Genomic DNA, 144,179 nt, shown 5'->3' with positions numbered 1-144,179 from the left:
CGAGGCAGCTTGGGCGAAGGACTGCTGCTGCGAAGGCAGCGGCTGGACCCTTCGAGGGAGGCAGAGGTGGAGTGCCTCGTCCTCCTTCTTTTTCGACTCACACCTCCTTTGCATGGAGGTGAGAGCGGAGCCGAAAATTCCCTCGGGAACGATGGGCATATCCAGCACATCCTCCTTTTCCCGGTCTGGGAGGTTGGTGAGGTTGAGCCATCTCGCTCTTTCCTGCACCACCATGATCCCCATTGCCTTGCCCGTGGCCTGGACGGCGCAGCGTTGGACACGGAGACAAATGTCCGTGACCGCTGCCATCTCGTCCAGAGTGGCTGCCCCCGGGTTACCCGACAGGTCCTCGCAGAGCTCCACTTGGTAAGTGGTTAGCAGCGAGGACACATTCAGGGCCCTGGCGGACAACGCTGCGGCTTTGTAGGACCGTTCAGTCATTGTCGACTGAAATCGGTCCGACTTTGCTGGCAGCGTGGGGTTCCTGCTTGGTGACGGGCCCATCCTCGGTAGGAGGTGGGCCGCTACCAGCGGTTCCGTGGGTGGTATGCGGAGCAGGCCGAGCTTCTCCATTCCGTCACAGTCTAGGGAGGAGGCACCCTGGATTGGGACCTTGTTGCTGAAGGGCCGGTCTCTCCACGAGACCGACACCTCATCCAACATCTCCGGGAAGACCGGAAGGAGTTGCCTCTTCGTCCGCGCTGCTTGGGGAAAATGTTTCCCTTCGTAGCGGGACCTGGAGGTCTCCTTGGCCATTTCAGGCCACGGGATGTCGAGTCTGGCCGCGGCGCGTTTACACACGGCCTGCAGGTCCATGCTCAGACAGGGCGAAGCTGGTGTGCTATCGCCCGGGAGAGCAGCCCTCGCTCCAGGCTTTGCAGCCTGAGCCGATGACATGAAGATGTCCTCTTCATGTTCATCCGACTCGGACAGGAGGAACACCGAGGCGTCCTCTTCGTCCTCATCGTAGTCCAGCTCGAGGACATCCTCCGCGGGTGAGACCATGGTGAGGTCTAACCGGGAGCCCCAGCTCGGTAAAGCGTGGGGTCCCGTTCCCGCGTGTCTTGCCGTCACCGGGTCCCGGCCTGCCAGGGCGCGGGATTCCGGTTCTGCAGCCATCGCAGATAATGAGCCCCAGACCGACACGGAGAGGGGTTCACTCTCTGCGGCGGACGCCCCCGCGTCTTGACTGCCGGCCGGCAGGTCAGTGGACATGGGGGGGTCCTGCTCCGACAGGCTAGCTTGGCGTGCTACTAGCTGTCGGCGGAGGCTCTTCACGGTGAAGCGGACACAATGTCCGCACGAGCCGGGGTTGTCGATAGTGCCTCGGGCGTGTTCCAGCCCGAGGCAGGACGAGCAGACCTGGTGTGTGTCTGTGCCCGACATCTTCAACCCGCAGCCGCAGAGTCGAGCCACCGAGTCCCTGACTCCTCTGGTGTGAAGGAGAGGCGTCCATCTTGTTCGCCTCGTGGCGTGGAGAGGACCCGCTCTCAACAGGTAAGTTGGGAGAAAAAAGGTGTTACCACCCTGTCCTTAATCCGGAGAAAAGGACGGTGTGGGTCTTTTATTCCCGGAGAATACTGACTGGTGTGACAGTATGCTCCTTTAATCCTTTCCTCCTCCGTGGGGAAGAGAAAAGAAAAAACTTCCTCGCTACCGTGGTGTCGATAGTGAGGGAGCGAGCTAGCAACAGGTGTGTTGCTAGCTTGAAAAAATCCGACCTACCGTACTTTCCGGGGAAAGAGAACGGCGAGGCCGATTTCAATACTAACTGGCGTTAGTATTACCGTCTTCCTGCAAAGCAGAAGGAGTAGCCGGCGAGCGCCCGTCGACCGAAATGGTTATATTTGGGTTCAGTCTGTGGACCGTTAAGCTTGTCCGGCTACTATAGAGATGTGCTCTGAAGCGAGAAGAGGTGTTTGAATGACGCATGCGTCGTGGCGCAAGCTACTTATAGGGGGTGAATTCTCTGACGCTGACGTCAAGATCACCAGCCAATAAGGATTGGCGTAATGAGATTGATGCTTCCGTTTGCTCCGCGATGAGGCGCATCCCATAGTGAGACATCGAACGGAGTGTTATGAATGAGAACTTTAAAACGTAATTATAGGACGTATTAAGCGCTTGAACAAACGACATATTTTGTCGTAATAAGGGCCTGAACAATCGGCCCATTTGGTCGTATGAGTTGGAAGACTTGTTGAAGTAGACAGTTAGCTTAGCTTAGCATAAAGACTGAAACGGGTGAAACTGCTAGCCTAGCCTTGTCTCTATCAAACGCAGTGGCGAGCCGTGACTTTTATACCTAGGCCCTCTGACCCCCCCTTCCCTCGAAAAAAAAAGAAGAGATATTACGTCTCAACGTAGAATTCAGCGGAATATCAAAACAGTGGTCCGGGGTGCAAAACGCATCAATGACAGCGACCCTCTACCACACAAAACAACATCATTTATGTAAACACCTATCATGACCGGGCACTCACAGCCAAGTAGCAATTACAAATGAATTAAGTCGGCACGGCGGCCCGCATTGAAAATGACTTAGGCCTACCTTTGATGATCAAATCACTGAAACACAAAGTCCATCCTCCTATCCTTTTGGATGAAGCACTTGCGGGTCATTCAGCTGATCCTTTGTCACTCCAGTTTATCATTGTAACTCAATCTTGAAAATGACTCGGTTAATAATTTCGCAACGATGTCATCACTATCACTGAAGTGAGCCATCATGAACGAACTTATGCTAATCATAAATCTATCGATCATAAATCTATCGATTAGATTTATGATTCAAAAATAATAAAAGTAGGGTAGACATGTGGATATTATCCGGCTGAACACAACGTGCATTTATCTAACAGGTTCGTTTTCCACAGACCTTATTTCGAGCTATTTTCCAAAATCCTATGGAGAAATCACATTGCTTTCTGTCGAGGGAATCCGAGCGAAGCTTACTTCCGGGTTTTAGGACGCGTCACTGCACCACTTGCATAGACCGTTATACATCCTACATACTTATTATACATCCATGCATAGACCTCACAGCGGGCGGATCCTGTCATAAAGTCCGCGAAAATAAAGCCCGCCCATTTAGAGGGAAGATATGATTGGTCAATTGTACTGTCATTTGACATTACTCTCGTTGAGTTACTATAGCTGGCCCTCTGTGAATGTAGAGAGGGACCAACCGGGACCAACAAGCTCTCCCGTCTTCACAGTAACTCGCAGAGACGGCATTTAACCCTTCACATTCCAACAGAAACTGAACAGGCAGATTCGAAGGATTTATTTCTTTGGAAATATTATTTTAAATACAATTAAATCAAGTTATTTTGGTAAAATTTATGAAAAATGTAACAACAAAAAAATATAAAAAAATAATATATATTTTTTAAATGTTTTTTTTTTAATGTTTTCAAATATTATTTGTTTTAATATTTTAGGCCCTCACAGAGGGCCTAGAGGGCCCTGACGGCTCGCCACTGCTCAAACGGTAAAGGAACATTCAAAGTTTTCCTGCTGCTTTAAGTCTTAATGCTAAGCTAAGCTAACCATCTCAAGGATCTAGCAGATGTGAGAGTGATGATGATCTTTTAATCTACCTCTTGGCAGAATAGATAGTACGGCTTATGTGCGTCATTACACTGAAACACTCTAAAAGTAACCATTCATTATTTTGCTGATTTTCAAATATATTGCTTGACAGCTTTTGCTTTGGCTGTATTTGCCTTGTCCAAACTCAAACAAAGACTATTTTCTTCTATTTACTTTATGCTGAATAGAAACACAGTGTAAACACATTAATGAGGCCAGTTTGGTCCCCATTTATATTTTCCCTATTCAACTGGTTTAGTAAAAACATTGCCCTTACATGTGACACAAAGCATACACACACACACACACACACACACACACACACATACCATGTATACATCACTTCAGGGAACATTACATTGACTTACATGCATTTCCTGGAGACTTATCCTAACCTTAACCATAACCAACACATGCCTAACCCTAACCCTTACCCTAACCAAGTCTTCACCCTAAAATGAATGATTCCCCTCATGGGGACCTCCAATTTGTCCCCATAAGGGAGGCGAGTACCCACACGTGACTGTGTAAACAGATTTAGGTCCCCACAAGTATAGTATTGCTAGGCCACACACACACACACACACACACACACACACACACACACACACACACACACACACACACACACACACACACACACACACACACACACACACACACACACACACACACACCACACACACACACACACACACACACACACCACACACACACACACACACACACACACACACACACACACACACACACACAGGGTAAAACCTCAGCTCTCCTGTCTATCCCTGTGACACTCCATTTAACCGTTCCATTAAACACTGGAGGGCCCTTTTTGGTTGAATGTTCAGCTGGAAATAAATGTGAATTTGTACATCACAAGGCAGCTAGTCGTTTTTCAGCAGGGCATGACTGAGGGAAGTATTATCTGCAGTCAATCCTAATCACATAAACTATCTGGATGCATGAATGTAAAAAAGGATTAATTACAGGATGAACGAGGATCCATAGACATTACCATTTTTCAATTTAACTGGATTACCATCATCTTCTTCAGCTCTATGAAATTGCCTAAGCTGCCCAGACTGATACATATATGGCCACAGACACTGTGTGCCCTTCAGTGAGCAATAGAGGAGAGAGGAGCCATTATCCTCCAGGAAGAACCCACATCCATATCTCCTTCATTCCTACTGTCTCACTGTTTAATCTTCCTTTTCAGCCTACATCTTTCCACTCTCTCGTTCTATCTCTTTCTTCCTGGAGCCTGTGTTCCCTCTTTATTGTTCTCCTGTTCTGTTCCTTCCTTCCCCTTGGGTCTCTTTACTTTCCCACATACAGTAGATGTATATCATTCGTGTTGCCCGTCTCATTCTTCCTCCTCCTCTTTGCTGTCATGGTTTCCGTCCCTTCTTCCTTCATCCATCCTTTCATTTTCATCCAACCTCTCCAATGAATCTGGTTAATGGCCTGAGCCTTTGTGCAAGAAGAACAAGTGACACAAAGATGTGTCAGTAACGACCTCGACCTTTCAACAAAAACACACACACACACGTCCATTAACACATGTTTGGTCATGCACACACATATGTACACTTTACTGAAGCACACTTAAACGGACATTCAAACACATGTTAGTAACCAACTACTTTGCTTTATAGTGGCTCTGAAGATATTGCCAGCATCCCAAAGGAATAAGAAAAAGTCTTTGATTTATGTGTTCAGTGATTTGATTGGGTAACCCCTTCAGAGCACTTCACTAATTAGATGCTGGATATAAGTAAATAGAAGGGAGGAGCGTTCCAGGAAGGACTAATGGGGGGTTGGAGCTTTTTCAATAATTACTTCACTCACTCTGGTATCTGAGGAGACAGGCAGGCCATCAAAGAGCATGTGTAAAATACCTCAAACCCCCACAATCCAAGGAGCAAGCGGACAAATTATTCATTATTATTATTATCTGTTGAGTATCTCTCAGTGTTACAGATGCTCCTGTTCCTTAACTCTTTACATGTGTATGCTGAAACTGGGTAAATAACCCATCAATGCAAGACATTATGGGTAATTACTTGTTATGTTTTCCATTAATAATGAATGCATGGTGTTATACAACTGCGGTATGGGTCTCAAGTAAGCATATTAGGTTGCACACATCTCTGGTTTTACTTCAGTGACCCCAGAGGCTGTCACCTTTCTGGCTTCCTGTTAGCCCTCTACTTCCTCAAAGGACCCCGGAGCCAACCAAGCCTGAAAGGCCTCCATCCTCACCGATATCCACCAATGGTTTCTCAACACGACAGGCGCCAATGACCTTGTGACCACAACTCAAAGAAACTGCTTCATAATGGAAGTTTGTGTACAAGTCCTCAGCCTCCCTAGGGATAGATGACAAATTCCTGGGGAGGTAGCGAAAGACCTTTGGTACAAGGGCACCACCTTATCCAACTCAGTCAACAGGTCTATCTTTTTTATACCTAAGTGTCCAATACATCTGCAGAACTCTAACCCAGAAAGTCAGTCATCAATCCTTGATCTAAGTCAATGTCGTGCTAACTCCCATCAGACCATACAGTATCAAGGCAATGGAGAAAGGATATACAGACAGGCAATAGATTTTATATATATATATACAAACAAACCAACATGATAAAATTACAGTAGGGACAATAAAGATGATACACTATAGACAGACAGACACAATAAACATGTATTTCCAAAAATTGATCTGGAGGACGTCAGGGAACTTCAAGTGTCGTCCAAGATGTATTGCCTGAGCCACCTAACCCCCTCTTCACCATGGAAAGCTGGTAACTACACAAACACATAAGACAAAAGCTCCAGTACAGCATTAACACCACCCAGGTGTCCGAAAACATTACACTTGGAGTAAAAATGCATCGTGAATTCCATTTCTAGGGAACCTTATTTTGTCCTGGATTAGTCTATCTTTGGCGTATCAAAATTATGTCAATTAAAGTCAGGTGATATCCTCAATAGAGGTGGTAGGGGTGGATGGATATAGTAGGTCAAACACAATTCTACATTACTTCCATAATGTTACAAGATCAACTATGTGTCACACAGACACGAATGATAATACAGACACCCAAGTCAGAAAGAGAGACAAGAACAGAATGCACAAAAGGGAGACATTCTCAAAAGACAGAATCTCCTTGAGGACGAATATCCAGCTCAAAAACATCTGTAATTAAAGACGCATGGAAAGCTAAAACTTTTAGAGAAAAATAGCCAGAGGCAGCTAATTCAACACCTGGACATTGTTTTACCTTCAAATCCACAGAGATACTACTCTAGCCTTAGTTGGTAGACAGGAAACCCCTCAGGAAACCTGTCCACTGTCGAGGAACATAAAACAAACAATAAATCAGCTCCATTCGTTTCTGTCTGCCTAAGCAGTCAGTATTCTTTCTTGTGTGAGTGCTCTGATAGACAAATACATGTTTTCTTCACTATAACAGTAGCCTTATATAATATTCCCTATCTAAGGCTATTCCAACAGTTTTAAAGGTCACTTATTATACTGTTTTTCATCAATATATTATAGGTCTCAGATATATACAAAACATGTCTCTGAAGTGTTTGGCTAAAAATACCTAACAGATCATGCATTGTAGCATCCCATAATCCCCTCTGTTTCAGCCCTGTTTCAAAAGTGCTGATTCTGTGTCTTTTACTTTAGATGAAAAATAAGGAGCCACTCCCCACGCCGCTCTGCGAGACATTTGGTTAAAAAGAACACAATGGTGCTCTAGGAGGAGATTCAGGTGATCAGGTGGGGGGTGTTTGGCTAATGGTTACACAAGCCAAAAAATCGTTATAATATGATCAGCTCATTTTCAGACAGGTTTTTATATAAATGGATCAGGACAAAAAGTGAGTGAAATATTTGTTCCTGAAACTTTCAGAATCTCTTTACACAGAGGGGAGGGACACATGTTTATGTATAAAATACATGAAAAAGTGGATTTTGCATAATAGGTGATCTTTAACATCCTTAAAAAGTGTCTAACTACTTAATATTCACAAATCCTAAACCTATTTCTGTTTCACTGCATTTTCCCCTCTGTGTAATTCTTTGTGACTTTCTGAGATGGATCCTACTTGAGATGTATGGAGAATCACTAACATAATCATTAGTTCAGATTTATTATTATTTTTAATTAATGGTCAATCCATCAAAGTGGAAGCAGCATTCACTTTGTGCCCAATCCTAATGCGACTGACTGATTGTGTTATTGATGCTATGAATGTAACCAGCTGATCCCTTATAATATGATATCATTGTGTTAGTCCAAAGAGAACCATTATCATGCAGGAGGAAATTAGATCCATACACTTGGGATCAAACATTTGACAACTCAATTAAATGTGTTGACTTTGTCAACTATGATCCTCCAGCAGAAGCTAATATAAGGTAAACAGTATCAGTATGGCAGCTAAAAAGGCCTGAAAACATGAACTGTAATCATTAATAAGTTATCTTCACACATCCCCTTGTTGCATCACGCATTTGTTTTTGTGTATATGCCTTGGTTTGTTAATATCTTGGAAACAAAACAACCAAAATGATTATTTTACATATCATAATCCTCTCTGCTAATTTACATAACGATTTACCGCAAGAGCTTTATGTCAGCTCCCCTCTAAATTTAATTGAAACTAATTTAATTTACAATTCACAAATGCGGCACATCGATAATTTGTCATTCATCAGATGTCTTCGAATCAAAATATGTATCTGCTGAAAAACAGGAGAGGAGTTTTATAAGCAATCAATCTCAGATTTGGACACAAACACATCCATTTGTTTTATGAATCCTTCTCACTCGTGTTATATAGAAGTGTTGAAGAGCTCTGTTGCCTAATTACTGCCTGAAATATATCCTAGGTTTCTGTATAATATCTAGTCTAATGAGCCTGTAAACAGCTGCTAACCCATGTTTTTGTGAATTATAGATGTGATGGGCCGGTGGCTCCAGCACTAGGCCTGCGTCACTGGCCATGGATCTGAGATAGAATAACAACGACATGATGAATCTGCTGAGAACAAAAAGCAGGGAAAAAGAACCATCTTGGTTCCACTGATGCTCAAATATCCAAAGACTCAGATTTTAGGGAATGTTGTTTTCATTCATTTACTATACCTGTACTGATATTTAAACTATGTATATTCTTCTATTTTTGCACTCATGTTTAGCCTGTTGTTCTAAAGATGTACTTTCCTTGCAAAAACATTGCATTTTCAATCATATTTCAAGTCAATCCTATTTTGTCCTGGTTTGTTTTGACTCATCACCAACCAAGCCTGAAAGGCCTCCATCCTCACGATATCCACCAATGGTTTCTCAACACGACAGGCACCAATGAGCTTGTGACCACAACTCCAAGAAACTGCTTCATAATGGACGTTTGTGTACAAGGCCTATTCGGATTCCAAGTCCTCAGCCTCCCTAGGGATAGATGACAAATTCCTGGGGAGGTAGTGAAAGACCGTTGGTACAAGGGCACCACCTTATCCAACTCAGTCGACAGCTCTAATCTTTCTTTTACCTAAGTGTCCAATACATCTGCAGAACCCAGAAAGTCAATCATCAATCCTTGATCTAAGTCAATGTCGTGCTAACCCCCATCCCAGACCATATGGCAAGGCAATGGAGAAAGGATATACAGAGAGGCAATAGATTGTATACAAACAGACCAACATGATCAAATTACAGTAGGGACGATGATCATTTTGACTCATCACAAATACCAAGTGGATTTGTTTGATTTTTCTATCGTTTCAAATTGCATTAAAGGTGGGGTAGGTCATTTTGGAGAAACCCGCTCGAGTGCGCTAGAATTTGAAAATACACAACCGGAACAAATCTGCCACTTCCTTACAGAGCCCCTCCTCCAACACACACATGAACGTGCACATGACCAATGAGGGCACGAGATAAGTTTGTGCACAGATGGAAGGCTGACAGGCAGGTAGGCCATCCAGTTACTTTAGCCGGGCCGGCTAAAATGATTGGTCGTGCTTTTTACAGTACTACGGCTTCCACAGATGACATGTTTGATGGATTTTTTGTCAAAGCATTTAAGATATTCATTGCTATCGGGATGTTAAGAGCATGTGTATAGTATATGTGTAGCCTATAGTAAGTCTTTATATTTTAAACGCACACTTTATCTTTAATTTTATCAGCACCACGTCACTATTATTTATTTATATGTACAATTTTAGCAAGTTTTTATATTGTCCTGCTCCTGTAAGCCAGTACAACAAAATTTCGTTTTAATAGTACACTCTTGCCCCTTTCACACCAGCGCTTTTTCAGCTCCGGCTCGGAGCTGGAGCCTGAAAAGCGCCGGTTTTTCCTGTTCACACCGCAGCGGCGCCGGCTCTTAGCTCCGGAATCGGGTTCACTTCCAGCTCCAAAAAATTGTCGGTCTAGAGCAGGCATCCTCAAACTACGGACTCCGGTCCGGATCCGGACTGAACCACCACTGTCTCCGGACTCTGAGCAAATTATAGTTTTCATATGTATTATCTCTCTGTATTATATGTGAGACATCGCCACAACGCATTCGCAACGAGTCAAAATTCTCCGCTATGTCCACTGCAAACAGCGCTCTGCATGTCTGACTGTTCCACTGTGTTCCACCTGTGTGTGTCAACGCTTTGGTCCAATCACATTCAGCATCCAGTCAGCGTTTTTCCCCCCCAAACAATCTGCGAATCAGAGGCACAGTAGGGCGGGTCTTCGCGGAATGCGGGTGGGAAAAATGTGTGTGTCTCTTTCAACCTGTCTGAGTCAGAGCGAGAATTAAAAAAAAACAAAATTCAGAGCGAGAGTTAACAGCTCATCTAGTTCCATCTGTACTGTAGCTTGTAGCCTAGTTTCACCTACCGGGGTGGCAACTGACACCCTAAAAATAGGCCTTGCCACCCCAGCTGCCACCCCAGTTGGCAGCTTTGTTTTGAAAGAAAAGTTGTGGCTCATCGGACATTTATGAGAGAAAGTCTCTAATGTCCGAGTGCAAGTGAATGCAGCACAAGATGCACGTCATGCACGTCCCCCGGTCCTGGCGCGAGTGTGGACATACGATTGGCGGCGATTTCATTTTGAACTGGACGGCGCAAAACGAGAAGCATTCGGACCCAAGCACTGAAGGAATGAGGTATTTGCGGTCTACACTGACAGAGAAGAGACTGTCAGTTTGGCTGCACTCAGCATTGAATCAAAACGCACTAAAGCTGTTGATCTTAATACGTTTGTGAAATGGTAATCGCCGCATTCAGCTGTAATAGACATGTCACGGATGAGCATACACAACTATTAAAGGTGGGGTAGGTAAGTTTCAGAAACCGGCTCGAGTGCACTAAAATTTGAAAATACACAGCCGAAAAGAATCCGCCCCTTCCTTCAGACTTCCTTACAGAGCACCTCCTCCAACACACATGAACGCGCACATGACGTCTGCAGACTGGTGAAAGTGGCCGCCTGGCGAGTCATTGAAGTACTGCTGCAATGCACGCCCAATGAGGGCACGAGATACATTTGTGCGTGCACGAGATGGAAGGCTGACAGACAGGGCGGCAATCCAATCCGTTTAGCCGGCGGATTGGTTGTACTTTTTACAGTACCACGGCTTCCACAGATGACATTTTTTTATGGATTTTTTGTCAAATACTTCAGATATTCATTGCTATCGGGATGTTAAGAGCATTCCATGGAATATAACAAAAAGTGTATCTCGAGCCGGTTTCTCAAACTTACCTACCCCACCTTTAAGATGATGACCTTACGTGTGTAAATATATTTTTTTCTTTGAGGGGGTCTGCCCCCAAAAAACTGTTTTAGGTCCTGAGAAAGTCAAATAAGACGGTGTGTAAAACTTCACTGCCCAGCCAAAAAAAAGTAACCACTTTGATTTAACTAGGCCAGTAGGTAAGGGCTTTCCACTGGATAATAACTGCAGTATAAAATAATGCATGACTGAAGTGATGGAGACCATGATGAAGGCAAACAAAAAGAGGAAATAACAGGTCAAATCAAGCAAATCCCCCTCTCAGATTCCACAGCAACCAGAAGAACATACATACTGGCTGGTGATTTGATTAATCAGCTTTGTGATGGAATAAAAAATGCACAGTGCATTTCCTTAGCTGTGGGTGAGTCCACTGACACCACTGACAATGCTCAGTTGCTGGTGTTTGTGAGTTTTTATGATGAGGCAAAGGGGGAGTTTGTTGAAGATGTGTTGGGTCTGACGAACCTCAGTGGACACACAAGGGGGCAAGACATTTATAAAGCAATAATGGGAATGCTGAATGAAAGAGGGTGCAGCTGCCTTTATTCATAACTGTGCAGCTCTTACACTGCGACTCTGAGGGGTCAAGCACAGACACAATAACAATGAAAACTGCTGCATACAGATTATTTTTGTTTTTGCAACCTCGTGTTAAGAATCTTGTTGCAATTGTTTAAAAGTTTGAATGACCGTAATAAACGGACCTTTGTCTTATTGAAACATTTATTTTGGACCTTTAAGATTTGTATTTGAGTACCCCTGGTCTAGAGGCAAGAGCTTCGGAGCTAAGAGGTGGCGTCGCTTACGTCTCTCTTACGTCGAGGTGTGCAGGAAACTAAACCCTCCTCCCCTGAACATGGGTCGACTGTCATGCCTGCCTACAAGCAGTAGTGCTTATAAACACACTTTATAAAGTCAGGCAACACTAACCAGGCTTCGTGTGATTCTGTTTATTTGTACCTTACTTTGACCATCCGTTCAGTTATTGATCATTGTGGAGAGAGGCAGACGTTTTGTTTTGTATTATAGCAGCTATCGGATGGAATCAATACATGGGCTGCACAGGTTGTCGTGTCCGACTATCACAAGTAGAATCATAATAAAAATACGCCGGTAAAATGTGCCTGTAGAAAACGGTTTATGCCACAATAGGATAGCAATAGCAAGTAGTCAGTTTAGCTTCGGTTGCTATGCTAACATCACCCATTTTATACCAGAGAAACTTTCATAACAGCGTTGTGATACCAAACAGCGTCAATTCAGACTGACACACATTCACTTAGGCTAAGGGGAACTGGGGATATGTATCAGCTGCTTGTGTGAGTCGGAACGTGAATACTTTAGAGCGGCTGCAGCAGTGTGAGCTAACCGGGAGCTAACGGAGGAGAATAAACTCCCGTGGAAGAGCAGCCAACACTGCAGCGGTCGGTAAATGCTGCAGAAACACATTAATAAACAATGAACCACGGCACTCTGGAGCAAATTATAAGGTTGGAGAAGTCGTTATTCAATTTAATTTGGCTTCGTGTGATTAAAAGCAACACGATCATCGACACGACGCAGTTCCCCGTTGTTGTTGTGTTGTGAGCGCCGTAACGCCGTTGGGGAGCAAATCAGCGATGTAAACGATAACGTCATGACGCAGCAGCGGCAGCACCAGTCGGGTGCTGGGCGGTGTGAACAGAGCGGGAGCAGAAAAGGGAAAACGGAGCTGAACCAGAAAAGCTCTAGCTCGGAGCTAGAAAGGGAAAAGCGCTGGTGTGAAAGCCGCATCTGTGTCTTGTTGAAATGACAATAAAGTATGTCTAAGTCTATTCCATGGAATATAACAAAAAGTGTATCTCGAGCCGGTTTCACAAACTTACCTACCCCACCTTTAATCAAAAATATGTTTCCCAGGAAAACAAATTTGTAGGAGACAGGGCTATAATGTTTGTGTCTTATATGGAATAAAAAGTTCACCTTGACTCTGGCCTTCTTTCTTATCATTTTTTAAACCTAGCAAAGTAATTTGTTTGCCTATATTTTGTTTTAATTGACAATGATCATCCCGTTCAAAACTGCGAATGTGATATGGGAGAAAATAAGTTTTCCAGGTCCTCTATGTAGTGTACTGGACTGTATATAGAGTCTGTCTTCTGTTAGGTATGATGAATGTTATGTTGCCACACACAGTACAGTATGGACAAATATAGAGGCTTAAATGTACAAACAAACAACCATTGATCCATTAAGCCCTTCAATCCTGACATGAGATGTAGCAACCTTTATTCGTAATATGTGTCAAATTGCGTTTCACTCCATGTGTACCAGATTACAGTGACTTTATCTGAAAATAAGCAAGCTAATGATTGCATCTGAGCCTTCCTCTCAGAAGAATCAGTTGCCGAGAGGCTCCTAAAGGAACACATCATCCTTTATCCTGCTCCCTGGTGCTGGCTCTGCTGGCTGCACAGAGTCACCACTGATCTAGTCCCTGTGATTAAGTGTCCTATTGTAGTGTGTACTAAAGTGCTTTTTCCAGCTGAGGGCAACAAAGAAAATCCCTTACCGGTGATAACTTGGTATGAAGCTATTTCAATGATGTACCTCTGGAGCTTAAGAGATTTCATGGTAATAATTGACTCATGTTAAATAAATTGTTGTTCCTCCACTGCACATATTCATCGTCTATTGGCAGATGATGTTGTTGTGTGAATTTGTCATTTTCAAAATGAGTGTGAGAAAGTGGTTAAAATGTTCCCCTGATTAACATTTGAAAATTGACTTGGCTTTATCATTTATTTAATTGTATTCCTAATTTTATTTCCCAGGCAACTGGTGTTATGATGAGCATTATAGGACTACCGGTAATACAAATCTTAATTAAAAATTCCTTATGAGAAATTATTCATGCAGACTTTATGACATTATTTGAGCCAGGATTTGTCCATAAAATGAGTATGTGAGAATGAATATTACACAGAAACAACTAAAGTCCTAAAGGTTAATGACAATGGTGGTTTATTACAATTTGGGTTTAATTGTAATTGCTACGGCCATCAATTATATCCCTTATTACTGAGTGCAAGTCCACCAAAAAGTCGGTCAGCCAACTGTTACTAATGACTACCCAAGATAACCAGGGTAAAATCATTTAGTGTTGTTTAATCTTCCACATAATTTGGTCCGAACTGATCGTCTGATTGCTTTTGCTTGTTCGTTATTTTCATCTAGTGCCAATGTATTTGACTCATATTGATTGGATGGTCCAAATCTTGTCTGCTGGGGATGAGTACATAAGCGAACATTGGCGAAAAAGGGTCCCAATATAACTTTCGTCAGGGTACAATATCAACATGTTGTTAAGGGCTTGTTGTTCTACCCCCAAGACGTGTTCACAGAAAATAGTTCAGGTCTTCAAATAACCCCCAAAAAAAGAAAAAACAAGTTTGCTGTTGGAAACAAACTTTACATCCGAAAGAGAACATTATTCCACAAAAGCTCCCTTATAAGTGGAAGTTAAACATAGGTCGATTTTAGCATCTGTACAAGCATAAGATGCTGTTGGTTTGTCTGAACGATTTCTAGCCTCACTGCCGTTAGTTAAATACATAATTGTTCGTTTACTGTATTAATTAAAAGTCTTTCATATTTGTCCTTCACCATGTAGCATTTATTTTAACTGGAGTCATAATATCATCTCTCACAGACCATTGAATTAGAAAAGCAGCTCTCAGTCCATCCTACATTCAAAGCACCAACAAACTCAACACACTCTGCTTCTCTTTGTCACAACCAAATCACTATGACCGTCAACATGCAGTCCCTCATACCCAACAAATAGCAGCACAATCTCCCCCAGCCCCGCATGAAGCAGCCATGCCTTCATATTGACGTTACATTATTGAACCCTTCCATCTGCAACTCAATGCCAGCCTCGGTGGGGATCCAGCTAAACAGAGTATGTACTTTACTTCGATGGCAGTAAACATAGAACACTCATTCGCCCATTTCATTTTCTAAAATGCATTGATCGCCTGATCCCCAGGAGCCCATGTGAGCAATCCATCAGAAGTCGTTGAGGTTATTCAGCCCAAATTACAATTGATCTTTTAAAAGTTGACTGCCGAACACCAGGGAGTAAAGGACATCTTTCTCTAGCTCAAGGAGAGCAGCTTCGGTAAGTCATAAAGTGAGCACCTCCTCAATTAGAGTTAAGCTTAGACATCAATGGGATCAGCAGAAAGGATTTGACACCTCTTCTCCCTTCTTTTCATGCTAGTGGGTCTCGTTGGAAACCAACTTCTGCATGCGGAGCTGTTTCGCGGAGAAGATAAGAGCTTTTGTAGTAGAGGCTATTCATTGGTCCTACTGTATGCATCTGCAAGGACATTCCAAGGGCTGTCCGTGTAAAGATGCACGTATCCGTCTTAATTAAAACCAAGGTATTCATCTCCACCCTATGCTCAACATTTACGATTCTGAAACAATTTGGAAACACCAAAAAGGCTTTAATTGAGCCATAGTTGTTAAAGCAAAGCTGTTTCCTGTTCTCTTTAAACAGGCTTAAAACCTCAGTTTTCTTAAACCAGTGCACCATGAAATGCAGATTGATTCATACGGAAACTTGTGATTCTTTCATTATGTTTTGATTACTTTTCCATTTAGAATTGAAAATAATTATAGCTGTTTGCCTGCCAACAACCACAACAGACAAATCTGTGTTAGAAGTGCATTCTTATTCTAAGGACACTCATCCCATGTTACAAACAAACTCACAAAAACTTGCACTTCTCAATCTATTATTCAACATTTTGTTTTGAATCAATTGCCTCGAAATATCACAAACTACTTTTTTGAAGTTAAAAAGGCCACTCCCCAGACAGGAAATACTAATCAATCGAGACGACCATGGAGTGTAGAAGTCAGTGGCGCTTGAAGAAATGAGGGAGCCCAAGGCAAGGGAGGCCACCATCTTTTGAGTGCTGGGGCTCCATCTGGTTCCCATGAGGTAGACCGAGCGAAGGCAAGAGCTAGGACTATGGAAAAAGGATAAAAGAAGAGATGATATCGAGGGAAAAAGGCATGAGAGAATGTAGGAGACACAATAAGGAGTTGGAAATGGAGGGGAAAATGCACAATATTTTAGGCCTATGTGACTTTTTAACGATATCTCTTTCATCCTGCCAGATGACGAAAATCCAATGAATTTATAAAACATCTTGGATGTATTTTTTATTAATTTCGGCATTTCTAATTCATCTACTTCGCTTCCAATCTTGCTGTTACAGTCACACCATATTAAGAAGGCCGCTCATCATCACTGGTGCTCACAGATGATAAAGAATCCTTTCCTTTCCGTCAGACATGTTCAATTAGGTTTAGTGAACAGTCTTGAGAAAATAACATTTCAAATGAACTCTTTTTAAAACACACTCCCTCTTACCTAACAGACCACAATACAGAATATTGCACTATGCGGCAGCATTTTGATTCTAAAAATAGCTTTAATAGTAAGCATGATGGTATTTTCAAATATTCATTTAATCGCAACCTTGATTTAATGGTTGAACTGAAATGTCATTTTGCAAGGGCAGAACTCAGCTAAGGCTCCTCGACTGGCCCTATTTTCCGAGTTGGGAAGTCATTCTTCCTATTTTGGTGTATTCATAGCTTCAAGGCGCAACGTGGGAGCAAAACAGACTTATGCAGAAGATGGGTTGTTCTAGTCTGTAACTTATTTCTTTGGATAATTCCGACATCAAATGAACAAAGCACAAAATATGCCTGCAATGTTAAGGAAAGTCAAACATAGTGCATGCATTGTAGCCGTCATTGTAATTAGGCCGACCACAATTCACACAGAAATAAGATGAATGGAGGATTTTGAGGTGGAATGAGCGGTAAGCAATGAGGTGTGGCTGGAGCGGCTGTCCGGAGGTAGCAGATGAGAGGGTTAGAGAGCAAGTGGGTGATTTGGCAGGCTGGCTAATGAAGATTGTTCTTGAACATGAAAGAACACACTTGGACAGGGATGTACACAAGGTAGCAAATTACTAGGAAGACTACATTTGCAGAAGAAGCCTAAACCATTAACCACCACAGTAGCTGGTCTGGATGAGTGGTTGAGGAGCTGAGATCTAATGGATGGCAGGTGGGCAGGTGGGCTGAATTGCGTAATCATCGGGGAACCAGGAGTGTGCTAGAAGGAAGCTACTAACAAGGCACCCACTACAAGGGAGGGAGAAACAAAAAGGCTGCTCGAAACATAGGGGAGTGGGAAACACAAGGAACACTGAGATTTGCAAGGCACCGACACACCAGTGACAGCATTAATTAAAGGAGACCTATCATGCTATATTTGAATAATATATTGTAGGACCATACCTACAGTATATAAAGTATATTTATACGTTTTCTTTTTCAAAATACCAAACAGATCATGCATTTTAGCCATGCCTCATTTCGCTCTATTTTGCTCTCCTCCACCCCTGTCTTTGCATGCGCTGCAGCTGACCACGCCCCCCTGAAAAGGAGGGGGCCGAGTTACGAGTGTCATGTTACCATGCTGTTACCATGCTGTTACCATGCTGTTACCATGCCACGGCAACCTCTCATTCCCCTGATTGGTGGATAGTTGGCCATATAGTTGGAGCTCCTCGTCACTGACATCAGACTATTTTCAAATCTATATCAGTCTGTATCAGATCCGTTAAAGCCCCGTTTTTAGAGATTTTGGGTATGGAGGAAAAGAGAGAGGGTTGTGTTTTCTGACACTTGGTGAGTTCCCTGGAACACTGGGTACACATATTCATGTATAAAAGACGTACAAAGGTGCATTTTGCACGATAGGTCCCCTTTAAGTTTAAGAGTGCCTTATGCCCCATTTAGGGCATGTAAATGGTCTGCAAAGGCTAAAAGTTCCTCTCGAGGGAGTTTCTCTCACACACACACTCCCCCTCCGCCAGAAACATCTCGATTGGACTCCTTTGTTTACTTCGGTGACATAGTGACATCACATCATCTATGTCCATATGCTGATACTCTTATGTCCATCCACTTACACACCACATCTTGATTTGCTGCAATAATCTAAGTGTCGATTTTTACAAAAAATGTCTTAGCTGTTTTAATGTTGGTCTTGTTCTTTCATAAGATCTTTTGACAATAAGAAAAATACAGGATGATGGCAGTCTTGTCCTTTAAAATCTCCAATTGAATCTTTGTCTGCCCAATATTCAGTCTCATTTTTGACTGTGACAGAGCCTCTAAACATCTTCACAATGCGATTCAGCTACAATCTGAACTGTTACTGTTCCACAGATGACATGAGATCCTTCCTCACCAGGGACTCTGCTTCCAGGCTATGATGCAGACATAAACACCATCATGCTTCTACTCTCAGCCACTTGTATCTCTGTTCTGTGTCATGAGAAGTGACCTGTATTCACAGCAGCAAAGTCACTCCTCATTCTCCCCTGCATGCTAAAAATAAAAAGATTGTTATCCACATTTAATTTGTCTTGAAAGAAAATACTTTTCATAAATGTAATTGCTGTTAAAGCATGTCTCATGTTTTCAATTGAATCTGTGACCTATGATTGTGACCATTTAAATGAATTAAAATTGGCAAATTTACCAGTTTAAAGTTATGTGAAAAGAGTGTGTCGATTATGAGTCTGTAGTCAGCTGCACAGCGTCTACTTTTTGGCCACCTGTACGCCATTGATCCAAAGTGAATTAAACTAGCTAAAAGCAGACCATGTAACCTTTTTGAAGGGTCATTTCAAGTCATTAGTCAGAAATTAAATAATGACGGTTTTTTAATTTTTGTGGGCCATACTGTATGTCCCCTGTGAGTTGAACACAAATTGGAAACATCAGGTCTGATGGTGGAAGAGTGTTAAATAACATCCCTACTGGAATACACCCTTTAATGTGGTTTTGGAAAAGAACCAAAGTGACAATTCATCCCAGATTAAAGTTTTATGATTTTTTGTCTGGTGGCTCCAACTGACTGCACAGGCTCGATCAGGGCTGGCAAAAATAAAACACCCCAGGGATGGTAGAAAGGGATCAGCCAAGAGTAACAGGACAGCGGGTCATTACACAAAACAATTGTCTTGTGGTCCGTGGAGCTACAGCGGAGGGGTGGTATCAGAGAAGGAACTGTGTGTGAATGTGTGTGTAGCATGGTCACACTTAACAAAAATGTAGGCACGATCAAATCTGGTTAGCATTTGTTTCTTTGACATCGCACACACTTATTGAACTCTTCATGAACTTTACTCTTATATACATTTTGTATAGACATATAGTGACTGTAAACACACATTTTGGGCAGTTAATCCTTGTTTGGTGGCATGAGTACTTCTAATTGTTTTATTAGCTGGTAAGGGCTAGTATTTAATCTCAATTGCTGCTCTCTTTCAAACATTTGTATTTATTCGATGTTATTGCCAACAATTATTTCAAAAGACCACATTTTAACTCATAATAATAACATAAATCCCCTTGCCAAACAGTCTCTTTTAGTAAACGAAGATTAAACTCATCAAAATAAAACTTGATGCTACACCAACGTTAGATGTTAGCTCCATGATATACTAGCTTTCCCATTCTAGCGATTTTTGTGATTCTTTTTTTAGATTACAATCAATGGCAATGAGAATTTAATGTAGTATAACAACTGATATTGCGTACCCAAGCTTTAAGATGATGAACACCTTTTTTGTTGTAGGACTCATGTTGACACTGATCTCATGTATTCTTGCTTCCCGACTCAATGCAGACATCATTTTAGCCAGCGAATAATACCACATGGTAATAATAGACCTTCACCTCATTCAAACTCAGGAAGCACTCACAGGGAAACCATATTCATCCCAGTCTGACCCTCTGAACCCTAGACAGTCTGCACAGTGAGTTCATGGCCTTCAGCATGTTTAGCAAGGAACACGAGCTGTTTCCTTTGGTTTGGCTCTCTAATTAAGCACTGACACGGCTGTTAAACTCTCAGTGGTCCTGTCTGCTGGAGACCACAGCTGGTTGTGGAAAGCCATCTCTTGCTGTGGGCTGCTAATTTACATCTCACCTCACTAAGTCTCAGAGCCTGCGGCGCTGAGGAGTTGTCAAGACCAGCCATTACTACCATAATGTTTTAACATTGGACAACAGGGTGTATTTATGCAATAACAACATAATTGTAGGGCAGCAGGGGGATGGGTCAATGCAGATGTCATTGAATTGAAAAACAGAAACCTCTTACTTTCTGTAGAAAATAAGTGGGTAAGTGCTCTGTTATTGCTTTGCTGCTACGTAGGTGGTGGAGGTTATGCTTTTGTAAGCACACAAGTGGCTGGTTTGGTCAAAAGCCAGATGAATTGCAAGTTAGTGTTATAAAGAGGAAACCCAGCAGCAGGCCCGGTTCCAGAACAAAATGACTCAGGGTGCATCTGAGATTAGAGAGGGTGCAGGGGTAAAGTGCTATTTTTATAAGTGGGGAGTGGACCTAACACCCTCTAGGGGGTTCCTCACCTCCTCTTGGGGGATCCGGGGGCATGCTCCCCCGGGAAGATTTTTTTCTAAATATTGAAGTTAAAAGCATCAATCTGGTGCACTTTGAGAGCAAAATGAAGAGATCTATGGATACATCTCAACACCCATATGAAACAGAACTGTAAACAGATTTACTTTTTCTTTATGGATATTTTACAAATCACTCCTCTTTCAAACTGCATTCTTGTTTTACTGTCATATAGTATTTCATTTTTAGTGAGTGAGTTACTCAGATGAGTACCAGGAGACAGCGGTTGGTACTCTGGTACAGTTGTGGTGAAGACATCTGACGTACTTGAACCGAAATGTCTACATGCATAGCAGAAGATGGCATCTTTTTCACATGAATATTCCAGCCAATCTCTGTTTTGAAACCATGAGCTGCAAAATGAGCGTCTCGCCTGTACAGGCGAGTTGGGTACTCGACAGTGGCCGCGGGTAACGTAATGTCCCCATGATCTGAACCTGCAGTAGATGCAGTGTTACTGCTGGCGATAAGAGCTGGTTGTTTTAACTATTTTCTGATGTCCATCATTGACTATATTCTTCTTATTATTCTTATTATTACTACAATTATTATTATTGTTATTATATATGTAATATTTTTCACTTTAGAATTTTTTTCACTTTTCCTTTTTCAAATGAGGGTGCATAACGACTCAACTGAGGGTGCAATGCACCCTTATGCACCCCCGTAGAACCGGGCCTGCCCAGCAGTCAAATCCCTGCCAGTCAAAATGAAGCTCAGACAGGTTGCGACCTCACTCTTTGTTGAATGTGGAGAGGCTGGCGTATAATACCAGAGACAGGGGGAAAGAAAGACATCCATAGAGAGGATGAAACTCTGCTTCGAGGAAGAAAAAAGGTTGATGCTTTGCTTTGATGGATTGACAAGCAAACGGAAGTGTATGGGATGATACAATATTTAGGGTCAGGGGTCAATAGGAGACACGGTACTCTTAGGTTGCCTAGTGTCCCCGTGGGAGTTTTAACTGATGCACTCCCTGCAGAGGGAAGCGACCACTCTCCTTTTATTAGGAGATATTAGATGTGACTGGGCTGTTCCGCTGACTGGAAGCTCATTATCTAACAAACTGCATTACCTCAGAGAACTGTCCTTAAGCACGTCTATTCACTGAGAGGGGTGGGAACAAGAAAAGGAATATAAAAAATGTTTTAAAAAAAGAAGGATTTGCATGAGCATTCCAAGAAGTTCAGAGAGAAAGAGGGCACATCATTTGGAGCGAGCATTCACAGTGAACGCAAATCAGCCCAGACCAATGGATAGGATGTGCACTGTGGGACTGACCGGCTCTCCCAATAGAATATCCTCACATGCACAGACAATGCCAAAACGGTTTGGTCCAAAGCCTTGAGGGGAGAAATACAATACAAACTCCCAGGCTTCAGGCTCTATGGTCAGACATTCGGCTGCACTCATTAGAGGTCTTTTTCAATTAGTGGAGCTGTTTGCACATCCAGCGTCACGGTTATTCAGAGGCCATTGTCTAGACAGCAATGCCCATGTTCCAAAGTTTAGAGCCTGAGAGTATGGATATGGAGGAGTTTATGTTTTAAGGCGAACAATGGCTGCTCTGCAGGGAGTGGGGTCCAGGGCAGTTTCACTGAGAGACAGCCAAGAGAAGAATACAAAAGTGGGTTTAAAACAGGAGCAGTAACAGTGTGGCTGCTGCTGCTGCTGTCCTCGCGTTTAGGCATAAACCCAAGTGTTCCTTCCCCCTGTGTTCTCCCTGTTTGATTGACTTTCTTGCATGGGAATGGAAAGAGAAGATGGAGAAAAACAACAAAAACCCTTCCCAAATTTGGCGACACAGTTAGATTATATCTAGTAGAAACTTTTATTAAAAAATGATTGAAATTGCAGCCGTCCAAGATGACATTTATTTGGATTGGGCTGTGTATTCCTTTGAAATACAAAGAAGTGAAGACAGAGAGAGAGAGAGAGAGAGAGAGAGAGAGAGAGAGAGAGAGAAGAGAGAGAGAGAGAGAGAGAGAGAGAGAGAGAGAGAGAGAGAGAGAGAGAGTGTGAACAAAAATAGACAAAAGGCGCTTTCACACTGCGGTACTTTTCCCACAAAGGTTCATGTGAACTTAGTTCATGTGAACTCTTTAGTTCGCATGAACTAAGTACAGATCGCGTTCACACTGGAAAAAGTCACTGGGGGTGGATTAGGCAAATGAAGCCGCTGACGTCACTTGTTCTTCTTCTGGTTTGGGTTTACTGGCAGCCCGCAAACCACTTCACGGCGTATACTGCCGCCCAAAGTCCCCGGCCGGAAGTCCCCGGAGTTAGGGACTGGCTTCAGTAGAAGCTGCTGGGACTCCCAGCAGCTTCTACTGAAGCCTTCCGAGTAAATCGCCAGAACGCCGACACCTCCTCATCTCCACCACTCCCATGTTTGTATTTTGTGGTTGCCATAAGTTAGTCTCTCTGCGTTGTCTTCTGCGCTGGGCTAATGCTAATGCTAATAATGCTAATGCAAGGATAATAAAATGGCGGCTTCACAAAACTTTTTGGGAGTTTTACGGGGCGTGGTTTGCAATCCGCCCAGCCAATCAGAAATATAGCTCTTTTCTCACAAAAGAGCAGTTCGAAAGTCCCTGCTCTCTAGCAGGGACTTTCGAGGGGGTAAAAAGGTTCACATGAACTAATTTTAGTACCGGCTCTTTTTGGTGTGAACGCGATAAAAGAGTTCACATGAACTAAGTTCACATGAACCTTTGTGGGAAAAGTAACGCAGTGTGAAAGCGCCAAAAGTGCCATAGAGAAACAGTCAGAAAAACTCAAAGGAACAACAAAAGGTTAGAAAGGGAACTTTATAAGAATCAGAAATGTTCATTCATAATAAAGAACATATGGGAAGAACAACGAATATCCAAGCCCTACACTTGAGTGCACAAGTTTGGTAAGTGGTTTTAACATCACCAGGGAAGACGTCTCCCTGCTGCAAAGATCCACTAAGAGGAGTGAAACAATTGAAGCATGCATTTGAATGCACTCAGCTGCTGTAGAATAGAAAGGTAGTCGAAAGGAGAAGATCATAGTATAGCGTAGAACTTTCCATACCTTAATAATTTGTCTAGTATAGCTTGACATGAGTGTTTATAGAGTCTATATTTAGTACATTTAATTACCCAGTGGTAGCCTATGGCTGTTTTCAGTGCATTGCCCCATAAGGATTCGATGCACATAGACCTGCAAGCAGTGGCCAAAGAGCTTTATATGATATACAGGTTCTACATCATCCCATATGACGCTGAAATAACAATTCAAATCACATTATGTCAAACAGACGGCACATGGATTTAATGCCAGAGTATATTCACTCAGAACTCAGCAGGCAGCTGTGTCAACACCTTTTCAATGCAATGTGCTACCTGGGATTTTTGGGTGGTATTTTGCGTGGAGTGGTGGGAAAATAGCTTAAGTGAAACGATACCAATCCTTGGCAAGGGTGTAAGGAAAAAGAAGGGCAGGTGAAGCAGTTGTCCTGGCAGCTTTACAAATCCCTTTATACATGTGGGTGGTGCAAAGCAGTTTCTGAATATCCTATCTCTTGAAACAACAAAAAGGTAATGAGCATCTATTTGGTCAAGTTTAAGCTACGAAAAGAAAGGCTAAGATCCCCTCAAAAAAATACACCCATGAATTTGATAGATTAATAAACTTTTTCCTGCTCCAAAATATTATTTGCTTATGGCCTTTTGCATGATGTATTACAAATCCATTGAAAATACTGCAGCTGTAAATCCATGCTCTATTTATGCCTCTAATACTATCGAGATTTACCAGGTGTTCTTTTGAGTTTTTGCAGCTGTGGTTTTGTCAGCTGGGTTGTTAGTCTTTTCCTTTCAAAAACATGTAAATTGTTATTAGTTAGCATTAGCTAGTTGAATGCTCGAAAATAAGCTAGCTGGTTAGCTAGATTTCAGGAGCAGGACAGGTCAACAATGCAGTGTATGACTTGATGAATGATTTTTGGACTGCCAGTCAATGGAAAGATGGGTTCGGCAAATAAGAATTGATTATGTTAACTTCATATTATTAAAATGTATTTCTTATTATATTAAATATAATACTATATTTTAGCCAATTACCTGACAATAAGGAAGGTAAAAAATGCAATAAATACTCAATTCTGAAGTTCACAGTGTTCACTTGTGTCATTGAGGAGCTTATTCTGCTGTATTGTTTTATTACTGTATACAAAGATAGGCTTCTTTCTTCCTGGAGGCCTATAGTGCAGCTGGCCTCATAGCCAATGCCACTTCAGCAGTTACTTCAAGACCAATCCCTGTTGTGGCCATTAAGCTGATTCTGAGTAATGCGGTGTTGTACAGGCCTAATGTAACACCAATAAGCAGTATCCGTCTCCCTCCTATATCCTAAACGTTTCTCTCCTTTGTGTGTTGGACTACTACCACCCTCACCACTCTTTATTTATTCTGACTATATTTCTTCCTTTCCTTTCAGTGTATCTCCTATCTTCACTGGTGACTAAATCAAATCAAATCAAGTTTTATTTATATAACACATTTATAAACGATTTATGGTCGAGCCAAAGTGCTGTAGGCCTACATATAATACAATTAGCCTACAGTAGAGACACTTTACAGCAAATACAACAGCACAGATTGTTCAGAATATCAATATGAGAAAAAACGACACCCTCTGTCCTTAAAGAAAGAGGAATCAATGCCAAACACAATGTAATGCATTAGTGGGTGAAATAGGTACCACTGCACATTGCAATCAGCGGTCCCTTCTGAAATCAGCGGGTAAATTGGTGCGGGAATGCGGCTTTCTCCTTCTCCTATTCTATTGAATGATAGTTGTCTGCATGTATAGTGCGCATTAGGCTGTGTCTGGATAACAGATAGGGGCTTTGAAGTAGAGGGTGCGTGGTTTATATCAGATGTTCCTACTGCAGATATCACAGTTTCTATTGGGTTACTGAGGCCAGAAACACAGGCCTGCATTACGTTACTGTCTGTTTAGTGAAACTGGAGGTGTGTCTGATGTGTTATACAGACTTTCCACATAGTCTGTCTGTTTAAAGACACTATAAATGCATGTAATTGAAAAATTGCAAAAATAATATATGCTGTGCGTGATCGATGTGAATATACAGTGCTTATACATTTCGCCATACATATTTATTTATTTATACCATATTAATCTTCGTTTGGTAGTTTTTTCATTTCCCCTACATACAGTACTAAAATGTTATGATGACCTATAAGTCTTACCCGTGTGGAATGCAACTAAGCTCATTTAATAAGTAGAGTACAATCTTGAGATACTTGAATATTTCCACTTTGTGCTACGTGATACTTAATGCTCCAATACAGTTCAGAGGAATGTTTTTCACTTTTTACTTTTTTTACATTTATCTGTCAACTATAAGATAAAAAAGCTGATCAAATTAAATGCGCTTATACAAACAGATATGTAAAAAGGAAAACAAATGTCATTGTCTGGTTGGAGTTCTTGTCATGTATCAGTTTTCCATGAGGTGTTATCAGTTCCACCTAAAACGTATTTCCGTATGAAGGTTATAGAAAATATTTTTAAAATGTACAGATTTGTGAAAAAAACAAAAACTTTGTTCATATCTTCTCTCGTCTTATGACATCTTAGATTGTTAATGTGAACTTTCGAGGGTTATTTTAATTCTGTTTTGCTTAATATATATATCAACTTTGTTTTTTATTGAATATCTGCTTCCATTTCATGTATTGAATATGTGTCTTCATGCTGAGTACTACAATGCATTTTTTGTGGGCACTTTGTTTTTAAAAGTGCTATATAAATAAAGTTTTTACATACATTACTACTTTATATGGCACTCTGTTTTACACAAAACTAACAGTATGTGGAAAATAATAGCATATTGTATGATTTATATAGTGTTAATATTTGAGAATATTTAACAGCCTTGTTACCACAGATGTTCCATATTCAACACAATACCAAAAAGCAGAATCTACACTTAAATGCACTTACATCCTCCCATCAGATTGCATCTGTTAGAGGAATCTTTTGAAATAGCTTGGCAACCGTGTGTTTGGACTCTTCCCAGGTTTGAGTGAGGACATGGCCCAAATCAGAGCACAGTTGACAATATCTTGTAGTAGAATCCATATTGTAATTACAGTGAGTCACAGCAAGAAAACCAGAAACCGGCCAACCTCGACTCTCGTACTTGCTGTGCTGTCCTGAGCTCCCAAATAGCAAGCTACTCTATATTCATCGACGGCTTTCAACAACAGCAAGTCATAGCAGGGGGGGCACGACTCCACTTTATCTTCTCCCTGCAAGCATCATTACCAACACCAAATATTCTCCACGATAACACTAGTATTCTTTTAGTATTCTTACTGCCTTCTGTGTCAGTGTCTTCCAGCAACAAATGGCACTGAAATCGTCTTTGATACCTCTCCATCAGCCATTGTTTTCCACGGGAGATGGGGATCGAGTGTAGGTCAGCAGAGAGAGACTGTCCGCCTCGCATCTCTGAATTGCCTCACATATGGCAGCCTAGACAGTATCTGAAAAGGATACTTCTTCACAGACTTAAATTAAACCACAAAAGGTTAAACAGCGGCTGAACAAAATGAATCCTGCGCTTGCTTCCAATAAAATGTGAGCCAAGAACAGAAGAGGCAAATCTCCATTATTCTACCTGCTCATCCACTCTGAACACTGCCTTACCTGAAACCAGAGGCTCTGCCAAACCAATTGAAATGTTAATTGGCCCAGAAAACAAAAAAGCTGTTGACCGACTTTGCCCTTTTCCAAAATTCAGTTTGACTCAGTACTCTTACGGACTCACACTGTGATCCAGAGAAGAAGAGCCTGACACTAGGCAAATGACTTAGCTTTGGTTTAAGATGGACAGCATGTTCTATCATAACTATATTAATAATTGGTTAACATGGAGCTTTTATAGGATAGCTAAACACATTGAATTGTACTTTAAGATCATACTGATAACCTGTTAGTATAATTTTCAATGTGGGGGAATGTGCCGTTTGTGTATATCCAACTAAATAAAATTAATTTGTTTTGTAATTATGTTAAGAGGTCGGCCTAGGCTTAAGGTTGCAGTGTATGGAAGGATTAAAAAACACCTTTTTATTATCCTGCATTGAGCAAAAAACAAAATGTCTTAAGAAACGCCACTTCCCGATACCTAAACTTTGGCTCATTTCTCATGTAACTCCATCTCTTCCATTTATTCTTTAAACCTAGATGTTGAAAAATGTGTCACATAACTCTGTCATTCCAGCAGTTTACCCAAAACCAAGATTGGTCCATTCCAAATATATATTTTTTACAATAAATAAACAGAGATTGCTTGGCAGTCGCAGAGAACGCAAAACAACTAGGGATTACTTTTTGTAAGACATCATTATGAACATTTGTTGAGGTCTGTTGGGATTAGTAAACCATACCATTTCCATTTTTCTGAACCCTTTAAAATAAAAATCCTAAATTTTTGCTTGAAAAATCACATATTACTTTGGGCTTGGTATTCAAGTCTCTCTGAATATGTTTACCTTGCCTTTTTACCTCAGTTCAGATCTAAACTAATAGAACTGTTACGAGCTTGATGAATAGCAGCATGTTGCAGCAATTACTTTATGGATTTTATTTTGCCCTTGGTTTCACTGTGTTTGAAGGTTGTTGTACCTGAATTGATTTCCTTCAGACATTACTCAGGGCCATAACTGACATTGTGGGCTTCTGTCTTAATGTATCTGTACAGCAAAGCTTCTTTTTAAAAGACTCCAGGGTTGAAAATCAGTCAACAATGCGACATTAAAGCATGGCTCTCTTCATTGTAAAGCTGCAAATGTATCACCAATATAGTCTTTGATTTGAAGTAGGGCTGGTGCATAATAGCAATACATATTTTTTGTCCCATTACCTTTATGGAAATCTCAAAAAACGATTCTAACGTAATGTGTATTTTGCTTCCAGTACATCACAATTGGAGGTTGGATAAACCTGGATGATGGCTTGTTGTCGGGGACAGCTCCAGTTTGCATTCAGCCCGCAGAGAAGGCAGACAAGAGAGTTATAATGATAACAGTAGTCACTGCGGACAATGGCTGCTAACTGTCAGCATCACTGGAGCCAAGATTAGATCACACCATTCAAGTAATAGTAATAATGCAGAGCAATCAACTAAGTCAGCCAAGACTGTCCTCCAAATCCCCTTTTTAAAAGATAAGAACGTTTTTTGAGATTCTTGGCACATTCGTTTCTTTCCACATTGTGTCTATTTTTTGTTGTAAAAAAAGTTGAGTTCCACATCTGAGGGGCGGTTACCCTGCTGTTGTTGCAAGGAGACAGGGATGTGATGTGACTAGATATAAATGGAGTGATGACAGGTGTGTTTGTACGAGTTTGGCACACTGCTGGTATTGAAGTACATAAACTACACACATCTCTACACATGTCAAAGTAAGTGATTTCCAAGAAATGTGTTTTTTTTCCATTTCTGACAGTACAAAGTGTTTGACTGCTCAAATCCTGCAAATTTGAACCAGCATTTTTCTTGTTGGATAACCTTCATAGAAACAGGAAGACTTTACGATACTGCAGCTCTGTGGCTCAGACTGAAGGCACAGCGGTGGGTAATGGGCCATTTTCTTTTGGGTCCCAAACAAAGCTAAACTCTGGCAGAAGCAGTTGGTCAGAGAATCTGGCAAGGAGAGAAGAGTGCAATCCCTATCCATCACACAAATCCACCATTTACTCCTGGGCACTTCATGATCAGTGGCTTCCACAGAGGTGTGTCCTTGGCAGGTGTGTTGCACATAAAATATTGCATTAAATAACCCTGCAAAAGAAGATTTTTAACTCAAATTCAAACCTAAAAACATTTTTGATCTGTCATTGTATTTCAGCCCTCAGCTATTCCAAAGGCCATCGCAACAGTTTTTCAAGATAATTGAGGCATTGATTGTACATCAACCAGTGGGTCCTCCCTCCCCTTCAAAGCCTGATAGGGATGTGTGTGTACAAAACGTTGGCATGTCCTTTACGCCCGCTCCTCAACGCCCACCAAAATCACCGCAGAGACGCGCACCATCTCCCCCGTCTTCATCACCGTGCCTACGTCAACCACCTCCCCCCCCTGGTCAACCACCTCCCCTCCCTTCAAGAAAGCATCTGCAGTCTCCGAAGCCTGATACAAAACACAAAACACAACAAACTCTTACTGATATGTGCTGGGTCCAGGCTCAAGGGCGTATGGCACTCTCAACTCTTTCCAGGACATGTCGGGGCCCTGCCTGCCAGTAGCTTTGCCGATATCTGTGTTGATAGGTAATAGATTAAGAGCGGTGAATCATCTTAGAAACAGGAAGCGCTCAAACGTTTGTGTGAGTTTATCTAATTTAGCATTGATTCCTTGTCAGCCACAGCTTGTTACAAAAAACTTGACTGATAGTGTGTTTAACAAACTTAAACTAGCTTTATTAAATGTCAGGTCTTTGGCAGGAAAAACATTTTTAATCAATGATTTTATCACTGAGCACAATCTCAATTTTATGTTTTTAACAGAAACTTGGATTGAACAAAATAACAGTGCAGCTGTTCGAATCAACCCCTCCCAACTTTAGTTTTATGAGTCAGGAAAGAATGCATAAGAAAGGGGGTGGAGTTGCTATTCTGTTCAATGATTCCCTTCAATGCAGGAAGACATCGTATGGAAACTTTGATTCTTTTGAATATGTGGCCCTTCAGCTGAAATGCTCCTCTCGAGCTCTGTTCCTAAATATCTATAGACCACCCAAATACTGTGCAAGCTTTTTTGATGACTTTACTGAACTGCTGTCTATAGTGTGTATTGACTTTGACCGTCTAGTCATTGTTGGTGATTTTAACATCCATGTTGACAACCCCCAGGACAGAGGGGCTAAAGAACTGTTTGTGTTCTTGATAGCTATGGACTGACTCAGCATGTGACGGAGCGCACGCACAATAAGGGGCACACTCTGGACTTAATTATCTCAAAGGGTCTGAATATCTCTAAGGTTGTGGTGACTGATGTTGCACTCTCTGACCATTCCTGTGTTTTCTTTGAGAGCTCTATTTCTGTTCACAAAAATGTTCAAAAAGAGGTAACCACAAAGCGATATTTAACTGAAAACACTAGGGAAATGTTTACTCAGAATTTTTCTTCCACACTTGCTTCTGCTAACATCTCAGTAAATGAGCTAGTAGATCATTTTAATTCAAAAATTAAAAATGTTATAGATGCCATTGCTCCAACTAAGGTAAAGGAAGTGTCTGGCAAGAAAATATCTCCATGGAGAAAGGCCATGAGCGTGAAAACAGAAAAAAGAGAATGTCGAAAAGCTGAACGCAGGTGGCGAAAAACAAATCTCCAGGTTCACTTTGAAATCTATAAAGAGAGACTTGGCCTTTATAATTTGGAATTGAAAAACGCACGACAATCGTTCTTCTCTGACATCATTACCAAAAACAAAAACAACACACGTGCCTTGTTTGCTACCGTCGACAGACTAACTAACCCCCCAGTGTCAGTAGCCTCTGAATTTCTATCCACCAGGGCGTGCAATGATTTTGCCTCCTTTTTCACTGACAAAATTCAGAAAATCAGACAAGCAGTCAGTGCCTCTGCATCAGGAACAGCAAATGTGTTGTCTCTGTGTCCACTTAACATCAATACAGACATCATGACACAATTCCATCAGATTAATGATAAAAACCTAGAGGACATTATACAACTTCTGAAATCCTCCTCCTGCTGCCTTGATATTATTCCAACAGGATTTTTCAAAGATGTTTTGCCTTGCATGGCCTCAGATATATGTCATATAGTAAACAAATCTCTCCACTCAGGTATTTTTCCACAGGCCCTGAAAACTGCAGTCATTAAACCGCTCTTAAAAAATAATAATCTAGATGCTTCAGTAATGAACAATTACAGGCCCATATCAAACCTCCCATTTCTAGGTAAAATCATTGAAAAAGTTGGTTTTCAACAGTTGAGTAATTTCTTGCATTTAAATAACTGTTTCGATGTGTTCCAGCCAGGCTTTCGTCCAAACCACAGCACTGAGACTGCTCTTGTAAAGGTCTTCAATGACGTCCACTTAAACACAGACAGTGGCAGAACTTCAGTGTTAGTATTATTAGATCTCAGTGCTGCGTTTGACACTGTTGACCACAACATATTACTAGACCGACTGGAAAACTGGGTGGGACTTTCGGAAACGGTTCTAAATTGGTTTGAATCCTACTTAAAGGACAGAAACAACTTTGTTTCTATAGGTAAATACACATCTGAGTTGACAAATATGACATGTGGGGTTCCTCAAGGCTCCATCTTGGGGCCTCTTCTCTTTAACATCTACATGCTACCACTGGCTCAGATAATGAAAAACAACAAAATAAGTTACCATAGCTATGCAGATGACACACAAATGTATGTAACAATTTCACCAGGAGACTATGCTCCAATTCAAACACTGAGTAGGTGCATTGAACAAATCAATGACTGGATGTGTCAGAACTTTCTCCAATTAAACAAAGATAAAACTGAGGTAATGGTTTTTGGAGCCAAGTCAGAAAGTATAAAAGTTAGCGCTGAGCTTCAGTCTGCAATGTTCAAAACAACAGATAAAGCCAGAAATCTAGGTGTAGTCATGGACTCTGACCTGAGTTTCAACAGTCACATTAAAACTGTTACTAAATCAGCCTACTATCACCTAAAGAATATATCTAGGATTAAAAGACTAATGTCACAGCAGGATTTGGAAAAACTTGTCCATGCTTTTATCTTCAGTAGACTCGACTGCTGTAATGGTGTCTTCACAGGTCTCACTAAAAAATCTATTAGGAAGCTGCAGCTGATTCAGAACGCCGCTGCTCGAGTCCTCACTAACACTAAGAAAGTGGATCACATCACTCCTGTTCTGAAGTCTTTACACTGGCTTCCTGTGTGTCAAAGAATAGATTTCAAAAATACTGCTGCTGGTTTATAAAGCACTGAATGGTTTAGGCCCAAAATACATTTCTGACCTCCTGCTAAATTATGAACCATCCAGATCTCTCAGGTCTTCAGGGACTGGTCAGCTTTCTGTCCCCAGAGTCAGAACTAAACATGGAGAAGCAGCGTTCAGTTATTATGCTCCAAATATCTGGAACAAACTCCCAGAAACCTGCAGGTCCGCTGCAACTCTGACTACTTTTAAATCCAGACTGAAGACTTTTCTTTTTGTCGCTGCTTTTAATTGAACTATTCATATCTTAGACTGCACTGTAACTTTTATCCATGTACTTTTTCTTTTAATGTTTAGTTGAACAATTCATATCTTAGACTGCACTGTAACTTTTATCCATGTATTTTTTCTTTTAATGTTTATTTTATTAGCTTTTCTTTTTAATGACTGATTTTAAATGCCATTTTCTTAATCTCTTTCATTTTTTGTAAAGCACTTTAAATTGCCTTGTGTTGAAAAGTGCTATATAAATAAACTTGCCTTGCCTTACATTTAAGAGGATATATTATGCTTATTTTCAGGTTCATATTTGTATTTTTTGCCTTTACTGTGACATGTTTACAGTGTGAGGGAGAGAAACTCTGGTGTAAAGGGATTTTAGCCCTTTGCAGACCATTTACATGAACACAAACCTTTATAACACACTCTCATTGTACTTGTATAATGAAAATAAATGCTTCTAATCTAAAATCGGATCTACAGGAAAGGAAAAACCAGAAAAGAATATAGGGGCCCTTTAACATTTTGGATTAACACAATAGAAGTTAGCTCTCTCAGAAATGTACTGATACTATACTTTTTCTTTACAAAAGGTTTTAAACCATTTCTAATTTTGTAATGTGCAAATAACCACAGGTAACATAACAATAAATACAATTAGGTTAATCTTGCAAAATCACTTTTGCTGGTCAGCTACAGATAATACCAATAGAGATTGAGAAGGGTTATCCAAAAGACCAAATAACAAAAAATAGTAACAAAACACCTTGGAGAAATAACTGATTAAAGGTGGGGTAGGTAATTCACTTCAGAAACACTTTTTGTTATATTCCGTGGAATGCTCTTAACATCCCGATAGCAATGAATACATTAAATGCTTTGACAATAAATATATACAAATATTTAATCTCTGGAAACTGTAGCTCTGTAAAAAGCACGACCAATCATCTGAGCCGGCCCGGCTAAAATAACTGGATGGCCTCCCTGCCTGTCAGCTTTCCATCTGTGCACAAACTTATCTCGTGCCCTCATTGGTCATGTGAGCGCTGCAACAAGTCCTCCAACTCATACGACCAAATAGGCCGATTGTTCAGGCCCAATTATTACGACCAAATATGTTGTTTGTTCAAGCGCTTAATACGTCCTATAATTACGTTTTAAAGTTTTCGCCCTCTAGTGCTCCCGTTGAATGCAAACGTTACAGATGGTCGTTTATTCACAAATAACCCTCTCTGTAAAATCCTAAATTGTAGGATAGTTTGGCCATTAAAACGCTTTTTGATTAGATTTCTAGCGAGAAGTGTATATTGTACTTTTAGAATCCACGTCCAGTCGATATGTAGGATCTATAGTTTGATAATTATTACGAAGATGATTTGAGGTATGCGGCAGCCTCCATGTAAAGTTACTGGTTGAAAACAGTATTTCCGGTCTCGACATTTTCATAATGAAACCAATGATCAAATGATTTAACAGTGATATCTGCAGTACTCATCAACTAAAAAACATCAGTTTATCGATATGTAGGGTCTATAGTTTGATAAATATTACGAAGAGGATTTGAGGTATGCGGCAGCCTCCATGTAAAGTTACTGGTTGAAAACAGTATTTCCGGTCTCGACATTTTCATAATAAAACCAATGATCAAATGATTTAACAGTGATATCTGCAGTACTCATCAACTAAAAAACATCAGTTTATCCTTGTTAATTATATGACATTTATTAGTTTAAATTGTGTACAATGCTTTTGTGTTTTTCCCATAGGTTTTTCTCTTTTGAATTCTGAGAGACACCTTTCTTTTTTCAGAGGTTTTGATAGGCTAAAACATCGATTGTTTTAGCCGCAATACATTTCGGGATATGGTGTTTATGCGATATGAAATCGGAAAAACATTTTTTTTAAATAAAATAATACTTTATTCCGAGTGTTCTTGCTTTTCTCTTTGGAAGTCATCACATAACGGCATTGTAATACACGGTTCGGCTGCATTAAATATTACATATCTGCCGTAGATATTTATTTATAGAGCCCTGATCAGAAGACCTTTTGACAAACTGTCAGAAATGCCGCCAAAACTGAATACGTGACGTGGATCATAAATATATTAGCAATTAAACAACATCTTCCATTTCTTTGCACACAATACGTCTCCTTGCAGTATCAACACTAATTCGGCTGACTTTTATATTTGATCCAATTGGTATATAGGTTATATTTACACCATAATGGTGCACAGCTGATAGAAAGGATTTTTTTGTTGTTTTTAAATATATAATTTACTACCTTTCCAACTCCTCATGCAGTTGACTGTTACAGGTCTATACAGGTTCATGGTACAATGCATAAGCTTCAAATCGAGAGACTGAAACTGTAATTTCCTTTACCGTTCTGTTTTAATTTCACAATAAAGTTAATAGTCATATTATGTTTGATATTATTATGTTTTATTAACTACACCACTGGTTTTTTAACCCGCGCCGCATAGTGGTTAAAGCACGTTATTGAATTTTGTTGTTGAATATGTTTTATTTGATGAAAACATTTAAATATTAAGAGTAGCCTACATACACAATTGAAAATATCAAGAAGATACTGTAGTGATCAGTTTAGTGCAGGACGTCCAAAGATATTAACAGGAGGATGTGCAAAACAGACAAACTAATAAGGCTTTATTTAAACATTAAAGATTACTTTAAGTTAAGGTCTTCTTTTGAATAAGAAAAAAATGTTGGGGTTATCCACAGATAATTATGAAGTCTGACAAAGTACTTAATGTCCAATATATTGCATAGTTTATTTTGGCACTTGACAATCACCTTCCCTGAATTTGACTCAGGTGTAACTAAAGTCTGATTTAAGGGTTGTTTATATTTCACATCATTAATCAGAATCTGCAAAGTAACTAAAATAAATGTAATGGAGTAAAAATACCAGATTAACCTCTGAATTGTAGTGGAGTAGAACAAAGTAGTATGCTGCTGTAACAAAAACATTTCCCAACTTGGGATCAATAAAGTATATTTTATCTTATCTTAAGATGATCGATGGCTACTGCCATATTTGCAAAATGTGCCTCTGAACCTTGACAAGTGCATGTTTCAGGCTTATCAATGAACAACAGGCGGGGTCACAGACATAAGACCAGCTGTTAAATAAAGCTCCTCTGACCTTAGGTGTCATGTGGGTATATTAATTCACCCATTTATTAATTATATGTTTTAAATTTGATAACACCACTGTGTTTCGTATCCCCTAAACCTCCAGGGTTTCTAATTGTGGGAAATACGAAAACGTCTTATAAAGCGACGTGCCATATAATGTTGCGAAACACACAATAGCCAGCATGTGTAGTTCTGGGGGGGGGGGGGGGGGGGGGTCTGCCGTGGTTCCGTTCCATTTCATAGAGCTGTGACGCTCAGCGTAACCTTGTCACACTGCCAATCCAACATCCAATCACAGGGCTTGATGACTAATCACGGGGTTGGTAAAGCAAGGCGGATGTTGTAGTCCCAAACGATAGCTGGGGATTCTGGGTAGTGTAGTGTCTTCGGAAACTGTAGTGTCTAAACCTATGGTCTAAACTCCTAAAAAACTATTTGTTTCTCTGAATCGAAGGTTAAAAACACAAAAGCATTGTACACAATTTAAACCAATCAATATTGTGTAATTAACAAGGATAAACTGATGTTTTTTAGTGGATGAGTAATGCAGATATCACTGTGTAATCATTTTACAGTGAGGGGAATATATCCGGTTTTATTATGAAAACTTGGAGACCGGAAAAACTGTTTTCACCCACGCTAACTTTACATGGAAGCTGCATACACGTTATCCTGGCGAGACCTCAGATCATCTTCGTAATATCCAGTGGTGTAGTGGGGATTTTTTTACTGGGGGGACGCTATTTTAATTAGGTCATCCCAAACAATGCCACACAAGTGCGCATGCGCGCAGTGCACTCACAAAACGGGCAGACAGGTCCACAGAAACTACCGGTATGCTTAGTCCTACTTTAGTTACTGTACTGCAAAAAGCAGACGGCGCTGCGCTCAACACACACACAAACTTAAAACCATGGACACACTGGCACATAAGTTACATAAACAATTTATAGGCCTAAATTGCATAAGCTACAGTATTGCAACTAAGCAGATAGCTTGCACATCTTCCGGCGCAGACTGAAAACTCATCTCTTTCGACTCCACTTCGAGCGATAGAACTATTAACAAAGCACTTATATACTAATAAAGGACTGGCTTATCTAAAGCCAGTTGAGTAGCACTTGAAATGTTTTGGCTCTATGAAACCTGATGTACTTATATGATTCTGTTTTCTTCAAGGTTGTGTCTTCTGGTCGAGATGTCTCTCTAAGCCTAGAGACGCAGAGCAGAGAGAGAGAGAGAGCAGAGAGAAGAGAGAGCGAGAGACAGAGGATAGAGAGAGACTCTAGAGAGAGAGAGCAGAGAGATGAACGAGAGAGAGAGGGAGAGAGAGAGAGAGAGAAGAGAGAGATGCGACAGAGCGCGAGGGGCGATCTATTCTTCTCTCTTCTCGTCCTCTCTCTCTCTCCTCTCTTCTCTCTCTCCTCTCTCTCTCTCTCTCTCTCTCTCTCTCTCAAAAATCTATTTAAAACTCATAACAACAAACAAATTCCAAAGTTGTCCTGAAAATTAACTTATTATTAAATAAACAAAACGAAAAATATAGCCATACTTATGCAAACAACATTGACATTTGAAACAACTTGACATTATTCTGATTAGGCCTAGCCTACATTGCAAATAAGCAGACAGCGCTGCTTTTCACACACACACACCTTGGGTTTTGAAGACTGATAAATCCGAAATGGATGAACAAACTTTGCAGCCCAGTTTCCCAGCTTTGCAGTCTATCCCTCTTGTTTCCTCCGCCACATCTCCTCCGTCCATACCTCTGGGAAAGGTGAGCTTGAGATAGCCAGGGGAACGTTCCTAGCGCAGCTAACGTGCACGTTAGCTAGCATTATCCACGTCTTTAGGCGGCTCTTCTGATGATGTATTACTCGCAGCTTCACTTGTAGCTTCGGTGCTGCTAGCCTCTTTCTTCTTGTGAATTATATTCTTTTTAGAAAATAAGTCAAGTAAAACATGTTAGCCTGCCATTATAGAGCTTTTTCGTTAGTGTTCTTGAGGGAAAGAGCTGCCGCAAAATCGACGGGCGCGGCGAGCTGGCTCACCGTGGGTGTGTCAGTGACTATGGTCAGTGACCGCGGGGTCAGTATGAATCATACTTTTTTAAGGAAATCGTTTTTATTTTTTATTTTAATTACTGTGAAATGTATTATGTTTTCGTCATTATTACAACAAATACACACTTGCAACTGATAACACTGGCAATGATTTTATATTTATTAGACTTAAAAAAAAAGATCATGCTCCAAATAAGTGGGGGTACGGCGTACCCCCGCGTCCAACGCCCACTACACCACTGGTAATATATATCAAACTATAGATCCTACACATCGACTGGACGTGGATTCTAAAAGTACAATATACACTTCTCGCTAGAAATCTAATCAAAAAGCATTTTAATGGCCAAACTATTCTACAATTTAGGATTTTCCAGAGAGGGTTATTTGTGAATAAACGAATAAACGGGAGCATGTTGTTTCTTACACGACCACTAGAGGTGCTACACTTTAAAACGTGGTTATGGGTCGTAATCTAAGCTGCTTAAAGACATGTCATGCTTTTCCGGTTATTACCCGTCCCCTTGTGTGTTATGAAGGTTTTTATGCATGTAAATGGTGTGCAGAGTCAAAACCATCAAAGTACACCCTGTAACGAGTAAAACTCTAAAACAGAAAATACCTCCCCAAAACGCCTCGTTGGAGATACGTCACTGTCCATTTGATTCTTCCTGGTACATCATGACGTCATGTCGTCCCCGGAACGAAATGGACCAATCCGTGGAGCCGTTACGTTACGTCCGCGGAGCCGTTACGTTAAGCCCCCGCTGATTGGTCCAAATTGACCAATCCACGGACTTCCTCACACACTCAGTGCAGGCAGCTCTGCTGATTTCTCCTCCCTGCCTGCAGGCTGATAACAGACAGTTGGGATCGCGGCGAAATTCTCTCTGCAGACCAGGGGCGTCGCCTGGGGTAGGCATCCGGGGCTTTAGCCCCGGATGTTTTTTCTTTAGCCCCGGACAAATTCTCCCTCAATAATATAATACATTAACCTACTTTACCTATAGGACGGACGGCAGAAATGTAATTTCCCATGTTCAGTGAATGCAACACAGAGGCAAAGACGACGCCACCGGACCAATCAGAGAGTTGCATGGAAATAAACGTGTTTTATTGGCTGACAGGTACGTACCTCTCCTCTGTGACAATGTTTAAACTTTAAACTGTCAGCCCCGGACGCGGAGATTCTGAAGATGGACATTAGACATTTCTTTAATAAAAAAGACGGCAATTCTCAAGTGGTGGCTCACACAACAACCCCAGAGCCACCACCTGAGCCAGGTGAACAAGGTATGTACCTGTCAGTAAACTTACAAGTTATGCGAACATGTAAGCAAAGCATACATTATAGCTACGTTGACGTTACTTTGAATCGCGCGGGTAAGCTAAACCGTTAGCAAGTAGCTATAGCTAGCCAGATATATTAAATAAACACTTTGTCATACAATCTAAATGTTGTGTTTTTTAGCGTTACTTGGTGATTTCAAAGAAAGCTGTCTGGGAAATGTTGACTTACTGTCAGTTAGTGTTCGACATGAAGCTAGAAGCTGCCTTACACAGTACACAGTTGATCCTGATTCCTGAGTCCTGTCAGTTAAAGTGTTTCATAGTTAGCTTAGCTAAGCATCAACCTAGCACTGAAATATATATATGGATGTTATGTGACAGTATTTCTGAGAAAAGGTCAGCTGAAATGGTGGCATGCCACTGCTTTACGTGTCGACAGCATGTTTGAACGTATTTGCAGCAGTAAATGTGGCTGTCTGGCCACTGACGTTGCCATAACAACACCTGCATTTAAATGTGCAACCTCTTTTTGTGACAGATTTTGCATGAAAATATAATTCTTCTGATTTATATTTCCTATTGACAGCTAGTTTCTATGTGAACATTATGAGATGGACAGCCAGCTAACAAGCTTTTTATACAAATATTTCAGATCAAAGCCAATCCAGTGGGGCTCCTGAAAGGGAGCAAGGGACACTATGCTCCCAAATATTAAGCCTTGACCCCCATCTTAAAATTGATATGATCAAAAAATGATCTGCATTGTCGGAGGCCTTTTTTCCTCATTATCATGTCAAATTGTACAGCTTTCCTTAGTGTTGAATGCAGAAATATGACTATATTAGAGTATTAAGTGAAAATGACTATATTAAAGTTTTAAGTAAATATATTAAGTGAATTACTCAAACTGCATTTGTATAGGAATGATTCTGTCCTATTGACAGATAACTACTCTAACAGTGATATCTATAAGAGATGTAAATTTAACTATTTTCAATTGGTTAGTATTACATTTTGTGACAGTGTGGTGACACTCATTTTAATGAAGACAAATTTGTGTATCTTGAAATTCATTTATTTGACAGAGCTGGAAACTGATTGACTTACATACTTGTTTGTGTTTACCCACAGTCATCACAGATGAGCCAAACAGAGTAGAGGATGAAGAAAGGAGAACAGGAGAAAGGGACACACAAGAAGGAGATGCAACAGACAAGAACGACAATGGAGACAACAATGAACAGGAACACCAGAACAGACAAGAGTCAATGAGTAACATGACTGATTTAGGGACTGCAGATATAGGGCCAAGGCAAGTGAGACATCACTGCTTTCCATCCAGCATGTTTGGCCAGCAAAAGAGATCATTTCAACCGCAAACAGCAAGAGATGAGGGATTATTATTTCCTCCTTCCATCCCTTTTTTCTGTTTAATCTGATTACTAACAACTTCTAATAATTTGACATAGTTTATGATTTAATTGGAAAATGAAGTGTTTTTAAATAATAAACCCGTTTCTGATTCTTTGATTTCTTTTTGATGGGTGTTGAGAGATGTATCCATATCTCTTAATGTTGCTCTCAAAGTGCACAAGATTGATGCTTTTAACTTCAGTATTTAAAAAAAGTCTTCCTGGGGGACCCCAGAGGAGGTGAGTTCCCCCCCCAAATAGCACTATCTCTGCTTATGTAACTCCGGTGTAGTGTCCGCTCGGCAACAGATCACTCAGAGCTGATTACTTTCCTGCATTTCAATGGACAGCATATAAAAAGGACACGTGAGCTGCATTGCTTAAGAGATCCTCTCATGCTATCTCTTTTACAAAATAAGTGTCCAGTCAACAACAAAAGTATATTTTTCACAAGCAATGTGAAACATTCAACTTATACAAACTGGTGTACAAAACTCACATACCTGCGTTGGTCTCCTGGAGTGTCTCTACTCTTTCTTCTCCACATATCTTGTCCACCATCAGAGATTGCAAACATTTCAGAAACAGCTAGAGGTAGGGGACAAACAACTTGTTCGCTGGGCATGTCAAAAACCTCCCTGCTTTGATCAAGACTTTAGGGAGCCTTTCAGCCCCTCTAGTAAAGGGACTGGAAAGCAAGCTTTGAAAATGCAGTACCATCTACATGCTGTCATGTTCCAGACACTGCTCTCAACCACTCAGGGCCTGCACAAATACCTGCAGAAAGAAACAATTGACTTGGTGCAGGCAGTGGATTACAAAACAGCAGTTGAGAACACACTGAAAAGTTACCGAAGTAACGAGAAAGCACATGAGGTCTATGACAAGACCAAGGCCCTGTGCAATGATCTTGATATTCCCGAAAACTGTGACGCAGAGGAAGAAGCGTAGAAACATGGAATACTTTGTAGTCAAGGCATCATGTGGAGCAATGTGAAACATTAAACATAAATAAACTGGTGTATAAAACTCGCATACCTGCATTTCAATGGACAGCATAAAAGGACTCGTGAGCTGGGTTCTGGTGCTCAGATTAACTCTTGATGATCACGTTGATAAATCATATAAAACAAATAGCCAATCACACTAAAAACATGTTGCTGTGACTGTGAGCATTAAACAATTAACATTAAACTAAACAAACACAACAGTACGTTATTGTCCTTATAAAATAAAAACATACATTTTGTCCACCGAGATAATACAGGCACCTTACCCTCAAGAGATCCTCACGTGCTATGAGAATCTCCCACAATCCATTGCCGTAACAAAGCTTTTTGTTTGTGACACCAGATGGCGCAATTGTGTATGTGCGTGTGGGGAGTCTTGCAGTAGAAAATGTGACTGTAGCGCCGCCACTGTGGGCTAAGCCCCGAATGTTTCCAGGTCCAGGCGACGCCCCTGCTGCAGACCCATTCTCACAGCGTTTATCAACCTTTTTCTTACTCAATATCAAGCCACACTTATTGTTTTTACTTCGGCTGTGACTTTGTGTGTGCTCAGGGTGAGTTTGGCTGTGTTTCACTGTGTATCGCTAAACAAGGAAATCACACCTCCACGGAGCTCAGCGCGATTCACAACGTCCCGACTGGTCCCGACCAATCGGAGAACACTGGGCTCACAGGGAGGGGGGGGGGGGCAAGAGCTGCAACGAGCCGTTAGTGGAGAGAGTGAATACTGCTGAATACACATACTTTACAGAGATGCTGTATGAGAAACCAATGTGAGTTTGGAAAATTGCACAGTATAAATCTATTCTAGTAGACCTCAACAATGGAATTATGATCAGTGGAAATGGCCATGACATGGGACCTTTAAACAATCGACCTATTTGGTCGTTTTTTGTAGGAGGAGCGTTCGTGTGTGTTAGAGGAGGGGCACTGTAAGGAAGTCTGAAGGAAGGAGCAGATTTTTTTCAGCTGCGTAGGCTACTTTCAAATTCTAGCGGACTCGAGCTGGTTTCTCCATTCTTACCTACCCTACCTTTAAGGCAGCATGTAGCAGACAGGAATGAATAAAATGTAAAAGCGTAATGACAGCACAGGGCTGGCTATATTTACACTGGGAGGTTGATGAGTGAACGAGGGAGACGGAGTGGGCACAGGTGCCTGGTTAAGGCCAAAAACCTATTATAAGGTGCTTTATCTGGAGCCATGGTCCATCACACTGTCAATAGTAATTTACACCTTAACGCCAGAGCTGTACGCACACCAATGAACCAGTGAAGAACACAAGGTAACACTATAAGCACAGCTACAGTGTGTTGCAGGTATGCATGCTTGTTAAAAACCAACATGTGATCTTCCTGTCTATAAATCTTCCATGATACAACAGACAATAAATAACGGCTACCTCGTAGAAAAATGAAGACAGAGACAAAGCAAGGCTGCACATAAAAGAGAGTAGGTGAGTAAACAAAGATAACTTTAAACTGAAAGTGGCAGGCAGAGGAATTAAACCAAAACTCAAGTAGTCAATGTCCAACCTCATTGGTGAGTTAATGCCAACATAGAAGAGCAGACGAGAGTATGATCCTAATACCTTCTGAACACATATCTTCTGTAAAACTGCAATGAAATGTCATAAACTGTGCAAGTCCATCCATCTTAAAACATCCATCTCTCAGGCACATAGACGCACATAGACTAAACTTTTCCTTGAGTTGGCAGTTGGCTGTGTCAATGGTTCAACTAACATAGAGGCAGACAACGGTCAATTTGTTTCAAAAAGTACCCTTTTATCTCAACCCACAATAGAGGAACATCCAGGGAACTGTGGCTGAATGCATGCAGAACATTAAGGACAGTAAACGCTTTAACTTGGTCTGACAGGGGGCCTTAAAGCAGATCGTCTATTCTGCTCAATGTGAAAACTGAGGGCACCTTTGTCCCAGATAATAACGTTGTCGTCCAATTAAGAAGAGCGGTGACAGAGCAGATCGGAATGTGAAAGAAGTCTCTGACTCTTGGTCTCACCAGTAGTAAACGGAGCAAAAGACGGGATTATTGAACCAATGCAGGAGTCCCTAAAATCAGATTGCATTGAAGTCTATGAGAAAATGCTAAGACTTTTCACTTAATGTATGACTTCATTGAACTGATACTGCAAGTATATGGTCTCAATTGCTAGTTTTAATTGTTCTACAATGCAGAATCATGTTCATTTTGTAGATTATGGTCCCATTTCGACAATTTAAATAGAGGACAAAGCAGTGAATGCTTTACCGTGAGTCTACATTTTGATTGACAGGTCACTGCCAAGATTTTGTCTAGTTTGTGTACTCACCAGGTTCTCACCATTAAAACCCTTACACGGTCTATAATTAGTTAATAAAACATGTTTTGACTTACCTCTTACCCAAAGTTTGGTTGTAGTGTGTTACAACCTCACGTGTCAGACAAAAAAACAGGATGGCTATGAAAATACCAAACTCAAGGCTTCAAACGAATGTGTGACGTCACATCGACCAGAACCGCTCGTTATATACAGTCTATGGGGGAAATCACCAATATTCTGATTAGTAAATGTAATATATGATTGCATATTAGTACCTGTAACGGCTTACGACTACATTTATTTTAAAATGTAGTTACGTAACATTGTTACACGAAACTAGTTCATCCCCAACACTGAAGACAAACAAACAGACCGAGACGCGGGGGAAATCTCTACATCTGTCCTATCCTAGACTCTGTTTACCAATGGGAGTTCTGCCAGTCTGCTCCCTTCCTCCTTGCCACATGTCTTAATTAGACCAATGTGTCTCTGTCTGCAGCCAAGGTGCCCCCCACTCAGTGTGCAGTTGGTCCTCTAGTTGGCGGTCAGACCACATTTGTCAAAGCCATTTCAGTGCCCCTGAAAATATATTAGAGTCCTCAACCATGCGTACAGCAATATTTCTAAAAGCCACTCACTGGAAACCATAAGGTAGATCAACATTACTATCACTTTTATGTCACTTTTTAAGTTTAATCAGTTGAATTTGCAGTTTAAGCTCAATACTTACCCATATAAAACAGCTGCATATTTAATCATCTTAATTAGCAGCTATAAAGCACTGAATATGGAGAATTATTATGTTTAATAAACATCAATTTCATTTTGGAATGAAACCCGTCCTCTACAAGACAGACTTCCTTTATTCCCCCCTGCTTTCCCCTCAGACATCTCGTTGACTTACGATGCATTCAGGTCCCGTAGCACAAACAAATCACTCCCCTGCCCTAATGTTTCTCTCTAACTACTGCCCTGCACGCTCTGTGCTGCTTTCAATGTCCTTTTTATACACACACACACACACACACACACACACACACACACACACACACACACACACACACACACACACACACACACACACACACACACACACACACACAATCTCTGCCAATACGACTTAATGAAATTGCAAATGCCAGGCAGCAATTTGGTCTAGAATCAATCAGGGCAGATGTGATGAGCTTGATTTGATTACATATAAAATGTGTATTTATTGTTTGCTTGGGGCATTGTGGTTATAGAGTACTGACAGGGGGATGGACAGACAAGACAGAAATGGAGATTAACATGAGTTATTCGTTTGTGTTCCTTTTGATTGGTTATTTGCAGCAATATGTATGGTAAAAAGGAATATTAAATGTACACTATTGTCAGTCTAAAGGCTTTTGAAGGTATTTTATGGTCTTCCAAAAATACCTAAGATGGTATATCATGTTTTATCAATTGTTTCAGAACTTTTACGGTTTATATTTTCAAATGAACCTTTTATTTCTGAATTAATTTAGTTATTTTTCTGCCTTTTTTTCACGTGTCAGGATCAACTGGATTACAGTAATTGGTTTTGGTTCTTTTTGATGTAGACCAACAGATAAGGTGTTTTGATTGTGGACAACAGGGAGGAAAATCCCTTATTGTTAATGATCAAACACATCTTGAATGTATCATTATTGCTCAATAACTGCAAGGAATAAAAGAGACCATGTACCGTTTTTTTACAATTGCTAATGGACTAAAATGGCACAGTTATTGAAACCGACTACAAATCTCTGAACAACAAAAGCCTAGACATTTTAAGGACACCTTTCACATTAAATCCTAGAGGTCAGGATTACCTTGTTTATCCATTGCCTAGATAAATTGCCCACAGTTTCTGCGGTCTATTGCCAGTTTATGACAATTAATCCTACAAGCTTGTTTTAACCTTGTAGTCCATTACCCCTGATTCATCGCATCAGTTAGAATAATCAGCGGCCATTTGCCAACTGATGCTAAACATGTGAAATGAGTAGGTGAATAATGTATGCTGAGGCAAACACTGGTCTACATGTATCCACGACCTTTCCCTCATCTCCTCTTGACATTTGGGAAGAGCTAAAGGCTACACAAACTTCATACGTGCTCAGAAGGAGTATACGCCTATCTGTGTTGCTAATAAGGCTCATCCCGCATATACATCTTTCTCAATAGACTCTGCTTGACTCTCACTTATCTATTCCTCAGTGGTAGAGAACAATTAACCATTGAAAAATGCTGCATAAAGCATCACTCGCCTGCCTTATCAAAGCCACTGCAGCTGTACAGACAGATACAAGGGCAACAATAATAAGAGAAGTGTCTTTTCACACATGCCGGATTGGCAAGTGCTTGCTGAATGTTTGACCCATGCGTATTATGGCGAAACACCCACTAATAGGAATAAGGAATGCCAACAAATGTATTTTTTTATCTGTTCATTAACTTATTTTTGAGGGTCCCTAATCTTGAAAGCAAGAAATGGATTCAGGATGTTAAACAGCTTTGGCTACACATTTAAAAAGTTTAACTATGTGTAGAATTCAGTCAAGATGCAAATGCTTAATGCATTTGTGTCCGTCTATCTTCCTAAAGCTGTACAGTTGAGGATTGACTCATCTCCTGTAAGACTTGACTATCCTCAGCGAATAAGTAAGGCCTATACAATAATCCAGTGGTGTAAAGTACATTTACTTAAAGGTATGGTAGGTAAGAATGGAGAAACCAGCTCGAGTGCGCTAGAATTTGAAAGTACGCAGCCGAAAAAAATCTGCCCCTTCTTTCAGACTTCCTTACAGAGCCCCTCCTCCAACACACACGAACGCGCACATGACCAAGGAGGGCACGAGATACGTTTTTGCACGAGATGGAAGGCTGTCAGGCAGGAAGGCAGATGGACCTTTATTGATCCCCGTAGGGACATTTGGGTTTCATAGCAGCATCAGAATAATTCAGAAACACAGATAGTACACTTAAATAAGACTTTAGTTACTACTGGATCAAATTAACAATCTACCCTGCAGTATACAAAGTCATTAAAACTAACTGGACCTTTACCAGCTTTGATATCACTTTAATGATCAATAATTATAATCAAAACGCGTTCCAAGAATGCAGGGTTGTTGGTTGTTCCTAGAGTTTTTAAAAGTACAATGGGAGCCAGAGCCTTTTCTTATCAAGCTCCACATTTGTGGAATCAGCTTCCAGTTTGTGTTCGGGCGGCAGACTCCCTATCCGTTTTTAAGAGTGCGCTTAAGACCTTCCTTTTTGATAAAGCTTATAGTTAGGGCTGATTAGATTCAGCCCCTAGTTTTGCTGATATAGGCTTAGTTTGTCGGGGGACACCTTACTTCTTCCTTCTCTCTGTCTATACCTGTGTACTCTCATGTTCCGATTAACCCAGCTTCCCCAAATGTCTTTCTTTTTGGTGTCTATATACGCCGGGATCCGGAGTCGTGGCTGATCCTGAGTCCTGATCTGAGTCCTGGACTTCGAGTCGTGGCTGAACCTGTCACTGTGGTCCTGCCTGACTCTCATCATACTACTTCCCTGATGGCTCCCACAGGATTGTTGACATCCTCGTGGATTCATCTTCCTATTATACACACATGCATTTCCAAACATTTGGTCTACCTATGTTGTAAATGTATTATCTTTTCGATTTACACACGGCATCTATTGCACGTCTGTCCGTCTTGGGAGAGGGATCCCTCCTCTGTTGCTCTCCCTGAGGTTTCTCCCATTTTCCTCTTTAAACCGTGAAGTTTTTCCTTGTACGATGTGAGGGTCTAAGGACAGTGGGTGTCATATTGTCATACTGATATTCTGTACAAACTGTGAAGTCCACTGAGACAAATGTAACATTTGTGATATTGGGCTATATAAATAAACATTGATTGATTGACATCATATATATTATTCAGAAATGAACCATCTGCATAATGACTATTTTTAATCTTGGTACTTTAAGTATATTTTGATGCTAATATTTTTGCACTTTCACTTGAGTAACGTTTTGAATGCAGGCATTGTTTACCTTTGTAGAGTACTTCTCCCACCTCTGAAAGAATCCAATACAATTTTTGTACCTGCTAGTTTTGACTTTTTTGATATTCTTAAAGCTCTTTCTCATTTCTGCAAAAAATATTAAAGATTAGAATGGATGCTTTTTATGTTTATTGTACCAAGAACAAAAATAAACTCTGTATAATTCATTATCTTTGGTCAAGTCGGCTAAATTGATCATTTTGTGATAATGCAAGAACAATCTTAAAAAATAAAGTTAACCAAAAGATGTATCTCCTTTAAAAAACTTTCCACAGAAGCTGATGTTCAGAGAACACTTAATTAAGCCTTATAAAGAGTAGAAGAGACCCACATTAAACCCAACACAGCAGGAAGCTGTTGCTGCATGTTATCTGCTGAAACTCTTGAAAAGGGTTTTGAGAATCTAGCTGGAACAAAATCAGCAACATGTCTTCAAGACATCTGGTGGAAAACACTGGCTTGAATTATAATGATTTAAGGAACTCTAAATCAGTCTTTGATTAAAAAAAAAATCAATGCTCAAATACAATCTCATCTCAATCACATGAAGGGTCCAATTCAAATCTCCACCAGGCATTTAGATAAATGTATTCGGTGCTGTATACTGTAAGTGTAATCTCCCATATTAAAGAACATTTTAATTATCCAAAATAATGTGTAGTGTTTATATTTGACATACTATTTTTCATTTTATTTATAATTGTTAACTCTTTTCCTCTTTTTAAGTATTTGTATTTTAATGTTGAGCACACTGGTCCTGTAACAAAAATAATTTTAATGGAATTCATAAAGTAAATATCTATCTATCTATCTATCTATCTATCTATCTATCTATCTATCTATCTATCTATCTATCTATCTATCCATACTCTTGACCCATCTGCCCAATATTATTTTGCACACATTTATGACAGTATGCTCAATGACTCCTCTCATGGTTGTGTTGACTCACAATTCAACAGAATGACAAACACCTGCACATTTTAGGCCCATCTCCCAGCTACCTTCGACACTGTGGACCATAGCATCCTGTTGTCACAGCTTGAACAGTCCGCTGGCATCACAGGCTCTGCCCTTGCATGGTTCAGGTCCTACCTGACAGACCGTAGCTTCTCAGTGCAGCTAGGTGCCTTCTCCTCTGCCAAAGCCCCTCTTACCTGTGGGGTTCCCCAAGGCTCGATTCTGGGCCCCATCCTTTTTCTACTGTACTGCCCCTAGGTTCAATTCTCACAAAACACAACATCCCCTTCCACTGCTACGCCGATGATGTACAGATCTATCTGCCACTCAATTCAAATGTCAACTCCAGCTATTGATGGACTGCTTAGCAGAGATCACATCCTGGCTGAGCGAAAATTTCCTTTTTTGGACCCCAACCTCCAGCCTCCCAGGTTGATATGCTGGGCTCCCTCAAAAATAATATCCTCCCCTCTGTTACGAACCTTGGAGTGACCTTCAATAGCGCTTTTAAATTCGATAAGCAGGTCAGCAGAGTAGTCAAAACCTGCTTTTTTTAAATACGACTATTGGCCAAGACCAAGTCGTTTTTATCTTTTAAAGACCTGCAAAGTGTTATTAACGCCTTTGTTACCTCGAGGTTGGACTACTGCAACGCTCTGTACGTAGGTATGGACCAGGCGTCAATTAAACGCCTGCAGCTAGTGCAGAACACAGCTGCGTACTCACTGGCCACAAAAAGCGTGACCACATCACCCCAATTCTGGCCTCACTGCACTGGCTTCCAATTTGGTTCCGAATTTATTTAAAACTCCTTTTATTTGTTTTTAAAGCACTAAGGTCTGCTGACCAGCTGCTGCTGATAGTGCCCAAGACTAGGCTCAAAACCCGAGGGCATCGAGCCTTTGCAGCAGCTGGCCCTAGGCTCTGGAACACTCTGCCCCTCCATGTGAGGTCGGCCCAGACCCTAGGGGTTTTTAACTCTACTCTTAAAACACACTTCTTCTCCCTGGCCTTTTAGTCAGAGTGGAGCACGACTCCTGACTTTTCGCTGTGTTTTTATATATCTGTCTTTTATTGTGATTGTAGCAATATGTTTTTATGTGATTGTAGTATTTATTACATATACAGCACTTTGGCCCGACCAAAAATCACTTTTAAATGTGCTTTATAAATAAACTTTGATTTGATTTGATTTAAGAAGCAAATTACTTTTAAGCAAAAATGCATTTTCCAGAAAGCTGTCAGAATAAAAACAAACCTTACCTCATCTGTTGAAGGCCACATGGTGGTCTGCTGTGGCTCAGAAACGGACATCCATCCAAATGTAGTCTAATTTTTTAACAAGAACATCTGTGGATGAATGAATCACCCAATATGTAATGCTTCATTAAAGTAATGCTTGATGAATGAATCCCAGTTTGTGCTATCTTTGCCTATATCTTGACTGTAAGGGAGCCCAGGACAATTCAAGTTTAATTTGTTTGGGAGGGAAGAGGGAGACACACCTGCTTGAGATCTGGACTGTTCTAGATTTAAGGGTTTGTTTATAAGGTCTGTTATCCAGTGGGGTCACATTAGAAAATCAATTATCTAAATAAAACAAGACTCTTAATCGTTTTTTACTCAGCATGGTTTAGCAATTATGGCACTATCTGTGCTGAAAGGGTCAGTTCAACAATTTAATGAGCAGCTAATTAGCTCACAAGGACACACAGGTTTACAGGCAGGTGCATTATCGTGAGTTGTTTCCACCTCATATATTTGTATTTATTTTCATTCAATCTGAGACTAACCATCTCTGCATGAATGGTCTCTGACTTGGCCAGTTTCAGAATGACTTGATACTTCACTAGTTTCTAGAAAATATCTGCCATTACGTAAAAACAGCAATCAATTCAATCTTTTCACTTGGCCTTAAACAACCCTTGTTCAAAGGGAAAGAGCCGGCAAATGTGAAACTACGTATTATTGCTGCACCTTGTTTTGTTCTACAAGATGCTCAGTAGAACACAAGAAGTGGTGGAATTTTGTGGCCGAAAGCGGTCATGGTTTACATTTCAAGGATTATTGACTGATTCTTTGCCTTTTTAAATCCTATTCAAATATTAAGAAGTACCAGCTTTTCACATTTTCATTCCACACTTCCATATTATGGCACTGGATGTCTTCAGTTTTGATGTAGGGAATAAGGAGACAATATAGACCCAATGCAATACTGTAGAAATGGGATTTAAGTCTACCATTTTACCCAATACAAAAGTACTAATTATTTAAAAACTAATGAATTCAGTTGACTGTTGAATGCACATAACAATTAAATTCTGACTTACCAAGTAATGATACTAAAAAAATTATAATCAATATAGTGGGACAATAATGTGAAGACAAAAGAAAACCAGCTACACTACAAAAACAATAGAAATATTGCAAAGTATTTCTGTCTAATATCTAGTCAGAATATATCATCAGGCCAAATAACTTAATAAGTTACAATGCAGTGAGATGAAATGTATTGTTTTTAGACAATGCATCTTTTTAAGACTCTTGAAAACATATTTATTTCTGTTTTATCTCAGATGAAACAAGTTTTTTTAATTTTATTGGAAAATCACCAACTTACATCAGAAAACTGAAAACCTTTGAGCATTTGTGACTTATTTTGCAACACAACATTTCCTGATTCTGGTAAAATATAATTCAAAATAAGTTTCCCCAGCTAATAACAAGATCTGATTCATCTCTATATATCCCATCTTATTTCAAGAATCTCCACTTGTTCTATTGGCAGATCTCTTTACTTATTTACTTGGAGCAGCATGTTTTCCAGTGTAACTGTTTGTTTCAGCTGTTTATGTTTGTCAGGAGAGCGTATTCAGCGTTCTCATGTCCCGGGGCAGAAGGGGAGAACTGAGTATTGCTGAAGTGAAGAGAGGTTTGAAGTTTACCTTCTGTGGAGCCTTGGGGTCAGCGGTGCAGTTGGGAAGCGTTTGATGTTGTTGCTTCAGTACGTGGTGTCGAGTGCAGGAGCGCTTGACTTCCCAAGATGAGCAGTTGGTGCACCTTCTTTGCTATTTTTAGCGTCAGTTCGCATTTGAGGGAGAGCGACTCAAAGCTTCTGAAGCGACGACTGTTGGGAATGAAAGCTTAGTCTCACTGACAATGTCAGTCATTGCTTGTGACAACGATGGTCTTGTCGTCAGCTAATAACATCCCAATCAGAACACAGTTGATCTGAAAGGGTCTCCCACAGTCCTCCGGTACATCTGATGAGCCTCTAGTGTGCAAGTTTAACCTCTTATTTTCTCTAAATGTCTAAAATATGTTTTTAAATACGATGCTATGCTGATGATGAAGCGCTGTACTTTACAGTTAAGCTGTTGCTGCATAAATGTTTGTTTGAATTGTCTGTTATTCAGTTCTTTAACAACTAACCAAAAGCACCTACGAAATACAGTTGTCTGTAATAAACCATATTTAATTTAATCTTACTGCACAATATTTATGTATATCATATTATGTGTTTATAGACTTCTTTAACCATTATTTTTAATTTGGCTTTTATTGTTTATGTCTTATATAACTATTGCATTGTTGGATGAGCTCGGGACATAATATTTTCATTGCCATTTCTACGCAGTAGCTTGCTTATGTGCACAATAAAACCTTTGAATCTAAAAATAGACGTGCCAACATTGATGTGAGCGTTTCTACAGACCCAAGTACCAACGTGGGATGATGTATTATATTAGGTCTTACTCTGGGTATTAGGCCCAGATCTAGCCTACATCAGAACTTTATTACCACCCTTCTGCTGTAAAAAACTTCAAATGGGTGTATAGTGAGGGCCGTATCTTTCGTGTTGTTCTTTTCATTGATTTTGAAATGTTATAGATTCGTTTTAAGGCTCTGCATGGGCCTTTAGAGGGATATCTTTTTGAACATTTAATCCTGTATAAGCATGTACCAGCGCCGATTGAATTGTTCTGTACCCTGGTTTAACTGCCGGGGCATCAGCAGACACCTGAAGGATATCAGCCCATCATCAGTGATGTTTGTCTGGGGTTATCAGCAATGCTGCTGCGACATTAAACTCAGTACAGTCAACGAGGTTTGGGGGTGCAGTAAACAATTTCTTTAATCTTATCACAGAATCCACGATGAAGGACAGTGAAGAGGAGGACTGGGGGGGGGGGGGGGGGATAAACTGTTTTTCCACACTCGACTCTGCCCCCAAAGGTCCAAATATAAAGAAAAAAAGGGTCACAGTAAATCATAATTGAAACTTTATTGACAGTTTTGATTAGAAAGTTGTTCTGCATTAGATTCCATTACAGTACAAACCAGGAACAGAAGAAGGCCACGCACTAGAGCTGAAGGACAGAATAGAAAATGAAAAGGGCTTCTCAAGCAGACGTGTAAAGTGCTGGAGAGCAAAGACAGCTGGGCGAAGAAGAGGGCAATCAACTGCAGAGAAAAGAAGGTGATGGAGGACATAATTGAATTATCAAAACAACACAACCCTTCATAGAAGGAAAGGAATTCAGACCTCCAGCAGCTCTTTGTGTTGCTGCAAAGTCACCATGTGGGAGAAAAGAGTGATTTAAAACTGGATGCAATAAATTGAACATTTTCTTAAATCAGGTATGACATCATTATATTGTCTCAATGAGTGCCCTAACGTCCATTTTACAATACTGCATAAGACATGCCAAACTGGTGCTCAAACAAAAATAAAATCATAAATCAAAATCAAGGACAGGGAGATAAAACAGATCCCGGCTTTCATGACTCTCCAGGCAATCGGAGAATGCCACTCGCTGATTGGCCGAGGTTGTAGTAGCCAGTGGATAGCCCCGCCTTCTTCAGGAAGTGGGAGGCTGGAAGGTCTTGGAGGTGGCAAGCATGGCGCGCACTTTGGCCATCAGATCCTGAATAAAGAGAGGAGGTTATTGTAATACACATCAGTCATTTGATAACTGGGGTTACATAAGAGAGGTGGGACCAGACTTTTATTATACACCTTTGGGTATAACAATAACACTAAATGGGGTGTAAGTTAACGATAATCCCCAGCTTCATCACAGCCAAAAACACTCCTGAATCAGATTGTGTGCAATACTTTTCAAAAATGTTCCATCATCTGCTGTGGTTCCAATTAAACCCATTTATTGATCGCTCTCAAACTCCAACAAAGGACTGCTGAGAAAAATACAAATTGATCTATGACCATTAAAACTGGGGACTAAAAAGGTATTTGGGGAAAAACAGTAAACAAAAACTATGTTACTGTAGAGTAATTAACAGAAAAAGCTATTATGATATTCATTTAAATGACTCCCTGTAGTGCTAGTAGTGCTCACTGAGAATCAAATCCCTGGTGTGCCGCTTTCCGATGCTTTTATCTCATCGCTTTGTTTTACCACCGTGAGCCAGCCACTCATATTAAAGGTTAATATACGGTTGTAAATCAGGACTTTTTTTTGGAGTGTGCTTCCTGCCCTCTGCCTCAGGAAATCCTCTACCCTTCTTTAAACATGTGGAATGTTTTAAGCACAGTATAATTCCCCATAAGCACTAAGAAATAGGTGCATCACCTCCTCGTAAACCCTTTAATCTACAGTCCAAAAATAAAGAAAAGGGGAAAACAGCAACGAGGGCGCTGCCAAAAAATCTAATTAATTTCCTTCCCCTTTCAGGTGGGAATGTTAATGTTGCTGACCAGGGGGTGAATGCTTCCATTGCTGAATAGGAGGTGTTCATTTGCACCCCCCCCCCCTCACCAGAGTTAGTCATACACGCATGGACAATCCACCCTTGAGTTTTCCTGACATATGAGACAAATTAACGGCTGTAATCACAGAGGGAAGGAGCTGTCTCCACACACACACACACACACACACACACACACACACACACACACACACACACACACACACACACACTACACACCACACACACACACACACACACACACACACACACACACACACACTACACACACACACACACACACAACACACACACACACACACCACACACACACACACACACACACACACACACACACACAACACCACACACACACACACACACACACACACACACACACACACACACACACACACACACACACACACACACACACACACACACACACACACACACACACACACACACACACACACACACACAGTCATCCAACACGTTACTAAACATAAATACAAGATTACATGAGCACTTCACTTGCCTTTTTGTTTTAAACTATCTACATACATCTTAAATAGTTTGAAAGTTACTTTGCATTATGGAAAGACATTTCACAGATGTTCTTCTAATTAGGTCTGCAAGGTAAAACTATAACACTGAAATATACAGTCAGGAATATCTCAAGGGAGCTATGAAACATATGCGTTTCCTCTTCATCTCACACCTTCCTTTTTTTTTAATCTGTTATGAAACTCAAAGACAACTTGGATTATATTTCCGTGATCTTAACTTGTAGAAGAATCTAAAATGAGTTCCAAAAAAGAAAAACACACCAGTCCAAGTACACAAAGCATTCATCAAACAGAACAAATGTAAAGCTAAGAGAAGTAGAGGCGACAGGAGACGCAGTAACAAAGGCAAACAGGAGGAACATGCGAGAAGGGGCTGAGGCGAAGAGCAGGGAAGAGGAGACCATTAGGCAGATGAGGATGTGCTGAATTATTCAATATGTGCTTGTAAAACATCACAGATGGGCTAGAAGTAGTTAGTGGATCTGTGCATGTTGCAACAGCAGCGAACGGCATGTTTTCATGTGTGCTGCGATGAAGGCAGGAGAAAGGAGTTGTGTTTGATTATGTGGAAGGAAGAAAAACAGGGTGTTTTTCTTGAAGAATGAGGAGATTTATAATGTGTGGTTTTGTAGGCGTGGAAAGTAAACAAAGATACTCGCTGCAGACTGTCTCTCTCACACAAACAGTGGAGGGAATGCGTTCCAAATTCTGTGCAAGTTGTACCGACATTCACAGAAGTTTCCTCTCCATTCACATTCTATTGACCTCCATTAGCTCCAGTCCCAGGCGCTGCTCAACCTCTCTACATTCTACACCCGTTCTCTTGTATACAACGGTTGCTACACAGGTTTTATACTCCTAGAGCTAAATAATCTAGCGTCCTCCTGAGGCTACAGCCCACATTTTCCTCTCTAAACATCAGGCCCCATCACTCATTACTGATATTTCAGGATTTTTTAATCAAAGCTGAAAATGTAAAGAAGCATAAATAATTAAAGTGGTGACACGGCTCCGGGAAACGTCTTTCATCTTGGAATAGATGTAATGCCTTTGACAAATTAAGCTAACTGATTAGGAATGTGGCTAAAGGGGTGTTTCTCTGTGGTCATATTTAAGTTACAACAGTACACAAAACTATATTAATATAGCAGTTAAAGAAAAATGTAAACAACAATAAATAATGAAAGTACTGAAGAGAAAACAGTGTGCCAGCATTTGGTAACTGATTCTACTCCAGTTGGACTCAGATGTCGCACTTTTCCTTGTTTCTTTCCGTTAACTGCCTAAATCGGAACTACGTTTTTTTTAAAAGTTTTTGTGTTTCTCTTATTTTCCTACAATACTGTTATGATTGGCTGTGAATAAGGAAATATGAAGGACAGACCATCAATTTCTATTTTTCCTGTTTAGAGAAAGGGGCAGGTAATATAAGTTATATTATGGTATAATATGATTTTCTTCTCCCTGCTCCTTTTCAGGTATGGTGTGTTTATTGAGACATGTTTTGTATATAATTGTTATACATTAAGTTGTGCTTACCATGAACGGAACAAATAAAATGGTACAATTGTCTTGTATACACAGCATTTTGGAGCCTTTTTGCTCATTTAAGAAAGCAGTGACACAAATATGCAAAGAGCCAAAAACAGAACAACACATTTTAAATGAATGGTGACCTTTACATTCTTCTGTCTTTCCTGTCATCTATTCAGCTGGTAGCTTTATGCTCATCCCTCAACATACTGGTGCGTGTGCATGCATTTCATTAAGCTGCATTTCTGAAAGCAGCATGACAAACAGGCATAATTGTAATTTGATCAGGGCGTGTAGAATGTGTACCGAGGTCATCATTTATTAGCAGTGGCGAACCGTCAGGGCCTTCAAGGTATTCAGAGAATACCCTGGAACACTCAGATAAAACAAACAAAAAAATCGATTTAATTATATAAATAAAATGTATATAAAATGAATAAATGAGAATCGTATCCGTGTTGTTGATCTGTAATATTACAGTGTTACGTTGATTTGTTTGTCCTTCTCGGACCATGCACTACGCATTTCAGTAGAAAAGAAAGCAACCAATCAGATCGTGTTCTGGGTCTCTGGGTAGAATATCCTTCAACCAAGGACATCCTTGATAGAATGCCCTGGCCGTTGCACTGAATGAGAGCGTACGTTTGGGCTGACAGTTTGATCAACCAATCATATATTGATTTGTAGCCAATGGGCGTATTCTTTCAGAGTTCCCCTCGGTTCCAGGGTATTCTAGAAGGCCCGCTAGTTAACTGGCTCGAGACAGAGGATCTAGATTCTAGATGAATGCGACGAAGCAATTCATGCCGTTTTATTGTTTTTAACGTTGAAATGACAAGTGCAACAGGTGAAGATGAAGTTGTTGCGGAATTGTTGTGAGTACCCTTTTCAAGACGACAATTCAGTGAAAAGACGGACATTATAATGGAGGGGGGGGGGGAGGGGCGGCGGCGGGGGGTGGGTGTGTCTACAGAAGGACCAGTTGTGATGGCCACGGTTCGCCACTGTTTATTAGTGAGGTGTGTGTTTGAGAGGACATTACATTGTGAGATACGTGTGTGACAATTTCCTATTACCGTGTGCTCTAACACCTAAATGAGGGACGCAATGCTCCATGGGTAATCAAAACACAGACACAGCCGAGCACTGTGCTACATGCAATATGTCATATCCAAACAGATGGGGCACGTACAATGCCGAAAGCGCTGGCAGCGTGACATTTGGTTGAACCCTGACTGTGAGAGAGTGGCTGCATGCAGAGCCGCACGTGTGATTGCTGTAATTGTATGTATGGAAGTGTCTTTGCTATCTTTCACACGCAACAGGAGTCCGTGGCTTCTGTGAGATGCTGACAATAGCAGCAATCAAGTCAAACAAATCAAAAATAAATCAGTTTTGTTGTTTTAAACCCACAATAACTGTATTTAGGTCACTCTGGGGCAGCAGACAACATTTGACCAGTTACAGAGCAACATTGGCATACGTTTGGAGTGTTTGAGTCCAGCATTGACTCTCTTTCAGCTCTGTTTTTGGTTTCTACCAATCTGAGAACGTTTCTGGATGTGTAGCTTCTTCAATGCTCCACTATGTTAACTAGCTAGTGGCTAACTGTCTGTTTTCTGATGCTAAGAACAAATGAAAGGTGGTGAATCAAAACAAAGTAGCAAGCCACAAAGTTGAATAATACATAGCAATTCTTTGTAGGTTTGAGCAAACCTTTTCACGCGTCATATAGATGTTTTTAGTTAAGTGAAAATATGGATAATAGGCACTTGAAGGCACGATTGGCACAACTGAAAACTGTTACATAGTCTACAGCAAAGAAGGCCAAATTCACATTACAAAAATACTGAACCACAAGTCTCACCGGAGATTTGGCCTCTGAGGTTGATGAATCTTTATTTTGGGAGAAACACCTTCTGGACATGACCTCCAGTGTCTCAGTGGAGGTCGTAACCCTCTCTTTGCTCTGGATTTAGAAGTGCTGAACGATGGCACATTAGCTCTGCCTGCTTCCACATCCGAATAACATATTCTGAACGAGGCAGGTTAACCAAGGTCTCTGCAATCGAAAAGCCTCTCAACTAGCATCAACCAATATTTAGCCGTGGTACTCCTATACTTTTGGCAACACTCCCAGAAGGAGTGCAGGAGGTAGAGATCCATCTACAACCAAAACAAGAATCCAGCTGCTTGGACTGTAAGCCTTGAAAAATACTTGCAAATCAGAATTCATGATGAGAATGTTTTGTCAACACACACACACAATAGGCTATATAAGAAGTGGACAAAGTCACCTATTGGAATTGTACACTATTGTTTTGAAGCCTCTTGTAGGAAATGTATCCCTGTTCACAAAACACAATCGAACAAAGACATTTCTTAAGGCAAAATGTTGCAGTTAAATTAACCTACGCAACACAGGAAGCTCCGCCCTAAAGAATATGCTGCTTTTACGCTATTTAAATCGAGCTGATGGACAAATTAACATCATGCTGTTATTAACAATGTAGACCATAAAGTTGTCAGGATAATCCTAACTGATGTTATAAATCATGTGAGAAGTAGGGTGATTTTCTCATAGACTTCTATACAACCATAGGACTCGTGCTATTCTACCTAATAGAAAAAAATGCAGTGGCTTTTGAAGATGTATCACCAAAACGTAATATGTGCACGAGCAACTGCACGATGAGAGGGATTCCATGGAAAGCGTTCCTGATATACAGAAAATGGCTTCAGGACAAAGATAAGCTGGTCATAAAGATGCAGGTCAAATCCTTAATCGAGAGATCAGACAAATGAGTTCTTCAAGGGTCAACTAATTAGGCTAAATAAAAACATAATGCTTGGATGTGTTTTACAAACATGCAGTAGATAAAGCAGAATATGCGGATAGAATAACAAAATAACTATTTCTATATTTAATAACAAGGGAGCACTTTATTCTTCTTCCCTGAGACATAACAGCACTCAGTTTGTGCTCGGACGCAAAGTTCAGTGGAGGACATTTCTGGGATAAAAGCAAAGAACAATACCTGAGTTATTTTGGACTGAACGGAGGATACTAAGGATGAAGCCACTGCCACTGCCTTCTCCAGAGAATCACCCCTGCAGAGAGGAGAGAGAGAGACAAAGAAGAGGAAACAAATGATTTTACCAGAATAGACTATACAATATGTGCAATATGTGCTATCTATATATATATATGCCGTTAATAACTGTGTAATATATACCTGGCTGCTAAATCCTTAGAACTCCTACAAGATGTGTATTTTGTAAATTGTGTAACTTGCTGCTGTTAAATACCATCCAACTATGTGCAATATATATATATATATATATGGTAACACTTTATATTAAGGTACACAAATTAACCGTCAACTAGTTGTTAATTAACATGCATATTAGCAGTATATTGGCTCTTTATTAGTCATTATAAAACACTTATTAATGCCTTGTTCTACATGAACATATTCTACAAGTAATAAGCCATTAGTTGAGAGTTTTTCCTCAATAACACTCTAATTAGTGCTTATTTGTTGCAAGTAAGGAAGTTGTTGTGCACGAGTTTTGGTCTTAATATGCGCTGCCCAATATGGGCCTAATAAGGCAGTAGTACCACAAGAATAGTAATTCTCCCATAATAACACTTAACAAATATAACCTATTCTTATGGAACAAGACATGAAACTACAAGTGTTAATTAAGTCTAAACAACTCAAAATTAGCTATTTATATCTAAGAACATGTTCCCTATTTTAAAGTGAAGTCTTGTTCATAACCAATAAGCTAGTAGTTTGACTCTAATTGACCAGAACAGGTTCCCTATTCTAAAGTTGCCTCCTCTTCACACTTTGTAAATACATTATAGCACACAACTACTGAAATTAACCTCAAAAGTACATGAACAAAGTAGGCACACGTTGAAATATCTGTTTTATTAATGAACCACTAAAGAGAGGTTCAGACACATACATGTACCAAAACATGTCAAGTTTCTCCAAGGCTGAGAACATATGCAGCCTGTACTTTTTAATAAAAACTGATTTTTAACAGAGTTTATGTATTTGTGATCATACTGTGTGACCTGCTTGTATGTTCTCACACAATAGGTGTACTGTTCTCTCTGTGTTGTCTCAGTGTGAACATAGATTAAACAGCCAGCCAAACTCTTTTGAGAGCCAGGGAATGAGCAGCTATGCTCCTTTATTGACTTATTTGCAGTCCAGTGACATTCAAACGGAGTGAAACTATAAAAAAAGAAGTTACAAGGCACTTAATGATCTCATACATGCAAGTGTAACATACACAGATGAACACATTAGGACCGCTTAGTGTAAACAAGGTAAATATAGCTAATGCTAGCTGTACAATAAGCATGCATACAGGCTAGTATGGCTAACGCTAGCATGTATGCTAACGCTACCGTGTATGCTAACGCTAGCGCGAATGCTAACGCATTTTCTCATTGAGTTTAAACATCTCCACATGTCATCACATAAACACAATACATGTTACTAATCCTTACAGTGTAAGTGTAAGGCTCACACTTACACTTACAGTCATTGCTTTCTGACGGACTTGACCCTTTTACTCTTCAGGTTGCATAGGGAAAATTAGTGGCAGTGTACTCATGGATGTCTACTGCCATTATATTCCGTTCACGTTCTCCTACTTCCTGTACCCGGGTCTAACCTTCAGTACACATTTTACAAAAATATAAATGTGCAAATATGAAACATACAGGTCAATATCACCTTGCTATTGGTAGCTGAACTGTCAATACCCCAAAACATATTATAAGATATAAATACCTAATTTTGAGTTATTTAGACACAATTAACACTTAGTTTCATGTCTTGTTCCATAAGAATAGATCATATTTGTTAAGTGTTATTATGGGAGAATTACTATTCTTGTGCTACTACTGCCTTATTACGCCCATATTGAGCAGAGCATATTAAGACCAAAACTTATGTACAACAACTTCCTTACTTGCAATAAATAAGCACTAATTAGAGTGTTATTGAGGAAAAACTCTCAACTAATGGCTTATTACTTGTAGAATATGGTCATGTAGAATACGGCATTAATAAGTGTTGTATAATGACTAATAAAGAGCCATTATACTGCTAATATGCATGCTAATTAACAACTAGTTGATGGTTAATTTGTGTACCTTAATATAAAGTGTTACCATATATATATATATATATGCCGTTAAAACTGTGCTATATATACCTGGCTGCTAAATGCTAATAACTGTTACAAGATGTGTATTTTGAAAATTATGTAACTTTTTATTTTTATTATATTTTTTATTATATCATAACTTAGTACTTTTTAATACATGTAACATATGTAACATTAAGCTGCCTGTGGCTCTTTTTCTGCTGTAACAACGTACATTTCCCCTCTGTGGGACTAATAAAGGTATTCTGATTCTGATATCTTCTTACAGTTTTTAAAGTTGAACAAACATCAAAAGATGTATTGGAAAGTTATAAACAAGACAAAAAATAAGGAATGGCAATAGACCTGTACAAACTAAGATATTGACCTAGAAACAAAGCAAACAGTTAGCATTATCAAACAAATGGGTACAAAATTGCAGGTGGCAGATTTAAAGGGGCCATATTATGCTAATTTCCAGGTTCAGATTTGTATTTTGGGCCTCTCTGACATGTTTACATGTTTTAATTTTCAAAAAGGACTTTGCCTGGCTGGCTCTGTTGTGATTGGTCAACCACTTGTATATGTTCTGCCCCCTTAGCCTCACATACAATGTGTTCGAGCACTAGCCAATAGAAGTGCATATTGATGTGGCTTTATGAGAAAAGTATAAGGTTGGAGAAGTCGTTATTTAATTTAATCTGTCTTCGTATGATTAAAACACGATCATCGACCCGACGCAGGCCCCCCCATTGTTGTTGTTGTTGTTGTTGTGAGCGCCGTTGGGAAGAAAATCAGCGACGTAAACGGTGACGTCATGACGCAGCAGCGGCAGCACCTGGGCGGTGTGAACAAACGGGGGCTGAAAAAAAAACCCGGTTCCGAAGCAGAAGAGCGCAAGCACGGAGCTAGAACGGGAAGCGCGTTGGTGTGAAAGGGGCATTTGTTACATAAGTAAACAAAGGAGTCGAATTGAGATGCTTCAATCAGCGGGGAGTGCGTGAGAGAAATTCTCTCTGGAGGAAACTTTGGGAATTAAACCTTTGCAGACCATTAACATGCACAAAAACTTATATTACACACTACAGGAAAGGGACAACCCAAAAAAGCCTAATAGGGCCCCTTTAACACCATGTCCAGTGTTTAACCTTTTCACCGTCTAAACATTTCAAAATGTATCAAGAGATTTTAAAATAGACAGAGTTGCATGCACATCAAGTTGATTGAACACAAAGGGTGACAGGAGATTGCAGAACAGACAGCTTCTGATGCCATGGAGTTTTACAGCTTCAGTCCAATGAGAAAGTGGGACAATGGTGGGTATTTCTCCCTTTGAATAGAGAATTTTAGATTATTATGGCTTGCGGCACTAGTTCAATCTTTTGTAGGAAGTAAAATAGTTTTCTTTTATAACTAAAATTGAAAAACAAGCCAATCACATTCTTATGTGGCTGCTCGAATAATTGTGCACTAAAGAAAAAGACAGAAAATGACAACATTCCAGCGACAAAAATTCAAAAGAAAAACAGAAATAATTTGAGTCTTGCCTTTTCAAAAGGCTTCACCTGGTGATGTTTTTGGACACAAACAAAGCTTCTGAAGAGCATGAAATTAGGATTCATGAAATACCTTAGTTATAAAGTGTCCCTGCACAAAAAAGGAACCTGTGTGTTGTCCGAGCAAAACATGTTTCCATGGTGTGTCATCACTCATAAATCCTTCACAGTTATCTAAAAGTTCTGGGTTCCACAAATCAAAGACTCAAACACTTCTGTTGACTACTCGCTAAACATTTGCTCAAATCAGATACGCAAATTCACTTTTAATAATGCATTGGTATTGATTTGCCAACACAATAACACAGCCTCTTCCAAATCTAACAGCTTGTATTGGAAGGCTGGAGGAGCGAATAAAAACAAAGCAGGACATCATTTATCTGCAAAATGCATTTTTCATGACATCTAAAAACCGTGATTGCAGCTTCTTTCACATTGTGTGCTTTTATTTATGATTATTTTGGATTTATAACCCTCTAACAGAGAGTGAGATTTGAAAAACTGATAAGAATGATGACACAAACTGTGGAAACTATGATAAAAGTATAACACTTTGCCAGCATTTTCCTTTTTTATATGTATAATATGGCAGGGTGTGCATTTGGCCTACAGGTGTTTCTGTTGTTGTGGTCACTCAGTGATTTAAAACATGTTTATATAATTACATGATCCGTAAGATGTGGAGCATAAGGTCTATAGAGCTTTAAATAAGGTGCAGAAACTGATGTTTGCCTATTTATATGACTGGCATAACTAAATAAGAGATTTGCATCAAGACTGCGTACCCTGCACACAGGATTCTACTTCCCCACTGACAGTGAAATGTTAAAAAGAAGACATTTGAAAGCACTGACAATACATTATTGACCTCTTTCTTGATGGTGTCTGTCGGGTCGTTATGGAGTGAATTACAACAAGTGGCACACAAAAGGCTGTTGATTACATTATCATATTGTTAAAGAGCAGATGACTGAGTCTTTCTTTGATTTATCTTCACAGCAGTAGCAGTTCATGTGTTGTTGATCATTTTATCGAATAACATGTTAACACAACTCTGGATTAGACCACTTTATTTTAAATATTGCAAACATATTTAAGATACAAATACACGTGTATCCCCCGGTGATCACGCTGGCCTTGAGTTATCAAATCATCCTGACGTACGCCTGGCTGATGCTCCCAAGGATTTCCTGCTGTCCTCGACTGAGATTATTCCATACATGAATTTTTTTAATATTCAAGCTAATTTGTTGATGCAGTTGCAACCCAGGCCACGGGATGTTCCTTTCCCCCCTAATGTTCTATTGGAAATGGGTTTATGGGCAGTCCAAAATTGTTTTACTAAAAACATGTATGATTTTCTGTCAGGCTGAGGAGGCATAACGAATAGTTTTTTACAATACTTGAATGAGACAACTGATTATTTGCATTTCACAGATTTCTGAACATCTGAACTTCTTGAATCTCATGATTTCTGACTGAAACCCACCCTACTTACCATTCCACTAAGTTGTGGCTAAAAACACTACTTTTTTCATCTGCTTACCCAGAAGTCTTTTAACTTGTTTTAGCAACTACCGTATTTACAATGTTGCTTTTAAACTATTCTGTATCTCTTTTATGCATGGTTTTTATGAATCTGTTATTCCATTATGTTTATTTATTGTGTTCCTTTCTGTTGTCTTCTTGTTAAGTGTTAATGATGACGTAAAGCACTTTAAATTGCCTCGGTGTCTGAAAATTTGCTATATAAATAAACGTACCTTACTTAAAAAAAGAAGCAACGAAAACACTTTGATCATAATTATTAAAAACATCCATATTGGAGAACTTTCCTGCTATTCTTAAAATGTTGTTCTTTTTATATTTTCTACCTCTGTTTTCGAAATAGGATATTCTTTCCTCTTGCCGGCTTTTATTGGTTGGCTCACTTCTCTAAATCCACTGAATCAAAGGGGTTTGTGTATCGACAAATGAATTAATTTCTCATGACCTATGCTGGATTAATGATGAGCTTTACTTCAGCCCCAGTCCCATCACCTCCTCTCTCTGCTGACAAATTCACATTGTAGCAGAACTCTCTGCACACAGCTGCTTTCTACCCAAAAGGGAATTTGACTCAAAGAGAATTCATAACACTAAACCTGCTTCTGTGAACTAGACCGATTTACTTGTCATGTCCAAAAACCACCAGTAATTCAGCTACGATATCATTTTGCAGACCACGTATCCCCTAGATTTTGCCCTCTAATTATCAGAAGTTAATGTAAGCAGCTTTAATTGTTTCTTTGTCAGACAAATCTTCAACGGCAGACCAACAACTCCGAGCCCTCAGAAGACACTGTGTCCGTTGCCTTGAATGCCTTTGTGCTTTACGACCTTGGAGCTGAAAAGACGTTGGATATTAGCCATCATATCACTGGCTCTTTAGATTTAATATTTCGAGTCTCTGTTCTGGATTAAGAATTCCTTTGACATCATGGACAAGGCCTGGCTTTAGTTCTACCAACCAGAGTGAAGCTATTATGACAGTTGTATTCAGCTCCTCTTTTTGGATGGTACAGCTGTCTGAGGATGGCACACTGCACACGGATGAAAAGGACGCGCCACATACATAAATTGGTGTTCAGTCTGAAGCAGTGTCCTGAAGGGTAGAGCAGTGCATTAGGTATCCAGGAGATACATTATTTGACTGGTTGCTAAGCTACATACCCCTTAGTTACTGTTGCAACTTGCAACACCTGGGAAGCTTTACATTTTGGCAAACAGCACATCTGCAGTTTACAATGTCTGTGACATATTCACCACTCAACAGCAGGTTTTTCAATATGTGATTGATTTCAGATGGAGGAAGGTAATGGAAGGCTTCTCATTCCTAGCAGGCGGGTATCAATTCTGCTGTTGACAAATGATTTTAGCTGCAGCTACCCGTCTAATTAAAGTAATGTTGGCTCCACAAATTGGTTGAATATGCCGTCTGCCTTTAAAATGGTCCCAAATACGATGGCTATACACTTATTATAAGAATTACTTAACAGATTGGGTGCTTAGCTTTTTTGTGGTGAAGCATAACAGAGGTTAGATTTATTCTTAATTTTTCAAATATGACAGTATGTTAAAATGTTATGTTTTTGGATAAATAATGTGTTGGATGAATGAAACTATCACTGGTTGAACGTTTTTCTGGAGAATCTTAAATCTGAATCTAAATCGTAGAAAAAGTGTCCACTTCACCCTTACAATTAAGCGTTTTCTACAACAAGACTATACCTGTAGGTTTTGCTCAACTCGAAGATAAAACACTGTTAAATCAATTGCTTAGACTTTTACCTTCTCTGGTTTTTTCTAAGAGGAAAAATTAACCTGGATCACTTTTACTTAGCCCCATGTAAACATTTCAACATATGAAGAAATCCAAAGCTTGGCAAGCCAGCCATCATTGTTACATTTTCTAAATAGAGTACGATTGGACAATCATTGTTCAGGAGATCAGGTTCATGAGCAGTAGTTTTTTTAGACTAAAGAAAAATAAAATACAGTAACAGCATGTTTTTAACCAAGTGTTACTGCAGTCGAAGGCCGAGAGATAGGAAATTAATCGGACATCATATTCAGTTTGTCCTTTGGCTGTATCAGCTACGTTTTGACAGGTTGCCAAATATTTAAATACTGAACTACTAGCTTCATTGGAAAAGGATGCTTCGAAGACCTGGAGGCAACAATATGTTGCTCTGAATAAAACTGAGAGGAGTTTAAATTGTATAAATCTTCTCCTCCCAAAACAACCATTTGGTTCTTTAGGGAATACCTTCGGTGCGTTTCACTTCTCTTATTTTTCATTTCCTCGCTCCTCGGTCTCACCGGAAGTTGATTTGTCTGCGCCATCTTGAGTAGCGTCCCATGGCGCTTATTTCTGCCGGAGGATCGAGGAGCGATAACGGAGGAGCGATAACCGAGGAACCACCAGACCATCCTCCGGTGAAATCCTCAGATACTCGCCCCGCCCCTTTACTGTGTATCGCTCACTGATTGGACGATGCAGCGCATGCACTGATCTGATGCTTCTTGACATGAGAGCAGTTTCCCAGCGGAGTGAAGAAAATACATGAAACTCACTCCTCAGTTTATACCGTGTTTTGTTTCAATTAATGTATCATTTAGTTACAAATATGTGATATATCTGAACAACATTTTATTCATTTATTGGAAACATTTTCATGATCGCTTTTTCGGTTAAACATTTTAAGAATGGCGTTTATCTTTTTTGAGAATGAGTTCTTATTTTATTTTATTTATTTGGGTCTACAACAGATGATACAAATGTATATGTCAGTAAATGTGTACTAACAGAGGCGGGGGTGTGTGTGGAAACAACGGGGACAGAGCTGCTGTCAGACGATCAGCTGTGCGGCGTCATCACAAACGGACGTCGCTTCACGTGACGCTCCGGAGGAAAGGACGTCCCATTGCTCTTAAAACTCATTTCCCTGCTTCTCGTGGTTTCCTTGCGTCTCTCCATGCTCCCCTGGTGGGAGGGACTAAACGCAGGGAAACGACGCAAGTGAGGGACGCAAGGAATCCATTTATCCGAAGTGAAACGCACCCCTTGGAAATCTAAAGGATTAGCTGGTTGATTGACAGTGTGGGAGTTTACCTGGAGTGGGCCAGGCTGGAGGCGGGGCTAGCTGATGGGGACAGGACGACTCTGTTGGGGGAGGCGTACGGGGAGAGAGAGGAGCCCACCGTTTGCATCTGCCTCGAGGATGACATGGAACTCTTCCTTTTTTCAGGAGGCGACCTGAAATGAAAAAAAAGGGAGGAGCGGGAACCGAGCGTTTCAGATTCTGCCAGTAACTCTACACAATACACAATTTATCAAGGGGCGGTGAACACTGTCTGAAGGCGATTGCATTCAGCAAAGCCCTACTTTAAATTCATGCAAGTGTCTACTGTCGTTTCCATCAGAGGTCATTTGGAAATTAAGTGTGTCTTGTAGGTATGTTGGCTAAATCTCCCCTTAAAGACATGATCTATAACATTGCTCAATGTATAGTAGGTATACACCTTATTGTGGGAGTGTTGGCGCACCTCTGACTTGACAGGTTTAGTAATCGTTGTTTTCGGGGATAGAATAAACACAGCTGTACATGTAGAGCCTTTATTCACCCCCCTCCCTCACTGCTGATAGGCTTTACCTGGATCTGGAATGCCCCCTAGGCATGCTGGAGCTGCTGCTGCTGGGATGATGGCGATCACGCTCCCTGTCCTCACGTCTCCTGTCTGATGAGGCGCCCCTCCTGTCCCTCCTCCCAGGGGAGTGTGAGCGGGATCTGGCCAGACACGAGCACAAAGAAAGCGAAAGATGTGGAGAGGCCATTCAATTACACGAGGCTGAGATTGTTAGATGAGCTGATGCATTTGAAATGAAGAACAAGTATAGAGGACGGTGATAAGGCGACGGTGGAGGTGCAAGAGGAAGACACAAAGCAAGCTATCAGGGTTGTTTTTACAGGGACAATAAGAAAAGCAAGTGAGTCTATTTGGACTGAAGGATATTAATGTGTCACGATTCGTATTAATGCCGTGAAAGAAAGTCTAAATACAATGCAACTGGGCCTGAATCTTTACTCCATTATATCACATGGACTCTCAGTATCAAAGTGGTGTTTTTCTAAACTAGTCTGAAAAGTAAATAGTATTAAATATTTAGGATACATTAATTCACTTCTAGGGTTTTTCTGCGTTAAAGAGCAAGGCTTTATTCACTGGCTTGTATGCAAGACATATCATTTAGAGACATTACAAAGCCAGGGTTAGAAAAGGAAATGATACGCCTTTGCTAAAATACTTAGCCGAGAGGAAAAGGATAGCCAATATAATGTGTGCCTTTGCTGGGGTGTCTTAACAAAGCAGTGTGGTAAATATTGGTCTCTTTAACAGATAAACGACACGAACAAAGCAGCCGGATCTCTATCTTTGATCGCTTCCTCTCCGCCCAGGTCATCTTTCTTCAAATGTTCCTTTCTCGTACATTGTTATTCCTTCATTTTTCTTTAGTCGTGCTCTTTACCCCTGCGTTTGTTTCTCCAATTCATTTCACATTCACACTTTTGTTCTCTCTCTGCTTTCAATAGAAGCAGGACATGAGAAATAAAAAAGGTTAATAGAAAACAGTAAGACGGAGTAATAGATAACATTTTTTTTCTTTAATGTTTTTCCTCATATATGAGCTCAGTGTTCTGTGCACTTAAGGTTCAGCTGGAGTGAAATATTAAACAGACGGGGATTAATCATTATGTTCTCAGCCTGTCATATTAAATGTCTCGTACGTTTAACAGCAGCACTACCAAAAACAGATTGCTTTCCCAACTGAGTATGTATCTATCCAGAGAAAAAAAGATTATTGTTTCTTGACTCATCTCTATAATTGATTACGGAAAAAAAACTTTTCTGAGATTTTCATTAAACCTCACCTCAAGTCAGAACGAAACCACGGTCATAGATTTAAAAGTGTGATTTTAAATATCCTCTTTGCTTAAAAGTTGATTTAGCATAATTTAAAGCTTATAACACCGTTATACCTGAACTGTTGTAACAACATCCATAAGCTACTTAGTCATTATTTATCTAATATATCATTCCAATAGCTTGCATATAAACTCTTATTTCGCTACTTCACTTTTTTTAAAACTATTTTTCTTTTTGTATTTACTTTTTAATATTTACTTGCACTATATTTTTCAGTTTTTCTGTATTATTGTGTTGCACTGTTGGAGAAGCTTGTGACCTAAGATGTTCATCGACATAACTACTCAATAGCTATGTTCGTATGACAAATAAAGAACCTTGAACCTTATTAATGCACCAAAGTCAGAAGACCTTGGTCGTGCTCTCAAAATTCCATTCTAGTTTGCACTGCACTAACAACAGTGTGTGTTGGTCTTTGATTCAGTATATTTCAGATATTTACTGTCCCGTTAAAGGAAATTATTTCTGCAGGATAAAATAACAACGACACAAAAGAAGACATTTAAAGTGCTCCTCCCAAATTGCTCTGTCTGTGGCAACTAGCCGCGGCTGCAGTGTGTTGTCCTAAAAGACTCATTTATCTTGCTGAATTTGAAACGTTAACGCGACATTGTCGTACAGTGAGAAATGTGGCCACAGCATCTTGGGATCGAGATCAAATTGAATTGTGGGATACTTAGAGATTCTCCGGCCCTTCCATTGACAGTTGTGGGGCCAAAATGTCTTACCTGTGGGACCTCCTGTAGGCGCTGGGGAGGGAGTATTTACTCTTCGACTTTGACCTCGATCTTGACCTCTTCTTGTGTTTTTTCTTCTTCCTGTCTTTTTCCTTCCCTTTGTTCCTGTCTCTTTCTCTATCTCTCTCCCTGTCTCTTTCTCTCTCTCGTTCTCTGTCCCGATCTTTGTCTCGGTCTCTGTCTCGGTCTCTGTCCCGGTCCCTTGCCGATCCTCTAGAGGTGGAGTGGGAGGAGGAAGAGGAGGATGGAGCGTCCCTGCTGTGATACGCTCCTTTGTTCTCCACGGCGGGCCTTTGATCCTGAGCGTACGCAGGGACACTTGAGGACATCTGAGGAGGCACGGGGCCAGACAGGACAGAGAGGGCTTCCTGTATCTGAAGAGAAAACAAATGGTGGACAGAATATATCAGACACAAGAAAATATCAGCAGAGGAATTATTTTTGACAGACACATCTGGACAGTAGACCTTCTCTTTTTAAATTGGTTTGAAGACAAAACAATGTATTGATTATTTTAACATTCAGTCTCCCTCTTTGACATTAGGGACATTAATGAATTCCCAAACGCTTGATCTCTCGATCTGTAGACAAATCAATACGGGGGCTTGTCTCCTTGCTGAGATGCAGGTGATGCACACTGCTGATTTTGTACGGAGATTAGAGATGTATTTATGCAATACCCCTGTGTCCATCTTTGTCAATGTTACAGGATTATATAACTCAGATGGCAAAGGAAGAATTTGAAAAAAAAAAGTTTGCGATTCCTCCTTATAAGTGAAAGCTGAAGAATACTTCATTGGTTTTCTTGTAGAAAACTTAACAGCGTTAACTTTTCAGGCCGAATTATACGAATTGTTATTACTTGAAATGCCGTATTAACCTGTTAAGCCCCAAGCCTGTTTTTCAGGTCTCAGGCTCGAAAATGACATTCCCAGAACAAATGACCATAACTTCACTTCTAAAAAGGGGTAAATTAATTATCTTTTTTCTCAAAGCAATGATAAACCTGTGAGTTGGATGTTGAAAAGTCAGAATCAATATAGATGTTTTTATTTTAAAGTAAATTCAGATTGAACACAGTAAAGAAATATAAATTAGAGTGCCCGTCCAAAAAGAAAAAAAACGCTCAGGGCTCATTTAGACGCTTGTTGTGAGACTTGTGTTTTGTTCCGGTAAAAATGGTTCATATCGTCAGTTAGCCGAGTTTCTTCCCGTTAGGTGGGTATGACACATTCATAGTTTATTAAATGTTAAGAAGAGACAAAGTTTTGTGAAAAAAAAGCAGCAGAAGCTCATTAGCATTTAAAGCTACAGATACAGAATCAGCACTTTTGAAACAGGGCTGAAACAGAGGGGATTATGGGATGCTACAATGCATGATCTCTTTGGTATTTCGAGTATAATATGTATATATCTGAGACCTATATTATATAATTGAAAAAGAGTATAATAGGGGACCTTTAAAATATCAAGCTGTATAGATGTAGGTACAGGAATTAAATAGGTTGAAAACGTTTTTTAAATAATAATAAAAAAGGTACATACATGCTATAAAAAGGACATGGGGTCGTTAACCAGCTGGCAAAGTCAAAGCCCACACTCTCTCATGTTACATATTCTTAACTTAAAGTAAATGAGGAAAAAGAAAATCCATACTGGGCAGATTAAAAAGTGTGGGTTACACAACACAGGGCTACACGCTGAGCTACAACTGTCAGCTGCAAAGTGCCTCTGTCTGCTCGTTTTAAATTGGCCTGCTGCCGGATTCATGCTGAAAAGATGGTTTCAGGCAATCAGTGGATTAAAGGAGACACTAAATCTTCCGGGGTTGGATTTTATCTTCCAGGGTTAGGTCTTATATTGCTCATGGGGTCACCCCTTTTTACTTATGTATGCACTCACGGTGCTAAAAGAGCGTGTAGATAAAGAAAGACGTCCGAGGGCACACTTTATATGCTTACATTTACATAAATGATGTGACCAGAGTGATGAGTGATGAACAGGGAAGACGGAACGGAAATGAATGTGGGCCGTGACTTCAATCTCTCCAATTCAATCAGACCCATCTGCTCAAAATTGCACATGGGTGGAGCATGAAAAGAGAGACAGGGAGGGACATAATGAAAGTGAGAAGCAAATGAGGTAAGTAAGGGCAGGAAAGAAAGAGAAAGTGCTCAGGACAGAAGACGATCAATAAGTATCTACAAACAGGCAGGGAAGAGAGGAATATTTATTACACCTTTCTGTTTGCGCACTATCTGGTGTCTGGGCTAAGGGAGAAATAATGAAAAGATAGGAAGCAGGGTTTGGTTGGAAATTAGGACTGACGTATGGGAAGCTTCTCCCAACACCACGATGAGAAAATGTCTGTGCTTCACACCTGCTGGAGCAAGATACGGAAGTTCAGACAGCAAGAGGGGTAACAATGAAAAAAGTTGCAGTCCGGGGTTATGAGGAGAGGAGAGGGAAAACTGAGGAATAGGGGAGTAACTCCCAGGAGAGACATTCTCTTAATATAGAAGATAATATATATATTGATTAAGAAAAACTACTTATAACTTCAGCCTGAGACACTTTACAGAAAAGTCAGGATAGCAATCTTAAGAGTATCCTATATATATATATATATATTAGGGCCGGGACTTTAACGCGTTAATTAAGATGAATTAATTACACAAAAATTAACGCGTTAAAAAAATTAACGCATTTTAATCGCACTTATTTTTGCACCGCGGAACGTTTCTCACTGGATGAGTTTCAGGCGTACCGATTATACTGGAGCACCAACTAACGTTCATGACTTCAGACAACAACAAACCACAGTGAACAACAGTGGGAAATGTTGTTTTAAAAAACGGACGGATGGAAGCGTCGATAAGAGCACGGTTGTGTGCAAATTATGCAAAAAGGAATTCGCATATCACCGCAGCACATCAAGCCTCAAGTATCACCTCAATGCAAAACATATAGCAGCTAGCGTGGACGTTAGCCTCTTTTATCGCGTTCACACCAAAAAGAGTCGGTACTAAAATTTGTTCATGAGAACCTTTTTACCCCCACGAAAGTCCCTGCGAGAGAGCAGAGAGCTGCTAGAGAGCAGGGACTTTCGTACGGCTCTCTTGTGAGAAAAGAGCTATATTTCTGATTGGCTGGGCGGATTGCAAACCACGCCCCGTAAAACTCCCAAAAAGTTTTGTGAAGCCGCCATTTTATTATCCTCGCATTAGCATTATTAGCATTAGCCCAGCGCAGAAACGCAGAGAGACTAACTTATGGCAACACAAAATAAAACATGGGAGCGGTGGAGATGAGGAGGTGTCGGCGTTCTAGCGATTTACTCGGAAGGCTTCAGTAGAAGCTGCTGGGACTCCCAGCAGCTTCTACTGAAGCCAGTCCCCAACTCCGGGGACTTCCGGCCGGGGACTTTGGGCGGCAGTATACGCCGTGAAGTGGTTTGCGGCCTGCCAGTAAACCCAAAGCAGAAGAAGAAGAAGTGACGTCAGCGGCTTCATTTGCCTAATCCACCCCCAGGTTCAAAGAGTTCTCATGAACTAAATTCTCATGAACCTTTGTGGGAAAAGTACTGCGGTGTGAATGCGCCTAATGGTATACTAAAATCCATGTGAAAAAAAATTGCTTCTCACTGTTCTTAGGTCAAATATTTATATGTGATTAAAAATGCGATTAATTTCGATTAATTAATTACAAAGCCTCTAATTAATTAGATTAATTTTTTTAATCGGGTCCCGGCCCTAATATATATATATATATATATTGTGTTTGTAGGTCGGTATATTATCGTATATTCTAACTTATTCTGTTTATTATATATTGTGAAATCTTTAAAAACGTTATAGATATGCATCTTTCTTCTGTTGATATTTATATAGTGACCATTTATATTTATTTTTTAACCGACGTGTAAAGCCGTGTTTAGATAAGGCTGTAATGAAACAATTTCCCAATTTTGGTTTAATTAAGTTAATCTAATAAATTGGACTTTTTCCATATCACTTTTAAGACGACACAAGAATGAATCGAAAGCTGAGAAACTGCATTGATACAGTGCAAACAATTATAAGAGAGACATTAAACGCACGCCTATTTTGATATGAGTAGAATAACAGTATGTGTATGCTTCAATTAATCATCTGCATACTCAGAGTCAATTAGTTAATTTACTACGAATCACTGCGAATGACATCATTTTACATCGTTGAGAAGATCCTTCTCATGTTAAATACTCTGTATTTTACTGTGGCACATGATCAAATGGTAATCAAAGAAAGCAGGCAGCAGAACATAACTTAATTAATAAGTGAATTGAAGAGAAAATGAAAGAGGAAATTCACTGTGAGGAGCAGGCTTCCCTTATGATCACAATGGTTATTAATTAAGGCCTTGCCTGCTAAATAAGTTTTGCAATCCATCACTGATGGCGGCCTGTGAGCGGACGGAGAACACTCTAATTCCTTCATATCATTAATATCCTATTTGTTGCTGTTCTCAGAAGTGCCTCCGCTCCCCTCCTGAGTACTGGGGCTCTTTCCGTAACTGTCCTGTCATAGTGAATGAACACAGAATTGATGTGATAGTCTCCAATGACCGACTGATACAAAAATATATAATCGCTTTATTAAAAGAGATGAAGCCGCAATGTCTGACTGAAAATTGTTTGAAATAGTGCTCCATCAATATACAATGGGCAGTTAAACAATTCTAAGAATCGATACAGCAGAAAGGAGGCATCGTCTTCTTTATGAAATCTTTCTTGATCAAACCAAAGGCTTACATTTCACATAATTAAAAGAGATCAAATGATGTTATCGGCGGTTAAGTTAGCATGGAACCCCTTGCATCAAGAAGAGATAAGGAGAGGTCTGTAGAATTCACTTAACAAAACGCCAATGTTTTTTTTCCCTTCTTCAAACTTGTAGGCTTAAGCCCCATCTGAGGTCGAATTAAAAAACATCACTTGAGAACAATATTATTTTAGATTTCACAAAAGTCCCAATGCAACTGTTTTTCTTTACAGTTGCAGTTTAAAAAAGGACCAATAAACAGCGTTTGATTTCTAAAACAAGTGGATTTCCCTTTAGGACTGAGCCATTTAGACACCCCATTGGTTCGATGAAACCTATCAGTGGGTAAACAGTATCTGCACCCCCTTAAAAATAATATGAAAAGCCACAATTTACCAAGACTATGTCATTGCAAAGTTACAAAATCAGAGCTTATTCTCTAGGTTATATTTACCTATCAACACAGGGTACAACAAGATGAGCCTACATTGCCAGACCCAAAAGTCGGTACACGTTGATACCTCTACAAAAACATAGCATTCAAGTTGGTCCAAACCTACAGTATCTAAAGCCCCAACAACCTTCACTACCTCACCATCCTTTTTTCTGGCCTTAAAAAACACAGTTTTGACTACTTCCAACTAAAAGTCAAATTAATCATCCTCAAGCATTTCCACTCAGGTATCAGCTGTTCTTCAAATGGCTTCTTCTTCATAACAAATCATTACAGTCTTGCACTATACATTGACTCTGAACAAATTAATTATATCCAACAGAATGACGGAGTAAAAAAAGTAAAGACTACTTAAAGTAACCGCATCATTCTTTGATGTATATTCTCCATGTCCATCAACATAGCACATAACACACTGCCATCTCTGTTTGGATTGTCCAACGTTTTCTAAATACCATACTGTACTTTGTAGACTGATCAGAACACAAGTTGAAAACTGATTCTAACTTTAACATATCCTTTATTCATTAGTAGGCCAATGACCTGGATGTTGGTAGTTCCTTCAGGGATTGTACACTTTGATGGCCCCGGCAGGTGTCACAGAACATCTGGAGAAGAGTGACAGGAGCCCGCCCACTGCCAGCTGGCCCACCACTGAAACACCAGGTGAGCTGGGCTCATATGAAGAGCTGACATGCAACATCCATCAAATGGACAGGCCATCTACACATCAAATGATCGCACCCAGTCTTATTTACACTATAAAGGGTTCTTACATTTTTTTGTCTTTGTTAAATATGACGGACAAAGGGCTTTTAAATGTACATTATTGAGGCACACCACATATAATCAACAAAAGGAACATTTAGAGCACCAAAACAGAGAACATTGAAAATGGTGGGCAGAAGAAAGGCCGCTTTATTTGATACATTTTTATCGTGAATTATTAGGTTGTTTGTAGGGGTGCAACAGAGTTTAGACAAGCAGGATTTGAGAGTCATCTTGCATTGATTTCCCTATACTGTCTGCAGGTCTCTCTTGAAAAAGAGTTTGATGATCTCAATGGGATTCACCTGGTTAAATAAAGGTTTGAAATTAAATGAGGGATCAAGGGTTTAATGTTAATCAGTTAACCACAGAATCTTTTTTTATTGGTTACACATGTCAGCCTATAGGATGATTTATGGTCTATTGCTCATATAACATGGAGACAGGCAAGAAGCATCATGTGTATGTGTGTGTGTGTGTATTTGTGTCCAGGTGAAAACATATAAATTCAGAGTTATGCATCATCTGATGGGCTTTTATAAAGACCAGCACCCCTATAGAGACAAACTATTTAGAACAAACCCTTAACGCAATAGACTTATGCAGAGCCAACTGAAAATAAAATTAAAGGCATAAGATTTACAAAACAAAACATTTAAATTAAAGCATCTCTAAAATCGATAGTGTTTCAAAATGCTGTGCCAAAGCTCAACGATGCAATAGAGTGCCAGATTAAATGGTACCTTGAAATGATTTGATCAGTAAAATCTTGGTATATGATATTTTCTTAATAATAACTGTATAGGATATTTACTGAAACCCTTTCTAATAATATGAAAGAATATTTTAATGCCACTTGTTGGTTGTTGGTTTAATCTAGTGTTGTCACGATACCAACATTTTGGTTTCGATACCGATACCAAGTCAAGAATTGCGATTCAGATTCTTTTTCGATACTTTTCTTTTATTATTTCCATGATCAATACAATTGTAGTTTATCTGTTAAGTGTTTTCTTATAACATGGTCTCTTCTTTATACTTGACTTTATGTGATTTCTTTGATAGTTAACTTTATATTGTATTAACATGTAATAGTACAGTAATATAAATAATTATTGACAAAACGTACATTGCCGATGTTAGCCACATTGGTAAGTTAGCTAAAAAGATAACCATATTAGACAGTTATCATTGCCATTAATTGCCTCGTCAAACTACTAAAACGTTTGTTTGTCACAAAATAAATTACACTTGTTTGACTTAGATTTGAGGGCATGGGCTTGAGCATGATGTAATTATGTTATCTATCACATTCGCTAACCTGTCTGTCTTTAAATTATTTAAACAGCTCTGGATGCCGGTCGGCGAGGTGCTTAGCCACGTTTGATGTGTTGGCTCCATGGGCGTCGCAGCCATTATATGAGGGTGGGACAAGTCCCCCCCACTTTTTCAAATGATTAGTTTAGACCCCCCCACTTTCACTCTGCAGAAAGTCCGTGAATCGGTCTCTCCACTCGGCGCATTTGTAGAGCGCTGTGTCAGTGCTTCACTATCAAATCCATTCCACTTGCTTATTGAGAGAATGCCCAAATCAATGAAACTCCGTACCATGTTTTCACTGCTACTTTGTACCAAGGCAGATTCTCACATAGCGCGCGCATGTTCAAGGAGTGTTGACATAGTTGGACAGCTCAGATCTGTTGTATGAAGCGATGTCGGTAGCGGAGGTAAGGCACACACACCAAATGTTCAGGAAATGGTTAATACAGCGAAAATCAAAGCTGACGATCTCTTGGTTTGATATGTTTTCTCCCCCAGACAACATGGACATAAGAAAAAAAAATTAAAAGAAGAGGAAAGTAAGTATTCAGCTGGTAGCAGTTAATCAGTTAACAGTGATGGCGGCGGCGGCAAAAGCGTCTCACTTCTGGAGAGGACTTTCGTCTTTATGTCATGATAGAGAGATACAAATACTGAATAGTTTAGATGAGAAAAGGCATCGAAATGCCAGGTTACTAGTATTTATCATGTAAACAGGGAACATGAATAACCCGATCTCTCTGTGCTCATGTAAACACCATGATGTCCATATAGGCCTACTGTAGAGACGCAGTCAGTGTGTTTGACTGGAGCCTCAGTTCGATAAGAGATTATTTTCTTTAACTTCGGTTCTCTCTCAAAATGGTAATGTGCATTATGTTTTAATTATACTTCTTATCATTCAGAAGCTTTTTGTGTGTGTTTATGTTTTACTGAGTGCACTGCTTATAGGCAATTTCCATCCCAGTATTCAGTGAACTATTTATTTTCTGTGCACATTACATAGACTAGCTAATATTCTACCTACTGCTTGGGACTTTGAGTCTTCAAAATGTACAATGTCACAAACTGGGACTTACTTTAGAGTCAGTTGTATTTACATTCAGTAGACTTGTTATGATTCAAGGTGAAAGAGTATACTGCTCAATAAATAATGATCACTTCACCACCTCTCTTGACATCTAGGCGCTTGAGAGTGAGTCAGAGGCAGAATACAGGGACAGTGGAGAGAGGTCCATTGCTAAGGTGAGTGGTGAAAGGGAAATTACAGTTTAGAGTAAATTGTGATGTGGACACTCATCCCAGAATTGTAAGGAAATCAGTGGGGATATTAGGCGCATTCACACCGCGGTACTTTTCCCACAAAGGTTCATGCGAACTTAGTTCATGAGAACTCTTTTATCGCGTTCACACCAAAAAGAGCCGGTACTCAAATTAGTTCATGAGAACCTTTTTACCCCCTCGAAAGTCCCTGCTAGAGAGCAGGGACTTTCGAGCGGCTCTTTTGTGAGAAAAGAGCTATATTTCTGATTGGCTGGGCGGATTGCAAACCACGCCCCGTAAAACTCCCAAAAAGTTTTGTGAAGCCGCCATTTTATTATCCTCGCATTAGCATTATTAGCATTAGCCCAGCGCAGAAACGCAGAGAGACTAACTTATGGCAACACAAAATAAAACATGGGAGCGGTAGAGATGAGGAGGTATCGGCGTTCTGGCGATTTACTCGGAAGGCTTCAGTAGAAGCTGCTGGGAGTCCCAGCAGCTTCTACTGAAGCCAGTCCCTAACTCCGGGGACTTCCGGCCGGGGACTTTGGGCGGCAGTATACGCCGTGAAGTGGTTTGCGGCCTGCCAGTAAACCCAAAGCAGAAGAAGAAGAAGTGACGTCAGCGGCTTCATTTGCCTAATCCACCCCCAGTGACTTATTCCGGTGTGAACGCGATCTGTACTTAGTTCATGAGAACTCTTTAGTTCTCATGAACTAAGTTCTCATGAACCTTTGTGGGAAAAGTACTGCGGTGTGAATGCGCCTAATGAACAGGAAACATTTCAGGCAAGGGGCATCATCAGACCCGGCGGCAGACATACATCTCTGGGTGGGCATTTGATTTACCGGGGCGGGGGCGGGGGCGGGCCCACCCTGACACCCGACACTTACATTTCCCGGGAAATCTGAATTGTCAACGGGGGGGGGAGGGAGGCACTCGTGAATTGTTGAAAGAGAGGGGTTTTAGGTTGCCATTAGGCTGTTGATGGTCTTATGTATCCATTGGTTGGTTTTGTGGCACATTTGTAACGCTGTGCCAACTTGGGCAAGCACGCAGGCAAACTTGAGCGCACACAGGGTGGAGAGGTGGAGTGAGGTTGAGCGATGGAGAGAAAGGGAGAGAGAGAGAGATTGAGCGAGGCAGAGAGCCTGTGCAGCGGTCTGCTTGCGCACAGAGCAGGAGTTTGTGAGAGAGCCGGCTTGAGAGTAAATTTCAAAATATAATTGATTGCCAGCTGACTTGCTTGCTCGTTGGTAACGTAGGCCTAACTGGTTTCTTCTAATGTGCCTGCATCTGGCGCTGAGTTGCCATATTCCTTTCGTGAACCACTAGCAAGAGTAAACTAACTGACAGGCTGCTGTGCCGCATCTCACTCAAAAACCCACACGACTCAACCCAGCGTCGTGCGCGCACTTTCATTCAGAATTTCCTAGCAAAATAAAAAAATGATATTAAACTAATGCAAAAATAAATATTAGGACAAAGCCCTACACATAACAACAATAAACTAGTGCTGTCAAAATTATCGCGTTAACAGCGGTAATTTAAAAAAAAAAATTAATTGCGTTAAAATATTTAACGCATTTAACGCATGTGCAGAATGGCCCGCCCCATACGTGCCACCAGTGGCAGCGCCAGGGTATGGCTGGGGTAGGCCACACCCATACCAAGAAATGGCTTAGCCCTGTTAGTGTATTCTAGAACCCTGAAGGCAGGAGAGACTGAAAAGAGTCAAGGGAAGCTTATAAAAGTTAACAGCATTTAATTACACAAAAGATGCGGTGGTGTACAAAATGAAATGTGCGATTGGAGGCGCTCTCCTCATCCGACCGGTCAGTCCAGGTCAGCAGGTAGAAGGGGTCAATTATTGGCTTGCTCTTCCTGTTGTCATCGGAGGTCTTCTCCTATTGGCCGGCGTCGTCGGGGGCGGGTCCAATGCAATTTCATTACCTAATTACCTAAACATTACCTAATAAACGTTATTCAGCGGTAATAAATGAGTGCTAAACCCAGTGTGCTCAGTGTACAACATCACATGTAATTTCACCTTTAATTCACGGTTTGAAAATGCAGCATTTCGCCACATGCTAACCGGAAGTGAATAATTTTCAGAATAAAAGTATTAAGTTAATAGTTAGTGAACTTCCGGTTTTTCAGAATAAAACTGATTTAAATTAAATAGTGTATTTAATTCAAATTACGCCATACCAACATTGATTTTAATTTCTAACAGCCCCACCATGAAAAATGATGTTAAAGTAAGCAAAATAAAGTCTGCCAACTCGCGGAGTAAATTGCACAGACAGCAGTTAGTAAGATTGATTTCAGTAGCCACGGTTTTGAAAACTTTTGTCACGTAGTGATCGACTTCTCAATAGAACATCTTTGATAATGTCTTCTGGCCAATCAGAATCAAGATAACGGCGTGGTGTTGTTGCAGGAAGTCCCGACGGAGAATACTTTTGCTGTAGTACAGGGGTGCACATAACTGGTACGCAGGTTATGTCCGTAATCTCTCTGAAATGCGTACCGTCACTTGTGTCACAAAGCGCATTTGCGTACCGACGTACTTGTGAAGCTTTTCCAGAAGGCGGTTAGATCACCGGACGACAGAGTCGGTCTCCGTGTGCACAGACAGGGCTGCTGTTAACGTCGGTCTGTACAACGGAATTGTGCCAAAACTACGCCAACCGGCTGCGGAGGGAGACTCCCCCCCCCACCCTTCACTGGAGAACTGCGCTAAAACAGCTGATCACAACGTTCACACTGTGGTCAAGGAATTAAGACCCCACGGTTTGATGATTGATAGGTGTGTGGGCCTGTCTTTCATTTTGACACGCAGAAATTAATAAACATACATACATACTGTATGTTAAATGGATATATCCGCCTTCTTTCATTTATCTTTCCATTCCCACAACAATATACATAAATAAATGGCATATTTCGGACATAGTTCGAATGGTGATTAATCATGATTAATTAATGTTTAAGCTGTGATTAATCTGATTAAACATTTTAATCGTTTGACAGCCCTACAATAAACATAATCATAAAACAATACAAATGTGGTATTCAGCCCTGATTAAAACAGCGGGCCCAAATCCTGGATGGGCGGGCCCAAATCCTGGATGGGCGGGCCCGGCCCCATGGTGCCCGCCCATGATGCCGGGTCTGGGCATCATATGACCAATATAGACAGAAGAGCAACATTTATTTGAACATTTAAGTCGATACCATTCCTAGGTGAACTTAACATCTGTATGGAGTCAGATCGGTCTCAATATTAATAAATGCTCACAGAAGGATTCACAAATGTATTTTGCGATTTATATATAAATGACTCTCCACAACAATATCTCTCAATGCACTCACAAATATTTATTGTTGTATATAAATGTACAAAAAAATTGGCAGTTAAACTGCTTTTTATTAATTCAAAGACGGCTCTGAATTAATAATCAAATATGTTTCCTTTCTTTACTACTGGATGAAATTACAAAATGTACCCATCATTTTCCTCATGCTAGTATAGCCACATAAAAGTATCAAACCACCTGTACCAGAATACAGGAAATCAATTTTTTTTTCTTTTTTTGGTTTGCAGGGATCTAAAACATTTCTCACAGATCGGCCTCGTGGTGTCCGTAGGCTTGCCCTCACTGTCAGAGATATAGCTCAAATACTTCCAAATGTTGCTTCTGGCGTCTTTTTTGTCAACAAGCCGAGGCACAGCGGCAGTTGCACTCCCACTTGCAGCCAATTGCTCCCCGTTTTCTCACATGCTCTGGCAGCTAGCGCGTGCACGAAAGAGGGGAGGGACTTAGTGCGTGCTTGAGAGGGGCGGGACTGCAGGCGCGGCTGCAGTGCAGGGAGTGGAAGCAGAGCGCTGAACACACACGGCTCTTATTAAAACTTACTTACTTTTCCCCGTCATTCTTAAAGTACCGATACTAATGAAACGGAGGAATCGTAATGTTTTTAACGGCAGGGTATCGCGGTACCTTTCAAGTATCGGTACACCGTGCAACACTACTTTAATCACCTTCAAAAACTAATAAAAGTGCAATGTACCAAGTACAATGGTCAACACGAGGAAAGATATTCTTCAACTGCCCATGTCCGCATTTTTTTGGGATCCTGCATCCTCTGATTTTAAACGTGTATGCGTTTAGCAAATAGAAATACAGCATACAAGAGAACACAGCATTATGCCATTAAGAAAACGTACATAGTCATTTCTATTCAATTTAGACCTTAGGAAAGATTCTAACCTCGGCCTTCAAAACAGTCTATGTTATACATGAGTATGGCTGTGGAGTGATATACTCATTCAGCATACAAAGACCACCTCCTTTTACAGAAATTATTGATTGGAATTTCCCAGGCCTGAAGCTGCTCATACAGGAGAACACGTACAAAGCAGAGCCTCGCACAAATTCCACTCAACAGCAGCTCAATAATAATGTCTGACTTACTTCACCCGCTGTATTCATGCGATCTTTAAATGTATTCCGCTACCCAATATTCACGACATATATGTGACTGATGTACATAAAGATATTCCCCCAGCAAGCTGACATTAATCTCTTAATATATTATTGCATGGCAGCATAAACTGGAAACTGCCATCAATATAGCCGCACACAGATGAGATCCAACAGCTGTAGGTTGCTGGGACTTCATTTCAACATAATCAATAATAAAACATCACAGGAAAGATAACACAATATGCCATCTGGTACATGTTTGAAATTTTAATCAAATGTAAAGATTGAGGCTGTTGTAATATATGGGGTTACGGAGCCATCTGCAGTTGATGTGACCTTTTACTGAACTTCTACTAGAACCAAATATTTGCAGCAATTCAACATCGAGACAAACTAAGAAGCTGTATTGAAAAAGCACAGCCAACAAATTAATGTGGCAGGATCCAGGCAATCCTTTTACCGACAGCAATTGTGATCTTTTATCCACTTCCAATGGCGGAATAATGGAAGTCAGTGGGTGGCATTAGTTGCTGTCATTCACCCCAAAAAGCTTCATTGTTAAAATGTTTTGATTGTACCTATACAAGATATGTCAACCTTTTTGTGGTAATTAAAAAAAGCACAAAATGGAAGGTTATGAGTGCAGGGAGACAAGTCTAAATTCTGTATTCATGTTTGAAAAGTTTGTTTAGACTGGTATTGCTAAAATTGTAAAATAACTTGCTTTCACATATTGAAGAAAATAGTGGGGCTGCCAACCATGTCAAAGAAACCGAAGCTAGTTGAACATCAAGTGGCGGTTTGATTATCAAAAAACAGATTTAAAAAAATGCAAACGTACAATCAACAGACACACACACACACACACACACACACACACACACACTTGTTGCAGATATCTCAGTGACGTGATTCACAGCAAACTGTTTGGCTCCAGATGGAAAAGTAATACAAGGAGTAGAACAGAGTCTCCCTTTACACAACATTTGTGATATTAGAGGCCAGAAATGATTTCACATTTAACACAATGTTCCAAACTGCATTCAAATATGAAGCAGCTCTTTACATTACATGCTATACAACTACTAAACATTAGTGATACAACAAATTATGTTTTTATGATAAAACTTTGTGTTGGCCAGGTGTGAAACATTCATAATATATGAAGTTGCATTATGTTAACAGATTTGGCTTAACTTTAGTTTTAATATAGACACACATCTTTATTAAGCGCTCGCCTACCTCAAGCTGTGCAGTAGCATCTAGCTCGGCTCTCTTGGCCTCAGTTTCCCCAGCGTAGGGGCCGCGGAGGGTCTGGAGGAAGAGTGCTGCCTTCCTCTTCCTCTCCGCCTGTAGCTGTTTCTCCTTGGACTCCTTAGAAGCCTGGGCCAGCTTCTCTCTGGCTGCCGTGGCTAAACGGTCTTCCAGTTTCTGCTTAGCTGAGAGGGCAAAAACAGGAGAGAGACGGTTGGAAGGTGATGAAAACAATTGTAGTCCTTTTTTTTTGTTTCTAACCACAGCTAGAAATACCTCTGCTATAGTGCCATGAGTGAGGAGAATGATTTGAAAGACAGAGAAAAGGAGGGAAAGAGGGGTTATGCTCTGCTTCTCACTACAGGTAAACGGTATTTGGAAGCCAAGAATCTAAAGGAAGGCTCAAAGACACAAATAGAGACAGAAGGACAATTGAGAGTGTAAGACACAACAAAAACCTCAGAAAAGTATGGACCTACAAGAAGAAACTTGCTGTTGAAGTTCCAAATGAAAATGATAGGGTCTGACTGAATCTCCAATGGTAGACAATGTCATGCAATCCAAGGTTTACACAGAAAAAAAGTAGGCATCAAAATGTAGGAGAAGAGGAGACATATCCGAGTGAAATTGGGGGTGAAACATATGCACAGTTCTGCGAGGGAAGGAGATGAAGTGACACAGACGAGTCGGGGATAGACAGGTGAGGAGCGATGAGACGGGTCACAGGAAGAGTGAGACACCGAAAACAAGGCAAGAGTGAAGTCTAAGGCAAACGCTGACGGAGAACAAGTTGTTAAGTGATGCCACTGCAGGGGCTACTGTAATCTGTTCAGGGTTTAAAATAGGCCGGCAGCCGAGGCAAATCATTCTGGAGTATAGTGTGAACGGTGTTCAAGTGGAGCAGCATCAATGTGTAACCCTGACAGTGACACAACACAGAGGCTGAATCTCACTGCTGTATTCATAGACTCATAAGACATAATTTATCACCAATACACTCACACCGTTTTACATTTGGGAAAATGTATAACAGCTTCTTTTGAAACAAAACCCTTCCATTGTCTGTGAAGTAGTTATGGATCTAGGAAGGGTGGGTTTCACAATTAAAATGATGAGTTAAGAATTGATAGACACATCTTTGTCTTATGTGCTTCATTGAAACATTTATAAAGTTTGCTTTGTTTTTTTGACCCAGAATTGTACAGTAAAATGTATATAATGTCATGAATACTTTCCCTCACCCAATGTTTCTGTAATGAGTGAAAATGAAATTGAATGAATTAAACAGTGATTTAAATAATGGACACTTTGATAATGAAAATATTGGTTAAACCCACAATGACAGTTATGTTAAGTCATGCTAGGGTAGCAGAACACAAGTTGTGAACATACTGTATCATAACCACTAATAGTCATTCCTATTTGTAGCTCCATTTTTGGTCTTAACCAACTCCTGAGGTAAATATCTCTCTCTTTAGCTGCTAAATGCACCAGTAAGCCCTAATTCTGTCCGTCTGCTTTGGTGTTGCACAGGTAGTGTACGTAGTCTATGTTTTTAAAGCTTTTTCACGAAACACAATAGCCTGAAACACATTTTAACAGTTTCCATGTTGCCATTTGATACATTGTTGTACCCCAAGAGTCTCTGCAAGCCCCTCAACAAATGAACTAGGTGTATAAAGTGCATCTACATTTAGACTTAATCTCCCATCATCCCGGAATAGCATCTCTACATTGATTTATTACGATATTCTGTTATTTTAAGTCACCACTATGAGACATCCACTGGGAAATGTCTGCAGCGACCTAAACCATTCATGTACTTATCGCTGAAACGGCATTTAGTGTCTGTGTGCGGCTGTTTCCCAGTCCGTCAATATAGATTAGCGTTCTGCTGTCTGCCTCTGGTTCTCCTGCTATCTGATCGAGTTAGGCTTGCTGACTGACAGCCACTTTGCCACACAGCAAAGCCAATACAGCCAGCTATTTATTAGGCTTTTACAGCCCTCAGAGAGGACATTACGCTCTGAGATTGTTCCACTGAACCTAAACAGGAACCATCACGACCCTTGATGCCGTCTCAACTGTCTTTCTGTCCATCTTGTAAAGGTTTAATTTAACAGATCCGAAGTCCTATATACATCTAATCTTGAAATAGGCATCTTTAAAAGGTCTACACTTTCTAAGTCTTAAGGGCATTTTGCTGAAATACTGACTTGGGGAAGACCACTTCACTCACTTCACTTCGCAAGTCAACCTATTTCGATCATCAGTTTTGTATGACATTTTGTTACCTCAGGCACAAGCTAGTTACTCGATGACAAGAGAAAAACATAAATACAGTGATTTCTCAAGTAGGAAAAAATCCAAACAGTTTAAACTTTGGCGAAAAAAGAAAATGAAGTAACATTTTTAGAGTCTTTAGGTGGCATACTTACCACACAAAGCACGCTATTCAATTCACAGAGATGTTTTTGGGTCTTGTGCAATTCAACCCTAGCCAGACCCATTGACAGTACAGACAAAATAATTTAAAAAAATCCAACAGAGGTGTCTGGCAATAACATATTTATAGTAGTGGTGCACGATAATTATCGGTTCGATATTAGGAATTATGACGTCATCCCGATAAACCCGATAAAAGTATTAATAGCCCCGATAATATAAAATATATTTTTTGGGTAAAAAAAAAGAAAAAATACTGCGGTGTGGGTGGATTGGGATGAGGGGCGCTTGTTTTTCACTCGGCTCCTCCCGTTTTGCCAGTACTGTAGTATTAGTAGTGGTTTAGGAAGAGGGGAGTTTTTCACAAATCCAGCGCTCCCTAACTGGAGCTGTGACGTAAATGGTGTGCGGCCGTGAAGCCAGGACAGTAAACAAACATGTCGACTCGTCGGTAGTATGGGACTATTTCAAAGTTTCAGAGTTAGATAGTTCGCTTGCTATTTGTATTAACAAATGCAATGCAGAAGTTCCACGAGGAGGGAAAAAGGCAACCAGCTATAATACTTCCAACCTGATTAGTCACCTGAAACAGGAACAGGTTGCAGGTTGAAAAAACCCTCAGCTCCGAGCTCGGCAGAATCTGCACCTGGCTCGCCGATAATAAATGATCATTACACCTGGGTAAAACAGAGTCCATTCTCTTCGGTTCGAAACATAATCTCAGCAAATCCGACGACTTCTCAGTTGCAGTGGGTGACATTATTGTCACAAGTAAGAAGGAAATTACATACCTAGGATCTATTCTTGAGGCAAACCTCTCCTGTGACAAAATGGCATCCAATGTAATAAAAAAAGTCAATCAAAGAACTAGATTCCTATACCGGATCTCCTCTCTGGTAAACAAAAACACCCTGAAAACTCTGGCAGGAGCACTCATTCAAGGGTACTATGACTATGCTTGCACGTCATGGTACCATAGCACCTCCAAGGCGCTAAAAATAAAACTTCAAACATCGCAAAATAAACTGGTCAGACTACTGCTTGACCTTTCATCTAGAACCCACCTCACCTCTGCCCACTTTGACAACCTAGGATGGCTTAGAGTAGACGACAGAGTACAGCTACTTGCAATGGGCCTGGTCTACACCTCTATGGTACCCATGTACATGTCAAAATTCTTCCCAAAGGTCAAGGAATACCATGATCATAACACCAGAGGGAGCTCCACAAATCATGTGAAACCCAGATTTGGCACAAAAAAGGGGGAATACACGTTTCGCAATTATGCCACATCAAGGTGGAACGCTCTTCCCACAACTGTAAAGGAAAGTAAAACTATACTTACCTTCAAAACCTCTCTTAAAGAGCACCTTCGGGGGAGAGCATTGCAAAACTGGCCCCGGTAATGGTACAAATCTCAACCTGTCGTTCAATGGACAGCTTCCCCCCCCCCCCATCTATGTATATACTCGCATTTTAGACTCTGTTACTAACTGTATATCTGTAGACTTGGTATGTCTTAAATGTCCGGTTAGGATGTATTAGAACGAAATCTAAAATGAAAATTGTAAATAAGCAATCTGTATGTAAAAAACCACCTGTATGTAAATTGTAAATAAGCCATCTGTATGTCAAATATGTCTTATATGTCTTAAATGACATGATGAATTGGAAATGGGGGACCCTGATGTAAACAAGACGAAAGTCTTTCTCTGGTCTGCATCCCCTTAACAATTGTATGTTTTGAGCTGTACTGTACTGTACCCAATATACAAGCCGTTAATAAACTTTTCAATCAATCAATCAAAACATCGCCATCGCTACGATGGTGTGTTAAAAGCGTACGAAGACGCCTGCACTGCTAAACTAGCGGCGAATCCAAAGCCAGCTGCAAAGGCACCGGGGCTTTTACCTATCGACGAGGCTTTTGAAAAAGGCAAGAACTTTATTTGGGAAAATAAATATGGTCACTTTGAAGAGTCAAAACTGTTCTTGGCTTTGTTTTGTTCATAGTAGTAATGCTCATGTCATTTGCTCACTACTAGTCTTTTTTTTACCACCAGGTGTGCAAAAACTACAGGTAGGCCTACATTTAATATATATATATATTATTATCGGTTATCGGTATCGGTCTTGAGAAGCAGGAAGTTATCAGTTTCAAAAAACCAATATCGTGCATCCCTAATTTATAGTCTACGAAAAACTGTTGTAATATTGCCGTCATTTGCTTTTTTTACTTTCATCTTTTATGGAGAAGCTTTGAGAGGCAGACACACCTCGTTCTTCAAGTAGTCCTCATGTAATGGTTGAGTCATTACTTCTGATCACGTCAAAAAGAAATGATGGTGATTTTTTAAGATGACAGCACTCTTTGTATTAGAAGGTGTGTGCCTCTGTTTTAAGTAAGCCCCAATGTATTATTGATAATCGAAAAAAGGTATCGGCTCTTGCCGCTCGTTTTCTTTGACAGATTGAAAAAATGTATGTTTAGAATATAAATGTATATTTAAGCTGCTCTGTGATCATTCAAAGAGGCACGCAGACGTAGGCAAATCTGTCCAAGTTTTTTTTACGTTAAACTACGGCAATTGCATCTTTTTTTTCTTCTTAAAAGTGTAGCAAGAAGCAATGAATCAACTTCAAGTACAATAGCTTCTGGCTTCTAGTAAAAAAAACCTATTACTTCTGAAATTAATAGCCATACATTACAATACATAAATATTTCAGAGATGGGACTGTAACCTTGAAAATAAAATTGGCAACATGCATAAGTAAAATGTGTTTTTAGTCCCTTATGTTGGAGCTTTTTGTGAAAAGGGTTAACTGAGCAAGCGGGGGTCTTATTATATCAGCGGAGATATATTTGTTTCTACATTTAAATGCTATATGTTCTATAAAAACCCTGATAATGGCAACAGAGTGTAAACCATGTGCAGAAAAACAATGCTTTTATGCCTTCTGACGTAATATGTCAAGTGTTTCTGAGTGCAAAGTCACTGATGCATTACTTTCGGTTAGTAAAGACTGCGGAAAGCCAGTGTGAGATATTCTACAAGCATACGGAACAAAAGAGAGACAAAAATAGAGCAAATGCATCTCCATTAGGGCCTTGGAGAGATATACGACTGTTGTTTGCTGTACCACACTGCTCGTGTCTTACTGCAGGCTACACCCTGTTGAGAGAATTCATAATTCAGACTCAATGGATTTATTCATCTCCACACTTCCCCTCTTGCTTTTCCTGCAAAATCCAACGCTCCCAGAAAGCAACAGAATGCCAGTGGGTGTAATGAAGATGTCTTGTAAGCACCTGTACTTATGCAGAGAATTGAAATCTAGCACACACACACACACGAATTCAACAGAGGAAAAGAATGACCTGTGTCATATCCAACAGCAGATGCCTAATCAACATTCTGTCAATCAGACGGGCATAATGAGGCCGACTGAAGGCACAAACTGAGATACAGGGAAATAAGAAACATGTGTTGGCAATTCACAAAGTCAAGCAATTATTATTCATTGATGTTTTATCCTGTGTTGCCTGATAGCTGGGGAATAAACAGGTACGGAGGACGAAGCAGTGCAGGATTCGTATATTTTTAACAAGGTTTTTTTTTTCGTTTTCTCAAACATCTTTTTACCTTGTTTGGCCTCCAGCTCCTCCAAACTGAGGGAGGGTCTCTTCTCTTCTGGTGCACTGATTGAGGCAATCACTTTTTCAAACATTTCAGTCCCACCCATGACATCTTTCAGACTCTGCTCCTCCAGTAACTGTAGGAAAAACATCATTTTAATTGATAATGCAGGTTCATACAAAATGTATTTTTTCAAGGTTCCATTTTCTATCCATATTGAAAAGACCAAACTGACCTTGTCCTCATCCGAGTCGTCGTCCAATCGGACTCTGTTCTTCTCCAGCGGCAGCATGTCATTCTCCTTTGCTCTGATGGCAAAACAGATTGGGGCAAAGGAGGCTGGGACAGAGAGAAACAAGCAGACATCTTAATTAGAGAACAAAGGGGGTTAGAAGAGTACATCTTGTTAACAAGTAGACATGCGCACCCTGGCCTTTGACAAAGTCAGAGCAAAATGAAAAACGAATTGACTAAAGCAATTAGGCTGCTACTTGACAATGATAAATACATACAAAGGTTCAGGACATGGAAGAAAGGGAGAGTCTGGGAGAAGGATTAAGAGAGGGATGGACAGAGAATATGGAAACATAGGAAAGAGAAGAAGAGGAAGAGGAACCAAAGAAGAGGGTTTACAAGACAAGAAACACAGACGGAAACCAACCGAACAGGACGAAGGCGGACAGGCGAAATAAAAGTGAGAGTTTAAACTAAGCTCACATTGATTTCTATTGTGTAATCAAATGAGTCTGCTGTAGGAGAGATGAAAGAGAAGACAATGTGCCTCATTCCATACAGAAATAACCTTAATATAGGACTTAGATACTTATTGTGGGAGGCAGGATAGTTTACTTGTGCACTACTCTGAAGAATACTTTTCTTCGTGACCTGCTGTGTGACCTATTGCCCCCCCCCACACACACACACAACAAGAACAGCCTGTGAAAATGCATGCCTTGATTTGCATACATGTGCTTATTTTTGTATGGGTCCCGCTAGCAGTTGTTGGTAAGCACTCTTTCATCTATGCGGAGACATTTCCAGCCTGATGTCACCAAATGGAATTGCTAGCATAAATACCAACTGCCTCACAGGCAGCTGTAGCGTGAACACCCACATATGAGTAAATATGTGCTCAAATGTACCCCGAGGCTTTGCATCTGTTTACTGAACAAATCAGCAAAGTAAGAGGAAGTAAAAGTGGCACTGTGTTCTTTTTCGTGTTGGTGTTCTACCTTTTGTCAGCTTGGAGTCCTGGGTGTTGGACTTATCATCGTCCTCATCTGCTGCCTCACTCTGGATGAAGAAAGAGAGGAGAAATACAGAGAGATAAGATAATATACACCGTAAACCGTATCCATTTAAAGTAAACACTTTTCACAAGTAACATTTCTTCATATCAGAAAAACTTGATGGTATGTTTCAAGTTGTTCATGATGCAGTAGGAGTTTGACAAGAGACAGATGGTTCTGAAAATTAGATTCCATGGCTGTCCTTCATTTTAACATGATGTATATTCATTAAGCGTTGGATGTACAGCAGTAAAATGTGCTAAAAAGTTGGAATGGGGAAAGTAAAACAAAAAAGAACATCCAGGTTGTCCATCTGCCTGTCGTAACACAAACCCATGGAGTAAAATATGCTTTATTTTAGAACATCACTGGCAGATGGATTTGAAAAGTTTCCAATCAAACTAAAGCTGTGGCATTCAAGCATTGTAATCACTCCTCTGCCACATTTTAAAGCACTTGCAGTTTACACCTCCAAAGTTGTCTCGCCGCCGCTACAGTAAGTGTTTTTGTGGAGGAGACAATAGAAACTGTGGAGGAGACAGACATCTGGCTGTGATTAATGGAGGTTTTTCAGTGCATTTAGCATCTCTATAGTGGAAGATGTGCAGAATAGAAAAGGTCAGTAGACCATTAAAAGCATCAGAAGACACTTTAGAGTCGATCCAATCTTTTAACGTTACATGAGGTGTTACTACTGTCTGGGAAGTAAGAAAAAAAGCAGACGGAAATGATCAACTTTTGTTGTACAGCTTTTGTACAGGGCCCACATTTTAGCCTCTTTGAATGGTTGTTTTAGGTTGGCTGTGCAGCACCTGACTGACACATACACATCAATGTGCACTCCTCTCACACCTGACTGGAAAAAACACCCTTTACTTGAATGTCATTTCCATTTAAAGCCAATGTGAGGGAAATAAATATATATAATTCAACACATTGCCACATTTAGGCAAGACATGTGCTGCATACAGACAGGATCTTGTTTGAAAACTATGGGAATAACTAAAATAATGAGCAGTACAAGACTGTAATTTAACAAAATATTAATCTTCTAAAGCAAGTTACGTTATAGTCAGCAGCTGTAGTAACTGTATATGTTTTATTCATATGTTTAAAATAAATGGTGTATTTGTACGCATTGCAACAGTACACTTCTTTATTGCAAACTGGATGAAGATTGCTGAAAGACGGGAAGATGTTTGTATGCGTAATGTGACATATGTGATTATTAATGTAAGGGAAACTTCTGTGTAGCTATGCAGTAGGAGTCACCGACTCAGGAAGGAGACACGGGAAGAGCAGGAGCTTTGATGTCAAACACTGATGGTTTATTTGGAGCTTCGGCCGGAGAATTCACATCACAAGTCCAAGAGCCAGAGGTTCTGACTTCACGGTAGAGTTGCCACGTCAAATCTGGAGCGCCTCTCTCTCGTGATGCCCATTTAACTGGTTTCGCAGAGAGTAATCAACATATTTGAGAAGATAGCCTAAACAGTTGGGAACACTGAGTTACTTGCGTCTGACACTTATGGCCTCGAAGATTTCACACCTTGGAGTCCACAAAAACCGAGAAGGAAGTGTCCCAGTGTACCCACAACAATAAACCATCTGTGACCTATAGGGTTGCCCGGTCATAGAATGGGAACAACAACATTATGGCTGAAGCAGCCTATCTCCTTAAAGGAGATAACAGACGTCAGGGTTGGTCGTGCACGTCATATCTAGGAGTCTAGGACAATTATTTCCCTAACAATTAATGTATACAGTAGGGCTGCTCAATAATCGTATTTTAATCGCGATTACGATTATGGCTTGCAACGATTACGAAAACAACGTAATCAAAATAAAACGATTATTTTTTTATTATGACTTTTTTTTTTTATTTATTGGTTTTTCAGTTGAATTATACTTAAAGTGCAGGGTAATCAACTGTTAAAAACATACTGTTCACATTTTTTAATGGATGTTTTCAAAGTCAATGAATAATCGCAATTACAATTATTGACCCAAATAATCGAGATTATGATTTTTGCCATAATCGAGCAGCCCTAGTATACAAGCCTGCTTCTTTATGGTATCAAAGGTTAAATCATGTAAACATGCTTTAACAGCTACAGGTAGAGGTAGAGGGGTTGAGAGGGTTGCAAGTCATGTGACCATAAAAAGAATGCCATTATTTCAGTGAATGGTGCTGTATACATCTGTTCAGGATTAATTTATTACAGTATTAATATTTTCTTTTTATTAGTTTTTACTCTTTGCTTTTGAATACTATTTAGAAGAAGAATAAGTTAGCTTCAACCCCCTCGAATTGGCTCTCTAATATCCCACTGTAGGATCCATCCCTCTTCACAGAGCCTTTATAGAACCTATAGATATAGAAACCCTCTGTAGTAACACCTGTGGACCACATGCCCTCAGTATCCATCCCAAATATAAACCGCTAATGGAATAAAAGGGAAAAAGTGGTGATGAGGACAATGCCTCATGAGGAATATGTTGCCATGTTTGAAGAACGCTTCAAAGGAAGCTTCCTACTATGCAGCGGTCATTGAAAAGAGCTTTCAACAGTCAAAGCACTTTACCGAGGCCCTGGAGAATATAAATCAAAAACACTGTAAAATCAAAAGGTCACAGGGGAAGACGCAGAAAGAAACTCACTCTAAGCCAATCAGAAAAGACCTCTCCACACCTTTAACTTGGAAGTTATTTACAAAATGGATCAGGAATGAGACTTAAACCCAGAAATGAGTTAGCATTTTAACTCTTTCTGGTTCCTTGATCTCAAAGGTAATGTTTCTTTTTGAAGGTATCTTTGGTTAGATGTCTGAAATAAGGTATGTGGTTAATACAAAATAACAAGATTTTATCATTTTGTTCTATATTAAATAAGTCAGTAAACTCCCACACTTAAATAAATGTGAATGTCTGAAACTTCAAGTGTCATAAAAACACAGGTGGTTCCAAACAATGAGACTACTAAACGTCTTCGAGTTGTGACGTCATTTTCAGCCTAAAGCTTTCTATTTACTTCTGGTGACTGCATTTACGCTTCAACTATCATAACAAGTGGTGTTAGTGATCCTCCTGAATAAAATGTGTAAGTATCATAAACGTGTTTCTGGCATTATTCCAAAATCAAATACAAACATCCCTTTGACGTTTAAAGAGTATTTTGATGTTTCTACAATGCAGCAGTTACCCCAAATAACTGCTGAAGTTTGCTTTGAGTGATTTCAGTCCTTTCTTGCTTTTCATTAACTACCAAACAATAAATAAAAGCAGTGACGGACAGCAGCGATATCTGCATCCCATTAACCACGGCACAAATCACAAACAGGAGGCAGCTTCCTTGATGGAGAAACCAGGCAGCGGCTTGTTGGAGCAGCCGGAGCCGTGTCATAATGGCCCTCACTCCTCTGCACTCTGACAAGCTAATAGATTTGATCCGTCAGAAGACAAATGTGCTCCTCACAAAACTTTTTTGCTTACTTCTCACTTTCTCCTCCGACTCAACAAACCTTGAATTTAAGCCAGCATAGATTGGCATAACAATAAAAGAAACAACTATTCATCTATAACCCACGCGCTATTTGGCTGCTCAAATCACATGTATTCCTTATTCTGAGGGATGATGGTGGCGTGGGAGAGCCTGTATAAACTTTTGAACACTCTGAATAAGATTGTCACAAAAGCCGGAACATTCTGGTAAATAAAAGTTTGCTCTCAGTAAGTAAACTTAGAATGAATTAAAATGCATTTATCTACAACCAACAGCCAACTGTGAAGATTAGAGGTAAACCGCCATTCATCTATTCAGTTTCTTAAAAGGATCTACATTATAGGAAATTGTAAAACCCAACTATAACCCAGTTTATTTATCTGAATAAATAACCTTGAGATTGGCTTGAAACTTCAAAATGAACTGCATTTAAACAAATGATAAACAAGTCAGATTTGTGGTGAATATGCATAGTCCATTCATCTTCTGAGGTGTCATGATATGGGATTCTAAAGGGCCCTTGGCGAACTGTACTGTACTCATCACTAGTATGGAGAAATATGATGTATCTCGTCCTTGCGTCTATACATAAATTAAATTAGTTGCCCTTGGGTAGAGTTGTTTTGAAGCTACCAAAGAGGCTTTGATGTTCTAAAAGTTAAGGAATACGAGGCTTCAGCAGTCACTATAAGTCAAATAAAGTTGGGATCATCCAAAGTTACTGAATTTATGTAAGAAAATAAATCTTATTTGTGTTACTATCCTTCCAATACTGTATTGAAAAACAAGAGGGATTTTTTCAGACAGTAAATTGATTTGACTAAGAGGATACAAAGATAAGAAAGCTGATCATTGTGTGCAAAATCCTCTATCACCATACGCTAAGCCTGTATGGGGCTCTGCTTTAAACATTACAAGTACAAAAAGGGACCACTGATGCTGTACGCAACCTAAAAAGGGAGAGAAATACATCTGAAGATTCTGCATCATTGGATTTCAGTTGTTATGGATAATGATAGACAGCATGTGTAGTACTTTTGCAGCACTGGCCTTGCTGAATAAGTACAATTGAAAAGTCTGCACATGGGCAGTCAACCGATTAATTTGTTTAAAAAATAAGGTGATGCAGCAATCTGCAATTCCATTCAATAATATTGCAGAATCAACGGAGACGAATTGAAATGGCAGAATGTTGAGCCTCAAAGGTCTTGATATTTGCAAAGAGGGCTGGATGACAAGTTTAAACTACATTTTTGTTTTAAATACACATCCGGTTAAAATCCTTCTTGTTCTCTGTATCCCTCTCATCCGTCATTTCAATATGTTAGTCCTCTAATTTTACCATGACAGGTACTAGCTTATCAGCAACAAAAAGCAGCTAATTTCAAGGTTGAGTGTAAGTGCAGTGAATGCTTAAACCACCTTTTCCCAGGTCTAAACATTGGCTGCAAATGCTGTTCAACATAATTACATACAGGGGTGGGGAACAGTGAGGTTGATGACAGCGGGCAAATGGGAGAACATTGTTTTTCCTACGTGTGAAGGTCATCTGCGAGATTCATCTGCTAATACCGAACATTCACTGAGCAATGCAATTGAGACCATATAGTCAGGGGTGCACATCACTTTCTCAGTGAGGTACTCCGATGAGTACCTGGAGTCAGTGTGTGGTACTCCAACTTCTGGCTCCACTCAAAGTTATGTGATGAAGCCCTCTGTATCGCGAACGTCAACGGGAGGGGGGGGCAGGGGTGCTAGTGGAGTAGGCTACTTCAGGAAAGTCGACCGGGGGGGGGGGCTAGTGGAGTACTTCGTGACCACAGAGCGTGAACGTTGTGATCAGCTGTTTTAGCACAGTTCTCCAGTGAAGGGGGGGGAGTCTCCCTCCGCAGCCGGTTGGCGTAGTTTTGGCACAATTCCGTTGTACAGACCGACGTTAACAGCAGCCCCGTCTGTGCACACGGAGACCGACTGTTGTCCGGTGATCTAACCGCCTTCTGGAAAAGCTTCACAAGTACGTCGGTACGCAAATTTGCTTTGTGACACAAGTGACGGTACGCATTTCAGATTGTTGCCGCGCATGCGTAACAGTTATGTGCACCCCTGCATATAGTAAAGAAATGAGAGTATAGAACATTGCATTAAGATAACATATAAATATATGATGATTATTTCCAAAAATGTCTGTCAAATATGTTATGAATTAAGCAAATAATGCTAGAAATCCTTCAATTTGGCTTATATGGTTGTCAGTGGCAGAATTATTTTCTTGTTCTTTATTTCCCTTATAGAATACTATTTAGGGATGCTAATTAAATGTTGGATGTCAATTGATTAAATTGTTAAGGCTGTTTATTTTTCACCATTCTATTTCAAGTCTGTTTGTTATTTAATGTGAAACTCTTCATGCTGGTTTCTCTGCCAAGACTCTCATGTAACATATTTTGAATCTAAATATTATAACTAATAAAGAAAATGAAAACATTTAAATATAATTACCCTGACATTTCTTACTGAACATTTACTTAGCCCACTTTTAAAAACTCCTCTTCAACAATATCCATGACACTAATGTTGTTACTAATGTGATACTTGGCAAGCTTTAACAAGCTATTAAGGGTTTAACGTAGGAGTTTTGATCACTCATATGAGCTGTGATAAAGCATAGGCAGGATGCTCACCATATACTCAAGAATGAATTGGCAGTATGGAAGCGGTACTGGTCGACTGTATCAAACACATTCAAGTGTAAAACAGTTTCTACTTATGGTGTCAAGATGGGGAGAGGCATATTAAGTAAAGCTGGGGGGGGGCCACACACACACACACACACACACACACACATACAAACGGTTATACCTCTGGAGCGCTTCTTCCTTCCCTATGCATGAAGTAATTCTTCTTAAACTCGTAATAGGGGTTGTACTGATTCCAAGGCTGCAGAAAGTCAAACCTACAGTAGACAGAGGGAAGAACACATACTTTATAAAATGATTGGTGAGCACTTACTGTATAGAAGATAAGCCAATGGATGATGAAGAGCTTTCTGCAATATCTAAAGTAAAGTTACTGATAAGAGTTTCTAAAAACCGAGATGTGACCAGAGCAACAGATTCATCTCTGGTGAGAAACACTTACCGTGGATCATTCTTGGCACGGACACCGGCCTCGAACTTAACACCGTTCCTAGCCACGTACTCGGCCAGCTTGTCTATGACTGGCTGGGAGTCGGGTGGTGGGGGGATGATGGCTTGTGGCGCTGGTGTGGAAACTTGAGCTTCAGGTTTAGAACTGTTTATGGGCAAATTAAAGATGTTGAAAGAAAAAAAGTCATTTCAATTTCATTTAAGTAACTGATTAATCATACCCTATGCATAGAACAAACACTAAATAAAGTTTTTTAGTTACAAATGTAAATTAGCTCATTAGAAATCAGTTTCTGTCTTGATCAGGAGCTCCAAATAAATTAATGTATTAATACATGATCGGGACTAATTTCAAAAGCACTATCCATTTGAATGTCACTAAAACGAAAGAAACTGGTATTCCTCAGGGATGTGTATTAGTTCCTACCTGATTTCTGGTCCAACAGCAGCAGCAGAGCTGGGGACCTGAGAGGGGGCTGTAGCAGGTGGTGCCATTGCGACACTTTCAGGAGGCGTGGGGGTAGTTCCCAGATTAGGCAAAGCCTCCGAAGACGTAGGGGGAGCCATGACAGCTGAGGGTATACTGTTATAGTAGGAGCTGGCATCTATCCCCGGGGGAGGCGGGGCCAGGCAGAACGTTCCGTCAGGGAGCATGTAGTACCCATAGTACATTGCTGCAGTTTTGAATGTAAAGAAAGAGAAGTATCATGTGGAGTGACCTTTCGAAAATTGAAATTGTACGTAATCCATGTGGACACAAACTGCATTATATAGTGCTACAGCCATTCAATACATACAAGATTTGAAAGGATCATATGTTTTGTTTTTGTTGAGAGTGTCACAGTTGTCTTTAAACTCTACGGTGATCTCAACACTAATAGTTTTGGTGATGTGTAATGCTCTATTGTGTAGGATGTTTCTCTGTATGGTTGAAAACTGTAGGGCAACTGTTATTTGTGTTCACAAAGAGTAAAAGGGTGATTTACTGATTCATTTCAGAGGCTTTCCATTATTGCCATCTATTTCAACCTTGGAGAAAAACATCCACCGGTCAGGGAAAAGACATCGGCAATTGGAAATAGAAACTGTCAAAACCAGTCTTGTTTAGTAAGCCCATAAATAACAGAAATGCCACATTTGGGCTCAGTCATGGTGATGAAATAATATTTTCATGGCAAGAACAGTTGGAAATAGATCATAGCCTTTTAGGAACGCGGAGACATTTCCCTTATGAAGTGGACCCCCAAACCCTTGAATGATCTCTTTGTTTTTCTCAATATACATGCACACTATTTGTAAATCTAATGTGGTTGTGATCAAACATCAAGAGATTAGAGGTGTGGAAGTGTTTATTATATGGTTGTGAAGGGCCTTCAGTTGTTCACACTTGTGTGCGTTGTATCTGTTTTACATACGCTGTCCTGTTCGCTGTCGAAGTAGGTTTCTATGTTAAGTTGAATATGTGTGTTGCAGGAATGTATTGAAATCAGCGGAGGTGAGAGAATATACATCAAGGTGTGACCTGTGTGTGAAAGGGTCATGTCTCATATCAGTTAGCATTACAAAGACTCTTTATTGAAAAGAGACAGGGCATGAGGAAGGGGGGCACTACAGGGACACAATGAATCGTCAGTGTCAAAGTGGGAACAGTGTGATATTAACACATTAGTCACTGAGCTGGTTGACATTAATGACACATGCAATTTCCGCCGGTCAGGAAAATAAAAAACGACAGCAGAAGCTTTCATTTACAAACTTGACGGGTGTTACAGTTGGGATGAAGACGTAAGATGTGGAAGGTTAAAAAATAAATGTAGTTTAATGGTCGGTCAGATAAATAGATGGTCAGATAGATGGATGATCGGCGGGTAAGACATATTTCATAGATTGACTTTAATGTGAAAGTTGGAGACGCTGTTATTGTGAGGTCTTTAGCATGCTTATATCCATTAGAGTCCGTGGGAGAGATTGAATACACTAAATTAAGGCAGGCAATCCAATACAAAAGAGGTAATGGACCAGCTTATTATCCACGCCCTGTATTAACATCATGATAAAAAAACTAAAATGTTCGAAAGGACAAGAGGAGGCTTTCTCATTGTATCAAGTGCGGCATAGCTGCATGCATGGGCAGATTAGCAGCCCCCGTGTTGAGCAATAATGCATATTAACGACACTAAGCAACGAGGTCATTCACAACCAATTTGTGAACAGTCTTATTTCTTTAGCAAAGATCAGATCAAAGGAGGCCCTACACAAATATCTCAGGGGTGAATAAATGGCATTAATGGAGAAGTTAACACTTTAGAAGGGGCCGATGATCGTGGGTTTATTCAAGCGGCCGTTTCAGGGGAGGATGGAGTCATACATAAATGTGTTGAAGTGGAAGCCTGATGAATAACGTGAAGAGGGGCTGGATGTGACTCATCATGGATGGGTTCACATATGGCCTTGCAAACAGAACGTAGTACAAGTACATTTCACATTTGATGGTTATGTCTTTCATTCTAGAAATGATAACGTTGCATACAGGGACTTTTCTGTGTGGGAAGAATAAAAGGCATTCCATTGGCCTGTTATTCATATTGATACGAGTTTTGCCTCATGATAATGCAATTACTAGTTCTGTGTTTAAGGGTCTTACTATTACAATTCAGTTCAGGATCTTGGGTTTATATCTTTCATGTAATATGAATACATTTAAATTAAAAAGAAAGCAAAAACACTGTTAAATACTTCATTCACTATGTTTAGATCCCCTTTTAGCCGGTTATGAAACCTTTCTCGTGCTGTGGCAAAATGATAATCTGGCACACACCAAAACAAGTCCTTCCCTGTTCACCTCTATGCTCAATAGAACTTTGCTGCCAGATGTTGAAAATGCCTTGGCATCGATTAAAGACTGTGGTCAGCATTTAGTAGTGGGGAGCTGTATTGATCAACCAGCAGTGGCAGAACACGAGCATCAAGAAATGTTCAAATAGGGAAAGCCAAATGCCTGTTTTCTGTGGTCAAAAGTACGCTCAGCCAAAATGCAGCTTTAATTTGCTCAAACAAGAGCAAAACAACAAAAAGGGATCAAAAGAAAGTATACCAGGCCCAACGTGATCACAATTAGATCATTTAAAGACTAAAACCTATATACTCACGGTCAGCAGTGTACTGCGCTGGTGCGCTGGGAGCAACTGGTTCTGGCACTTCCTCTGGTTTGGTCTCAACCACCGGTACCACCGGTTCTATGCCATTCCTTTCCAGTCGGGTTTTTCTGACAAGTTCTGCCAGAGGATGGTCTGGGTCCATTACATGTAGAGGCTGGAAGAAGAAGAACAAGGGAAGATTCAAACAGTCTATCTCACATTATGTTAAGAGTCACTTCACACAACATGAGATAAGACCAGTAATCATTTACATTTCTCTAAACTCATAACATATTAACTGCAGTGCAGTATATACAGAATGTAGCAGTTAACAGAGTAATACATGAACTGTGAATCCTTAGTAGAAAATGAGTAGCTGATTTGAAAATAGAAAGCCTTCTTGATGGGAGGCAACTATCAGACAGCTTGCTATTAAAAAGGAGCTCATTATGTTTCTTTCAAAAGACATACTTCCATTCTTGCTGCTCTGGTGAAGACTAATGGCTGTGCTGGCAATGCACATGAAAGAACTAACAAAAACCCTTAACAGCATGAAGACATGGAAACAGAATAGTTATTAAAGAATGTAGTAATGGGCATATGAAGTACTAAAAGCATGTTCATGTCATTGAAATGGCAGGCAGGCAGTGGTGGCCTTCCAGTTAAGAAAGCCTACATTAAGAGGAGAAAAAAGATAAATATGATGATTTAAACTTTAGCCAACAGGTAAAGCTCCACACTGGGTGGCCTACATTCTATTTATATTACCTTCACAAGCTCCTCCAGGCGAGAGCACCTTTTAGGGGCGAACAGGCTGGGATGGAGGTAACTGCCATCACCATCCTCATCTGAATCAGAGTTGGAATCTACAGCGAGGAATGCAAGAGACAAAGTAATGAGCACACTGGGTGTAGGAACTTTTTCTGACACCTCCAGATGGTTTCAGTGACTGCGTTGTGTAACTCACCCTGCGACTGCTCCTGCTTCTTGGAGGGGAAGTTGTATCGGCCTTCCTTCATGGCCCGCAGGATGTGTCTGTAATACGGGTTGAGGTAATGGTCGAAGCGGAGAAAGTCAAACTGGGAGTTACCAGACTGCTTGGCCTTCAGGACTATTTCAAACTGAGCCCCCTGCTGGGATACAAAGTTAGCCGTCCTCTCGATGATGTTATGGGTCTTGATGGTTGCAGGCTAGGAAGAAAAAGGCAGAGAATTAGCACAAGTGTTAAACTGACATCTATATATGTCAGTTTATATGATCATTTTTCATCTGTAGAAGCAATGTAGAAGCTCATTACCAAAAGTGAAAAATAAGCAGGCGTACCACACATAAGCGTGAGAGAACCAGACAGCTGCATATAACATTAGGATGCATGGCACAGTGTATACATGGCTTCTTTAAAACCAAGGACACAAGCAATTTAGGCTCCGAGGCATTTTCATGCCAGGCACTCTTATGTTCATTGTGCCGACATTAATTCTTAAAATACATTAGAGGTGGAAATCAGCGGAACAAGAAATAGTCCATTATTCATTCATTATTGTCCCCCTTCTGTGATTTTAATGATTAATCATTGTCATTACCTAGAGAGTGCAGAGAAGTGCCACAATTTTAAAACAAGAACACAAATATCTCATCATGGAGAGTCACAATAAATACTACCTTTCAGGAAAGCAGCCAAAAAGGTGCCAGAGTTTAACAGTAACTGCACATTATTGTGTTCTATGCTGCCAAGGACTTCCTGACATACAAGGGCCTTTCGCTTTATGGACTTAGCAATTAGGTAAAAAGGGGGCGTTTAATACGTGTTTTATGTTGTGATATGCCCAAGAAAAGCATCTTCTGACACGCCTGTATAACTGAGCTTGTGTTGCTGCGCTAAAGCAAGACATAACTAACGTGTAACATCAGAAGATTTCCAGTATGTTATCTCATGTAAGCACAGAATCTCATCTTGGCTTCATTTCCAATCTGATCTAGGATCGTTGTTGCATTCAATTTCTCTTTTGTGACAAATTGTATTTTCTGCAGTGGGCACTGTCGGCTATCTAGTAAAAACCTTGAGTTTAATAGAGAAAACAATCAGTATAAACAGTGTATACAATGTGTGTACTGCATTCAACTTGTTTATATGAATATCCTTTTTAATTAGTTGTCCAAGATGCATCACAATGGGTTAGATTTGGGCCAAAGACCTTTGACATGCAATTCCCTTCTAGTTCTAATAACCAAAGACACATTGCATAGAAATGTATTCAGAGAAGGAGATCTCCTGACAATCTAGGGAGTAGACAGTAATAGTATATGCATATTATGTGCAGCATCTTTGTTAGTATGAATGCATATGTGTGTTATGGCTGTTCTGGAACCAGCTTGCTGTATTCTGAAAGTGTACACATGCCATAACATTAAAGCTTGTCTCTCTCCTCGCATAACAAAGTGGCAGCGTAAGGGGGTCACTGGGGGTTCTGGGTGCGGGCCTGAGGGAAGATTGTCTGACAAAAGAAAACCACCAGAATAAAAGCAACAGCTATGAATTTAAATGTTTTGATCTTGTTAGTAACATTGTATGTTATATGATTGTAAAGCCTGTATGTGGAGGGATATATACATAGAGTGAATATGTGGCGTTTTGTAGCAGAGGTGTGGTAATACATAAAAAGTAATACACTTTAATGACGTAGGCTTTTCAGTTGAAGGGGGAAAAGAACAGGTGCTATTTCACATAGCAAATGCTTGAATGGCTACTGATTGGACTGTCATCTAATGATGAGATGTGTCAGGGTGGCTTAACACCTCAAACCATACCTCATGGAAACCCTGTACAGTTTTAGTTTCCGAGATTTTGCTGAAATGTTTTTCTATTTGACCTTCTGATGCTAAATCTAAACTGTTAAAGGATTTTATATATACACATACTGAATGTATACATGATGTTCATAATGTTCATGTTGTTCAGTCAAAAACATGCCTAAACCAATCCGCTCCTAAATCAGGGGAAAGCCAAGCATTTCCCATCATGCCCTTGTTAACATCCAAAAAGTTGATTTGGAAGTGTTCACGAGTTACCTAAATGTTCCTGTTATTGTGCAAAACCACTGAACATATGCACTTTTATATGTTGAGTATTTTTACTGTGTATAAGAGCACAACAGAACCTAAACAACAATAAGCCATCTGGATATTTAAGACTCACCAGCTCTACATCGGGGGGGATAGTGAGCCCTGGGGGAGCGACGAACGGCTCCTCACTCTCCTCAGCCTCCGCCTCTTCTGAGCATGTGAAGAGATTTAAGACACAAAGAAGAGGATTAACTCTTTTGTAATAACATGTAAATATACCCTGCTGGATATATTTCCCAGTGGAGCAGTGAATTCAGATAAAGCATGCCAAAAACAGTATTTAAGAGTGGCGGAACCCCATGATCGTCAACATTTCATCCATTATACAAAATGTACCACAGATAGATATCTTCACCCTCTTTCATTTACCTTTATCTGCACAGATGGAAACTGAATTACCATTTTAAATGTTGTACTACAGGGAGTTTGCACAGTAACGGCACATCCACGCGGCAGTGTGCGTTGAAGCTTGCCGGTGTGGACGGGCCGTAAGGAAGGATAGGAATTAAACACATAACGTCTACAGGGGGGGAAAAAGACAGCCTTCCCACAATTCCTAAAAATGTAATTTGGCTTGTAGTGTATGGTATGCCATGGGTACAGTTTTGATACCAGATGTTTTAGACGTGGCCTAAAAGCTTCACGATACCCATGTGTTCACTAGATCTAATGTCCCCTTCTCAATTTCAATTAAGTGATTAGATAATGTACTTCCAAACTGTGCCCCAATTTCAAAAGGAGCTCTCTTTAAATAACCTCCTCACTTATATAACAGGATCATTATCATGGTCGACTAGCTTGTGTTTGGCTGCTAATTGTAAAGTGGCATATTATGTAAATCTCAATGGTTATCACACTTTAGTAAATGGATGTACTCTCACTTTTAAATAAAAGCACATGTTCCATTTAACCTTTGGCTGAATCACAAACTGTTAAAAAGCTACAGTATGGCCACACATGCACTCAGAAGCTCCTTACAGGTAAACAAAATGCTCAACAGTCCCACATAGGTCAAATGATGTGGAATTCAGATATTTCAGTGAAGGTGGAGTATGTCAATTAAGAATAAATTCAGCTAATTGCTTCTTCTTTTAAAAAAAAAAAATCAGGATATGAAATTATTGTCTGTACACACAAAATGTTACAATAATTGTCATGAACAGAGTGACAACTGATAATAAATTCGACTGCAATTAACCTTCTGGCTTTTTTGTCTTTCACTCAGGCAGAGGTTGCGCTAGACTTTTTCGCTGCCCGTCATTTTGACGGACAGGATCGTAAAACTTCTGTCAAATTCCAGAATTACCCGTCGGCCTTTACACAACTCTGACGGGGGGGGGGACGACGACGACAGTTCACATGCGCCGTGTTATGCATGGCTGCTGCACCTCGCGGGAGTGTGCACAGCGTAAAGCCAAAACTCACAGACATTTCAATAATTTGTACGGCACAGTTAGGTTTGGAAAGGTATGATTTCCTTTTTGGAGGGCATGCATAACACGGCATAACACCGGAGCCTCGCTGCGGGGAAACTTTGGCGCTGTTCCGAGTTTGTTCTAATCTGTCAAAATGACGGACTGCTTTCAGATTTGTCCGTCATTGTTAAAAAAAATACGTCATACGCGGAAAATATTCGGTTAACGCGACCTCTGCACTCAGGATATAATTAGAGACAATTTGGATAAATATTGTGATCAATTGTCGTCATATCTGTCAGCGCGAACACGTTCTTTTAGGTTTGCATTGCAGTGGGGGACTGACTGTTCAGGATTTTGAATGTGTGATCATGTCAAAGGCTTAAAAGACCAAGGACAAAAATCTGCCAACAAAAGTGGTAGCAGACTCGCAAACTCTCACTGACAAATCGGCCATTCTCAACTGCTTTAATGAACATTTTATTTCATCTGGTTCTTTGTTTGAGTCCCTACATTCGGACCCTGGACAGAACGTTGATTCCTCACCACCTCCATCCCATCCCGCTGCTCAGCCATTCAATTTCACTTTTATCGAGGCGATAGAGGTCCATAAAGCATTGCAGAATCTGGATCCACACAAATCGGCATGTCCGGACAAACTTCCTCCTCATTTTCTTAAATTAGCAGCAGACTTTATAGCTGAGCCGCTTACTTCTCTTTTTAATTTAACTCTTTCCAACAATGAGATTCCTAACATATGGAAATCTGCATATGTTCTTCCTTTACTGAAAGGAGAGGATCCCTCATCTGTTAATAATTATAGGCCAATTTCAAAATGATGTATTGTAGCGAAGGTCCTTGAAAAGCTTCTCAGTGAACAACTTAAATTATTCTTGGACACAAATGATATTTTGTCAGAGCACCAATCCGGTTTTAGAAAACAACAGCACAACAACTGCTGCTATTAAAGTGGTGAACAACATAATTGAGGCATTGGACTGTAAAAACTGTATTTATTGATTTGTCAAAGGCGTTTGACACAGTTGATCATATCATACTGGCATAAAGACTTCACAGTATCGGCTTATCTAGGCATACTGTAGGTTGGTTTTTCAATTATTTATCAGCGAGAACCCAATGCGTCCAATTTTCTGGGTCCTCTTCTTCCTTCCTCCCGATAGCAAAGGGTGTGCCACAAGGTTCCATATTAGGACCGATTCTTTTTACCATATATGTAAATAATCTATGTAATCATTTAGCAAATGCTTCTTACCATTTTTATGCAGATGATACTGTTATTTATTGTTCCTCCGCTTCTATAGAGCAAAGTCTAGATTTCCTCCAGTCTGCCTTTGATGTCATACAAACCCACTTATATCAACTAAAGTTGGTATTAAATGCTGAAAAATCCAAAGTGATGATATTTTCGAATGGCAAAAAGTTACCATCTATTCTACCCAAGATTTGTACTGCACAAGGGACTGACATTGAGAGGGTCACTACTTACAAATATAGGATTTCTTATTGAACAGAACTTGTCTTTCAAGTTACACACGGAAAATGTTGTTTCAAAGCTAAAAATAATCCTGTTTCTCTTTTCAGACAAGGAAACATTTGATATCTGCAACGTTTTACCTGTATTAGATTATGGTGACCTGCTATACATTTCATTTCAAACCTTTATTTAGACAGATAAATCCCATCTCTTTTTCAAGGGAGACCTGCTCAAGTAGTTCTACATGAAACATAAAAACATAAATAGAACAACAAAAGGACATCATACAGCATCATTTACATAATTATCCACTTAAACAGGTACCTATAGCTTCCGATTGAGTAGCATCCAACCGAGCTTTAAAAACATTTAGTGGCACCAGATTGTTCAGTTTCCATTTAATTTGCAGACTATTCCAAGACAGAGGAGCTGCGCATCTAAAAGCTGTCTTCCCTAAGACAGTCCTAGCAGCTGGCACATTTAATAAAACCACAGCATTCGATCTCAGGCAGTAGCCACTTACAATTTTCCGTGAGATCAGGGAGCAGATATAAGATGGAAGTTTCCCTAACATGGCTTTGTATATAAAAATGTACCAGTGACTGAGCCTCCGTACAGTTAGTGAAAGCAAACCAGCCCTTGCATACAGGGTACAGTGATGGGTTCATGCTTTACAGCTTGTCACAAATCTCAGTGCGCTGTGATACGCAGCATCTAACTTAACCAGGCAATTGGCAGGTGCATTCATATATAACAAATCACCATAGTCCAGCACAGGTAAAAAGGTCACAGTGACTGGCCTTTTCCTGGCCTCAAGCGAGAACCAGGACTTATTTCTGTAGAAGAAACCTAGTCTAACCCTCAGCTTTTTAAGCCAACCCAAGCAAAGTCTATATACATGAATGCCTCTGACCAGTGCCTAAAGAGCTTGGATACTGTGTATCATTGTGCCTTACGATTTATTACTGGATGTGGATATCGAGTACACCATTGCACTTTATATGCTGCTGCTAATTGAACATCTTTGTCTGCTCGCAGACTTTCCCATTGGTTGGGTTTTATTTATAAATCTCTGCTTGGGTTGGTTCCCTCCTACTTGTATATGGCCTGCGCTCCCAAGATTTTATTCAGATGCTGGTTCCTACAGTGAGAACAAAACTGGGTAAAACAGCTTTTAAATATGCTTCCCCCACAGCTTGGAACAATGTACAGAAGGAGCTGAAACTCTCAGATGTAATCACTATGGGGGAATTCAGGTCCATCTTAAAAGGACAGAGAACACGACACCATTGGTAGATGTGAGTGCTCGTATATCCTAAAATCGTTTTAAATGTTGCCAGTTTTGAATGATTTTTAATAGTTTGTTTTACTTTGCATATTGACTGGCTAATGTGCCATTTTATGTGTGTTTTACAGCTGTATTTGTCTGCCTGTCATGTCTGTGTTTTATCTGTTGTAACTTCGTACATGCTGCCCCTCTTGGAAAAGAGATTTTAATCTCAATGAGTCTTTTACCTGGTTAAATAAAGGATATATAATAATAATAATATGTGTAATGTGTATTTGTAAAGCGCTTTGAGCATCTGGAAAAGCGCTATAATAAATGTAAGGAATTATTATTATATATAGCAGGGGCTCAACTTTAAACTTCAGCGTTAAAATGTTAATGACCAGTGTGAAACGGTATCTCTGGTATCTAGAGCTTTGACAGGTGTATTCACACTCTGCATTCAGCTCTGCATTCAGCTCTGCAGTCTCCCCAGAGAGAGGAATCTAGTCTGCTTAGCTGTCAGGCCACGGGACAAAGTGCTGCCAGCTATTTCCTCATCAAATATTTAAAGTTGCAGGAGTGTGTGTGTGTGTGTGTGTGTGTGTGTGTGTGTGTGTGTGTGTGTGTGTGTGTGTGTGTGTGTGTGTCAAGTCAGTAATCAATAGATGACAACCAAAACAGAAATGTGCCAAAATCCAGTGTTCACAGATCAAATCGTTGTCTGCTACAACCTCAGCTCGATAGATGGTTGTTACAAATAGCTATAATAAACCTTTATGGTCATGTTGGGTAATATTAAATTAAACATATGTTTCACACGTTCACTGTGTGCTCTGTAGCCAGAAATTCAAAACCAGCCTCCCCCTGGAGAACGTGTATGCGCAGATGGCCGCATGGATTAGAATAGTTTAAAGAAATAAAGAAATGCAAAAAAAAAGGATTAGACTTTCTCATATCCGGCTGAAAATTAAAAAAAGTGAAGCAGCTAGAAATGTAGACAGGGTACAGATCACACCCCAATCGTGTCAAGGATAGAATCACAGAGATGTCTGGGTTCTTAAGGATTATTTTTTATGTATACAGTGATGTGATTACTTTGAATAACCAATAACTTGGTTTAATAAAAAAAATCCCTTGATATTTGCAGTACTAGATCTACCAGTAAAAAGCAGTTTTTTGTATCTGAATGCTTAGGCCAGTTTGTGAGTGTTTTGTGTTCTCACCGGCTTCTCTGTTAGCCTCCTCCTCCTCAGTGGGCTGAGAGGGGTCGTAGTAGTCAGCGCTGTATTTGAAGGCCACTGCTGTGTAGGTGCCTTCATCTGCCAGAGCCTCACTCAGACGTTTGTACTCCTCCTCTGTGGAAAGCAATCAACAAACAGATACACTCACTACGATGTTGGTCACCCTTTTTTAATCAGATAGCAGGAACACACCGTGATTTTCTATTTCAATGCAATGACGGTCCATTTCATCTTGTAAAAACATGGTGATAATAAGAGAGGACAGAGAGAGACAAATATACATATACATGGCCCCAGAGACTACCCCTTTTCTATTAAAATTCATAGCGAACTATATCTTTATTAAAAGGAGCAAGGGCAAAATTGTCACAAAAAATATCAATATTTCCAATGCTTTTCCTGCTGTCCCTTCCATGGACAGATGGGTAATAGCCTAAGTGAATGGGGTCAGTTCTCCAAATTCAAGGGCAAACCAGCCTGGGGGATGAACCTTCTGCAGTGAGTGTGTGTGTGTGTGTGACAAAAATCATTAATGGACTCATTCTGTCCTGTCAGTTTGGGCACAAGACGCCATATTTCACATAAAACGTATGGCTTATAAATTCAATTACAGTCATTAAGTGTGTCTTTTAGAACGGTGCTTGGTCATCAAAACAGCCCGTTTCATTATAATGTAAAACGTGAGATGCAAGCATCCAAGAGTTGAAAGTGATTTCCATAGAAATGGCAGCAGTGCAGCTCTGAGTCAAAGTCAGTCCTTTTTAAAGAGATGGAAAGCTGAAAGGGCCACAAAAGGGGATGTTGAAAATTCCTCCTGGAAAAGAGATTTAGTTAGGAAGCCTAGATTGAAGTATGTAGCAATTGCTTTTCTGGCTGTACAGACGAGTCGTAGGTTTATTGTGATGTGTTAGTCTGGGGGAAAAGTCCTAAATAAGGACACTGAGTTTAAACATTTTCAGCACACTTATACGAACACTGACTTCCCGAGAAGACACTGATAATGTGAACTTTAAAAGTAGAGCCATACATGGATGATACAAAAAGATTTGGAGGAGGGATGTAAGAAAGTAACATATTTTTTGCAAAGTTTACCATCATATGGCAATCAAACAAGAGAGGGATATGTTGAAGCTCATTTCTTGTGGGCCATGTTTTAAGCAGATACACTTCCCTCTGTATGTTTGATAGGTTCATGATTAGTATGAATACACATAGAATATAAAGTATATGTACACAGAAAATACTAACAGCAATGGTTGATTTGCAATGACCGATGATCGATGGGCACTGGGTAATTCCTTTTGTTACGTGTCAAAAACCACGACTACTTCAGAAAGAAAACAACTGATATAAACCTAATAACCATACAGTTTATGTTGTAAAATATTCGTAAATAAGGCAGCAGTGCCAGTGTATTGTTTGCATGCTTTATTTATTTGAATGACTATTGCAAGTTGTCTAATGCATCCTTCTTGTCATCAAAGGTTTTTCTCTTAAAAGACCCATTCAGGAACTAAATGGAAATGTGTTACTACTGAAATGAAAGACTGAAAAAGTTGAATGAAACAGTTGCTGTGTCATTGGAGTGGAATCCAGTTAAAAAGGTCCAGTAGATGTTTCAAGTCCCTTCTCAAGAGGGGAAACCGCACCAAACACGGAGAAGACTTGACAGTGACCTATTAAGAGAAGCTTAAGACTGAGATGTGCCATAACTGTGTGTGAAATGTCAAAACAACAGTGTGCCCACCTTGTCTGGCCTCCTCCTCCAGCAGGTCCGTGTGCAGGGCCAGGTACCTCTCCTCATCGCACAGCGCCTCGATCCTGGCCTCCTCCTCCGACAGCTGGTAGGACGTGTTCCATGACCCGCTGTCATACTCTGAAAGGTCGTGTAAATGACCACGCCCATCGTATCTGTTGGGTGATAAACGGGATTAGAGAGGGAAGTCGACAAAGCCTTTTTGTACACAATATGGACCTACTTACCAAGAAAAACAGACCTATAACCCACAATTTACATCAAAAATACTCTAAATACCTCTGTAAGTCTGTAATGAGAGTATACTTAATATTTAAAGGAAAAAATTACAGACAACACAATAATGCACCAATTAAGTCCTTGGGCTTAATTGTCGATAGTGCTCTTAAGATACCGAGCAAGCTTTTTGCTGCTATTTCCTTCTTGGACAAGTCTTACAAACCAACATCCCTACTTGAAAAGGAAAAACAAAAAGAGAAACAAACAAAGCAACTCGAGTCTTACCTCACAGGGTTCAATTCCCCCCTGTAACACTCATCATTACTTCTACATCTGCAAAGAGAGTTACATTCACACAAACCCGAGGCACATAAATACCTATCCGTAAGAACCCAAATGGACGACATTTTCCAGGGTTCGTCCCTCTACGTCACTTCTCAGTTGCAGTTTCTTCATGAAGACAAAGAAATGGGGTGCTGAAGTTGGCTTTGGGGGTTTGGCAGGACCCCTTAGCTTAGCTTGCTGGGGAAAAACTGGGTTATGTGATAAAGACACACATACAAAGGCTGTACAAATGAAACACAAGTTGGGCCACTGCAGATCGAGGTGATTCAAAGAATAAATGCACTAATGTAATACTGCATGGAGGTGGCAATAAAACATTGGTACATTGCCTGAAGCAACACTTGGTAGGCTGTAAGCACTTTGAAACCTTGTGTTGGATAGTTAAACCCCAATGTTTCACATAGGCGTTGTGATATTTTGAATCACCTTGACTGCTGCAACTTTAGTCTTGGTTAGAATTTGCTCTGGCCTTGAGGATATAAGCAACGCATAATAAAGACCCAGGTTGTGTGTTTTGTGTACAGATAGGCATTTTCTGCTAAACTCAATTTAAAAAAGGACAGAACAAAAAGTAACATCCTTTGTTTTAAACTCCATATTGATAAATATTATGTATGCCTGAAGTTAAAGTTTCCAAAGGAAATTCTCCCAAACATGTCAAAATGCAAAGTCCTGCTAAAAGCAAATAATTGTGTCTCTTCGGGTTATGAGATTTAAATATCTCTGTTTTTAAAAAAAAAATCAAAAATACACACTATTGCTGGTTTAGGAGCTACACAGCCCAAACTAATGCAAGTAAATAGCTCAGCAGAAACTTTATTAAGTGTACAATGTTATCTTTATGTTCAGACTGTTTTACTTTACTGGTAGCTAAGCCTTGTTTGTATACATTGTATATTAAACTGCATTAGTTTTAGCTGGTGTGACTGGTTGTGTATTATTAGTTCAGCATCACAGCTAATTTTAGCCAAGTATGGCAGGTATTTGCATCTTCACATGTTATTGTAGTAACTTCAGATATCATTTGTATCAGTTCATGACATCCTATAACAAAGTAGCAAGCAGGAAGTAAAACATTAGTCGCCAGTTGCAGGTATTTCCAGCTTCTGCAAGGCACACTCCAAGAGGTCCCTTGAATTGTGAAACAGGCTAACGGACAGCATAGATGGTTAGCATAATGTTTCGGTCTAAGTTTGTTCAACCGACCTATCAATCATGATGTTCTTGTCCCCCATCCATGGAATAAGATGTTTTCCATGTTCGTGGTAAAGAGCCCTTTCGTCGTCTGGAAACAGTTTGCAGGCATAGCCGAACACCAAGAGGTCGGCGTATTTATCACTGTCACTCACGTCCTTCTTCTTCACTGGTTTGTTGTTGTGGTCCTTCTTTGCCGCTGCGCGACGATGCATCTCCCGGTTTCTTGTGAAAACGAATTAACTAGGTGGGTAAAACAACAAAAACAGTAAAGTGCTGAATTTAAGTGAACCAAATAGCTTTCACGTAGTCCAAATGCTACGATAATCCGTGATGTTATATCCCAAAACAAATTCTACGTGCCGACATCCGCCATGTTGGAAACAAGTACATGCAGCTGCGTATCCTGTCCGCACTTACGACAATTTTACCATGATAAATAATATTACAATTTACAAAAACCTTTATCTGTTAAAAAAAATTCAGTCTACAGTTTTTATTTAAAAGTAAAAATCATACATATGAGTGGACATTTAGGCCAGTACCAGTGTTTGGTTTCTGTCGAATGTGCTGATACACATGCTCCTATACACTGCTGCTTCAGGGGAACTCTACTATGAACTGAACTAATGAAGTAACTAAATTAGTGTTATGTCAAATTAAACATTATCTGTTGTGTTACATAAATATAAAGCATCAGGTTTGATATAAATATGTCTAGCCAGTTGGTTGTGTAGGCAACTAATATAATGGATTTATATAAACCTTGACAGATAATACTTTATGGAAAAGTTGGTAAATGTTGGAACTGCAGGGCTTGTGACCCCTAAAGTTGGCACAGAGATACATCTTAAAAGATAAGATTCAAGGAATAATATATTGGATTTTTAAATATACAAAAGGCAGTAAAGAAATTTCCGTTCTGCATTTAATACAGATTGTGGCATAGCATATGCCTGTCGCCTATAGATCATACTTGTAATAGGCAAGTAGTGTTCTGGGCTCAATAAGACTCAACTTAATTGGCTTGAACATGTTGATGCCTGTGCTTCGAAGCCATGAATTTAGGTTATTTAGGTTCGATCATAAAGGAGGTTGTTTCAGACTTTGGGAGGTGACATATGGATGCTAGAGAGGTGATGGTGCAGTAAAGAAGAGCTAATCAGTGAGTTCAATTGACTGGTACCTTTTCTGATTATTAAAGAGCAGAGGAAAACTTGGGAAGAAATGCAAAATGTAATTATCTAGACGAGAGAAGCCGGGTGCATTGAAAATTACTGACCATAAAAGCAGATGGCAAGTAAACATTTATATATATTTTTTATTTCGGTGGCTATCGTAACAGACATCTGAACAAAGTTTTGGTCTTTATGGATTGTAATTCATTTGTGTCCCTACATTTGAATAAACTATTAACTTTACTTTCCAGTTGTATTTTTAGACAGGTAAACTATGATCAATGGTGCAAAACATTTCAAGCCTTGCCAGTTCTATGCATGTCCCTTTTAAGCATGCAACAGTACCAATAATCTCCAACACAAAAACCTGGCAGGACAGATGGTGGAATTGAAGCAGTCACTGTCTATTGTTATCTCTGATGAATGCAATGTAGCCAAAATATTTTTGGAATGATTAGCACTTTGGAGAAAGCTTGTCCAAACCTGTTCTCAATCTGAAAATGATTTCAAATGATAAACTAGAGTTGTTCCCTATTTCGAAAAATATAATCTGCCAATAATGCAATGTTTTCATTTGAGTCTTTTTATCTGTCATTAAGAGTATGGGGAAAACGACTGTCCACATTTTCTTGAAATTGAAGAATGTATTCGCCAAGAAAGAACCTACTTGTTGGAGTATTCCCAGTCACTGGGCGGATATACCAATTATGTTGCATTCATGGTGGTGTCAGAATATCCTGATAAATTCCCAGACAGGGCTATTCCTGTTCACTGAAATCCTAACTAAAAACTTGTACCAGATATAAAGGTGTTGTTTAAATGCTCAGATCGATAAATACAGCATATCTTCTTTTTAAGGTCAATTTGTTTCCACATTACAAGTTGAAGCTCATAGACAGTTAGAAAAATCGCTTCCAACTAGAGGAGCTTGTGAATGCACCAAATAGGGCTTGGTGCCATTTCAGTTTATTCTAAAAGCTCCTGACCTACACAGCCAAAGGAGTGGAGGGAGGAGAGGTTTGAATAAGTGCTCACATTAATAACAATCACACTTAATAGAGGTAGAGTGTAGGAAAGTACTGCATGCATATTACATACATTTCCCAAACACTCAAGAAAAATTGTCATTGAGTGAGAGTCGAGTAAATTATTATCATAATAAAAATGTAAATTCAATAATATGATTCTTAAATCCTGTCACGAAAAAAACCTTTAATTGACTATTGATTTGTCTCACTCTCCAACACACTCTTCATTCTGCTCTGTTGTCTAAGCGACTGTGAGGCTTACTTACACTCAAGGTGAACTCAAATCAGTTGTCTTGACTGAGTGGAAATTCCGCTTACCTTGTAGTCTGGTGTGAGTATGCAGCAGCATGCTAAGCACAACACATGTTAAAGTTAAGCGATGGCAGCTCCTTTGAGAGTGTAATTTGTTTTTGTTACGCTTCAAAAAGCATTTCAGACACAAGGAAGACACTCGTTCTACTAGATTGTGCACTTTCCTTGTCTAGGTCATCACCCCGCATCACATTTACACAGTCGGTGTGTGTATGAACAAAGAAAACGGCGGGAGAGAAAGCAGTTTTATGTATTTTTCTCATGTTTAGAGAACCACTTTAGTACAGAAAGTGGTGATAACGAATGACAGCATCGCCAAATTACCGGCATTACAGCAATTGAAAAACTATTTTAGGTGTCAGCTACTGTCGAGGTGAAATAGAGAATTACACCTTCTATTTCAATAGACAGAGCTCAAGAAGACCTTAGATTTGACCTGTGTGAAATTAGTTTTAATACAAGCATCAAAGACATCCAAAGCCAATGATGTTAAATTCAAGGTTCAAGGCTTTTATTAGTCATACGTACATAGCTACAGTGTAGTCATGACGATGAAAATCTTAGGTCACAGGCTCCTCGAAGAGTGCAACACAATAAAATGATTAAAGGTCAAAGTTTCCAAACATTTGGTTCCTTTCATGTGGTCTCAAACTGGTGGATAAATAATGATTCATAAAATAGAGCATTGTATGTGTGTGTGAGAGATTAATATACTACAATTAGTGTGTTTATGCATGCACATAAACAATAGTTCTATTTAATGTCAGAATATTCATCACATAAAAACTGACTAAGCCTAATAAAGTAGCCTGTTCAGCTGAGCTGGTACTGCACAAAGGAGATAGAGAAGATTGGCTTTGTATCCCTTGCCACACAGCTTTTATCTCTGCTCTGTATTATTTACAACACCACACAGTGTTTTGTTATAATTTGTCCATGGGTTCAGAGTAACACCCTCCTAAAAGCAGAGGGTGAAACAAGTAGGACAAAGAGCAAGAGAGACACAGAATAGCAAAGTATTCAGAGAATGGTTTGTGCTTCAGTGGAAAGAGTTGTTTTGTATGTTGGAAGTATTCCTGTATAACTACAACATATGGCATGCAATTAAAGATGACCAACATGAGTGAATGGCTTGACAATGGCATGAAGGAGATGAAGGGAGATTTGGACGACAGCAACAGAGGAAGCAGAGAGAATGAGTTGGCAAGCAGGCAGGCATGTGAATAGGATTTCTGGAGCACAAAGAAACTAACATGCATTACATTAGGTGATAAATACATTTGTAGGCTCTATTGGAGTCACTGAAATACGGACCTGAGCATAGCTATAAGACTGGAACGATGGGGCTCCCCAGTAGATTCCTTAGTAACTGCCTGACTTCGACCTGTGGCCCTGCTTCCCAGCTCTTGCTATCTCCCACTATCTTCTGCTGTACTATCCAATAGATGCAACAATATATATATTTATTTTTAAAGGGAGAGGGAATGGTACAAAATATGGCAATGAGTGCCTTAATAAAAGCCTTAGCTGATATACTGTGCGTTGATTAGCTAATTGTAGACAGGTGTGTGGTGGTGAGCCAGGACCGGTTGTGAGCTGATTGCAAGCATGTGTGTTAGTAGGCGGCCCCAGGTTAGCGGCAAGACAGGAATAAGACACACACACAGACGGGGACATGACAAAATGCAAATGTATTGGGGAACAAAGGGAAACAGGCTTTTCTAGACTCCTCTCTTTACCCATTTGTGTCTGGTGGGAGTCCTCGATAAAGGACTGATCAAAGATGAGCTGATGAAAAATCCACTTACCAGACTGATGGAGACAGGTTTTCTTCACCTAAATAAAAAAAAAACAGTTGTTTGATTAAAGGACCTCTGCAGTGAATGTGGACATGTCGTTTTCAATGATTTATGACATTGTTTGCCTTCCACACCCATTAGGAACTTTTTTAATTTAGAGATCTATTTGGCAAGAACAGTGCACATTAATGCAGTAAATGCACCAGAGCCAAAAAACATTTTTATATCTGTAATAAAAACGTTTGTAAAAAGAAAAGACATGGGTGAAAAAAGCAGATCCATTGCTCTGACTATTAATATAATTGCTCAGATGTTTCTATACAGTATATGAACTGAGTGAAGGATTTAGAGAAAATGTCCTTACTTCTTAAAGAATATAACCAAACAATATTATTGATGTCTAATTTTACAACCTGAGAACCCAGTAATCAGCTTTTAGAATTAGGGCCTGAGACTGCAGCAACAACATGACATATCTTTATTTTTAAATGCTTTAAGTCTATGCTTTAATCTTGCTGAGTAGTGCTCCACTGGGAGGATTTAAGTGTCATGTTAGATAGATTTGTGTCTGCGGAGAATAATGTAAATCTTCTTATTCTCCACAATGAAATCTATAACCGACTGTGTGACAGTGTGAATGAAAAATGCAAATCCCTCCGCATTTAGACACTTTGTTTTTTCTGGTTATGCTTGGCACATCGTGTCAGAATTCACTAGGGTGATGGGAAAGACAAATCTACAGCAAAGCGCATCCAGTGGCATATTGAACAAACCAACTGAGCACACATTGTTTAACTATGATTCTAGCCGACTGCTTAGAAGCTCGGTCTGCTCATCTCTGTCTTTAACAACCAAATGTTAGACAAAGCTGTTAGAAATGACCCTTTGACTCCTGAAAACCTGCTTAATGCAGTATCACTTCCAGTAGACACCAAACATGCCTCTTCGCTTCAATCCATGCGGTACCTTTCTATGAGTGACAGCTTTCACAAGACATGAGGCAACAAATCAAATTGTCTTGGTGCTGCACCTGTCAGTTTTATTTAGGATCAAGACCAATTGGATTGGGAATTTGAAGCTGAAAGCCATCCCCCTTGTTAGACAAATGACCAAAATGTAAGCCCCATGGTAACCTGCCATCCCCCTCTCCACCCACTATCAGCAGGGCGATTGCAGGGGCGTAAATGTTGCTAAGATTAATATGTTAGTATATGTATGTCCCTCTCAAATGAGGCTTCTGATAATCCATGAAGACCTGCCAATAGTGCAGAGAGACATGTTGTGCTTGGCATCTACAGTGGTGTTATCTGCTTACCTCACAATATCTGGGTGATTAATGTTGTGATTAAGTCTTGCCTAAAACAGATTTGAGCTTTTATTAGCCACTGAAGTATGACATACTGTAAAGGTGTTTGTGATTTGTCTTCAAGTGATAAACGAAATTCCAGCGATGGTACGAGTGCGCAGACACAAACTCTCACATAATGAGAAGATGAAAAACGAGAAAGATGAGAAGCTTGTGGGGAGGATGAATCAATATCTAACTAGTTATGTGATTTAGTTTTGTGTGTTCATACATCCAATACATTCCTCCGTATACACAAACCATGCTTTTCTTATACACATATATTTAGCAAATCAGCAGAATGACATGCAGTCTGGATGCAGCAAAGGAAAATGGTACGGGATGAGTAATGGGAAGATATTCAACACGTTCCGTGTGTGATCTCTGTTGTGATTAGTTAATGTACCATGAAGGGAAAATGCTACATATTGGAGGACGGTCTCACATCCAGTCAACCGAGTAATTGTCAGACAGGGAATATGTTTATTTGAATAATGTAGCTGTGAGATAACATTGTGAAATTATATGTTTCTGTTGGCGTAGGTTTTTAAAAAATGTTTTTCTTATGTATGTTTTACATTCAATAAATCATTTTCCTGTAGTTTTCTGTCTTCTAAAAGTTTGTGTATTTTATTTTAATGTGTTAACAGTTAATACAGTTTTATGGAAACAATTTCTAATTGGGTTCTAAGTGCTGCTCCCCCTTAGAGAGAATCTTGTAATTGTTAAAACATAAAAGGCTCAGTCATCCAGTTGTTTTAATTCTAACAACCACTATTTGCACTTTAATTAACTTATAGAAGAATGTAGCAATTGGTTGCAGCAAGCACTCTTAAGTAATGCTAAGAATGTTTGTCAAAAGACTCAAATAACCCACTGGTCTATGGTCAGGCATCATCCAGTCTCCACAGTCAAAATCCATTAGCTAACTGTTTAAAATTGACTTCTACTGTAATCATAAAAGACGGCAGATCTTGAACTCAAAATGTAAAGTTTTGTTTTGCGACTGATAGGCCTTCAACTCACACCTCCGGCGGAGCTTTTCGGGCATTCCTGTGGAGGTTGGGGACATTGAACCAGAGTGGTCGGTGTTCAAAGCCTCTATTGCCGAAGCCGCGGCGGGGAGCTGTGGTCTCAAGGTCCTAGGTGCCTCAAGGGGCGGTAACCCTCGAACCTCCTGGTGGACACCGGTGGTCAGGGAAGCCGTCCGACTGAAGAAGGAGGCCTTCAGGGATTTGTTATCCCGGGGGACTCCCGAGGCAGTTGCAAGGTACCGACAGGCCCGAAGGGCAGCAGCCTCATCCGTGGCCGAGGCAAAGCAGCGGGTGTGGGAGAAGTTCGGAGAAGACATGGAGAAGGACTTTCGGGCGGCACCAAAGTTGTTCTGGAAAACTGTCCGACACCTCAGGAGGGGGAAGCAGGGAACCATCCAAGCTGTGTACAGTAAGGATGGGACGTTGTTGACCTCAACTGATGGAGTGTTAGGGCGTTGGAAGGAACACTTTGAGGAACTCCTGAACCCGACAACTCCGCCCTCTATGTTAGAGGCAGAGCTGGAGTATGACGGGGGATCAACACCAATCTCCCGGGGGGAGGTCACTGAGGTCGTCAAACAACTCCACAGTGACAAAGCCCCGGGGGTGGATGAGATCCGCCCGGAAATGCTGAAGGCTCTGGGTGTTGAGGGACTGTCATGGTTGACACGTCTCATCAACGTTGCGTGGAAGTCGGAAACAGTACCGAAGGAGTGGCAGACCGGGGTGGTGGTTCCCCTATTTAAAAAGGGGGATCAGAGGGTGTGTGCCAATTACAGAGGCATCACACTACTCAGCCTCCCCGGGAAAGTTTACTCTAAGGTACTCGAAAGGAGGGTCAGGCCGATTGTCGAACCTCAGATTGAGGAGGAACAATGCGGATTCCGTCCTGGTCGTGGAACGACGGATCAGCTTTTTACTCTCGCAAGGATCCTGGAGGGGGCCTGGGAGTACGCTTATCCGGTCTACATGTGTTTTGTAGACTTGGAGAAGGCGTATGACCGAGATCCCAGGGAGTTACTGTGGGAGGTGCTGCGGGAGTATGGGGTGAGGGGGTCTCTACTCAGGGCCATCCAATCTCTGTACTCCCAAAGCGAGAGCTGTGTCCGGGTCCTCGGCAGTAAGTCGGACCCATTTCCGGTGAGGGTTGGCCTCCGCCAGGGCTGCGCTTTGTCACCAATCCTGTTTGTAATATACATGGATCGGATTTCGAGGCGTAGTCATGGGGGAGGGGGTCTGCAGTTCGGTGGACTAAGGATTGCACCACTGCTTTTTGCAGATGATGTGGTTCTAATGGCTTCATCGGTCTGCGACCTTCAGCACTCACTGGATCGGTTCGCAACCGAGTGTGAAGCGGCTGGGATGAGGATCAGCACCTCCAAATCTGAGGCCATGGTTCTCAGCAGGAAACCGATGGACTGTCCACTCCAGGTAGGGAATGAGTCCTTACCCCAAGTGAAGGAGTTCAAGTATCTCGGGGTCTTGTTCTCGAGTGAGGGAACAATGGAGCGTGAGATGGGCCGGAGAATCGGAGCAGCGGGAGCGGTACTGCAGTCGCTTTACCGCACCGTTGTGACGAAAAGGGAGCTGAGCCAGAAGGCAAAGCTCTCGGTCTTCCGGGCCATTTTCGTTCCTACCCTCACCTATGGTCATGAAGGATGGGTCATGACCGAAAGAACGAGATCGCGGATACAAGCGGCCGAGATGGGTTTTCTCCGCAGGGTGGCTGGTGTCTCCCTTAGGGATAAGGTGAGAAGTTCGGTCATCAGGGAGGGACTCGGAGTTGAGCCGCTCCTCCTTCGCGTCGAAAGGAGCCAGTTGAGGTGGTTCGGGCACCTAGTTAGGATGCCACCTGGGCGCCTCCCTAGGGAGGTGTTCCAGGCACGTCCAGCTGGGAAGAGACCAAGGGGTAGACCTAGGACCAGGTGGAGGGATTATATCTCTTCGCTGGCCTGGGAGCGCCTTGGGATCCCCCAGTCAGAGCTGGTTGATGTCGCCAGGGAAAAGAAAGTTTGGGGCTCTCTGCTGGAACTGCTACCCCCGCGACCCGATCACGGATAAGCGGGAGAAGATGGATGGATGGACTGATTGGCATCTCAAAACGTATTATTTACAGGTAATATTTAAATAATCAATGGCAGTTTTCTTACACTAAATTGACCTTTCCCTGTGGCCTTTTCTCTTGAATAATTGAAATTCTATGTGACAGCGGCTCTTGGCAGGATTAAATTAGTGTGGAGAAAAAGCCCATTTTATCCTGACCACTGTCTCAGAATACATAGAGGCCTCCATGAAGCCCAGGTTTGGCATTTCACTCGCTAAGCTGAAAGTCCAAATAAATGTAATCACAGGATGTGGCTGTTCAAGTCATTTTATCCAAGATGACAGTGTCAATCAATAGATTGGTTGGTGTGTCAATCTACTACTTTGGTCTAGATTGACATTTCTCAACAACTATTGGATGGATTATCATGACATTTTGTGCAATAATTCATAGTCCCCACAGAGTAAAGCCTACAGACTTTGATTATGCAGCAGGTTTAAGATTCCACTTATCCTTTATAACATCTCAACATCTACCGGATGGATTTGGCACATCATCTTCTACAGATATGCATTATTCCCTAAGAATTAAGCGTTATTATTTCGGGGATTATCTGACATTTCAATTTATTTTTCCAATGTATTGGTTTTGCCAGAATACTAGAAAAACTAATGTTATTCCATCAGCCTCAACTGTACTTAGTACTCCGTTAGCGTTTAAGGAGCTATGCTTGTCACGTTATTTTAGTTTTTCATCAAATTGATTTGTTGGACATTTGGATATTATAGGATGATTATGCTTTTTTAGGGATTTGGCTGGAGTCTATCTTTAGCTATTTGATATTATGTCAATTATGTTGTTGCATCTACACTGTATGTCTTCACATTTTAAAGTAAAATACATAAACCCCAAGTAAGCTGTTTAACAGCATCGTATCTCTTGGCAGTCAGCTCTTGAGTAATCTTTCCTAATATAATTAATCATGGGAAAATATTAGTTTCCATCCGGAAACATAGATTTATTATAAATGAATGATAGCAATAATTTAAATGAAACGTTCTGCCTCTGCTGATTCTGCCAAAAACATCTTTTGTAAATAGAAAATGGATGAGAAAGAAATAAGGAGACAGACAGAGAATTCAAAGGTGATCACCAGACTGGGACAGCCAGTATACAGATATTGGCAGAAACTGTGAGTTCGCTGGGCAAATGATAAATAGGACAATTTGGTAGCTCTGACTGTGCTGTGGTCAGTGCACTGCAGAGAGCTCATTCTTCATCGGCCTGGGTGGAGTCTAATGGCAGCCTCACAGTCTCCAACAGAGAGAGCACTGGAGGGCAGAGTGGTGGCATATTTCAAATACTGGACATGATTCAATCATTCAGTTCATATCTCAATCAACATTTGTAAGTAGTGGCGATGATAGAAATTACAGCCTGATGACGTACTTGCGGTGTTCTTGCTGGTAGACACAAAGTGGGAACCTTAATGCTGAGTAGAAAAGCAAGGGCCTTACCAGCTTAGAATGTAGATCCTTTATTATTTCTGACATAATATACACTATTGAATGGTGGAAATGAGCTTGATCTGTTGAGCAGTTATGTGCTTTATTTTTATAGTAACATATGTACAGGACATATGGATTATCAAAATGTAGTTTCTCTTACATTATAAGACACTGTATTGGTAATATATAATGTAATAAAACAGAATAAGAGTTGACTTTTTCCGAGTAATAGGTCCTACAAGAGCCATCATCTGCCAAAGTTAGGACAAAACAGATGTTTTGAATTCATTTCTGTATTTTATATTTTATATTTAGTTTGTTCTCTTCTGAATGGTTTAAAATGAGTGAGACCCATTGTAGAAGAAGGTAATGTTATGCATTTGTACCAATTGTTTCTCGATTTAACATTAGGTACAGTTCTTACTCTCTTATGATAAAGATAATTATTACACTGAACTGCCATTTGTTTTACTTCACTCATAAAGCTTTAATTTGTGTTCATTTTAGGTGAGCTCTTTTTTTTTATTTTGCCATGGATAATTAGTCTGGAGTGATGCATCCATTGTGACAACATTTTCAGTTGACACAAAGCACTGGTATGTCATGTTTGGAAGAGCTAACGTTAAGTGTTTTTTCAAAAGCAACTTTTTTGCAGTAAACACAAAAAAGTCCCATCCCTCATGAATGCTAGAAGATTTTGAGTACGGCCACACACGGTAAAGGCAGATGGACCCTATTTAAAAGAGCACTCCACATCCACTGAGAGCACAGAGAGAGTGGAGCAGCGTCCTCAACTCTAGATACCTGTTCAAAGTGCCATGGAAAATGATGAATTGTCCAGTGGATGGAGTCTCTGTAGCTGTGGCTGTAGGGAATATTTCGGTGAAGAAATAATTCACCACTTTGGTTTGATTCCCTGTGACAGGCTTGAGAGCTTGTATTACACCTGAGTGTGGAATGAAACTGGTGAATGGATTCATTGTATCTTTGAAAATCATGAATAAGATGTAATGAGGTCCCTGTTCAGAGACGATCAATTGGAAGCCAATTGTTCTGTGTCCAGTGTGTTTTTCATCTCCCTTCACTTCTATTGTTCTCATAATGCAGGGTTAACCCAAATACAAGCTTGGTGTCTTGATAATTTATGATACAATACATCTTATTCAAGCCCGTCTGTTTGGCAGACATACTTTTTTTACATGATCCTGTCTTAAATTGATCGATGCCATTTGTTTTCCCCCAGATGCATCTGGAATGGGACTATGGATTGATCATTCTTCATTCATTCTTTATTGAGTTGTCCATTAATCACATGCATTAAAAATATATCACAGATTAGACTTTGATGAATTCCATCGATTTGGCTAGCCCTTTCATCATTACACTGATTGACCAAGACTGATGAGTACTTAAAAAACCTGAAAAAGTTAAATGTACACTTAAAAAGACACATCGAATGCATTTCCTTACCCATTTGCTGAATAACTTGCTAACCCTTTTCTGCACCTTTTGTTGGTGCATTGCTGCATTTGTTAACACCTGCCAAATGTACATCAGTGGAATATTGTGATACCTTTGGCAGGAATGTGTTTTGTTTCACCCACATGCCTTTGCAAATATATTCTTATCTAAAGATCTACTCCTGGATGTCAAGAACTTCAGAGGGTATTTTTGAATGTACCAAGTGGATATTATGAAAACTTCAGCTCACTGCATTGAGCATAATGGCTGTCAACAGTAATGACTCGTGAAATATTTGTATCTGCCAATAAAAGGAGAAGAATACAACTGCAAGCTGCAAGGCCTGGTTGAAGAAAACAACAAAACAAGCCATTACAAGTGTTTTATGAGGTAAGTCATGCATTAAACATCATCAAGCCTCAATGATACACACTGGGTTTTGGTATGAACTGTTGACTGATAACAAAGCTGCAAAATTCTATATTTAAAAGTGCCTAAGAAGTAAATCCTTGAACATTTGTTAAATAATGACATGCACTACTCTTAGACCACGTTTGACGGTTGCATGTTTGTTTGTTTTGCTGCTCTGTGAAAGTAGTTTGCATAATAATGTTATGCTTCTGTTCTACAGCTCTGATGGGCATGATGTTACATTCACTCAATTATCCCTGCCTTTTTTCCTGTCTTTCTTTTCCTAGCAGTTTAATGAGAAATTATCAGTTGTTTGGATTGGTGAAGAATGCTACAAGGCGTTGATTAGACAATGAGGATATGACTTGACCACAGTACACTATACTGGGTTGGAGGGAGGATACGAGAGGAGAACAAAAAACATTGCTTGTGGGATTCTTCTTCCCCCAGTCCCCCAGGCACTGTCTGGACCCACAGGCAACCAAAGCAGTATCTTCTTGGGCTACTAGATGAAGGGTGCAGACTGTGGAGGAAACTTCTGTGTAGCAATGCAGTGAGAGTCACCGACTCATGAAGGAGACACGGGACGAGCAGGAGTTCTGATGTCAAACACTGATATTTAATACAAGCATCGGCCGGAGAAATTCACATCACAAGTCACACAGTCAAAGGTTCTGACTGCACGGGTGGTTTGCCATGTCAAATCTGATCAGCCTCGCATCTTGGTAGACCTTTTAACTAGTTTACAGAGAGTCAAATCCAAATATTGGGGATGGGCGTAAAAACATCTGCAGACACAGGAGATGTCTCTCATATCTGTGGAGCTTAGAAGCTAGCGTTCTCACACTCGCAAAACCTCCCTATGCCCTGCAGATCAGGCCATAAAACCTAGTATCAACATACGACTGCATTAACACATTCCTTACGGGAGATTAGAAGCAGGGATGGTTGTAAATGTCAACGCAGAATAAGGTTAAATGTCTAGGAGTAAAGACACAATTAATCCCTAACACAGACATATCTCCCTACACCGTCTAGTCTATTTCCTACAGTAGGTATTATGAGATGTACACATACCATTTTCTGGAAGGGAAAAAAGTACCTCACCAAAATTAACACTGAATTGGCCTTTTAGAAAGTCCAATTACGGAGCAAATATCAAAAGTATCTTCGTCTATACACACTTATACCTTTGATTAAGTGTCCCAAACTGTATTAAGGTAAGGTATGCACATGTGAGCAAGCAGTGTTAATACTGTAATCACAGCTTCCTACAGGGCGTCAATCAGTCAGCAAAAGCTGAGCCGAGCATGAGCAGCTATGGCGAAATTAATCACCTGGAATAAAGTAAGGTCTGCATTTTCCGTTTTTCATTTGTCAAGACGACACAGAGAAAACAAGACCTGCAAAGACGATCAAGCACACAGTAGTCGACACATAATACATTTCAGATCTAATAGATTCTACGGGCAGAACGGGAAAAAGTCACCTGCTGATATAAGATATGAAGTTTTCCAGAAAGCAGAATGTTGGATGTAGGTTAAGTTTAAGACTAGAGTTACTCTGTCTCAAACTCTGGACGGCTGTGAAGATATTTTAATACGGTTTTCCTGATGAGTATCACTCTCAATTGTCTGGCATCATGATATACTGCTAGTTAATAGATATGAAAACATGGGTCTCTTTCTTTCTTTTCCTGCCCCCGTAGCTGTTGTGTTTTTATCTATAGCCTGCAGCTTGACATGGCAGCATCCCCAACAGAAGCTGATTTATGAGCTAATTTTCTCCTTTTCTTGTCAATAAAGCATATGTGTAAGGCACACCTCTAATTACTTATGGAGAGCAGAATGTTTTATTTGTTTTGATCGTGTAATTAAGACTTGTAAATAGCTCAATCACATCATGCAATATGTAAATGTGATATACAGCTACCTTGTTCTTTTTTCTTAGAGGTAGGACATTCAAAAGATACAACACAGTTTAACGATGAGTTTAATGACTTTCTCTCTTCTCAATAAGAGTAGGAGTTTTCATTACCTTTTATCTACGGACTTTGTTGTAATCATGAAACATGTATGAACCAAGCATAAGCCCACACAAACAAACTCCTCATTATCAAGTTTTCCATCTGTATTTCCCCTTGTATTTTCTCTTCCTCTCTATTGTCTTTCCATGGTTTTGCGTGCTATGTATCCAAGCAGCAAACAAAGATTTTACATTAGAAACCATGGCATGGTTAAGCAAGGTGAACAAGACATATTTCTCTGGAGAACTGCTCTGACAAAATGTATTTGCTTCAAGGAAATGTACAATGCAATCCTAGTGTGTGCTGTATCCTAGTGTGTGCTGTATCCTAGTGTGTGCTGTATACATGCATTATTTATTAACCTGTATGTTCTGTTCCACTTTTACATGTGCCTTTTACAGTGGTATGGTGCTATGTATGCAGGGTTGGGAGGGTTACTTTGTAAATGTAATCAGTTACTGATTACTGATTACATGGCTCTGAAAGTAATCCGAATACAGTTACAGTTACGTCTCTTAAAAAAGTAACGTAATCAGATTACTTTTAGATTACTTTTGGATTACTTTCTTTTTCAATCACAGATGGGTATGTTTTGGTGTACAGGAGACACAAAAAGCAAAAGGAATGTGTTTTTACTGTTTTAATGGCTTATCAAGAGCACAACTGAAACACAACATCTGAAACGATGTAACAACATAATTAACTTTTGGGGATGCAGTTTGGGATGTGAGGAGTGAGGGACACGGCTTAGAACGAGCGTGTCGCCTTCTGTCCTGCCAGTGTTGGCAGGATATTAATTAAAATGTCAAACTCGGACTTCATTTTAAGGACATTACGGCCAGGGGTGTGGAGCTATATTTGTTTAAGCACCGGATTGGCAAAACAGGAGAGTGTGTGCACCAGTCTGCCTTGATCTATGAATTCATGTCCGTGACTCTCACAGTATCTGCTGCCCGCAGCTGTTTTATAGAAGGAACACCTCCTTCACTTCATGAAATCTCTGCAGCACCAGGAGGCAGCGGGAGGGTTAACTCAGCCTCTGAGAAGACGAGCACGCAGTGCCTTTCACGCACCGCCTTCACGGTGTTTACCTTCAGAAATAATCATTAGTAAGGCTAAAGAAAGAGCGACCGCAGGCTGATGTGTTTTAACCACACACACGCGATTTAAACGCAGACTTGTGTTCCTCCATGTTTCGCTGTTATTGTTTCACTGAGCGGACCCGCGATTTTTTTTCAAACGCTTTTTTGGTCCATCTGCGGCGGTAAAAGGTTTTGTGGGCTGTGATGATTCGGCTGTACCTTTAGTAATGAATATTAAATGTTGTGAGGAAATCTTTCCACCAATAATTCCAATAAGTAATCCAAAATGTATTCACTTCAGGTTTACGAAAGTAACTGTAATCAGATTACTCGTTTTTCAAATGTAACGCGAGCTGAATACAGTTACTTGATTTTTGTATTCTGATTACGTAACGCCGTTACATGTATTCCGTTACAACCCAACCCTGTATGTATGCTATACGTGTTTGTTCAGGAGTGCAGCAAACCCAGCGGAATTGACAGTGTGTTTATTGTTCTATTGTGAAAAAGTGTTTACAAAATGGTTGTTGCTTCTCTCACACTACCTGCGGTGTCCAATCCCAGGATATCTGGTGTCGGAAGTGTTGAGTGCAGTAAGGCAGGGGCGGACTGGCCATCTGTAGAATCTGGAGAACCACAGAACGGCCGGTCGTCAAGGGCCGTTGGCGGCCGGCACTTAAAAAAAAAAAGGTTTAACGTCATCATTTAAATTGCGCTGACGGCCGACAGAGGGCGACAGCGGCCGATAATGCGGTTGTGTGGTTCTTATGTCAAATAATCACACACGAAGAAGAAAAAATACCGGCCACATGAAGAGAAGGGCTTAGACGCCGCAGCAGACAGGGAGAATGAAAACACATGGTTAAAAAAATAAAAATCAAAGAAAACGAAAAGAAAAAGGTGGACCGAGAAGGCAAGAGAAAAAAAGGTGAAGTCACTCACAGGTGGAGCATATAAATGTCGCAAATTGACAGACCTTTTTGGCAGCAGCGCTGCTACAAGCTCTATCATCATCAGCAGCTTAAAACAAGTGCAAGATGATGAAGAGAATGATGTGGGCGCGAGTTCAGATATACAGCCAGCATTCATGATGAGGGACAGAGTTGAGCTGCTGGAAGAACCAGCTCAACCGGCACACGTGCAGGGCAAGAGCAAGAGGTGGGTGAGAATTATCCCTTGAACTCAGTGGCGTTTTCTCCTGGAGGCCAAGGGAAGCCAGTCTTCCCCTGTTTTTTTGCATTGTAGTTATAATATTAATAAATAAATGAAAACACTTTGTTTAGTTTCGGTAATTATTCTGTCGGCCCGTCTCTCCCCCATTCTCATTGAGTATTTTACAAAGAGTGAAACAGCGCCCCTCTAGATGTTATGGTGAAACAGTAGATTGCACTCTCTGTTGCGAGAGGAGGCCAGCCGAAATTGGCTTCCGTTGGTGAAAAAAAATTGAGGGATTGACCAATCAGATGAGGCTCACGTCATGCCTCACAATCCAATCAAATCGCATCAACTTCAGTTCGTACTGTAACTGTCATCACTGCCCTTAAAAAGTAGCAAGCAACTGAAGCAAGTGCAATTATGGAGGGTAGAGATTGAGTATTTCATAAAAAAGAATTGTACTAAACTTCCGCTACAGCAGCAACTAAAAATGAAATCTGATGACAGGCCAATGATCAAACTGGAGCTGTGTACAGAGAGGAAAAAAGGAGTGAATCAGAAACTTTAAATAATAAACAGCGGATTTCTAACATTTGACATTTCATGTGGCCGGACTGGGTCAGTTTGCAGGGCTGAATTTTAGTCCCAGTCCGCCCCTGAGTAAGGGCAAAGACATCTGGCTCCTCCAGAGAAAGGGAATTGAAGCCTCTTTGTGGGTAATCACGGAACTGGCCCCAGGTATACTCAGGTGCATGTCTGAATACATTTGAACATTTCGACAGGATCTAACCTTTAATAGCTGGGCCTAACCTGAACCATGTTGCCGTAACTGGTGCTGAACATCTTTTAAATTAATGGTTGACCATGTTACTACTTCTATTCTGCAATTGGAATCCAAAGATGTTAAAAGACACAAATGTGATCTTGAAGTGGTAGCCATGGTGCCTATGCTATGCTAAGCAATGGTGTGTTGATTGTCTGTTGCTACTTGTATACAAATAACTGTATTTCAATAATGCTCATAGCTTACATCCCAACTGCTTGGCTTAGGAAAACACATGACAATGTGTGTGGATGGGAAGCTGGAAGCCTAACCCTCTCCCAAGTAAGATCTCCAAAAATGAAGCGGATAAATACAAATTTAGAAAAAAACAAGTGTTTTTTTTGTAGTTTGACATTGCTGAATAGAGCACTGCACAATAAGGTGATGTACATAAGAGTTGGAGAGCCAGGTGTTGAATGTCTTGAAAGATATGCCCAAACCAAAATGAAGGAACCAAATGTGTGTGGTATGAGTGCCACTTAAGACTTATATATGAAATGATATTCAACTTGGATGCTTATAAACTTTGCAAAAGTATGATTCATTGGAGCCCTGATTAAATAAATGTGACACAATGTGAGTCACTTAAGAGCACTGCATGAACAACCTTCATAAAATGAAAATGTACACGTGAGCGGTGCTAAAGAGCACTTAGTTTGCATGCTGAGGATTATCTGTTTTTAGGGTAACAGCCTCACTGAAGTTTCTGACATTTAAATTCTGCCACTTTTAATCTTGAAAGGTTTAAAGAGTTGACATGCGTAATGCATTATGGATACACTCCAGTTTAGGTTTTGCACACACACATTCATATACACAACAATCAGAAATATTTCTCTCATGTTCTTCTCTGCCATGACACTAACAATTAACATTTTATGTTTGACATTTGTAATGACTAACATTCTGATGCTCAGATGATGTTTCAAGACATGATTTGTGGTGGTGTGGAAAAGACACCCTGCTGCCCTTCTGACCATAAATATAATATGCGGATACTTATCTTTTAATTGCAGCAGCTAGGGATACATTTTGTCAATTGATGTAGACTTCATAGGGAATTGCCAATTTCTATTGGTTATCATCCTCAGGTCCCCTTGGCTGCACACGGTAACTCACTAGTTCCTATGAATGAGCAGAAAGCTAACTGTAGGCAGTCTGAGAAAATGATGGTGGTCAGCTGATAAAAAGGTCTGACTTCAAGCCAAGGGTATTACTCCAGGGTCTCAAATACTGACGCTTGGGGCAGTGGGTGTTGGTTTATTAATACTGACGTAAAAGGCATGCTTCGGCTTCTGTATCAGCCAACTCAGGCTTTGTCCCACATGAAACCAACTGATGTCACTTGACGTTATGTCCATGGCTTGTTTTAACCAAAACAAAAACAACCTTTTTTTATTTTATTAAACCAAGTACTTTATATCCCTTGAAGTAACCAAGGGGTTTTGTTGCCTAAACCTATTACACATTACAAGCTTCGGATGGATGTTAAAGGTAATCGTGAGTGCAGAATATGTGGTGTGGTTTTTAATCTAAGGGTTCTAGATACCTCATGAATACAAGAATGGAGAGATGACTTTGTCCTCCAATTGTGCAAAAATGAAGCTTACGAAGGAAGCTGAAAGCATTTATTGATTGTGTGCGCTCGTCTGTGCTAAAAGAAAAACAAAGAAATGGACGCCCAGGGAACTTGGTGTGAAACAAGGGTTGTCTGTTTTAGAGAGAGAGAGAGAGATAGAGTATTAAGCTGTGATGATTTGCTGTTTTGTAGTTTCCAGCTGTTCTATCCTCCTTGTTAATCCATGTTATTATACCTGCTTGTCAGTAGTGGAACATGTCTTTACATATCCCGACAGTACCAGAACAATGCACATTTTCTGCTGGCATCATCAAACGGATCTATCAAAATGGATGCCTATCGTTCAAAAACTGGGTCAGGCTCACTCTCGGAGAAAATAATGGATGCTCTATCTTATCACAGTGGGTTACTTGTTTCTGACAGATCAAATCAAATCAAATCAAGTTTTATTTATATAGCACATTTATAAACGATTTTTGGTCGAGCCAAAGTGCTGTACATATAATAAAAATAGCCTACAGTAGAGACACTTTACAGCAAATACAACAGCACAGATTGTTCAGAATATCAGTATGAGAAAAACGACACCCTCTATCCTTAGACCCTCACATCGTACAAGGAAAAACTTCCAGAGAAAAACCCACAGTTTAAAGGGGAAAAAAATATGTCAGTCTAAAGTAAATATCAGAACAACTTTAAACATAGTTCCACAAAAAAACAGCCTACACATCTCTCTATGGGACGAGATTCTTCTGCAGCACTAAAGCTTCCAGTTTTGAACTCAAAGTTGAATCAACAAGTCCCTTACTGTATGTCAACAAAAGCTAAGCATTACGGGCTTCACAAAGATATTGCAGGGTTATTGCAATACATCTTATTGGGTTCTATCAGGTGTATCATCTAATAAACAGAGAACTCTGTAAGAATGTGAGGTAAGCTATACTTTATACACAGAGTTAGAGAAAGAAAGCAATTGATATTTTACAAATATGGAGTGTCTTGAAATACAAATATTTCTTCTGTTTCAAAATGATACATTGTGAAAAGGAATCCAGGTATCATTTCAAAGTCCAAATGAAAGTTACATGATTACAAAATAGAAGAAGAACAGAATGACATCATAAGTTCTCCTTTCTTATTTCATAGCTAGACTTGCAGCATTGCCTTTGGTTTCCTTGCATTTCTCAACAGCCACAGCCTTGCTCTGTTTCACAGGAAAAGCCCCTTCATTAGGATACAGATTCACCCACCCATGCCTTTTCCAAATGGATGCTCACAGACACAGCATTACATATTCATGTGACATACAGCCTCATATAAACAAACTGCAATCGCTATGCTCTGTGCCACATCTTAACCCGTTAACCCCCTTTGGACAACATCTAAATCCCATGACCCCCCACCATCTTTACTTGATGGTAAAATGAACAGCTACACCCCCATCGCTGTGATAGTGAAAAAGAGGGGCTTAAATGACAGGCGCAGCTCAAGAGCATCTCCCACTAGTCTCAACTCCCTAGAAAAACAAAAATAAGAATTGTATTTAATAGTACATGGTATTAATGCAATGCCTGTGGTGGCCCCTCGTGAGATAGCTCAAAGAGTCAGAGAGCAGCAATTACAGTTATACAGTTTTGGAATAAAAAGTTTTAGACTTGATAGCGGTCAATGTTAATATGTCTTTGACTGCGAACATCAAGGAGTGGTACTTATATATAAATATATATATACACACACAGATATCAAATACTGCCACCTCATAGAATTTATGTTTCTCATTCACCACCTATTTGACTCCAATCACTTCCATGATGGTGAACAGCACAGCCATCTCTACATCTCTATCTCGCTGCTACTCTATAAGTGCTTCTTATTGTTGATATTGCTTATTTTTAAGAGTATGAGTCCCAGCATTATTCTTGTATACACATTTGCTGTAAATTGTACTTCTTGATTTCCGTGACTGCACAATATGTGAGACTTTGGGAAATGCTGATGGTGTTGTTATCACTTTTGTCAGTTCACAATGACATTCTCCCCAAAAAGCTCTGATACTGTCTGGTTGGCATGGTTATCTACCAACACCAACATGGGCAGATTATAAAAATAATGGGCTCTTGGGCAAAAGGTCCCACGACTCCCACCGGCTCTCGGAGCTGTAGTTGTTTAGCATCTTATGTGGTTGTTTTGTGTGTCTTAGTGCAGCTATTTTGCATCTCCTTCTAGCAGTATTGGTGTCTTTGCAGTTTTGTGTGTCATTCTTTGTTTTTGCTTTTTTGTTGTTCTCATTTTGAGTCTCTTTCTGTTTGGTATGTAAATAGGGCGACACTTGGGCCTGTACTTGGTAGGACTGTTCAGTAATCCATATATGACCACCAGTAAGGGTTTAATAGAGCAGGAGAAGCCTTTGCCAGCACTTTTTCTTTTTTTTCAAGCCACGCTTGTTGTGCTGAACGAGCTGTTTCATATTGCTTAAACAGCAGGGTCTTTGTTGGGTTGTCATAAGCTTGTTCATGTGTTAAAGGGTGTTTGTATGCAGCTTGGTATATGCAATACAGGATGTTTGTTGACACATAAAAGGCTTTGAAAAAAAGAGATTCATGGCAAGTACTCCAATTATGGTGTCATCATTATCCTTTTTAATATGTTTTTTTCCTTTTTCTTCTGCAGCACATTTTAATGTTACGGTGTTAAATGTTTACAAGGCAGATGTCACATGCCTTTATTCTTCGTCAGTTTGTAGCAATCCACTTCAAGACACTGGTACTTGCTTACCATGCTGCGAATGGATCTGGCCCTTCGTACATCCAGGACATGGTTAAACCGTACACCCCAGCGCGTGCACTACGCTCTGCATCAGCCAAACGACTCGCTGCACCCTCGCTGCGAGGGGGACCCAAGTTCCCATCGGCAAAAACACGTGGGTTTGCTATCCTGGCTCCAAGATGGTGGAATGAGCTCCCCATTGACGCAAACTGAAAACTCATCTCTTTCGACTCCACTTCGAGCGATAGATTTATTAACAAAGCACTTATATACTAATAAAGGACTGGCTTACCTAAAGCCAGTTGAGTAGCACTTGAAATGTTTTGGCTCTATGAAACCTGATGTACTTATATGATTCTGTTTTCTTCAAGGTTGTGTCTTCCTGGTCGAATGTACTTATTGTAAGTCGCCTTGGATAAAAGCGTCAGCTAAATGCAATGTAATGTAATGTAATGTAGCATACTTATCTAAGATAATAAGAGCACCTTGATTTATTTAACTGATTTTGTATACAATGTCATCTTGTTGGGCTGATTTGTACTTCTTGTTCTGTAAGTTGTACATTGATGCTTAGTAAAAAATACAGGCATTCGAGCCGTCATCAGTCAATAGGCTGCAAAACATTGATGTCCTTTCCTCCCACAGAGGATGTAAAAAAAAAAACTGCCAGAGCATCAACATTCAAACATTGTTTCCTTGCTTCTCGAAGATTTCAAAAAAGGCTCTAAATGGCCACTGGGCACTGAATGTCAATACTTGTACAAGCAGGAACCACAACAGTTTCAAGTTAAAGTTGTAAAATGAGACAGAAATCTCATTACAAATTCAGACCACCATCCTTCTCTAGGTGAAGAAATCTGGGTGTCTTGCCTTCTAAATGTGAAGTATTGTTTACACAGCATAAAGCACAGTTTCTACTCTGGTTTCAGTGATGTTTTTTTTATGAATTCTTGTCAGCCTTTCAGCCACATGCTATGATTTACCTTTTCTATAGCTGATGTTAATATCCATAACTTTCCTGTATATACAGTAAGGCTAGAAAAACCTGCTATAATGTGCTTTTTGTTCAATAAAATCACTGTTGGTTATTTAAAAGTGACAAAAAAAAACGTACCTATATGAAAAAGCCTGTCGGAAACTGAGGTTAAGGATAGAAGGACAACCTCTTTAAAAGCATCCAACAAACAATCCTCCTTGTGAGGCAGACACCTGTCAGAAAATAGCCATTTATAGGCAGTGCACAGGAAGTGGAGCTAGCCTTTACTTCTCTATAATGAAACACAGGAGAGTATTTAATTACCACCTAGGCTTGACATTACCTTAAACTGTTGGTGAGTGATTGAACCACCTTTTGTTGGATGACTGACAAAGCGTTTGAGTCAGAAACCTGCATGTAAAAAAATATATATTATTCTAACTGTCTAACACTGGCAGGTATCCATAGCTACAGTAAATAGTTTGTGCATGACATCGCCAGTTTAATGTAAGGAAAACCCCCCAAAAGAACACAAATTGTGTATAAAGTAAAGGCATGTGGCACCTCCATGAATCATAACGGGCAAAACTGACAGGATGGGAAGCTGCTGAGGGATCATGTCCTTGTCACAGCACTATGGCTACTCCCACTGGTTAGTTACAGAACTGTGCTGGGATCTGTTGGGGAAAGCGTGACTGCTACTACTCAGATATGAAATGATTAATGGACTTGCTCTAGCTTATATTCCAGTCCACACTGCAGAATGTTTTCCTCAGGGTGTTCCGGCAAAAGGTGGAAAAGGCATTTGAAAGTGAAAGCTGCTGTGTGTATCCAGGACATAAACAACAGTCTACACCCTCCCCGGACCAACAGAGGGGATATAGCAACACAAAGTACAGTGGTAAAGGCACTCGCCATCTAAAAGAGGACGTAAAAGGGTAATAATAGAAACAGATCTTGGCGTCAGGGGGTTATATCCAAACCAAGGCTCGGGTATTTTTTATTTCATTACCTTGGGAAGAGCACTTAAATGTACAACAATGCAAATGAAACAACGAATGACTATATTATTGAGTTCTTAGTTAATTCATGATTTAGTACTTTTTGGGCGTTTTGGGATCACTCCGGATGATTTTATATGGGCTTATAGTTATACAGTAGGTGGTTGCATTTTATGTTTGGTAGCTTGTTGAATGCATAGGCAAAGTGCCCCTTTGTAAAAAGGAAATAACATGGTTCGGGTTATGGGGCCAATGGAGCAGTTTACACCTGGCATGGTCTTGCTGCAATCCTTATTCTTGCTACAAGATGGCAAAACACAACACTGCAACTGTGAGTAACAACAGTTAGTGACCAAGTATCATGGTGGCATGCAGAGAGTAAACCCTTGTACTCTGAGCCCCCGCTGTAGGTTTTTACTGTCTCCAGTCTTAGTACGACACAACACAGGGTATCCAGCATAGCCTCATTCTGCCCATCACAGGGTCCTGTTGGTTTACAAGTAGACCTCAACTGTTAGACAGACTGCTAAAAAACAATGGCCGAAAAACATATGCTTGGACAAGGACAGCCAGGGAGATCACCTGCAAGGAAATAATTAGCTTAGGCTAATTTTTAAATTACCTTTGGCTGGCATGTAACTATTCGGCCTACCATCAAGTAAAACTATAAAAGTGTTAAAATCCCTTCTACAAATCACTTATCACTTCAGAGGAGCAATCTTGGAATGGTTAATGCATGGTGGTATTTTGTGCCAACAAAAGTCTGGCACGGCTTTGCTGGTTGTTTCTGATAAGAGGGACATGAAGCAACAGTTAATTCCCAAGGTATGTTTTAATTGTGAAACAAGCAATAGCGCTTAGTACTCTTAACAAACAGGTTACCTCTAATCATACCCTAGCTATTCTGCTTCCGCCTTACAGTATGAAACCATCTGGACCATTGGGGAATTCAATATAAAAATAATTGTACTATAAAAAATTAAGAAGAGCAAGGACAAAGACATACAAATACATTAATCATAATGCATCTATGAAAAATTGAAATATTACAAGAGGTTTACAGCAAAGTATGTGAGGAGCTTTGAGCAAAGTATTGGGCATTAAATTGTTTAGAAATACCTGAAAGGGCTTTACCATCATTCTCTGCAAGACACAAAATAACGCCTTCTACACACGGTTCCGTTTGAAGTTTCAACGGAGACACTTCCCATTCACTTTGAATGGAGTGACGTCACGCTTAGCCGAACTGAATTGTGGTTCCGTTGCTTCGCTTTGCCTGCGTTGCTCGCTGTGAAAGTTGAGAAAAGTTCAACTTTTCAAGCATCGACGGAAGCGCCAGCCAATCAAATCATATGCCAGTACAAGCGCTAGCCAATCAAACGCGCTGGCGGGAGGGAGATTAATGTGATTGGTTGTTGTAACGTAACCCCAAGCGCCAGACACGCCCACCGGCAAGCATCAACGCAACGGCACCGTGTGTACGTAGCATAAGTGTATAGTGAATCTGTTTTTAATAGGATTTACAGATAAAGCTGGGTGTCGTCAGTATAAGCGTGGAAGGATTTTCAATCCTTATGGTACATGTCCCAGGAAACAAAAAAAAAAGACATAATAATTAGGGGATCCATGGTAGGGCCTTGGGAACTACGACAATTCAGTATAGAATAAGAATAAAAAATGATGTATTGTTCCCACATTTGTGGCAATTGGTAGTTCATTTCATTCATATCAGTAGAGATCAATTGCGAATGATTTACTCTGGGATAAGATAATAGGATAACGGCCCGTCCACACAGCGGCGTGCGTTGACGCTTGCCGGCGGGCGTGTCTGACACTCGACCAACAACCAATCACATGAATCTCCCGCCCCAGACACACAAGCACGCGGTTTGATTGGCTAGAGCTTATACTGGCATATGATTCGATTGGCTGACGCCTCTGTCGAGGCGTCAAAAGTTGAACATTGCTCAACTTTTGAAGCGAGCAACGCCAGCAACGCTCCACGTCGCTTCCCAAAATGCAGTTCGGCTAAAAGTGACGTCACCCCATTCAAAGTGAATGGGCAGAAGCGTTGGAAGCTTCAACGCACACCGCTGTGTGGACGGGCCGTAATACACTTTTTACTGAACTGTAGTGTTTTTGCCAAGTGCAACAATTTATTTTGGTAGAAGTTTTGATTACTGACGGGCCCCTTGACTAAGTTACAATAACAGTGTCTTAATCCTATGATGTAAGACTTTTTAACAATATCAGTCCTTTGCAAATCAATCACTAGTAAGCGAGCAAGTCTTCCAGTTAACTAGTTCTGGTTGAAATTCACAATATCGAGTTCATAGGTCAAAATGTTGTATTTGTGACCATATCCCTTGTCAGATTTTAGCATTTTGTGTAGACATTTTCTCAAATCATCAAAATCTATTTTAATCAAACAAACAGAGGAAATTCATTGTTGCAGTAAGTCCTCTGAACTGATTTGGATATATTGTGTTGATAATTAACCGCTGATACATCTAATTCAGAGATAAAGACATGTGGAACCTATGTTACATGTTGGATTTTGCATTGGATTGACCTAATAGATTTGAAATCTATTTAATGTGTTGTTGGTTATGTTTCTATGGCTAACATAATGCTTTGATGAGTTTCTAAGTTATTTAAATGTTACAGCAGTTAGGCATCAAGACTCTGGAATGAATATTATTTTTCTTTCATTTCAACTGATCCAACACCTCCATCTTATACTCTGAGGCTTTTTACTAATGAACACTTGACCACATTAAAGTCTAGAACTGAACAAAAAGGAAAAGCAGAGAGAGCGAAAAATAGGTGGGGGTGTGCAAAACTCCACATGAAGCCATGAAGGGAAGATTGACAGGAAGAAAGAAATAAAGGAGATATGCAAGACAGTGTTTTGAACTTAAAGTTATTTGCATATGAATATGATGAAAACAAACAGTCAATAGCTTAGACACCAAAGTCACACTGCATATTAGTACATAACTCCCCTGCAACTGTTGTGACCCTGATCTCTTGAGAGACTTTTATGTCCGGTACCAGGATAGGCCTGGTAGGCTGCCAGGAGGCATCCTTTGAGGGGGGGGGGGTACTGTTATGTTATGCATGGGGTTTTTGGTGTTGTGTTTTACTTGTTGTTTGCTCCTTTTACCCCTCACTACTCTGTCTCTCCGTCTCTGCAGGGCTGGTGTGTGACAGGGGGCGTGGCTGGTATACTCCTGGCTGCAGATGAGGCACACCTGTCCCCACTCACATGATCAACCTGCTCTTTAAGAGCCTGGCCCTCACCTCACTTATCTGCCAGAGAATTACATGCTGTTCCACGGTCCGGAGTGCCTTTCTGCAGCCTGGAGTCTGTTTTGTTCACTTCGCCGTTTTTTGAGGAGCTTTTAGAGTTTTTGTCGGGAACGTTTTCCCTTGTTTTTGGACTTACTGCAACCAGCCAGCTCCCTGTCGTCAGTACCTGCCTTGGACTATACCTTCCTTTATTAAACACATTGAAACTTTATTTTTGTCAGTCTCTGCCTTGGGGTCCAAGTAGTATCCAAATGTCACAGCAACCTTGTTTAATGTCAATGTCAGGTCATTGCATCTTGTAAAGTACTTTGTGGAGGATTTTCTTTGCAGCTTAATGCATGACTTGAGTATAACCTTGTGCCAATCGAGGTCAAAGAAACACCAGCAAGAAAATTGAAAAAACATGTCCATCCTTGAGAGTTCTATTCAAAATGATTGTATATGTTGTATTCTCTATGTGAAAGAGCCCTAAGCATGCGCTGATCATTTCTGAATGTGAGACCCACATAATCTGTTGTAATCTTTGGTATCAACATCTGGGCAAGCTGGTCATTTTTCATTCTGGCTGTTATCTTTTTTATTTCTCACCCTCTCTCTTTCCGTCTCGGTTCTTTCAATCTCCACATGCGATGCTATCTTGGACCTCTTAATCAGGTTACCAGTCACAGACGTTTTTGCCCCCGAGGGAAAGGAGTCTTGTCGACTGTCAGGAGGAGATGAAGAGATAAGAGGCTGCACTCGCTGTGGAACTGTGAACTCTGAAAAGACGGAGATAAAAGAGGGAAAGTTGAGATGGACAGAGTCTGAATGAGGACATGTTTGTCAAAGCCCTTTTGGTTAGCTTTGCTTTTTGAAAAGAAGTCGGCATCAAATGTGACTCTAAAATCAAGGTTTTCACACATGCCGTTTTAAATGGACGCTTCTCTAATGACAAAATAGTCTATTTCCGTTTTGAAAGCATTGGTAAGTCTTTCAGCAGCACTGTTTATTCCTCAAGTGCATAATTAATAGGGTTTTTTCTTGATAAACATAGTAATATTGGTATGTCAGTAAAATGGAACAAACTGTTTGCAATCTTTCTCATCCAACCAACCCCTTATTTTGTTCCCAGCACCCAAAAATAGGAATTTTACATCAATTGTAGAGGATTTTAGGATTCAGAATAATTGTGGGTTTGCTGTCCGACAGTCTGTAATTATTAATAATAATAATAATAATAATAATAATAATCTTTCAACGCTGTGGGAACTTGTACTGCAGAGATTGTTGGTGATATTTTATCTCTGCCTCTGTGTTTGTGTCACTTGTCATAACACCTGGAGCTTGTCTTATTTTTGCAATATCTAGTGGCTTCACAAAACAAAACAGCGTCAATCATGGTAAACTGGTCTCATGAGGGGCGTTATCAATGTGTGTCAACTCTGGCTTTTCCAATCCAGCTCTGAGCACAATGTGACACTGTCACATGCCAAATAGACGGATCCACAGCTCAAATTGTTGATCCAGAGTTCTCTTGCAAGGTAAGATATGTAGTTATGAATTATATGTTCTCTTGTTAGACAATGGAAGGGTTATACAAAAAATGATTTAATAGAAACAAAAATCCCTTAAAGGTGGGGTAGGTAATTTGAGAAACTGCAACTGAAAAAATCTTCCACTTCCTTACAGAGCCCCTCCTCCAACACACACAAATGCGCACATGACCAATGAGGGCACGAGATAAGTTTGTGCACAGATGGAAGGCTGACAGGCAGGTAGGCCATCCAGTTATTTTAGATGGGCCGGCTAAAATGATTGGTCGTGCTTTTTACAGCGCTACGGCTTCCACAGATGACATTTTTTAATGGATTTGTCAAAACACTTAAGATATTCATTGCTATCGGGATGTTAAGAGCATTCCATGGAATATAACAAAAAGTGTATCTCGAGCCGGTTTCTCAAACTTACCTCACCTTTAACTGCTTCTTTGAGATCATCATTATATTATTGTTTGTTGTCTTATTAATGTCCTATTTAATTTTTTTAAATTCTCCTAACATGGCTTATAACATGCAGTTATATATTGGCTATATTTGTTTTTAACATAGATAACTATGAGTTTATTATTGCACATAAGTGTTGGTCTTTGGATTGATGATTGAAGAATTTGTGGATACAGGGTTCAAGGAAGTTCCAAGTTATTTTGAGCACCATGCATGCAGTTCATTTGAAACTTAGCTGTTCATCTGAAAAGTAATATTCATCATAATTTAATTGTATTCTATTACAGATTACGATTTGTATAGGAAATGCACCTGCGCAGATTATGGAGGAAACTTTAATCAGGCCTCATACCTCCTCATATGACAGTGTAATGACAGTCGGGTGTGTATTTAATAACCTTCATCATGAGAATATGGGCTAAAGGAGGTTTGAGATTACATTTAATTCAGATGC

General features: G+C 40.2%; 1 protein-coding gene across 2 annotated transcripts; it reads right to left on the bottom strand.

The window, feature by feature from the left end:
- Nucleotides 1–53,793: 53,793 nt before the first annotated feature.
- sfswap (splicing factor SWAP) lies at nucleotides 53,794–115,285 on the bottom strand. Of its 2 annotated transcripts, XM_034229258.1 has the most exons (20): nucleotides 114,916–115,150; nucleotides 113,743–113,814; nucleotides 113,137–113,300; nucleotides 111,372–111,503; nucleotides 106,042–106,118; nucleotides 103,813–104,035; nucleotides 103,614–103,711; nucleotides 102,858–103,020; nucleotides 100,136–100,382; nucleotides 99,701–99,853; nucleotides 99,422–99,515; nucleotides 93,004–93,064; nucleotides 92,007–92,110; nucleotides 91,778–91,907; nucleotides 85,677–85,873; nucleotides 71,326–71,708; nucleotides 69,265–69,399; nucleotides 68,724–68,867; nucleotides 60,377–60,449; nucleotides 53,794–54,455 (listed from the first exon to the last, which is right to left on the bottom strand). In XM_034229258.1, the coding sequence occupies exons 2-20, from the start codon at nucleotides 113,769–113,771 to the stop codon at nucleotides 54,390–54,392; spliced, it is 2,673 nt and encodes an 890-aa protein (XP_034085149.1). In that variant the 5' UTR covers nucleotides 113,772–113,814; nucleotides 114,916–115,150; the 3' UTR covers nucleotides 53,794–54,389. The 2 variants fall into 2 exon arrangements, with proteins under 2 accessions (XP_034085149.1, XP_034085148.1); XM_034229257.1 differs by lacking the exon at nucleotides 113,743–113,814 and having other exon boundaries at nucleotides 114,916–115,285.
- Between the last annotated feature and the right edge of the window lie 28,894 nt (nucleotides 115,286–144,179).

The sequence above is a fragment of the Gymnodraco acuticeps genome, unplaced genomic scaffold, assembly GCF_902827175.1.
Source record: "Gymnodraco acuticeps unplaced genomic scaffold, fGymAcu1.1, whole genome shotgun sequence".
Lineage (NCBI taxonomy): Eukaryota > Metazoa > Chordata > Actinopteri > Perciformes > Bathydraconidae > Gymnodraco > Gymnodraco acuticeps.
The sequence above is the reverse complement of the archived record's forward strand: the minus strand, read 5'-3'. Positions and strand labels throughout refer to the sequence as shown.

What these genes read in the sequence shown, in the direction of transcription:
- sfswap (XM_034229257.1), bottom strand. Translation starts at nt 115,118, where the DNA reads ATGCATCGTCGCGCAGCGGCAAAGAAGGACCACAACAACAAACCAGTG. An exon ending in GAAGCAGGAGCAGTCGCAGG is followed by an intron (nt 103,712 to 103,812) that starts GTGAGTTACACA and finishes TCCTCGCTGTAG; the next exon opens with ATTCCAACTCTGATTCAGAT. An exon ending in GGACTCCAAGCTGACAAAAG is followed by an intron (nt 92,111 to 93,003) that starts GTAGAACACCAA and finishes TCTCTGTCCCAG; the next exon opens with CCTCCTTTGCCCCAATCTGT.